The following is a 144179-nucleotide window of genomic DNA, read 5'->3' as shown; positions in this document are numbered from 1 at the left end:
TGAGGACACGCACTGCTGACACAAGGAGCCAAGTGTGCACATACGCAAGCGATTTAATAACTATGGTGACTGTATGCATACGTAAGTTAGGTCGACAAAATTTTGTAGTGTAGACATGGCCTAATTTAACTATTAGATGGGGTGGAGATGTTGAGAGGTTTTTTCCATAGAATTTTCGCTTTAAAAACTATATTGAGTGATTGGGCTACAACCTGCTTTATATACTTGTCTTGGCAAAAGAACCCCAACCAATCCCAAAAGATGCTATGGCAGACATTTTAAATTTTGGGTGTCTAAAGTTAGTCACCTAAATAAAAGAGGCCCGATGTTCAGATTTACTTTGCCACTGCACAAAAATGCACATGGGTTACAATAGGAATCAGGGCTCCCAGATACCATGGTAATGAACATGGTGTAAACCCCTCAAAACTAGACAGATAGATTCACGAGAAGGGGAAACAAATGCCATACAGCCTCCTGACTTTCAGAGTCGTATGAGCATCGTAAGAAATGGACTTGTGTAAGCTGCTTACTTTTCACTGACTAACAAATATTCACCAACTGTGTGATCTACATTATGCTTTCTAAAAAATGGGAAGTAAGTTTAAATTAAATACACACATTTCCCAACAACATTCAAGGTTTTTGTCTTTGCTTTGCATATTTTTATTGGGAAACTATACTTTTCTCATGAATTCTTTCTGGTTTCTTTTGTCCATCATTGTACAACACTCCGTAAAGAATTAGAACTGAAGAATATCCCACAAATATCCCATTTAAAAGTTATAAAACTTTCTAGGTCATGGAAAATAAATCTCTACAATAATCCTTGGGAGTCTGTTAGTTTATTCAGCTTGTTTTAACCGGATGCACACAATATTCCACCTTGGTGATATCCATTATATAATACATAACTGAAGATCATGGGCCAAACTGCGATCTCATTTACAACTCAGAATCCCAAATAAAGTCAATGGAGCTAGAGGACACTGTTTGGCTTTGTACCCTATATTTATGTAATACAGTTTGGCACATTACACTTCACTTTACTAGTACATGTAACCCAAATAACATATACAAAATCTTCTCTCTAGACAGAGTAAATAAAGGCACAGATACTCTTTGATAATACATTTAAAAAATAATATTAACCACTGGGTTCAAATAAGATTTAAGAGTATTGTAAATGCCCATAGTATATACATCCCCAAATTAAACTGATTACCTTTCACTCTACGTTTACTGTGCTTTCTGGCTTTGAACTTGGAAGCCTGGCCAGTAGCTTGATCCAGCAGTAGTATGCTAATGAGGAGAAAAATTAGAAGTCCAGTTTGTGCCATGTCTCTTTTCAAAAGCTAATAAGACTCTTCCAGAGAGTCTCTGTAGCAGCTAAGAGAGCAAATCACACAGCCACAGCTCAATATGAACTGACTGAGGTCAGCTTTATAAAACCTTAGTGATAGAGTTGGCTGTACTCCTTGCTTACGAAATGTGTTTGATGCTTCAGCTGGCTTCAGCATAAGGTACCCCCTTGTTCTCATTCCTCCTCTTTGACTGAACTGAACAATTTATTTGTTTTGCCGTCAGTGAACTCCATTTTTCAAGGGTTAATATTTAAAACTTTGAGGATGAATGTCATAGAAAAGCAAATGGGCATTCAAGAAACATTCATCCATGCACTGTCACTTTCAAGGAGATACAGTCAGACTACTTACGTGAATGTCATAGAAGCATTTAGCAACATCCCCATCCAGCTTCTTGAAAATGGGTCTGGCCTAAGCCAATTAAAGCTAGACAATGAACGTGATCCTCCTTCCATTGAGGTCAATGGGAGTTTTGCCACTGAGTTCTTTGGCAGCAGGCCTGAGCTCTGAAGCTCTCTGAGGGGTTTTGGTCACTTTCTATGAAGGGTACATTTATCAATAGTTTACAAAGGGTTAATAAGTAACTAACAGATGTTACAAGTTTACCAGCATAAGTAGTGTGTGTTATAGACTGGGGTAAGATTTGAGGGGAAAAGTGCTGGTACTCTTCCAGCCTCCTCCCACACAATAAGCGCTTCTCACTTGAGTCATCAAAATCAGACGTCCCTCAGTTAATTGACGTCCACTGGGCTCTTTGAATCAGGCTTCCCTGGGTGGGGCTTGACTATGCCTACGGAATCTGCTGTCCTCCTTGGGCCTGGATCCTTCTTGATTGGAAGGGGAAAAATAAGCAGTGGTACCTCTTGCCCATTTGTGGCACCAAAACGAGATGTTGCCCACAGGGAATTGTGCCTCTCCTTTTTCACATGAGGAATGAAAGAGCTAACGGAGTTGAGGTTCAGATAATCATCACTGGGTCTCTGGGTTCACAGCTCAGGGAGATGAATGGGGCAATTCACACCTGTCAAAGCTGTTCCAGACTCACCCAGACCTCTTTACACTGGCTACATTCCGTTCCCATTTGAGAGGTTTTCTTTGCAACCAGAACAGCTCGGGGCATGTCGGGGCTGGAACAAAAGCTGAGATTCAGGAGAACAAGATAATAGTTTCAGAGAAGTGCCTATATAGTGCATAAGTCTGTACTGGCTGTTCCCAAGCCCTGGTTATCAGGACAACAGCAGAAGGTGTTATGGATTGCTATAAACAACCTCTTTGACTCGAACAATCCATAACACTTGATTAATCATTAAAACATCTATTAATTATTAATTCACCCTTTAAAAACTATTTATAAATGTACCCTTAATAGAAGTATGAGTGGGTCTCTCTAGCATCTCTCGTCAGAGGATCTAGGCCCTTCCCAGTTATGGTAGATCAGCATAATGAAGTCTCTGTAACAGGAATGTTAACTCCTTGGTGTTGTTCTTAAATATCACAGCACAGCAGGGTCCTGTAATAGCGGGCATTCTGACATGCTGCTGACCAAGCACAAGACATGTATGTAAACGTATAGTCTGCCTTGAAAACATAGGCTGCCATTTAAGCTGCCACACCAGAGACTGAACTGTGAACCACTACAGCTGAAAGCATGAGTCGCTACAGCACGAGCTAAAAAAGTCAAGCAACCAAGCTGAGAATGTAACAGACTCATATCCTCTGTGGATCAGGTACAAAGGGAATCGTACGTTTCAATAATTTCATCAGTGACTTGGATAATGAAGTGGGGTGTGCACACAAAATTTTCCACACTGGAAGGGGTGCCGACACTTTGAGAATAGGAACAGAATTCAAAATGACCTTGATAAATTGAAAAATTGGTCTGAAATCAACAAGATGAAATTCAACAGAGACACGTACAAAGTACCATACTTGGAAAAGAAAAAAAAAAAAATCAAATGCACAACTACAAAATGAGGAATAACTAGCTAGGCAGTAAGTATCAGAGGGATAGCCGTGTTTGCTGCTTTTACAGATCTAGACTAAGAGTCCTGTGGCACCTTTTAGTCTAACAGACGTATTGGAGCATAAGCTTGCATCCGACGAAGCGGGTATTCACCCACGAAAGCTTATGCTCCAATACGTCTGTTAGTCTATAACGTGCCACAGGACTCTTGCTGCTTTAGCTAGGTAGTAGTATTTCAGAAAAGGATCCGGGAGTTATACTGGAACACAAATTGAATGCGACTCACCAATGTCATGCAGATGCGGAAAAGGCGAATATAATTCTAGGGTGTATTAACAGGAGTGTCTCACGTAAGATACTGAGATAAAGGTTCTGCTCTATTTTGCATTGGTAAGGCCTCAGCTGGAATACTGTGTCCATTTTTGGGCACCCTACTTTAAGAAATTGTGGACAAATTGGAAAGAATATACCCATAGTGTGGATGCAGTTATATCAGTGTAAAGGTGCCTTATGCCAGTATAGTTTATTTCCCTTCCGCTATAAGAATACACTATACTGGTACAAGCACCTTTATGTTGGTGTAACTGCATCCATGGGGAGAGGGGGCATGTATTGCTTTAACTATATTGGTATAGTTAAAGCAGTTCAGCTTGTGTGTTTAGACAAGGTCTTATGATCACCTCCAACTTGCAAAAGCCATAGTCTACAATATTGTTTATAGTCTACGATATTGTTCAGTGACCCAGGTAGGTTTTTAGAAGCAGTTTTCTCAGTTTGTCCGCACTTGCTTTCCAATAAGAGGGTCATTCAGAAAATGAGATAGCTTCATTTATAGGAACCTGCAGGTTGGTCCATGGAGGCTGCTCAGGGTAGAAAGTATGCCCTATTGACAGTCGGATCTTTATCTGCTGCTGCAAACTGGCTTTGAACAACCCATTCTTAGCCTCCACTGTGTATATAACGGGTTTGTGGAAACAACATGCAGTTACACGTTGAATACTAAGAGAGCTATGTGGAACTAGTCTTGGATGCTGGGCTGAGCTCCTGAAATAGGTGTGGATGCACAAATCATTTCCTGTTGCATGGAATAAGAAGTTACTGTAAAGGATGGTCCTGTCAGTCACTTATCTCCTGAGTTGGTAGAGCTGCAAATAAAACACAGCTGGTGAATAGACCTTTTAAGATGGTGAATGCATTGATCTGTTCAAAGGAAAGCTGTTCAAATATTGCTTTTTGGACAACTATGTTTTACTGAGGTTTACCACCTCCTCCAGGTTTTGGAGCTAATAGACTACTATTTGTGTCATGTCATGCTTGGACAAAATGTGAAACTGACATGTTGTTGCAACAGCTATTTCTGGAGTTTCAGTAAGTTGTTTTCCAGAGTTTCATACTCTGACAAACAGGACCAATATAGGCTTAGATAGAAAAGCCCTTGAGTTTGTGGCTAATTGTCTGTTGTAGAGAGAATCTGAAAGCTGTCAAGAATTACACTGAGCCACTGCCAACCTGTGGAATTTCAAGTGGCACAATCTGAGGAACTAACAGGATAGATAAAAGTAGATAATATAAAGCTAAGAGTAAGGTCTCTTTCCCTATCACAATTCTCTCTCCAAATGTCATTTCAGACTATCCAAGGTGGAAAGCATGGAGTACACTGGATAATATACCCTCGTTTCAGTTAAATGTAACAGGTTTGCAAACTCTTCAAGTCACTGAATATGTTGTGCTTGGAAAACTACTGTATGTTTCAATTTCCTCAGTCCCTCAAAGCCTTGTAAGTGCCTTTTTAAAGGAGCTGAGCTCAGACCAAGCAGGCATAAGGGGAGATTATGGCTGAAATCCCAGAACTAGAAAAAACACATGGATACTGACTAAATGAAGTTGCACGTCTGGAAAAGGGATGGATCAACCTCCTAGTGTGTGAGGTTTTGTAAATGTGATTAGCCGTCATTCTGGGTTTGTGCAGGGAGGGTCAGATGGCTAATCTTCTTTCCTGTCATGTTAACCCATTCTTTCTAACGGAAATTTTCTAGTTAAAAAGAAGACTGTGCTATGTATTAGAGAGAGGGGGGGAGCAGGATTTTTACTACACAAGGTAGGATGCATAACAGGAATTTGTCTGCTCATACACTGAAGACTAGAAAGACCCTGAACACAGACACTGGCTAGATGAAGAGTTCTGGGCACTAATTTAAAATGAAAGATTCTAAGAGTATTTTAAGTTTCTTGCATAAATATTTTGTGTCACACATAGGGGCCCGTATTTGGGCCTTTTCTAAGGTGACTATCACTGTCCTATATAGGTGGCCTAGAGTATTGTATCCTTATTCTTCCAATTCTCTTGAATAGTCAGAATATAGCAGGTTTCAGAGTAACAGCCGTGTTAGTCTGTATTTGCAAAAAGAAAAGGAGTACTTGTGGCACCTTAGAGACTAACCAATTTATTTGAGCATAAGCTTAATTGGTTACTCTCTAATATAGCAGGGGTTCTCAAACTTCATTGCACTGCGACCACCTCCGACAACAAAAATTACTCCATGACCCAGTGTCCTGGATCACTCTAGAGCAGTGGTTTCCAAACTTGTTCCGCCACTTGTGCAGGGAAAGCCCCTGGAGGGCCAGGCCAGTTTGTTTACCTGCCACATCCGCAGGTTCCACTGATCACGGCTCCCACTGGCCACGGTTTGCTGCTCCAGGCCAATGGGAGCTGCTGGAAGTGGCACGGGCCGAGGGACATGCTGGCCGCCGCTTCCACCAGCTCCCTTTGACCTGGAGCAGTGAACTGTGGCCACTGGGAGCTGTGGTGGCCAAACCTGCGGACGCGGCAGGTAAACAAACTAGCCCAGCCTGCCAGGGGCTTTCCCTGCACAAGTGGTGGAACAAGTTTGGGAACCACAGGTCTAGATTCTAGAGTCTAGAACAGGGATCGGCAACCTTTGGCACGCAGCCTGTCAGGGAAATCCGCTAGTGGGATGGGACGGGTTGTTTACCTGCAGGGTCTGTAGGTTCGGCTGATCGCAGCTCCCACTGGCTGCCGTTTGCTGTTCCAGGCCAATTTTTGCCTAATTTTTAAATTTTGCCTAATTTTTAAAAGCCAAATGTGACTATTAATCACAATGCACTACCACGGTCACATTCTACAGGAAAAATATGAAACTAAAGAATTAGAGTTAATTTAAATTTGGATAAGAAAATGGGTTGTAAAGAAAGACCCTGAGTAGTAAATAGAAGGAAGGCCTTGAAAATAATTAGACATAAAGCCAGAAGGAGTGAAGTAGGGAGGACATCTCGTTCAAAGAATAACTAATAGGATAAGGGGAAGTTTGTGAAAAGAAAGCACATGACCAATAGGGGTAGCTGCAAATGGTTTTAAATAAGACAAAGAGAATTGGTTTTCAAATGAACCAGCATGGTCCTTCCAACCCACACACCAATGTTGCAGCCTATGTGAACGAGGTGCAGTGGAAAAACTGTTGGTCAGTAAAGAGGAGGGGAGGAAAGGCCTTGAGGAGAAAGGAGGTTGTAAATTATATCTGGACTAAGACTGGTAATACAGGTGAAATGTCTCCAATTGGTTTTAAACTGAAGTCAGTATTTGGGAATGACATCACTTGTTTGTTGCAGGGTATAAAAAAGTTAACTCTTAAAAGGCTCATTGCTAATATCTGCCTGACTACTCTGGAGTGCACCAGTATGGGTCTAAGCACCCCAGGGTTTAGCCCACGTGTATCTTGATCAAATGCTTATAAGTGTTGTGTCACTGTTTGGATGTCGTAAATTGCTAAATATTTAGGCTTTTTAAAGACATGTTTAGAGCAACTTTATAAAGTACCATTTGGCCTTTGGACTTTAAGGAATTTTTATGGTTAAATTTGAATCATGGTAATACCCTGCATAAATAATTCCAACACTTTCCCAACATTGTTTTTGTTAGGCTGTAGTGTAATGACAAAAAGGACATATTTTACTACATCGTGTTCCAGAAGAGAATTCACTCAAAAAAAAAAATGAGAATTTTTACCATGTAAAATGCAGTCAGTTATTTCCATAGAACTTGCTGAAATCTTCAATCAATGGCCTCCATTTTCTATTTCAGCCAAAATATTTTAATGCACAAAATATTTTTTTTCCTGGTTGCAGCAAACATTTTAACTCAAACAACTCATTTCTCTTTGGGGCCCTGAGTGCACAATTAAGTGACCATTCTGCAGACTGTCCCTGAACTCTTGTGCTACGTATTTGGAGAGGAAAAACACCAGAAGTAATTTTCCATTGAAACATTTCTCTGCTGATTAATATGTGAAGTATTCAAATGGAGCTGAATACCCAAACTCACTCCTCCAGCCGGGAGACCTCATGCACAGGCTGTGGTTTGGGTTTTCTGTCCCAAACCCCCAATTTTTACATTTTTTAAATCCTGCAGTTTTGGGGAAGGGTGAATTATACCCTCTTTGTTTATTAAAAATAAAATGGAACTTTGTTTTGTCTTTTTTAAGGAGAAGGAGAGTTAGGATTAAAAGTAAACTCTCTGTTTCTTTGCATTCCAGGTGCAATGAAGATGCTGAAAGGAGTCTTTTAAAATGCTGCCCCTTCTGACCTGGCAAAGATTTCATGCCTGACTTGGGAATTACTGGTGGCACCTCAGTTTGTTTAAACCTATGTTTGGGGTTTTTTTATTTTAAATAAGCAAGGTTGACTTATTGTGATAATTTCTCCCCTGTAACATGTGGTGCTTTCTTTCCCTCCCAGGAAATGATCTGAGAAATTTCAGACTCGAAGTTTTGTTTTTTCTGTACCAAGATTGTCCCAGTCTGGCACTGCTGCTATTCTTCCACAGATAGGCAACTTCCAGACAAAGTGGCAGGAATGAACGCTTAGCTTCAGTAAGCGAGACAGAGGACAGCAGGTCACATATATACACGGGGCGGCAAAATTGGTAGAGCCGCCCCGATGAAGACTGGTGGGCTATTATCCTTATGAATTCCCCTTCCTGAACAACTTACTTAACAGTGCAGCTTGCCTCTTGCCAGTAGGTCCAGCCAGAGTGAGATAAATGTGCTGGCTTGTTTGGATTGCTTTCCCACATGGGATTTGGTCACTATGGACTTTTAAGAGTAGGTCTTTTCACGTACGTGGTCCTTTCTCCCTTTAGCAGCTGCAGCCTACAGATGCATGGGCCACCTTGTTTACCTTGGCCTCATTAGCACTACAAAAGTGATTTCCACAACTTCTTGTCAACTGTTGAGACTAGCCCACTTCCACCTTAATTGAATTGGCTTGTTAGCACTGACCCCCCCCTCCACACTTGGTAAGGCAACTCCCATATTTTCATCACCTGCCCAATCCTTAATCCTTCCCAGGTGGGCCTAATAACCCCAAACACCAATTTGTGTTGCCTCTGCGATAGGTGAGTCTTATCGCATCCACTGTGCAAGGATTCTGGTCTTGGGACTCTTAAAGGAACGGTGGGCTGGGTTTTGCTCTAGCTTTTCCCGCACAGACATTAACTGTTCCCCAGATCCAACTTCCTCTCTCCCAAGAGAGTGCTTCATTCACTTTCCTGGACACATGGAATGGGGTAGCTGACTTCTCAAGCTACCGCCTCTGACTTTAAAAGGCCAGTCCCCCATAATAATGCCAGTGGGGGGACAGGGACATCACTGGGCATTGAGTCAGACCCTTAGCAATACATGATTCATTATTCTAGAACTCCGGCAATTGTGTCCGCAAAATTCCAGAATGCTGACAAATACATCAGTGAAACATCAGGAATCACGTTCCCATTTACCCTAAGGCCCCTGTACACTGCTCTGTCAGGGGGAATGGGAATTAGAATAGATGTAAATGTAATCTATTCCCATTTCAAGGTCCCTTCACATGGCCAGAATGATGTAAAGGGGCTCAGAATAAAGGAGAATCTAGCCTTTGATTTGTTCCAATTTTTTTTTATAGCTGTTGTTTGGATTTGTATAGTGGCAAATGAGGGTGTGTGCTGTGTGGGCGAGTTTGTTTATTTGCGATTGTGTATGCTGATTGTGCTGTAGGGTGGGTGGTTGTGTTTATTTAAGTCTGGGGGCATTGCTAGGAGATCTGTGTGGGTGGAAGTTGGACCTAGTAACCCCGCATCTGTGCAGTCTCCCTCATATAACCAATGAAATTGTTGCAAGAAAATCAGGTGTAGAGGAAGAATGGTGATATGTTGAGTTATCTTTGATAACACAATAGCCTAGGTACTCTTAGCAAGACTTCAACGGGCATTCTAGGCTAGCGTTTTGAGTGACCCAGTGACATTCCTGGAATCTTATTATACAGATTACTGCAGCTCTCACTAACAGTCTGATCTGTCTATTTAGACATTACGTCCCTTTTCAGAAATGTTGCCATCTCATGGAAGCTCAGGTGTATAACGTTCCTTCCAATTTTCACATCTGCTATGGTCACTATGGACTTTTATGGCAATCCTTACATGTTTATTTTAAATGCACTGGTCTATGGAAGGTTCTCAGAACATTTATATGGTATAAATATATTACATCAAAAGCACGCCCTCAATTTTCCTGATTATTCATATGATACAAAAATCTTTGAGGGCCTTTTTAAAATCTTGGTGACTTCCCTTTGCTTAATCTAACTTGGGCATTTAGTTATCATACTGGATAGCTGGGAGAGCACAGCCTGGTGGCTCGACAACTCTTGTGTGGCTGGATTTCCAGGCAGCTAGCATCTTTGGTGGTAGGAAACCGGAGAGAGATGTGGCCACTAATTGATGAATAGGTTTAGACTGTCCGATGATATGAGCTGTAGCTCACGAAAGCTTATGCTCAAATAAATTGGTTAGTCTCTAAGGTGCCACAAGTACTCCTTTTCTTTTTGTGAATACAGACTAACACGGCTGCTACTCTGAAATCAGAAATTCCATTGATTTACAGACCTTAGCATTTATGACAACTCTAGAATTACTTAAACAAATGGGGGCTGGAGAAATCTTTGTTACAGCCAATGCAATTGTACATGATAGGAAAGATTCATCTGAAGTTTTAGGGAAACTAGATGTGCTCTCAGACAAAAGAGTGCTGACTGACAGACAAATAATCCCCTCAGGATGTGGACTAAAAGTTGCCCAGGCAAGCATCAGGCAGAAATAGCTGCTAGCCATGGAAAGGAGGGAATGAAAACTGCTTTATCCCTAACTCCTTCACCCTTGAAAAGTCTATAAGTTTGGTCTCTGTGGCAGAGCTGGAGGAATCCTGTAACAGCCCATTATTTAGGTATCTCCATTTGCACATGAGAGTGACTGCTCTGTGGGCTCAGGGCTGTTAAGGGGTCAGGTTCAGTCTGTAGGGATTTCACCATGCAAGACAAGAATGCAAATCCTCAATGTTTTGTTGTCTGACATGGCATACTTCAAGCAGTAGCTATGTGGTCCACTTTTCTCATTTATTCCTGGATGCCTTGCACTTCAGATATAATACAACCAAAACCATATTATAAGTTGTATTATGCTCTTTTGAATTGCAGTTTATGCCTATTTCCAGTAGATGGCTTAAGAGACCTAGGAATAACTGAGTACTCAGTCCATGATTTTGTGCTGCTAAACCCACCATACTGAACAGAAAAGGCCTGATTCTTTTCTCACAGGTTTGCACTAGGGTAATTCCACTGAGGTTTATGGAACCACTCCAGATTTATACCAGTGTCAGTAAGCGGAGCATTGGGCTTATGCTGTATTGTATATTCTCCAGACAGTTCTTCAGTGCCTGATCTCTGGTTGCAAAGATAGCCAGAAGGATGAACTTTTTCATTTAGCATGGGATCCAGGGATATTTCACATATGGGAATATAAAATAGGCAGGGGATGTTTTTTGTTGTTGTTAATATTGTTCCCCAAATGACTGCCTTGATTTCAGTGCTAGTTAATCAACCTAATCCAATGCTGTGACATGATTTCAAGAGTGCTCACGTGTGCTTTAAGTATATGGCAATATGACAGGCTGGTTACGTAGCCTTTAATGAACTCTGTGATTGCTGGATCAAAATTATTTGTTTGCTGAGCCTCTCAATACATTGCTATGGGAGAGTACACACATGCCAAGACTTGATGCTTAAGTTGTTACCCACATTTACAGAAGACACCTTAAGGCAGGCCTCTCCCTAAGACCCAGGCCAAGCTATTGGGCTGGATGCTGGGGTGAAGGAAGTAGGAATCCTTTAGCCTTAGGGGTGTCTGGAGCAGCCTCCCTGGAGTGGGGAAGGAGCTGGAGAAGGCATGCAGCTAGACCACTTGGTGCTGTCATTCTCCTGGCCCAGCCCCAAATGCCTTGTGTGCGCGGCCAGGCTCCATACCAAAAAAGGGCACACTACTACTGCATGGCTTTCCCCCCACTGCTATCCGCCTTATGTGGTGCTACCATCCCAGCTGTGCGGCAAGAAGGCCCCTCACACCCAAAGAGATGCATGGAGGAAGGGTTTGCTCTGATGAGCCAAATCCTCGCTGAAGTCAACAGGGGTTTTGTCTGAGTGAGGCCAGCAGGGTTTAACCCTCTAGTCTTACTTTTTACTCATTGGAAACGTCTGTGCGTCAGACATATTTTATCAAGACAGTCCCTTTGCAAAACATATAATTCCAAGAAACAAATCAATTATTCTAAGGAAGGGCTAGTGAATTCATACTCTCAGCACTGAACTTATAAGGTAAGTATTTGCTCCTTAGCTTTATATATCTAATGCCTTTTACATTTGGGAGCTTAATGCAACTGGCTTGGCTGGCATTTTTGCAGTCTTTGATAGAGCAGAGTTTTGTGAGTCTCTTTAGCACATAAAAAGAAAAGGAGGACTTGTGGCACCTTAGAGACTAACAAATTTATTTGAGCATAAGCTTTCGTGAGCTACAGCTCACTTCATCGGATGCATCAGGAACCAGTGCAGCAATGATTGCAAAGTAACATCTGTATTCTCCGTACAGGGATTTTCCATTTCATACATCACTTACTTCACAATTTACTCCAGTGGCTCCTCAAAACCCAATACCTATTAGTCCAGGAGCCTCAAGGAAAATAAGTAGCTTTTGCCAACATCAGGATTTGACCTTAACACATATTTTACTGAAAAACAGAGAATCAAATAAAATCAAGTCAAGGCAATGTTGAATATTTTTCATGGGAAATTGTCATGTGGAATTAATTATTGATCAGTTGTTCCCTGAATTACAAATACTGTAGCTGCAACAACTGGGTTAACTTCAAATGGCAGTTGTAAGATCTTTGGGGCAGTAATTAACTTTATGTTCTGTGTTTATACAGTGCCTAACACAATGGAGTTCTGGTCCATGACTGGCGCTCCCAGGCACAATAATAATACAAATAAATAAATAATAATAAAACATAATAATGATCCTCTCTCCAGCAAAGTCTGGAGCAAAACTCCCATTTATTTCAGTAGGTGCAAGATTGGGCCTAATTTACCATCTTATTGGGGATAAAGCAGGAAGCTTAATAATCATTATTATAATTAACTATCTTTTTATTAGGTCTGTGTTCGCTCTGTTGGCCCAATGATTAATAAACAGAGCACTGTGAAACGACTTTGTTCAGTGATGGAATGTTGCGCTAGAAGAAAGCTCAAACATCTCCACATGAGTCATATTAAATATTGTGTGTTGTTATTAAATTAAAGCCACCATGTCAGCACAAATGCTGCCTAGGCAGTGCTGAAATAACACCCTGCAAGTGAACTGTGTGAATATGTAAAGCCAATATCATGCCAATATCATGCAGCACAGTCTGGAAGGACCTTGAGAGGTCATCTGGTCCCGTCCCCTCCGCTGAGGCAGGACCAAATATACTTAGGCCATCCCTGACAGGTGTTTGTCTAACTTGTTCTTTAAAATACTCCAGTGATGGGGATTCCACAACCTCCCATGGAAGTCTGTTCCAGAACTTAACTCCCCTTATAGACAGAAAGTTTTTCCTTAGATCTAACCTAAATCTCTCCTGCTACAGATTAAGCCCATTACTTCTTGTCCTACCTTCACTGCACATGGAGAACAATTGATCACCATCCTCTTTATAACAGCCCTTAACACATTTGAAGACTACCAGTCCCCCAAATATTATTTTCTCAAGACTAAACATGCCCAGTTTTTTAAAATCTTTTCTCATAAGTCTGGTTTTCTAAACCTTTTAACATTTTTTTTTTTTTGTTTCCTACCTGTGGACTCTTGCCAGCTTGTCCACATCTTTCCTGAAGTGTGACACACTACTCCAGCTCTACTCACTACTACTTTACTCACGAGAGCTGAGTAGAACAGGACACTTACCTCCAGTGTCTTACACTCCTGTTAATATACACCTGAATGATATTAGCCTTCTTTGTAACTTCATCACATTGTTGACTCATCTTCAATTTGTGATCCACTATAACCCCCAGGTCCTTTTCAGCAGCACTACTGCCTGGCCAGTTATTCCCCATTTTGTAGTTGTACATTTGATTTTTTCTTTCCAAGTGTAGTACTTGTCTTTTCACTTGTCTTTACTGAATGGGTATCTATTGTCATTGGTATCTAATGCCAAACGGGCGACTGTACAGATCAAAGTTCCCTGGGCACTTTTGTAGGACAAAAATTTAGTCTGACACCTTTGGGCAATATGTACCCTTCCCATGACTGCTATGCTCCACACCATTTCATATACACATGAAATCATTTCAATAGTGCTCTATGTAATTCTTTGGGATTAAAGACATTATAGTGTTAATATTTTACATTTCAATATATAATGCTATTTTCCATCTGAGGAGCTACAAACACTTTGCAACAGTTCAGTAAACCTCACACTATGGGGACAAGCCAGGAAGCTTGGAGCTGAGGTTTGATTTGAATCCAAACTTCGCCAAAGTCTGGCCATGTTGGAACTGGGGTTCCAGCTTTGGCCTCTCTTTACCCAGAACACCTCCAGGGAGGTAGTGTGCTTAAGCCCACCCTGTTGTGACTGCCAGAAAGGAGAGCAAAAATGGTGGTAGTTCGATAATAAATGCCAAATTCAGCACTGAGCCATCCCATTCAATGTAAGTAAAGAATTTAGCCTATTGTTCCTAAACTAAGTCTTGGGAAAGTTATTTCATTCTTTGTTCTCCAGATGCAACTTACAGACTTTGAGTGCAACTTTCAACTCAGAGCATTGTTTCCAGCAATACCTTCCAGTTAGCAGAAGGGCTAAATTCAAAGGGCAGCTATGGCCTTCTCGGGAATGGCCTGGGGGAACAGGGAGGTCTTGAGTCTATTCCGATCTGTGCTACTGACTCATTGTGTGGGCCTGGGCAAGTTCCTTAGCCTCATTGGCCCCTTCTAGAATGGAACTTAACAGTGGAACCAAAATGCTCTGTTGAAGGAAACGCAGCCTTTTACACGGAAAATAATAAGGTCACTGGTGAGTCATGAGCAACTCAATTCCAAACCCAAATGTGAAATGCAGGCCCTGGAGGGAAAAAATAGCAATAAGAGTAAAATAACAGAGAACTAATCTGCCAAAGCAAACTGATATTGATGGGGAATGAGAAGGAAAACACTTCAGTCACTATCCATTCTTCTTGGTGTTAGTACTAAAAGAAATGCCCTCTCCTGCTGGAGTCTCTGTAAAATCCTCTGTATCTGATATAGTTCCTTTTCATAGTATGATGCCTATATTCTGGCAGGTATATAAGGCCTGTATTCTACTTCCTTCCCCAGGGTTTCATAAAGCATTGCCTATGTTTCATGTGGAGGACCTCAGTTACCTAGTCACCTGGTGCGAGGTGGACTCTAGACTATATATTCAGTGGACTCCAGACTATATATACACAACCACTGTACAGGCATTCATTACAAATAACTTGTTTTCATTAGTGTGTGTAGCTTTGCAGGTAGCTGAACAGTTTGCTGTGACATGGAGATGCTGCACTTTATTCCTTGAGGGTCTGTTTACATTGCAGCTGGGGATGTGCTTCCCAGAGCAGATAGACAGATGCGTGCAATACAGCTGGGGGCAGCATGGGCAAAAACCTGTCCAGACCCTGGGTACGTACTTGGCTAGCTAGCCCGGGTCATCGCCTGTGCTTCCCCTGGCTACACTAGTATTTTGAGTTTGTCTACCCATTGTGGGAAGCATGCTCCCTTCTGCAGTGTAGTCACCCCCTAAGTAACGTGATGCATGTTTGGGGGTAGGAGTTGTCAAGTAGGGGACTATGCAGTCATCTGTATTGCAAACTGCAGCTTATCAAGAAAATGATACCTGGTGAGGAAGTGGCTCTGGTCTGACAGAAAAGCAATGCATTTCCTTCGCAGAGGCAGAGCAGTTTCTGAAAGGGTTGTAGGTCACCAGGGGCTGATTGATTGCTGCATATGGAATGGAAGAGAGCGCCTGATGTTAGAATGGGCATGAGCAGGGGATGAGCAGGTCATGGGCACTGTGAATACCTGCACAGCTCTCAGAGCAGATTTCGCAGCTGAGAGGACTGAGCCCTCTCTCCCCAACTATGTGCTACAACTGCCTCCTTAGCTTCTTGTCTCACTATTTTTTTTCCAGCCCAGTTGTTTTTTCAGACTCACTGTACTGTGTCAAAGCTCCATCTTCCCCACTCAGCACCAGAGGCTCCCCAAGCAAAGGTTAATTGTATCCAGATCAAAGCCTTCCCATTTCCAGGCTGCAAGCAGGCAAGACAAAGCTCCCTCCCTTTTCCAGGATGCAGTAGAACACCCTCGTTCCCTCTCAGCTGTGGACCACAATTCCCCCTCAGGCTCCTCCCCTTCCTCCTCCCCTTTTTTATGCATGGCAGCTGGATCCTGCAGCATCTGTTCTCCAACCATTTAACCCCTGGCAGGCTGCTTTGCCACACTGCAGCCCTGCTAGATGGTGGCAGCATTGCTAACCTCAGATGTTCAAAAATAAGGAGTCAATCCTCTGCTCCCCCCACAATAGTCTTGAGCCTGGGTCAAAAACCATGAGATTTTAACTGAATTCTTTTCCTTTGCCTTCTATTTTAGAGCTCTTTGGTTTTACTTGGGTCACATTTTTCTGCTTTTCTCTGCAACCATAAGGGCTAAAATCTTACTTTTCTCTCTTTAAAGGGCAGCTAAGATCCTCACATAATCACGACTTCAGGAGCAGGGGTTTTCAGAGAAACACCAAATATTATGAGATTTGGTAACCCTTCGGTTCTGGCCTTTTGTCCCCCTTCTCCAAAGTACCTAGGCGGCCTTCTGCTACGTGGAGGGTTAATCTACCTCACCACACTTATAAGCCACCACTCTGTGGGGGTGGAGAGCCTGGCCCCCACAAGGAACTGCCATGGAGTGACTATGCAGAAGGATTCCCAGCTCCTGTGTGGCAGAGAGCAGTGCTCTGATGTGACTCTGCCCATAGCCAAGCAGAGGAGAGATATGGCTACAGATCCACCTGTCAAACCTTCAGCATCTAGGGTGGAGTGGCAGCCGCAGCTGCTCTAAAAGTCATGGCTGCAGCAGCACCATTAGTGTTATGCACCATTTTGTGGCATGGGGAAGGAGGTTTCCCATTGCCCCCTCGGAAATCTCCTGCATGAGGGCTGTTTACTCAGGCTTTGCACCAATTTGGCCCCTGGAGCATTATTGCAGTGTTACATACATCTCGTTTTGCCTCATTGCCGTGCTGATGGAATGTTCTGCAGCCTCTTGGAAATGCTGCTCCTTCTGGAAAAAAATGAGAGACAGAAAGTCAGTTAAACTCCATTGCACGAGCTGAACGCTCTCCCCAGAGATATCTCCAGTGCTGCTGTGAAGGAGATGAGGACAGAACGACTCTGAGCCTGCACTGGAGCAGAACAACCTGGTAGAGATTAAAGGAGACAAAGCCAAACCTCCTCAGCAAATCACCCTGCAGCCTCCATTCCCCTGCTGGCCTTGGTTTGTAGGAATGAGTACTGGCTGGTTTAGTTCATACAAAGAAAAGGAGTACTTGTGGCACCTTAGAGACTAACCAATTTATTTGAGCATGAGCTTTCGTGAGCTTCAGCTCACTTCATCGGATGTGAATCATACAGATTCACATCCCCTTTAAACATCACATAACTTGCCATTTTCAAACAGTGAGGCATGCCACCCTCCTTTGAAAGCTATGGGACCCCCCCCCCTCCACACACACACACATAGAATCCAAATGTTTTATCAGAATCTCCATTACTGCACGGTGCAGTCTGGGGGCATCTCACGCCCCCAGTTAGGGTCACTCTAGCTGTGGATGAAAAATCCTTTCTGATAGCCGGGCTGCAGAGAAGTTGGGAGAGGATGGGTGGGAATCCTGCACTTCAGCGCACACCGGCCAACAGAAATTATGGGAGGCACAGCCTTGTGTTTTACAGCCTCCCTACTTTTCCTGTCAGAATCCAGCCTGGAGACATGAAACGGCCAACAGGCCACCCACTGAAATTACAGGCGTGGAGAAGGAAGTCAGGCATGGGGAAGGAAGTCAGGCAAAGAGGAATGAGTGGACAAAGCTGGTTAGCAGGCTACTGGATTCCCTGCAAATAACTACAGGCAGGTATGTAGGTAAGTAGGGGTGTGTGTGCACACGCTCACGTGTTATGGCCACTGGGGAAGGAGATGGTGTAAAGAATGGGTTCCGTTTTTTAGTGGTTTTACTCTTTGGTTGACAACCAAAACCAGCGGAGAAAGAGATTCATGGCTTTAATTCTAAGCATCCAAAGGAATTCTTCTCCATCCTTGGGGTTTACTTTCTCCAAATACCCACGCAGGATTACATCCCTCCTTAGCAGAGGTGGGTGAATGCTGCAAACACTTATTCATCAAATAATTCATCCAACTAATCATGGCAAGATTTATGAAATAATTCAACAAATGACAGACAAGCAGCTCCACTCCTCAGGGGTTGCTCTGCCATGATGCACATAATTAATGTAATCTTTTCTCCTACATCACACCTTCTCGCCTCTGAATCATCTGTGTTTTTCTCTTAAGACCTTCCAGATTCTGAACAACTTCCGGCAGTGAAGCACTGAACACAGTGTTGTTCCACTTGGCAGGCATCCAGCCAGCATGCAGATAGCCACACAATTTGTAATAGAAGTAATTGATAGAGATACCACAGGTATGGCTTAGTTAAGATCAATCAGATGGGATCAATCAACATGACAGCTCAGACTAAGAAGATAAAGTCACATTCACACAAACTAACCTGTTCCCTCAAAGGAAAACATTTGCTGAGGAATGTCAGCCTGGATATTAAAAATGACTTGGAACAAAGATGTCTTGTTTGAATAATGGGGATGCAGATGTCAATTATAGCTGGATGATTGTTTCAGCTCTTGTCTTTGTGAAAAGGGTGTTAACACCAGGGATAAGGCTGGCTCACGCTGGGGGATTTACAGGCTGCCAGTGTAAGAAATATCCCCATTGATTGCCTAGGAGCTGGAAGTGTTTTGTACGCTGTATGTGTTGGCAGTTATGTCAATAACCAGGAGAATCCATTCTTGGGATGACCACCAGAAATAATCACTAAACTCAAAGAGAACGAGGACTTTAGGGGGAAATATTAAACCCCCATCCCATCCGCTTTATGTACTGCAAGATGAATTTGTATTTTCTTTGGCTTGATGTGATAGATATACTCCTGCAATTCTGTTGTAGTGTAGCAACTCCTGTGTGTTACAGAATAAGATAATTGAGTACAGATGGCCCAGCAGGAAAACCTGGAAGAGGCAGAGCTTTGCTGGTAATCACAAAGAGTTTACAAAGGGCTAAGGCTGCTTGCTTTTGGCCTGCTCTTGGCCCCACAATCAGCAATGGACTGCTCATTATTTGCTTATTAAGACTGGAAATCAGAAAGCAGAAATTTGATGTGCTTGCCTTCAAGTTGGCATGTGTGCTTTTGGATTATGGGACTCATCCAAAGCCTACTGAAGTCAACAGAAATTCTTTCCATTACTTTAATGTGTTTTGGATCAAGCCCTGTGTGACTGAAATTAATCAAAGATAGCCCTACTGCTTTGATTATACATCAAAGTGAACAGTATTGATCCATTTTCTCCCTCCATGCACTAAAGAAGATAACTTTAAGGCCTATATCCAAATGACAAGGCATCCCAGTATGAATTTGACAAGACCACTAGACTTATTTTCTGACAAGAATATTGGTGGGTTCTTCACAGAACAAGGTTCAAGTCCACTTTTGATCCCCATGGACTTTCCTTAGAGAGAGCTAAAGGAAATCCCTCCAAGGTACAGCTGACTAGACCAGTGCACTAAAAGAGTGAAGATAGAGCCTGTTACTCACCTTTGAATAAACTCCATATTCATGAATAGACATTGGAGGCTTTCATTGATCTATGCTGTAAGAAAACTGAAAATTTACAGTGTGGAATCCTGAGGCTACTTCTGTCTTCAGAATTATTTTTCATACTCTTTAGAATAAGATGTTTGATATTTCCTCTTGCAGATTACTCCACATGCCTCATAGAATATTTCCTGATGATTATTTGGTACAGGCAGTTTCATTTTGTCTTTTGTTGTTGTGTACAAATTCACTACAAAAAACAAGCTACATATGTTAGTTGCTACACCCTACAGTTCAATATAGAATTTGTAATATCTACATAACCTTACCCTATATAATCAACACAGTTCAGAACACCAGATTGTTTATGCATTAAAATATTCTTCCACTCTATCCACATACCATACTATGATGAAACTTATACAATTCTGAAATTACGAGCCTGTGATTATTTTCCCTTCCAAATCTTTATTACACATATTAAACTATATATAAAATCAACATATATACTCCTAGCAGGTTATTTCCATTACTGAACAAAACAAGGGAACAGAATTGAGGTTAAACATAGTCAGAGCTGAGTTATATTGTAAAAAACAAAACAAAACAAAAAATCCCTGCAAATATCTATTCAGTTTTTTTAAATGAATTCACTTAGAATGTCTTCATGTTCCTTTGATGTTTAATTTCTAGGAAAATTCCAGAAGATGAGTTTACTGGGAGGACTATTCATGAAAATAGAGAATTTTAAACCAAGTTGGGAAAAGTAATATGAAAAATAAATTTTGAATTAATAAGCATGGGTATTCACATGCTTTTAAGAGATACGCTTATTCCACTCAAGGAGTGGAAACATATCACGTGACCTACATGTCCAGTCAGAACTAAGCAAGGCAGCTCAAAGTTTGACTATCAAATATTCACAGCGAACTGCTTGACACCCAATCTACAGACCAAAGCTATTCAGCCAAAATGTTTGGCAAATAATTTAGAATAATGAGTGATTATTTTAAATTCAGAAAGTCAAAATCAAGAAGTGAAATTCACTAAATAAATAATTTACTATGATGGATTAATTCAGCGCAGAGTCTCAAAATTGCTGCCCTCATGCCTTCACAGTATGCATAGTTCACTCCCGTTGAAGTCCATCTGAGTTTTGCCTACGGCAGGTCCAAAGGATTGGCTCTTCTCTATGTGCCTAGATATCTGTAGTCTCCTCAGAGGTACCTCCAAACTGCAGTAATTAAAGCGTTGGAGCAAGAAGGTGGGGTTGTGCATAGTGGGTGTGGGGATGGAATCTGATGCTCTACTCTGCCTGAGGAAGAGAGGAAACTGAGTTCCTTCTTTCAGTTTCCCTGTGTCCTTCAAATATTAGTGGTCTCTGAAATAAGGCACTATGCATCTTAGCCTTTTCATACTCTGTTTAAGTGATCTTTAAATGAGTGTACTTCATTGTCACATATAATTGCTGCATCGCTCTTATTTTCTTTCCTAAGGCTGCCTTCAGCCTCTGCTCACATTTCATTATTCCAAGTCACTACCTTATAACAAACAGGTCCTTTGTTCCCCATCTGATTCCATTATGTGTTACTCACAAGTCCTACCAGTAGAATGCTTCTCAGAAGAGTTAGCAAAACTTTTCTGCTGTCAGAGTAGCAGCTGTGTTAGTCTGTATTCACAAAAAGAAAAGGAGCACTAGTGGCACCTTAGAGACTAACCAATTTATTTGAGCATAAGCTTTCATGAGCTACAGCATCGATGAAGTGAGCTGTAGCTCACGAAAGCTCATGCTCAAATAAATTGGTTAGTCTCTAAGGTGCCACAAGTCCTCCTTTTCCTTTTCTGCTGTGACACTCTGTAGGCTTAAGTCCATTGTTTGATCAGAGAATGTGCATTTTGGATCTTTTGAATATCTTCACACCTAAGTAGTGAGAGTTGATATTTTATGAACTGTAATTTGCAACGTGAAGACTAGCAGCTCTGCTTACCTTCAGTAGTCACTGCACAAAACACCAAAGCATGTACTATAGGAAACAAGCCTATACTGGCATGGAAATGGACTGGATGGTCTAACAGGTCTTTTTCATCTAGAACTTCAATGAATCCGAGAAATGACTGGTGGCTGTGTTGATAGCTGAGCAAGCAATCAATGGAGCTCTTAGGTCTGGAACCCCTGTCCTCCTTTTTCAGGCAAAAAAGCCTGCTGAAAAACCCAAATAAGGAATGTAGAAATCCTGTCTATACTACTGGCAGTCCAATATCAGAGGTGGTATTCATGTGCCATAGGTATCATGACACAGCACAGACAGGTTTCAGCATTATCTGAAATCTAAGCAACCAGGTGAAAATGCCAGGCATTCATTAGTTCAAAGAAGCTTATTTAAAGGAACTCACTAGATAGAAGGATGCCTCACTTCATACAATCCTTCAGCAAGACATTTATTCTGAAATGTCAAGTCATTTGGACTATCCATGGAAAGGTGGGATTAAGAAGTAATGCCCTGAAAAAGTCATCTTGTTAAAATGGGTACCTTAGCAATGAAGTCAATGTAGAACTGGAAATTCACACGAGAGACTTCTGATGGAGCTACTAAATCAAAAAATCACCAATAGGTGTGCTGAGAGGATATATGTGTATAAAGTTATCACTGGTTTATATATAAAATATTGTGAAAGCCATCAGATCAATAGCACTGGTGTGTATGTGTATGTGATGTGCTAATGATCTGATGGCTTTCACAATAATTAAAAGCACACCCAATCTTCAGGATGTGAATCAAAGCCATATCCATAGAGCTCATAAGAATGCATTCAGAAGATTATATAGTCTTATCAACACACCTGGAGTGGATGGAACTTGGCTGTGAGATGTTTCATGTCCTCAGGGACACCCTGCAGAATAATACATAGCACTTACAGTCAAAGCACTCTACAGATATTGAGCAGTTAATACTTACAACACTCCCTTAGTACTATATTGGCTATTTGTCTAAATCAGAGTCTGATGAGGAAACTGAGGAAGGGAGCTGTTAAGTGACTTGGCCAAGGTCATATAGCAAGTTAGTTGCAGAGCTGCAAATAGAAGTCAGGTCTTTTTATTCTCAATACTGTGCACAGAGCCACATGACCTCCCTTCCAACCAGTCCGTCCTGATTGTTTCAGATCATAACCATGTATGTGGTTCTTTCACTTACACAAGTTAACTCAACTGACTTAAATAGAGCTCCAGTGTGTAAATCAGGAAGGAGGGGTAAAAACCCGAGCCCGTTAGCCCATAAAAATATCTTATTACTTTCTGAAGGGAAAAAAAATGCCTCTGATGTTAATGTGCATGCCCAGATTTATCTCAGTGCAACCTGAGAGAGAACATTCTCAGAGTTGGTGTTTACATGCTGTGAAAGCCACTGATTCCTGCCCCTAGCACTTCAGGAAAATACTGCTGGGATAGTCTGACCCATAGACTCGCATAGACTGTTAAAAATACCAATTCTTTGTAATATCATAGAACATTTTATGTCTGAGTTGTTACTGGTCTGAAAAGCAGTGTTTTCAGCTGGTTTTAATGACCCTGGTCCAGTGTATTTTGCAATAAAAATGTTCTTTTTCTTAACCTATCGTAACCTGCTCCCAAACAGGAGCAGTATGCTAGAATGAGTGACACCAGTCCAGGGTAATGCTATGCGTAATACTTTATTTATATCTTTATGTAAACATAATTTGCTTTGTAGGCACAATATAACAAAAGCTCTAAAGCAACAAGACAATTAAACAACGTTTCAGTTCACTTCAATCAGACTTAAGTTAAATAGAAGGTTTCACAGTTCCTTAAGGCAAAATTGAGAAATAATTTATTTCTAACCAATCAATTATCTAGGGAGAAGTTGTTTAACTGACAGAGTTAGCAAGTGGTAAATGCAAATATTTGTTTAGACTGTGAGAGGGTTTTGTTCAGTAATAACAGCCTAACTGCTAGCATTTTCTTCTGAATGGCCTGTAACATGCCAGACAAAAGAGATGCTACCTTCTGTGAAGTTTCAGTAAACTCTTAGGGCTAGTGGGTCAAATTCTGCTCTCAGAGCCCAGTACTGCTTCCACTGAAGCTAATTGCAAAACTCCCATTCATTTCAATAGAAGCAGGACAGGACCTTCGCTTAGTCCGGATTTACACCAGTGCAATGGAGAGCAGAAGTTAGCCCATGTTAGGGGAAGGTAGATCCGGAGGAAATTCATTGTATCCAGTGGAATTTCTCCAGCCCTTTAAGGTGATGTTTTGGAGCTCAGAAACTGCCCCTAAATTGGCATTAGTTGCATCAGAAGTATTTTTGCCTCACTAAAATAACCAGAAAGAATGAGAAAAATGGTTTCTTTTCATCATTGTCCTCTATCATTTCTACAGATACTCTAGGAACGTTAATCTTTATTTGACTTGAAAGGAAATTTAAGTGCAGTCCCACCAATACTGTGGTATTAACAGAAGAATTGGTTTGTTATTCTGCTTGCCCTAGTTATCTAAGGCCTTGGGAATGCCACTTTACTGCCAGCTCAGGGTTACGAGCAATATTGCTCAGTTTGGTGTCAAATGAAAACTCATGAATTATGTTTTAAAGTGTGTTGCAGGATAAAATTGCTCCAGAAACTTTTAAATAAACATAACCAACCATTTTTCTTACTGTTGTCATCTTACGTGACAAAAATTAAATAGCAATTCCTTTAAAGGCCCAATTTAGCAGTCCTAATGCATGTAAAACTCTCATTGAATTCATTTGGTCTGTATTCTGATGGCAAACTTGGGCCTAACATGGCACTAATACCTTAGATAAACTCTGGTATGACAAGATGATACAATTATGCTGAAGTTCTGCATTAAATTCTATAAAAAACTGAAATTCTGTTTTGTATTTCAACAGCTTTTTCTGTGGCATTTTTCTCTGTAAACTGACTATTTGGCTTTTCTCATAATTTGTATTTTTTTTCAACCCATAGAAAACTCATTTCAAATGAACATTTTGCACAATTAACTAGTATTCGAGCAGCAACTGCATGAACACAGAGTAAAGAGATGGACACTACTTCTCAGGCAGCATGGATTAAACAGGAAAAGAGGAAGGAAAAAAAAAAAGGAAAGAATCTTCTGAAACCACACACACAAGTCATCCAGACCTATCTTTCCCATCACATTGAGAAAAGCCTGAGAAACCCATTTTTCACTTGGATCATGACATAATGCTGCTAGGTTTAGGAGATCAGCTAACTTGGCATTTGGAAGAAGTGTTTTCTTTTGTGAAAAAGATATTAAATCCAAAAGGGGATTGTCAGAATATGAAGTCTTGGACATTCCTTTACTGCTTCTACTGTGAGTGGCTGCGGTCATTAAAAAAAAATAAAAATAAAAAAGGACCATGGAAGAACTGACCAGCTGCTACTTGGGTAAATGGAAGATAGGGACAAGCATATTTATTTCAGTGTTATGTTTTGTTTTCATTTCCATTACTGGGAGGTAGATACGCTACATGTTCTTAAGGGCTCGATCCTGCAAACATTTCCGCACGTGACTAACTTTATGCAAGGGAACAGATCTGCAACGGGATTACTCACCTATGTAAAGTCATTCATGTGCATAAGTGATGATGGAATTGAGGCCTAAGATTTGTGAGCAAATTGATTAATCTTTGTAGGAGTTCGGCACCATTACTCAGCTTATTAGTCCATTAGTGATTTCAGAAGTGTAAAATCAGCCAACAAAATAACATCTATTCCATGTGCTGAACAATGATCCCTACTGTTAGCCAGCTTTTATATATCACTAAGAATACGGTTGCTTCAGTTTTTGGACACAGCCAGCTCAAATTAAACCTTGGGAAGAGGTGCTGTTGAATCAACAGTAAATTTGGTAATAGTTTCATATGGTTAAGAATCACTGGGCAGAAAAAGTGGCCCATTGACTTTTCCTGAAAGTAATATAAGGGAATGGTACATAGGGTGATCAACAGTAAGCATGAAACTTGGCACCATGCATCAATTTCCATTTAATTTGTAGTGCTGATGACTAATGTGGTTATACAACACTAATCAAAGATGCTTAGTAATGACTTCCGGCATATTTTCTTTCAGACTCTACCATATATTATCGAGGTTCACAAATGAGGTATTTTTTAAAACTTAAGACAGAACTGTTTATGAGATGAAGTAGCACGATTCAGGGAAACAGAATTAGTCTTCTTTGCTGCCTCTTATTTGTGTCTCATAAAGAAATGCTATGTTTTGACCTTCTTTACTGAAAGTCCACAAACTGAAAGCCCTCCCTCTGATTAGTGCAGAATACCAGACGATGGGCAGGGAATTAAAAAAACAAATCTCCAAATCGAAAAAACATTACACAAATTCACATGAAGAAAGATGCCCATCTAAAATTACACAGTACATTAATAAGGCTTTTAGATAGGAAAAGAAAATCAATGGGACTCCTACAGATTGGCCGTCACACTATGGAATGTCATAATACTGCACTGGATAGGAATGGCACTTGAGTTCAAAACAACAATGATCAACAATTTATAGCTCAGCTGGCTGCAGACAAATACAACACACACTGTACTACAGCATTTGTTCACTGATGCACAGAATAGATTTCCCAGTCTTGTTCTCTTCTACTCAATCACTCTTTCCGTTTCCCCCCATCCCTAAGGGTTACTGGATGAATGGCATGCGTTCTTTATTCTCATTGTCCCCTTCATGGTCCTCCTCCTCTTCTCCTGCTTCACTTGTCTCTGTGCTGTCATTGGCCATCTGTGGACAAAATGAAGGAAATCGTGATGTTTACGGTGGTTTTTCAGCTATTTTAATTTTAGCTTGACTCACCTGATAAAGTGATATTAAAAAAAATAAAACTTTGTTAAAAACTGAAAATGCACATTCTATCTGTGCAAAAGATTTGTCTGTTGTAGAGCAATTTCAGTGTAAGATCATAAACCATTCTCCAAAGGATTACACAGCTGAATTATTTATCAGGAGCTGCTATGTATGACAGTTGTGCAATTGAGTTTGGTGTGCGTAGCAAAATAACATCAAGGCTCCCATATATGAAAGAAAAATGCGTGGGAGGTTCACAAAGTGCATCCATCATGTGTTTTATGAATCTTTCAGAATCAGTTGTCTCACCAAAGCGAATAGCAAGATACTTTGGTGATTGTTAATAGATGGCATCCAATCCTACAAATATTCAAGGAGGCACAATGTCTTGGGAACCCACAGAATGGTTATTTATTTTTTATAAAAACAAATTAGGACCAATTTGTATAGGACCACTGGGCATGTGAACGTGCGTATACTTGCTATCATAGGATAAATAGGTACTGAATCAACATCATTACAGTGAAAATACAATGTAAAATTTAATGGTGGGACAGATGCTAGATTTCTATTGTGTAGTGAGGGAACTTCTCAGGTTGTAGATAACCACACAAAATATTAATCCATAGTAGTATTTAAAGAGCACAGCATCTTTTTTCCAGATAAGAATGCTATTTACACAGCATATAATAACCAAAGATGTAACAGATGCTTGCATTGCATCTTTCCAATTTGGCTGAGGTCAACAGGCACAAACAGAATTGTACTAATTTTACATGTTCCACGAGACAGCGTTGCATTCATCTGAATAGACCATGGATCCTGGATTGTCTTGCTAACTAAGACTATCCTATTTGGTACATGGTGAAATCCTCATTTGACTTTATAGGTATTTTCTAAACCTGAATGAAATAAGGAATTAAAAACCAAACATTAATACCATCAAGCTTTGATTTAGTTTTCTGCCATAGATCACAATAATCCACAATGGAGAATTCATTAGTGGGCTCAGCCTCAGAGGGGTGTATTAATAAGTTAATAATGCATACCCTAGAATGGCTTATTGCAGTAAGAACCCGACTCCTTAATTTCACAACAAACAACTTACTTGGAAACATATCTGGGGAAAGAAAGCAGTTTTACTATGTGTTCTTCCATTCTTTGAAAACCAGAACTTTGAATAAGAGGTAACCCTGGGGGAAATGGCTACAATCACTTTTCTCCTACTGCTCTGAATATATTTGTGGATTATTGTTTCTAACTTATTTTTCTCTTTTTGAAGTTCCTTGGTCCATATGGATCCCTTCATCCCACTTCTGATGCCAAAGTCCAGCTAAACACTTACCTTCGGAGTAGCAGATGAATTTGCAATAGTATTGCTCTATTGTTATGAATTAGAACAGAATCATGAAATACTCTAATGTTCATACTGCAGTTTGGTTTCCCTAACTAAGGGCAATGAATAACTATAAACTCTGGAGGGGGAAAAAAAGGAGTCCAGCCAAAATTATATTTGCTCTATTAGATTGTTGCTAGCTCTTGAAACCCCATGGAAATGAAATGAAATAAATAAACGCAACCTTATTTTAATGGACACGCAAGTGACATTATGAAATTACTCATATTTATGAACGAATTCCCTTCAGTGTTTGTGAAAATATATCACATATCCTCTCACTTTCTAAGTCTGTAGCTTCCACAGACACTAATGGCAATTAGGCATGTGCATTATCAAGAGAATAGATGGCTTAATATGTTGGAGACTCCTCCTCTTTTCTCACTCTTTATTGCTCTGCTGTGTTTTACAGTTTTAGGACTCAGTTGAGTGTCTGATGTCAAAGAGTGTCTGGTTTCCATGTGTGAGATTCCAATAGCCTTTAAGTCAGGTTTCCTGATGCCTTGTGAGGGTTATATACAGTATTAAGTAACTTGCGGTCAATTTTAGAGCACATCCAAACCTCCTCTCTCCAAATGGGGAGAACTTCAGATCTGAATCCAAACTGCATTTTACGTCCATCTTTAGTTAATTTGTTCCTGCTTTTCTTCTATTACTCTTTCCAATGTAAACAGCCAAAGTTTGGCTTGATCCTTCTGATTTCCCTCTACCAAATACTCTCTGTAACCTTTCATTCTCAGCATCTTGATGCGCTGCGCTCAGTCTGAACGCAACATTTAGTTTCAGTAGATCCATCATTTTCCTTCTCTCTCAGGCGCTGCCCAGTAACAAGTACAATTATCATTACATTTAAGCTTACAAAGCATGACTTTACCCAAAATATCAGCATACCTGGCATTTTCAACAGAGTTTAAAGAAATCACTAGCTGGTTCCTACCCAAGAAATATTCCTTTGTATGGCACTGGGAAGGCAATTCTGCAGATATGCAGGTTTTAAGGGGAGTACTCTCTTGTGTTTATAGGTAAAGATAAGTTGATTTGGTCTGTTTGGCTTCAATCCATTGCATTATCTCCACTAATGTAGCAATCTAGTATTACATGGAACAGCTATTTGTTTTCCATCAGAGACAGAAATAGATGCTGTGTGGTTTTTTTCCCCAATCAAAGTAATCTAGTAAGATTTTCCAGAGGCAATATTGGTTTATATTTTGAGAGACAGAGATGGCCATTTTACCTATGAAATGAACTGCTGTGGCTATTTTCTGCAAATCTCTTTCAGAACAAGAACTACAATTTGTACTGTACCTTACAGTACAAATTAAAGATTGTGATGGTTTTGATTTTGTCACTTTAGGTGATATTTATCTGGTAGAAAACCACACGCAAAATAATTAACTCTAAGACCTGTTGACACATTGTAATTTGTATGGAACAGTTATTATATACACAATGCTTTTCACTCACCAGTGGAGTGGGTGCCTTCTCTATATCCAGAATAAGTTTTCCTATATTGCCCCTGTCATGGATTCTCTGCATGGCCTCCTTCACCTGTAAGACAAAACATGTTAAATTCCAAGGATTAGTAACACAGAAACCAGAATTTTATATTCATACTAAAGTGACAGCTATTCTTCATGATGCTCAAGTTGTCCATCAAAGAAAAATGAGGAGAACTAGACAGGAAATAGTTTTACCATCCTGTGACTTCATAAACTGTTCCTGTTCTTCGTTGGGACAAAACAGAGACCTGTCAATTTTTTCATTAAAAAACGAAAGAGAGACCTCTGCCAAAATAGTCAATAGCTCAGTGTTCAAGGCACTCACCGGAGATCTAGGAGGGTTCAAGTACCTTCTCCAAATCAGGCAGAACATGGATTTGAAACCAGGTCTTCTACAGCCTAGGCAAGTGTCCTAACCAGTGGGTCATTAGCTATTCTGAGATGACCTTTTCTCTCACTGGCTGTCCCCTCTGGTTTTGACCAGAAATTCCATCATGGACCTCAAAGGCCCTTCTGATTAAAGTTTCATCAAACCCAGTACATTCCCGTAAAAAGTTTTAATGAACTGACATAACAAACAACAAAAACCAAACAAACATGTTTTGTCAAAAAGTTCCTGGCCAGCTCTAAAAAATTATATGTTTGGCACTGTCTATTTAGATTATAAATACTTGGGGCCAGGGATTCTCTTTTGTATAGCACCTAACACAGTGGGATCTCTGTCTTGATAGGGGTCTCTAGGTGCTAGTTTAATACAAATAACAAATACTGTGGCCACCTGAACTGCAAACTAATGGCTACAAGTAGTGATCAGCCAGTAATTCCCAACAAAAAGTTCATTCTGCCTCTTTTTCTCTTTGCAGAATATCTGTGAGTAGACTGGTTTCACTGAATGTATTCATTATAGTAATATATTCAACTACCATATTTTCAATTAAGCTGTCATGGTTTTCAATGAATACCTTTTTTGCATGCAGGAGCAATGCTACATACGCTACACCGGTTGTGGCTATTGTCCTAATTTAACCCTCAGTGCATGAGCGCTGTGCATTTCCAATTTTTTTTAGCGTCCTTCAGATACCACTGAAAAAAGACATTTAACAGCTGAATGTAATTAGTGCGTGTGAGAAAGGAACAAAAAAACCCTCAGCTCACCAGTGTGTTGGAGGGGAGCTTATTTTGATGTATGAAGTTTCAGAACTCATGGGAGCTGTATGTTGATGAAATGGAATACTGCATGTGTGTGTTTTACTGGCTATTTGATGCATAAAATGTAGACATTATTTAATGGTCGAGGATTGGAAGAGGAGTAGACACTTTCCTCACTTTAATGGTGGGAAACTTCAGTAACTGTGAACATTGCATATAAAGGGTGTTTCATATCATTGTCACTTCATTTTTTTTTTTTGCCAGAACAATGGGATGTGTTGAAGCAAGAAAGTAAAACACAGAATTATATGTTAATAAGACCTACCACCTGTGACATAGCTTTATTACATTATTAAACAGGCTAGCATAGAAGTTTGGAACTAAACTTTGCTCCAGGAACAAATAAACCCTGCACTACATTTAAGGGCATAAATCAGGACCTGGATACTTAGCATGGTCAATTAGGGCCCAAATATGGATGTAGATACTTAACTTTAGACATCTTGGCTTGGCACTTTAAAAGTGTCTAAGAGAGTAAGGCTACCAACTTCTACGGAAATCCAATGAGAGCTGGACCCCTAAATCCCTGATTAAATGCCACTCCTATGTTTGAAAATTGGAACCAATGAACTCTCAGTTCTGCAACCCAAGTGTTGCCCAATAGTACCCTACATTAGAAAATGCTAGACTTTAAAAATCTGTGAGAACATGAATGAATACGTACATTTATAATGGAAACAAAACGTACGACCAATATGAAAGGCTTTCCAATTAATGACACTGCTGTAACTTAATTTTGGAAATCTTCCCTCTTTTCAGCAATCCCAGATGCTTTCACCAAAAGGGAGACTGGTGACCTTTTAATGGTGTACATAGAACCACACTGACTTTTATGACGTAACTGTGTCGTGATCAGTAAGCCCAGTTATCCTGTTAAACTTTCTGTACTGAACAGGATACGTTCTGTGAGCCTAGGAATTCTTTTCAGAAAATATTCTTTTAAGAACAATCACCAGACTCCCTAAAGAAGAAGCAGTTTCCTTACGTTTTAAAACCTTTAACGATATAAATAATCCAAATTAATAGGACAGAACTGAAGGAACCAGCAAACACATTTGCCCACCAGGTGAAACTCATCACCAGAAATGTCACGCTGAAAGCAAGGACACACAACGTTTATTATCATCTGCACCACCTCACATTAAGTGAGGCAAATTTGAGAAAATGTGCTTTCCCAGCATATTTTTTCCCCATGCGCAGGATCAGGTTTAAGACTCTGGAGAAAGGTTCAGGTGTGTTTCTAGGATACCCGTAAGTAGCTTGCGAATGCAAACAGCAGGCCAGAGGAGACGGGAACAGTACAATTTCTAAAAACAATATTGGATATAGGATCCAGGTGGAGCAATTAAGAATAATATTAAAAAACAAACCCAATATGACCGAAACTTTGAAAGAGCTGCTGCAATGTCACACTCCAAAATCTGTACATGAGAATGTCATTTGTAACTTGCTTGCCTAGCCAATGGGCCCGGTTCTGCCCTTAGCTGTATCAATGTAATTTCATTTGCTACACAGTATCTGAATCAAGCTGCTGTAAAATGCACGCAAGTAGAAGACTTTGCAGTGTTCGAGTGCCAAAACTTCATATTTGTTAAATAAGTCTGCGGCAGCTTGTTTCCTCAAGGTGCTAGAGAAAGAAAAACCAGGCCATTCTTTGCCACTAGATCTCACTGCTGTTGGTATTTATTATAACAGTTATTCAAATGAGAGCAATCGGTACTGATGCCTCTCAATTGCACATCAGTGCATCCTGGTGACATTCCGTCCAAAACAGAGGCCCCATGCCTTATTTATCACATCACCCCATTTGAGCTGAGTTCACCAGGCTTGAGTTTAAGTGGGGCTTAAGTGATAATCTGCATTAGACTCTCTTTCTCTGAACCCTGGTAGAATTTCATCCACAGGGCCTGTACACCATTAGCTCCAGCAAGGAACTGCTGGAGTTGTGTAGCATTCGGCGGCCAAGCAGACTTTCTTGTCCCTAAATTACTGGTCACTGATCATGCTGAGTGTATGCTGTCTGTATTTGTCAACTCAGAAAGTCAAAACAGACAAGTAAGATTCACTTTTGTTTTTCTGGTTTAGTCAATTTAATTGTCTGCTTCTTGTGCATTAACACAGTGATAAGAGTGTTTGGGTTGCAGACAGTGCAAGGGAATGTTTACTTACTTAAAAATGGTTTCCATTGGAATAAGGAAGCCATAGAAACATTCCGATAGGCTTGCTTTCATACAACCTACACTTTGGGCCTAATTTGACCCAAATTAGGTTTGGTGCTTAAACTACCACTGTGGTATTGATTTTAACCCCAAGAGGCTCAACAGAGACACAGTGACCATCACAGAGGCATTACACGGCTCAGAACAGGCACCAAACGAACATTTCCACACACTCGAGGAGAATAAGAAAAGGCTGCCAATACTGCTGTAAAGAAGTACAGTGCCTGTGAAGATGAACATGTCCTCCTGTGTAGCAGGAAGAGATACTGATGAGTAGGAAACTGCAATAAAATGAATCCTTTGAGTTCTCTCATATCTGTCCAGCCTGATGGAGACATATTTCCCTCTTGCTTCCCACTCCAAGAACTATAGCTGGGGGGCGGGGGAAGCAGACGGAGGATGAATGTGTATTGTGGGATGGTAGATGTAGGTGAGGTAAGGTACTGAAGGCTAAATAACGATTGTAGCTGGGAAGGGCTGTGTTGGTGGTAATATGCATGTGAGCAACCATAACTGTTTTTAACAAAAGTTTTTGTTTATTTAATTTATACACACGCGCACACACACACACACGATGCGGTGAAACAGCCTACCCCAGTTTATTTTCCTGTGGGGGATGTTATGGTTGGGAGCTTAGAGCTGCTGCTGTTGGATCAAAGCCATTTCTGTCCATCTGTATTGTGTAGCATGCTGAGAAGAGCAACACTTACTGCCAGTGGGCCTTGGTAGAAGAGGAAGGGCAGAAATGCATTTGCATTAAAGGTCAGAGGATGTTCTGAAATAGGTTTCATGACAGCTGTGTTTTTTGGAGGTTTAGGTTTGACAGCTGCATCAAATCTTCTCCAAGACCACCATGTTGTCTCTGTTAGGATACTCCATAAAAACACAGAGCTGTTTGATTTGGTATCCTCTTTACTATTTGTTATTATCCTTTTCTTTTTAATAACTTCACATTCCCTCAAATCTTTTCACTATGAATTATGCCCACCATAGCTAAACAATCAATCTGGAACTTAGGACCTCTTTACTCATCCAAGTCAAGGCACTCATTTTAATCAACAACTGCAGCTTGTGGAAAACCACCTGATTTAATACTCTCATCTCCTGCCAAATTAGATTTCCTCTTTCTTCTTGTGAAGAAGTTCAGCAACACATTATGTCACTGAGTCCTCAGATATCAGGGGGTAGCTGTGTTAGTCTGTATCCACAAAAACAACAAGGAGTCCGGTGGCACCTAAAAGACTAACATAAGCACAAGCTTTCATGGGTAGAAACCTCACTTCTTCAGATGCAGATGTTATTTATACAAAGAAGCACTCCAAAAAATTAGATGAGACACCATCCAAGCAGAAAAGTGAATGGGAAATCCAGACTGGCCAGATGTCTTTGGTCCTGGAGTTTTGGAATTGATCAGTAGACATTGTTTGATATCTAAGCTCTACATTTCTTCAAAGAGAACCTGGATGAGGCTACATTTTAAAAACAGGGTTCCTAATTTAGAAAATCCATTTGGGGGATAGGTTTGCTCTCTGAGACATTTAAAAAACTAGACTTCACCAAGTGCTGGAAAAATGTCCTCTAGTGAAGAATCCAGCATCACAGGAGGTTAGATTAGATCAGCAACTTGCTCTTTTTCCATCTCTAATTTCTCTGATTATATACAAAACCATGGACTTTTAAAAACAGCCAATATTATTTTCTATATATACAATGCTCCCATAATACTGGTTCACAGCTGTCTGGCTTTCCTGCTGGACTGCTGATTGCTGTGGGTCATTAATGCTTCATTTTGCTTCCAGTCACCCCAGGCAAGGATGTTAGTGCTAATGAGAATTCTGACAATTATTGATTGTGTCAACAGCTGTATGCAAACACAGAAGCTATGCTGCACCACATGGCAACTGCGAGCAGGATGCTGCTCAGCTTCCCTGTGTCAAAACACAAAACCCTTTAATTAATAAAACCCTTATCTTGCACATGGTGACCAGCTCTGATCCCTTACATGAGTAATAAAAAGAATAATCATACACAGATCCACTATGTCCCAGGCCAAATCCCATGTGTAGGCCTTTATGTGGTTGATTTTTTGGATGAACGTTGGCCAGTCAATTCACCTGTTTTAGTATGCTCTGAAGTTGTAGGGAAAATATTAACATGATTAAAATAATTACGCTAACATTTGACTACATTATGAAAACTGAAAGTCCAACATGTGATGATGCCTTAAGATTTGAGGCATTTGAAATCGATTTGGAGTAATCAATCATGTATCTTGTCGACATTAATAGGATTAACATATCCATGGTGGCTAATGCCTGAATATACCACAGTGGAACGCACAGTAATTAAACAACTCTTACTTCAAAACCTCCATAGGAAGTTTTAAAAGTATATATATTTTAAAACACAGTTATAATTACAATAACAGCAATTTTTCAACTGTGCCATAATCGACAGAGCCAAGCACGTTGTCTAATGAAAAGAAATACACATTTTATATACAGCTCTTAAAAGATGTACAGTAAAACAGTAGAAATGCAAAGTATTGTTGGTTACTGTACATTTCCTTCTAACAATGATACTTTGAATTTGTTGCATTACCTGTTAGAGCAAAGGGAAGATTACTGTATCTCATTAGCTGTGCTAAAGCCCAGTGGCAAAGCAGACTCTTACTTTTGAATTGCAATAGTTCTTTTTCATTAAAAATGCACACTACCACATAATAACCACACATTATTTGTCTCGAGTGACTAGGATAGTGATATATATTATGGGGATCTGGGATAGTTTTATTGTAATCACTCTTTAATTAGTGCCTGGAAAGCAATTATACATGAAAACAAATCAAGAACTTAGCAAAAAAAAGTTACAATTAAAAGTAAAATATCAGAATTTAGGAGCTGATGGACAACTATCTAACTGGTTATTTAAAGGCACTCCCATGAACAAACAACTTGATGACCATTTACGGTTCCTATATCTAACTGTTTCTTTGTCTATCTAAACATGAATAAAAATATTGATTCCATTTCTGCTTAGAAATAAATGACTTTTTAAAAGGCTGCTGTAGTAATAATCTTGTTCTACTTTATTGTTATCAGTTCTAAAATGAGACTGTCATGAAACTCAGGAGCCAATCCCCTAGTATTCATTCCACCTCTTTTAGGAATTGCGCTATATCAATGTTGCTGCCTAAGTATGATTTTATTAATAGCGTCCATCTGCAATGAGCGAGGCCCGCAGAACTGCAGCACCTGATCCGTTTGGAATGCAGATCTCCATGAGAAGAAGTGCAAGATTAAATATGATGATTGTCTAATTTGAGTGACTGCAGCTAACCAATTAATAGTTTCATTTTCTGATTTTTCAGGAGTAGTTGCAACAAAATAATATACATATATAAATCATTTCAGCAATTCTACAATCATGGAAGACCAGGAATGTCACCAATGGAGGAAGTAACTTTTTAATCTATTATCAAATTATGAGAATTATACATACAGTGATCAGTTTGTAACTTAATTTAGCTTTAACCTTGCATTCCCAGGGTCCTTGGCGGGGCTGGTTGAAAATGTTTAGTTGAAATACACAAACAAACGGGTTTTCACTGAAACAAAATATTTTGCAGAAATTGTCTGCTTTCCCTGAAAATTTTGGATTTTTGTTGGAAAACTGTTAGGGCTTCTTTTGGGGAATTTTTCAGCTGCAAAATTTCAGTTTTTGGTTTTCTTGGTGTAGTTTTTCAATGAAAAGCTGAAATTTTCCACTGAGAAATTTGACCGAAAACAAGGATTTCTTTTCATTAATATCAGGTTGGGTTTTTTTTTTCCAGAACCAGCCCCATGCTCCAATCACACATTTCCATCCAGCTCTAGACTTTGGTGCTGTCCTTGCACTTATGGATCAATCCTTCAATGTGCTGAACACCTGCAACTGCTACAAGTTAGCGGGAATTGAAGGTGCGGTGTACCTTGCAGATGATACTTCATTAAGGCACATTGGTGAGATTCCAATTCAGTAAAGCACTTAAGCACCTACTTAAATCTCAACTTCAAGCACATGCTTAAGCAGCCTTCCTTAATAGGGACGCTTTTCTGAATCTGGTTCTAATAGTTTAAGGACATCTTATGCCTGGAGCAAATAATCCAAAATCATGCTTCAACTGTCTGTTGTTTCACTCCATCTCTTCTTCTTTATTTTCTGTCCCCTCAAACCTGTCAGCTATTCTGCATTTTGAAAACAAGATCTAGCAGTAATCTCTGTTGAGGTGCTCATTGAGGTTTGCTACTATTCAGTTTCCTTTGGAATTTCATTAAGCGCACACAGTCATTACAGTATAACCAAAGCAATTTACTTGCTACATATATAGTAAATGTTTAATAATTTGCTATCCAAATGGAAAAAATATATTGCTAATTATCTCCTGTATCATTTTGCAGTGTGGAAATTAAGTGCAGCTTTTCTATGAAACGATGAGTAATGCAACATAATTATTAAGTGTATCTTGCAAAATCCTCTTTTGAATATTATTTGAATCAATAGGCTCCACTTCTGCTACACAGCTCAAATTAAGAAACAAGCCTCTGGGAAGTTAAAGAAATCTCAGTGTAGCTGAATGCAGAAACATACTCAAGTCAAAGTAGTACCAGGCACCATTTGAACATTAAACTGCTCCCTGTGACAACAGAACACCCGGGGGAGCTTTATATCCATGTTAGTAATGTGGATGCTTGGTACAGAGACAACAAATGCAACATACGAGGGGAAAAAACTTACCTATGGGAACATCGAAATAAAATGGTTTCATCATCCTAAAAAAGCCGATCAGCTCAGCAGTACCACATATTTTATAAAACTTATTTTTAGGGATGTCTACACTGCATCTGGGGAACTCAGGCTCTGAAGCCTGGAGGGTGAGTTTGAGAGGCCAAGATCCCACCCAAATCTACACAGCCGTTTTTAGAGGGCTCGTTCAAGCTCTGCTAGCACAAATCTGTGGACTGGGACGCTTTCTCCCAGACATAGTGTAGACATGCCAGTAAGATCGTGCATATCCTTTATGAAAGCAGAATCTGGGATAGGAGGCTATTGGTACAGAGGAATGATTCAATATGGTTTTCCCTCCATCTGGGCAAACCCCAGCCAATGGCTCAAAATGACATCTATAAGTTATAAGTTTCCATCTTTAAACCTTTCATGTGCTTCCCCTCCATACACACCTCTTCCTAGAAGAAGACATGTTTACTTTGGGTTGGTGGAGGACTTTTGTGCTAGTTGTCTATGTTGGTGATTTCATTCCCTGGGTCCCTCTGGGGCTGGCTGGAGGTGGCTGGAGAGAAATCCAAGTGGAGGACAGGAATCCCTCTTTCCCCTTGTAAGTGGCAACCACTGCAGTGTGACACCCTGAGTAACACGGTAACCCCTTCCCTAATTCTTGTAAGCAGCACCCTGTGTCTTTGCCCAGTACTTGTGCTACAGTGTGAAGAACAAGCCTCAATTAAGAAGCTACTCGATACCACCACCTAGCTGCTGCTGCCTCCTTTAATCCCTTAAGGTGATCCCGCTGGAACGAGAAACAGATTACACATTCACACACGAGTGATAAGCTTCCACCAAGAAAGAGTCCAAGCTTCCCAAAGACAGACTTATGCCAAAGGGTGGTGAATGGGCTAACCACCTAATCCCCTCTCAGAAATCCAAGATGCACAGAAAGTAGGTACATATTAGGTAATGAGAGGGCAGGGAGGACTGTGGTGAGACTCTGAGCTTTTCCTGAATCTCAGCAAAAATGACATTGGGGCATGTGGGCGAAGATTGGGAAAGTTTTGAATGTTGCTGAACAGGTTTGTCCATTCCCAGTTTGAATTTGACCCAGTCCACATGTGGAATGAGTTAAGAACATAGGACTGGAAGGAACCATTTGGGTCACCAAGTCCAGTCTCTTGCTATTGCTAGTGCCCCCATCATATAATCCCTTCCATAAATCTATAAAGCTCTATCTTAAAACCAGTTAGGTTTCTTGCCCCCACTACTATTGGAAGACTGTTCCAGAACCTCACTCCTCTGATTGTTAGAAACCTTCTACTCTCCAGGCTAAATGTACTCCTGGCCAGTTCATACCCGTCTGTTCAGTAGTCTCAAGGTAGCCTGGGACACTGGACAACAGCTCTGCCAGTGTAACCACTGATCTCACATTTCAGTGAGATGGCAGTCACCACCTCCAGCAGGACATAAGAAAATGCGTATTTCAAACTCTTCTCCAGGGGGCACTGTGGAACACACCACCATTTATTTTATGACCCAGCACCATAACCTGGCCCTCTCTTTAGGCCCACACCTCTAGGCTGCATGTAAACATTGCTGCTTCTCTATGATCCAGCCTTTCCCCTGTTTCCACAGCTAAAATTCTCATCCAAACCCTCCTCTTGTCATGTCTTGACTACTGCAACAGCCGCCTGTCTGGCCTTGATAAACGTCATCTTGATCCCTTCCTTCTTTTATCCTTCTAAGAACATCAAAGAACATCTGCAAGGCTCACCATCCCAGCCACTTCACTTTGTTTCCCTCTTTGCATCCTTCCACCAACTCACCCCACTCCTTGCATCAAACACAAATAACTTGTTCTCACTTTTAAGGACTGTTACGGCTCAGCCCTACACTACCAATAACCTCTTATATGGTACTGACATCAACCACCACCTCTGCTCTGACAAGGTCAGCCTTTATCACCTAGCCTTAAACACGTTCATGCTTTCTCCCATGCTGCCACTTGGGCATAAGTGGATCTCCCCATAAAAATAAGCAAAGCCACTAATTTAGTGACCATTACTACTGGCTGTCATAATGGTCTTCAAATTTCTCCTTCAGTCACTTCTGTTGTTATGCCTACAAGACATTTGACAATGGCTAGGCAGCCATGAGTCAGAACTGTTGCTTGGTACAACAATCATAATCATCTCACCATTACATAGTAGTCTCCCATCTGCTTGTTGTTGTCTCCTTTCATATACTAAGCTTGTAAACTCTTTGAGGCTGGGATTGTCTTTTCGTTTTATCTCCGTATGGTGTAATGGGACCCTCATCCAGTTCTAAATGTGGCCGTTAGACACTATTGCATTACAAATAAATAACAGTAATACTGCCATTTTATATCCCACACCAATACAGCCTCTTACACAAAAACAGAAAAGAATAATAAGAGACAGCACTAAGCTTTGCGCAAATGCTAATGTCTGTCTTGAAACTCCCCTTGTGCCAGTCATATACCCTTGAAGAACATGGCAGGAAATCAGCTAGAATAAACACAACCTTTGGAAGTATTTTACAACAATATAAAGCTAAACCGTTTAACCATCTGAGGCAGGACAACGTTTTTGCTCAGAAGCTAAATAGTTCTCTTTGATTAGTACCAGCAGATACTTGGCTGCTTCAGGATCCCAGGAGAGAGAGCGAAGAAGGGGATAGAGGACATATACTGAGATGAGCTTGCTTGCCATTCTTGATATCCCAATAAGGCAGATGCTGTTCACTGGGAGGATTTTAAAAACCTCCTCCTCTTTATTAATCTCTTCCTCATCCTCTGTCTGCAGCAAAACAGTAAAGCTGCGCAAATGTATGCTTCTGTCATAGGAGTCAATGCAGGCTCTTTCTATCACAGAAAAAAGAGCGGGAAGAGCATTTCTTACTCGTAATTAATTCCTCTCCCTACCCTGGTGTGGTGTGTCTGAGGAGCCAGCAGCTTAATCATGTCTGCAAATCACATGGATAGATCTCCATGGTGACAGAATCATGTGGTATGTAAATATGAGTTGGATGGCCGAGGTTACTTTGGCAACCCGAGTGGCACAGGTAATAATCCAGAACTTGTTCAGATTTATGAAGGGATAAGCTGAATAAAACTTGTCCATTTTATATTCTAGGGCTGGTCCTATTTCGCTGCTGTTAATATCAGTCACTATTTGAGCCAGACCAGAGCTATTGCTGTTAGAATTAAGCTACTATCAAGAATATTTAGTTAAGCAGTGAAGAAAAAGTCTGCTGCACTGTTTATTTTAGCGGAGATACCCCTTAAGCAAAGCTATAGTACTATAGCTTTCAGTAGCATCATAAAGCACCCTGATTTTTACCATCAGAGAAGCTGCCTTGGTGTACTACAGACTTATGTTGCCCTTAATAAGAGTTGCAGGTTGCATTATAACTGCAGATGCTCTGCTCAGGCCAGAAAGGGAGTTTTATCTTCACTTCATTACCTCGGAAAGAGTCTAAGGTTTTTAATATAAAGGTTAGTGTTTCAGTGTTTTGATAGACATTAGGGATCACAGACCATGTTTTAACAAGCAGCTACTGTGAGCACGGAAAGAAGCCATCACTTGTGGTTCCTGTCTTACATCTGGCCTCTGTCTCCAGCACTGAATGTTTAGGAGTTTAGCTCTGTAACTGTAAGATCAACAGAAGGCTTGCAAAAAGCCAAAGGGCAATGCTGCCTTCTTTTCTTCATGGCCACTGGCTTCAGTAAGGGACAATGCAGAGCTGCCTGGTTCGGCAGCGCTTGTGGGAAAGCTGGGGCCATGGGTGTGCATGTGCCCCTAGTGAACCACCGCTAAGGAACGTGTAGTCTACTCTCCTGCTTAGTGGGGAGGGGCAGGACCCTGGTCCCTTTGAGAGAGTGCCGCCCTCAGTGGGATGCTCAGGATGTACTACATTCCTTGGGGTACAAGGACTATTTTCTTGTGCCCGTACCCTCCCACACATTTTCCGTAGTCCTCCAGACCTTTGTTTTTGTGTATTCCATGCCCCATGGTTTTGATGGGCACGTTCCACATTTGTGCAACAACATGCATCAGATTAATATTCTCTTGGGAAGCTTGTTGGCTTAGTAAAAAAAAAAGCTTTTCATTTATCTTGGGAGTTCACAGGAGTGCTTGACTTTCTTAGGCCAGGTCTTCACTACAGACTCTTACTGGCATAGTTCTGTTGAGCAGGGATGTGATCTCTGAGCAGAATAGCGATGGCAGCAAAAGCCCCTAGTGCAGATGCAATTAGGCTGGCAGAACTGTGCTTTTGCTTATTTTGCTCATGGGATGGAATAAGCTCCACTGGCAAAAGCACAGGAGTGTTGGTATAAGCTGCATTCATGCTAGGAGCTTTGCTGGTGTTGCATAATGGGACAGCTCTCCTGGCAAAGTAGACCAGGCCATAATCTAACTCACTGAAACACTGTGTGTGTTGTATGTGGGCAGCGGGGAGGGATGGGGATGGTTAGCATCCCATAACCATGATTGCTTTGGCCTGTCCCCTTCCCTTCTAGAAAGACTTTTTCAACCAGTGCACTGGTTCTAATGAGTATTCTCCTATCCCCTTAGCTCCACTGGGAGATGAGGGCACTCAGCACCTCATAGGATTGATTGGGGGGGGGTGGGATAGTGTAAAAAGGAAAAATAAAGCAGGAAAAGAAATTCAGGCCAACTGGGGCATATACAATCTGTGGCTTCGACACACAAATGAAAGATTGGGCACCATCATTGGTGCTTTCACTTGTGCAAAAATTCCTGGGGGCTCTAGAAACTTTTGCACCCGGAGTTTACATAAACATTAATTTTTAAAAAGTTCTGGAACATGAATCTAATAAAAAATATTTGACAAAAAATATCAAAAAATGGTTGCAGTTAGTTTTGTTTTCTATGTGATGCTAGTTGGTATCTTTTATATAAAAATGATCCTGCATGTGAATGTATGAGATCCAAGATCATTTTGTCTGCTATATAATAACTTTCCCTGAGCCCCTTGTTTTATTTAGTGTTAGAATGACATGATCTGTTATTCGGAACTTTCGCACTGACGGTTTGGCCATGTGGGTGAGAATATAAAGTCATTTTAAAATCATCTATACTCATGTATCGCCATTCATGGCTGCAATGAACAGTTCTGGCCTCTTCTCCCTTCTCCTTGTGCCTGTCAGTTTGGAGAACACTTTTCTCTCAGGATTGAGGAACAGCTTGCAACATTGGTCTTGCATTGCCATGACAGCAAGACTAAAAACAGGCCCAAGATGAGAAAATGTCAAAGGACTAGACACTGATGCTACTGTCAGTTTCTGACTCTCCAACTCTTTCCTCAGTTACTAAAGCCATGTATTAAAGTGACATGTCTTCCAGCTACTGGGTTAAATCCTGAGAGCTTTACTTTGCTTTTACTCTCTCCTTACTCCTATAAGTAAGTGGGTATTTGCTTGAGAAAATACAGAGGAAACACAGAGTAAATGGTTTTAATTATACAATAATAGAGCTGTCACAGAGCCCAAACCTACAAATCTTTACTAAGGCAACTTGAAGTCAATGGGACAACCTGTGTGAACAAGACATAAAGATGGCAGGATTTGGCACCTAGTTAGCCATTTGGTTCATTAATTCAAAAGGAATTTGCCTGAATACTACCAAGGAAAAATGGGAAAGGATCTCAAGATTTGACTCATTGACTTCAGTGAGAGAGTAGCATCATAGAATCATAGAATATCAGGGTTGGAAGGGACCTCAGGAGGTCATCTAGTCCAACCCCCTGCTTAAAGCAGGACCAATCCCCAACTAAATCATCCCAGCCAGGGCTTTGTCAAGCCTGACCTTAAAAACTTCTAAGGAAGGAGATTCCACCACCTCCCTAGGTAACGCATTCCAGTGTTTCACCACCCTCCTAGTGAAAAAGTTTTTCCTAATATCCAACCTAAACCTCCCCTACTGCAACTTGAGACCATTACTCCTTGTTCTGTCATCAGCTGCCATTGAGAACAGATCCATCCTCTTTGGAATCCCCTTTCAGGTAGTTGAAAGCAGGTATCAAATCCCCCCTCATTCTTCTCTTCCGCAGACTAAACAATCCCAGTTCCCTCAGCCTCTCCTCATAAGTCATGTGTTCCAGTCCCCTAATCATTTTTGTTGCCCTCCGCTGGACTCTTTCCAATTTTTCTACATCCTTCTTGTAGTGTGGGCCCCAAAACTGGACACAGTACTCCAGATGAGGCCTCACCAATGTCGAATAGAGGGGAACAATCACATCCCTTGATCTGCTAGCAATGCCCCTACTTATACAGCCCAAAATGCCATTGGCCTTCTTGGCAACAATGGCACACTGTTGACTCATATCCAGCTTCTCGTCCACTGGAACCCCTAGGTCCTTTTCTGCAGAACTGCTGCCGAGCCATTAGGTCCATAGTCTGTAGCGGTGCATGGGATTCTTCCGTCCTAAGTGCAGGACTCTGCACTTGTCCTTGTTGAACCTCATCAGATTTCTTTTGGCCCAATCCTCTAATTTGTCAAGGGCCCTCTGTATCCGATCCCTACCCTCCAATGTATCTACCTCTCCTCCCAATTTAGTGACATCTGCAAACTTGCTGAGGGTGCAATCCACACCATCCTCCAGATCATTTATGAAAATATTGAATAAAACGGGCCTGAGGACCAACCCTTGGGGCACTCCACTTGATACCGGCTGCCAACTAGACATGGAGCCATTGATCACTACCCATTGAGCCCGACAATCTAGCCAACTTTCTATCCACCTTATAGTCCATTCATCCAGCCCATACTTCTTTAACTTGCTGGCAAGAATACTGTGGGAGACGGTCTCAAAAGCTTTGCTAAAGTCAAGGAACAACGCGTCCACCGCTTTCCCCTCATCCACAGAGCCAGTTATCTCGTCATAGAAGGCAATTAGATTAGTCAGACATGACTTGCCCTTGGTGAATCCATGCTGACTGTTTCTGATCCCTTTCCTCTCCTCTAAGTGCTTCAGAATGGATTCCTTGAGGACCTGCTCCATGATTTTTCCAGGGACTGAGGTGAGGTTGACTGGCCTGTAGTTCCCAGGATCCTCCTTCTTCCCTTTTTTAAAGATGGGCACTATATTAGCCTTTTTCCAGTCGTCCGGGACTTCCCCCGATCACCATGAGTTTTCAAAGGTAATGGCCAATGGCTCTGCAATCATATCCACCAACTCCTTTAGCACTCTCGGATGCAGCGCATCCGGCCCCATGGACTTGTGCTCGTCCAGCCTTTCTAAATAGTCCCGAACCACTTCTTTCTCCACAGAGGGCTGGTCATCTCCTCCCCATGCTGTGCTGCCCAGTGCAGTAGTCTGGGAGCTGACCTTGTTCATGAAGACAGAGGCAAAAAAAGCATTGAGTACATTAGCTTTTTCCACATCCTCTGTCACTAGGTTGCCTCCCTCATTCAGTAAGGGGCCCACACTTTCCTTGACTTTCTTCTTGTTGCTAACATACCTGAAGAAACCCTTCTTGTTACTCTTAACATCTCTTGCTAGCTGCAACTCCAGGTGTGATTTGGCCTTCCTGATTTCACTCCTGCATGCCTGAGCAATCCCTCAGAAGGTATTCAACACTTTGGAGAGTGACTTCCTAGCAATTTGGTAGACGTATAATATGCCTACACTGGAAGTTGAGATGCAGTTACCAGTGTAGACAGACATACCCATGCTAGCTCTGATTGAGCTGGCACACTAAAAATAGCAGTGTAGCCATGGTGGCACAAGTGTCAGGAGGGAGAGGCTAGCTGCCCTGACTACATACCTAGGATCATACCTTGGACGGGATTGTATCTGGCATGGCTAGCCCATCCTGCCAGCCATGTTGCAACAGCTACTCCATTATTTTAAGTGTGCTAGCTTGATCAGAGCTAATATCAGCATGTCTACCCACACTGGAAATTACGCCTCAAGCTCCACTGAAGACCTATCATGACTGCTATTTAGAGAGCACTCTTAGATGAGACCATGTGTGTTATCTCAGCTTCTCAGTATGGAAAATCCTGACACAAAACAAGAAGGGCAACTCATTTGATTTTCATTCAGGGTTAAAGATAGTGTAACTTCCTTGGGAATTCAGTGGAGAAGAAAACTTTCCCAGCACTACTTTTAATCTGAGTATAATGCATACTATTGCAGTACATGGCATTATCCCAAGTTATTAACGTACACTTGGAGAAGACAAAGTCTATTTTTGTAAAAACAAAAATGGATGCATTGCTAATTAATACAATATATATGTATTTATGCCCTCTTTAGTGTCAAGGCAGTTCTGAAGGTGAGGCTGGGTGGGTGAGGCTCAGGAGTTTTCATGTCCACACCTGAGAGATGTGTGGGCATGAAAACTATCGTCTCATGAACCAGGATGAAGTTTTGAAGGACTCTAAGCTGCAAGCTTCTGCAAAGCAGCAATGCAGGCTCCTTGTTAAGATTAGCAAACTCTTAGAATCCAGAAAACAGAGCCCAGCTTGTCCCCTGCAGTATGGCTGCCTGGTGCCACACCACTAGCACCAAAACACTCTTTACAGTTTAACACAGTAAGTAAATTCAGGAGTCCACCACTGCACCTGCCTCCTTGTCTGCTTGACCATAGCTCTTGGACCAGGCTCAATAGGTTACTCACCAGCTTGCTCAGAGTTGCTCAACCATACACTGGCTTGACCTGGTTTCCTCCCCATCTGTGACTGCAGGGCAGCATCGAAGACAATAGCTCATGTGGTGGAAGAGTGCCCAACCCAACATCTGGAGGGTGGTCTATAAGGCCTAGCCTTGATACAGAGGCACTCCTGTGGTTATAGACCTGGATATCAAGCAACAACATCTGCATTTGAGAGAATGAGTGAGTAAACAACACAGCCCTAGAGCAGATATAGCCTGACTGAGGAGGATCAACTGTGTTAGAGGCAGATAACCAGTGGTGCTGGTAGAGTTGTTACAGTGGTACCTACAGCAGCATTCCTCCTGCACTAGGCGGTGTGGCTGGGACATCCCTGCGTGCTGAAGAGTTCCTGCTGTATTGATTCTTTGGGGTTGTTGGCAGCTGGCATGTTAGACCAGCCCTAGTTTACACCAGGAGTCCACCTTCAAGCATACCATCCCCAGGATGCAGGGAGCTCAGAGTTGGCTTAAGGTCACTTTTGGACCTCCCTTACCCATTTTGAGTTGTGGCGGACACTTCTTGGTGGTAGCCAAGTGTATGGACCATGAAGTTCAAACACTCCTGAACTTTGGAATGTTCAAGAAATTGGTCCATATGTTGTGGTTTAGGTCCATCTCCAATGATAATCTATTTGGTTGAACCACAGATGAAACTCCTGTTGACCTCAGTCAGAATTTTGGCAGCACATACCCTGAAGGAACAGGCCCTTTGTATTTAGTAAACATGAACTAATCCTTGCAGCTAAATTAAATGCATATTTGAAGCACCATTTAGACTATTCCTATGGAATCTACATCACAACTGTTGGGAGGATTTATAGCAGGAAATAAAGTTTATGGTGTTCTTCTGATAAATTAACACATGCATGGTATAAGATGGTGGTACAGTGTAATTAAAATAAAACATTTTATGCAGTTATTGACTAGCAAAACCCATGGCATCAGTTTTTTTAAAATATTGCCTAAACAATGTATCCTTGTGATTTTGCAAGAAATATATGCATCATGCCACAAATACATGTCACCATGATATTGTTTCATATAAACATGTTCTAATAGTTAAAGTCCTTAAATAAAAAAAACCAAAAAACAAAAAAAAATCCTACTCAAACTAAACCAAACCAAAACTACCATTTAATAGTAAGCATCCCTTGCTTTTCTTATTCATTTGATTCTGTTGTACCATCCTACAGATTACTACTGCTTTCTAATTATGATACTCGGATGATAGAAGATGAATGCTGTTGATTTCCCCTTTTCCTCTCCATCTTTTCTCCCCACCCCCAAACCTTGCAATGGTAATTCTGTCTTGTAACTTCTCTGTGGGAATCTGGCAAGTAGTGATCCCTCTTTACACAGAAGAAGCGAAAGATCAGAAACAGCCTTTCTTGAATCATACTGTTTGGCAGCCATGTGAGAGCTCCAAGTCTGAAACACTTCCAGAACCACAGCTTTTCACACAGTGTCTAGACGCTTGCAGGACACTTTTTAAAGACAACAAAACCTTTTCTTTGACAATGTATTCTGAATTCCCTCTCAAATCTGACCCATTGAAGGCGTTCTGAGTTCATGAATAGTCTGTTTCTAAGCAAACATTCTAAATGGGAAGAAATGAACTTGCTAAATATGACCCTCACTCTTTAGCCGGTGAATTTTCATCACTGTCTTGTCAAATAGTAATATTAATCCCACAGTTTCTTGGTGTGTGCTCAGATGTAGCAGAATATAATCTCGGTACTTAGATTGTAAATTCCTCAGGGCAGGGACTTTTCGTTCTTGGTTTATATAGCATCTAGCACAACAGGGTCCTGGTCCACCACTGGGATTCTTGCGTGTTACCACAATATATATAATATTGTAGAGGTGGGGTAGTCTAGTGGTAGAACATGGAACTATTATTCGGGACTCATGAATTCTACTCGTGGTTCCACCACGGACTCAGTGCGTGACCTTAGGCAAGCTATTTAATCTCTCTGCCTCAGCTTCTTTATTTTTGGTAGGATCATGTTTACCTACCTCACAGAAGTGTTGAGCATAATTAACTTAATATATTGCATTGTGCTGCCATACTTTAGTTGTGCTTGGCTGTTTGTGCTGCTGGCTTTTTAAACTATGTGAAGTTTGACTAAAGCATATGGGATAGGCACCTATTTTATCCAATACAAATAAATAAATATAATGTAATAAGTGTAAAGCAACCTGAGACCCCCCTATGAAAGATGGCATCAAAGTACTGTTAAAAAGTCAGAGCATAAAGAAATTTCTGACGATGGATGTTTCACTTATTTTATTAATTATGCTAGTTAGTCAGTTTTGCCCAAGGATACAAACCCACACATTTCCCTTTGGCATATGTGTGTGTGTTCATGCAGGGGAGGGATTTGTAGAGTTATTTTATGCTGCTATGATGACAATGAATAGTTTATTTTTAAAACTGTCTGCAAGCTTCCCCAAGAGGCCATTTGAAAACCCCAAAGTCATTTCCTTGCTCCTACTTAAATTTTTCATCACTGGCCATTTGTTCAGAGTTTCGGTTTTTTGACAGCAAAGTGATTTCTTTTGTATCGAGGAGAAAGTACCTTGTGTGTTGATCAAGTGAGGGAGTTTGTTCTGGTTTAAGAAGTACATAAAGCTCTTCAGAAAGAGCACTCCTCTCTTCCCATCTGATATGCATTCAACTAGAATTTGACTGCAATGACTTGTCCAGCTCCTTGGCCCCAGTGTAGGAAACTGCTTAAGTCCGTACCTTAAGCATTTTGCTGACTAAAAACTATTGTCTTTAAGTGAAAAGGATTTAATTGCTCTGACTCTACAGACATATAATTGATTATTCAAACGTGAAAATTAAAGAAAATGAAAGCACGGGCAAAATTTCTCATGGCAAGAATTGGGCCTGGAACTTACCATAACTTACAGTTTTGGAATGTTTCAGAGTAACATCCGTGTTAGTCTGTATTCGCAAAAAGAAAAGGAGTACTTGTGGCACCTTAGAGACTAACCAATTTATTTGAGCATAAGCTTTCGTGAGCTACAGCTCACTTCATCGGATGCACACTGTGGAAACTGCAGAAGACATTATATACACAGAGACCATGAAACAATACCTTCTCCCACCCCACTCTCCTGCTGGTAATAGCTTATCTAAAGTGATCACTCTCCTTACAATGTGTATGATAATCAAGTTGGGCCATTTCCAGCACAAATCCAGGTTTTCTCACCCCCCCACCCATTTGTGCTGGAAATGGCCCAACTTGATTATCATACACATTGTAAGGAGAGTGATCACTTTAGATAAGCTATTACCAGCAGGAGAGTGGGGTGGGAGAAGGTATTGTTTCATGGTCTCTCTGTATATAATGTCTTCTGCAGTTTCCACAGTATGCATCCGATGAAGTGAGCTGTAGCTCACGATAGCTTATACTCAAATAAATTGGTTAGTTTTGGAATGAACACTGAGGAAAATTAAAAAAAAAGATGAAAAAAAAAAAAAGCCCAGTTCTGCCTCCTTTGTCGCTATCTCTAAAGCATTTATCATATATGTTTCTGCACCTTAGCTCAGTGGGATGGGAACTAGCTGCCATTCTGGTAAGTGGTCTCTTTCATATTTGCTTTGCTTCAGAAACATTTCTGCTGTAAGTATGCAAGGCATTTAATAAGCCAAAGAAAGAAACTAGAGGAAAGGTCAGTTAGTTACTTATACTGTCTGGCTGAGTAAATCCAAGTGCAAGTTCTCCACCTGCATCCAAACTAAGGCTAATGCATACCCTATAAAAAAAGCTGACCTTCTTCTTGGGGGCTGGCTTTGTTACCAAAGTAACTCAGAATAAACACAAGATAAATCACAACCTAAGCCTTTTCCTTGGCTAGACTGCCCTTAGATCTCCTACCATAGGCCCTGATCTAGCAGATTATTGCAGCACATGCTTCACTTTAAGCATATGAATGGTAGCTGAATTCAATGGGAGTATTCACATGCCTGAAGTGAGCATTGGATTGGCATCTTAATTCACTGCTCCCAGATCCTTACTATTCTGCCAGACTGCTACTCTCACTTTCCTTCTACCTAGGGTAGGGATTATTGAGCCATACCAGCCCAAGGAGATAAAAGTTAACCAGAAGCTTCTTGCAGGGTTCCAACACCTATTAGCAAGGTGGGGCAATATCAGAATCCTTCCATCCTACTACACCAAATGCACATATGAATTCATATCCAAATCAAGCAGGAATGGATGAGTGGCCCTACGGTACATTTGGATTCCCATGGATCTTGCAACATAGATTAAAACCAGACTGGAGTTGAGCACCACTGTTTAGAATTCTCAGCAGGTCCACTGGCCAAAATACAACAGAAACAAACAGTCTCTTTCCTGTGATATTTCCAGTACCAGCTGTCTGGCAGGAAGAGTAGTGAAAAGGAGAGAAGAGAAAAACAACGAGTGATGTCTTGGGCACAGAACTGTGAAAAGCCAATGCTGATGATATGTCTGTAGGCAATGGATTGTCCAGGTGGAGAAATGCAGACAGGCAATTATGTTGCTAAGGCCAAACAAGTGATGCATAGTTTACTGAAGTCTGCCACAATGTTGTTTTACTTCTGCCCCAGAACTCCATGGGTTACGCCTGCTAAGAGATGCGATAGCAATGATTTGTCTAAGCTATCATCACTCTTTCCTAAATTTCGTTGTTCCACCCAATCTTTAATGTGAGCTCTTACTTATTCCTCTAGGGGAGAATCTCAAGGCCCTTTCCCCCCATTCAAGCAAAGCTCCCACTAAAGTTGATGGAAATGGTAAGGTGCCCTAGGATTTAGCCCACAGTCAAGTACAGGTGAGCGCTCAGCATGTATTGAAGGAGTTTCTCACTAGTTTAATGTGATCTTCATTTCAAAAAACAAAATACATACAAACAGGGATTTGGAATGGTCTATGTTGAATTAGGCCTGACTTCTTAATACCATCACCCACATTTCCAAATTGCTAGTGGTTTAATAGCATGTCCAAATCCTGCCATTGGATGCTCAAACTGGCATGATTAGAAAATGTACAAAGTAGGGATTTGCACATCTACACTACATGCTGATTTGAAGGTCCCAGTGCAGATTTTAGATATCTTGTTAAGATGCTCAGGTTTGAAAATTGTGCTTTGTATGTGAGTGAGTGTTAGTTCTAAAACATGACCTTTTAGAAATCATCATAAAACTATTCAGATTTTTATTTCTGCTATTTTCTCTGAGTCAGCAGATACACAACATTGATTTGCCCTACAAAACATCTTCATTTCTGCTCAGTCAAAGCAGAATATACATACAGGAACTTTTTGTATTGATAATACATCAGATGTTTATTGTTCATTACAGATAATGATATAAATTATGTCATTCCAACACTATAGCACCATATAAAAATCTCAATCATCATCTTAGAGTCTGATTATATTAGCCTAAGAGATGTTCAAGAGTAATTTTGCTTTCAAAACTATTCTTGGCACAAAATTATTTGGGGGAATGAATGATACAAGCCATTTCATTAGGTGAGGACACTGACTTTGACTAACTGTTGTAATAGAATACTAGAATAGTGTGTTCTATTGAGTTAAGTAGACTCAAAAGAGATTCTAGTGTGTCTGGTTTGTGGCAAAAATATATGACTAATAAGTAACGATCACTCGTCCCAACTGATGGTCTACAATATTTTTAGAAAAAAAGAATTTAATCAGAGTCTGTTTTAATAAATGAAATAGCTTTAAAAGCTTTTAATGGTAGGATTTTCAAACCTTATGTCAGAGGGAACTTTGATTAATTAAAAATAAAATAAACGAACAATTCAGCAACACCTATGCCAGCCTAAGACTTCAGATGGCATTAGGATGGAATGGTGCACAGCCCAGCTTGTTGCTTAGGGCCATACACTGGACACTCATGGACTGCTATGACAGCCTTCAGGGACAACACCCACACCTAAATTACCTGGGGTGTTTTGGTGGATGCCAGAGAACAGGCCAGGAGGGATCCAGACTCTGTCATACCCATTACTGCAGGGTGGGTGAACTTCTTACTGGTGGAGGGGTTTGTAACCTGCCAGCCAGGAATACTGAATTTGTTTTACACTGACCTTTTTCATGTTGGTATTTTGAATTCTGTCCAATTCGTTCCAATATTAACAATACCATCCCTCTGGTTTTGGCAGTACATCGCGAGACAGGCTTTCTTTGGGGAAACGGTGGCCACAAGTAGCATATTCTGGCCCACAAGCGACCACTGAAAGGAGGAGCAGATTGCAGCTGAGCTTCAGGATAGAGGAAGCCTGACAGCACAGGCATCATAACAAGGGAATACCCTGCGATCGGTTCCTGCTGGTGCTCTGCTCCATGGAGTGCAGGTGGTGTTCCCCACATATATTAGCATGATCTCTTTTCCAGAGCATCTGTAGGTCTCCTTGTTACAGTCAGAGTCATTTGGGGGCTCCTCAGTGGCAGGAGGCATTTCCCCTGCTCACTGTTGGGATGGTCTAGCTTACTCTTGAGAAGGGTGTAGTGTGGCAGCACAAGACAGCCTGGGATTGATTTGAAGCTGCAAGGTTTAATCTGCATCTATGCTTCTCAATTACAATATCACTACATCTGATCACAGAGTTAATGTAACACTTCTGGGTTAAGTACTGTTGATCAAGTATTCAAGTGTGCATTACTATTTATGAGTGCAATTTTTGCAAGCGTCAGGATAATAATATGGAACAGAAGTCTGTCCCCTTTCTACAACAAAAATAACTACTATCTACATCACTGAGCCAGTGTGAAAGTGCAAAAAGCAGAGGAAGAATTCTGCACTACTGCTCTAGAGACTAGTTCCTCTAGTTCCACCAGCCTGCCAAAACCAGTCATCAGTGTGATTGCTGTTGAGAGACAGCAACTCATTCTTGCTCATGTAGCTAGCAACATACTTCTGCTTTGGCTGCTGTTGCCCAGAGACACTGATAACTGATCCTAGGAAAACTGCGAATTCTACTAGAGTTATTATTTTAGAAAGGCACTTCTTAAAAGGTCTGATCCCTTTTCTTTATCAGACACCTATATTTCTCCTGACACAAAAAAAAGGGTCTCTACAGTACAGTGTGTGTGATCCTCATCCCCATATTATCTGAGCAAATGGAACTCAGAGGGCATAAAGTTGTGACCCCAGACAAAAACCCTTAAGATATACGATCTAGTATTGTTTCCCACCAGAGCCATTTTACATCTGCTTGGAAGTCTTCTCCGCATTTTACTTCTATCACACAACACTCAGTTAGGACCTCTCTCTTTTTTTAGCCATGCCTGATGCCTTACCAGATACTGAAAACAGGCAGCTAACCCAGGTCAGTCATTTAGATGGCCACAGAAGACATTAATACTAGTGTAGCATATTCTAGGCCACAGGTGGGCAAACTATGGCCCGCGGGACCGTCCTGCCCGGCCCCTGAGCTCCCAGCCCCTCCCCCGCTGTTCTCCCTCCCCTGCAGCCACTCCGCCGGGCAGGCAGCATTGTGCCCGCCCACCTCCCAGGCTTTCCAGTAAGCCTGTCCTGCCCCTCTGAGTGGCCTGGTAAGGGGACGGGGACAGGGAGCAGGGGGGGCAGTTAGGGATGGGCGACCCAGGAGGGGGTGGTTAGGGGACAATGGGTGGGGGAGGTTAGATGGGCCAGGGGGGCCTGTCAGGGGATGGGGGGTGGATAGGGGTCGAGGCAGTCAGGGGACAGGAAGCGGGGGGGTGGTTAGGGGTAGGGGGCTCCTGGGAGGGGGGGTTGGATGGGTCAGGGGTTCTGAAGCGGGCTGTCAGGGGGCAGGAAGTGGGAGGTGGTGGATAGAGGGCAGGGGCCAGGCTGTTTACGGAGGCACAGCCTTCCTTACCTGGCCCTCAATACCGTTTCGCAACCCTGATGTGGCCCTCGGGCCAAAAAGTTTGCCCACCCCTGTTCTAGGCAAACTATGATGAGGGACATGTTATCTTTTTCTCTCATTCAGATCTCCCAACACCTTTTGGGTCTCTCAGAACTCCTCAGATAGCATGATGAATAGAACTAAGCCACAGCCTCATCATGAGTATTAAATTAACAGATTCATATTTTAATGGCCATGGAGACAATTACGATCAGCTAGTCTGACTTTCTGCACAACACAGGCCAAAGAACTTCACCCAGTCATCTCAAAGTCAATTAACCAGTGACCCAAATGACCTCAATGGAGTATAGCTCAATCATATCAACAGTAAATTTTGCCCCTAGTCTGAAAAAGGAAAATTGGATCCTGACAGAACTGGATTATTTCTATGCCGACAGAGTATCTTAATACTTGGAGGATGCTTTTGCTGTCAGTTCTTTCCATACCACCAGTTAAACTCCAGCATGACTACCTCAGTTTATTAAGCACTAAATCCCAATCTTCTGAGGAGCTGGCGTCTCTCCTTCATGACACACAGAGAAAAACTCGATTTCTTGAATTAAGAGTCCCTGCCAGTCTAGCCTGAACAATCGAGGGCTTTCTCTCTCAGCCAGTCAACTAATTAACAAAGAGGCGTGAGTGGAATTTTTGAGGAAAATCCTGCATTTCATCTACAGGCTGTGTGGCTTAAAGAGAGCACATCAATGCGGCGCAGCACAAGAGCCCAGCTACATCCCTGAAACTTTTAAAAGACAGTTTTAAAACACATCCTGAAGATTTTTCCTTGGTAGCTGCCTGGCCCTGTTCAGTTACAGTCCTGTTCCAATAACTGTTGTGCTGGGCTGCACAAGAAACTTGGACATGGTAATTCTTAAAAGTTCCTCTGATGGCAAATTAGTGCCACTGCAGTTCTATAGAGTGGAGAAAAAGAAATCAATAGAAGCTGATCTCTTTATCTTGGGTCTATTTGACAATTCTTTTTACAAGATGGATCTAACTGATTGTACCATATTTAATCAAGAACTATGGAAAAATCGGGATAGGAAACACAGACAGCTGCATTACCATGTTGAAAGAACTGGATGAATGGATCTCCGCATGCTTGCATCGGGAGCACAAAATATGCAGTTTGTTAGTTTCCTGGCTACAGAGCATTAAAGGGCTAGCAGCCATGGGCAAGACTAGCTATTCAAACTCCTTTCCTTTAACTTCCCCAAACACAGGGATCTGCAGTGATCTTCAGACCTCCTAATTGCATGATATGTTTACAATTATTTCCTGTAAGAGTCTTGTCCTTTTCTCCTTCTCTTTCTACTCATTCTTTCTCACTGGCACCAGCAGCAAAATTTTGTGACTAGATAAGCTGCCTCTAAGGTGTGCATCACTTATTCCATCCACCACTTGGTGTGGATCTGAGCACCAAGACACAGAACTAACTGGTAGATGTGACACCCAGGGGCCTCAGAATGGCTCAGGGAGGGGCCGCTAAAAAGTTTAAAAGCGGTTTTCGAAGGGGGAAATGACTCCATGAAATATTTTGTTTCCTTAATTCTTGTGAATAGGTTAAATTTCATGGCACAAATAATAAAAATGAAGAGTAAAATTTAGAGTTGCTGCATCCAGTCTCCCAACTACAGAACACTGGATACCCTCTTCCACTACCCCCAATATTCCTGCACTCAAGTCTGCATTTTAAGCTAAGTTTATCAGGTCTCCCTTGGTAATGCTCTCCAAAAAACAGGTCTCTCTCTGATTTTATCCAGGAGGCTGTTCTTGGGTGCTATCATCACTCTCTATTTAACACAGAGGGGAAACATGCCAATTTATTACTTAAAGATGTTTCACCTATCTTTCACCATTACATATAGTCCTCAACTAAAACCTCTCCAACGCATCATCAGTAATCTACAACCCATTCTGGACAACGATCCCTCACTTTCACAGGCCTTGGGAGGCAGGCCAGTCCTCGCCCACAGACAACCCGCCAACCTGAAGCATATTCTCACCAGCAACTACACTCCGCACTATAGTAACTCTAACTCAGGAACCAATCCATGCAACAAACCTTGATGCCAACTCTGCCCACATATCTACACCATCACAGGACCTAACCAGATCAGCCACACCATCATTGGTTCATTCACCTGCATGTCCATCAATGTAATCTACGCCATCATGTGCCAGCAATGCTCCTTTGCTATGTACATTAGCCAAACTGGACAGTCCCTAGGTAAAAGGATAAATGGACACAAATCAGACATTAGGAATGGCAATATACCAAAACCTGTAGGAGAACACTTCAACCTCCCTGGACACACAATAGCAGATTTAAAGGTAGCCATCCCGCAGCAAAAAAACCTCAGGACCAGACTTCAAAGAGAAACTGTTGAGCTTCAGTTCATTTGCAATTTTGACACCATCAGCTCAGGATTAAACAAAGACTGTGACTGGCTAGTCAACTACAAAAGCAGTTTCTCGTCCCTTGGTGTTCACATCTCAACTGCTAGAAGAGGGCCTCATCCTCCCTGATTGAACTAACCTTGTTATCTCTAGCCTGATCCTTACTTGCATATTTATACCTGCCTCTGGAAATTTCCACTACACACATCCAACGAAGTGGGCATTCACCCATGAAAGCTCATGCTCCAATACGTCTGTTAGTCTATAAAGGGCCACAGGACTCTTTGCCACTTTTACAGATCCAGACTAACACGACTACCCCCCCTCAGATACTCGTCACCTATCTTAGTACCCTGGCTCCTTTTGTTAAGTGTTGTTTCCTTACGGTACTTAATCAGCAGCTCACGCCATACAACGGGTTTGTTCTGATTTTCTAATGGATTACAAATTGGTCAAATTCATCAATCTCAGTTTGATCTCCTCTCGGTAATTTCATTAATTGGCAGGATAGAACTGGCTTCCCTTTCACACAGTTCTTTTTTTCAGTAGAATCTATTAGTGCTAACTGCATTATTTTTATTTTCTTCCCTATGTTTCTTGTTCTCCTTCACAGTAGCAATCCAGACCCCAAATCTGCATGCTGCTTTGATATGGCCTGCCATAACTGGAAGCTGCTATTTCCATGGTAAACAATGGCAACCAGAAGTGACAATCAAGCACCAACCCAATAACATGTGTCATGACTCACCTCCTTCTCTAGCTTCCAATTCCTCACAGACTCCAGAAAGGATTGTTTTCTGCTGGCTTATCTTCATAATTAATGAATCCTTAGCAGACTGCTTACTGAGTGCCTACAGGCTGTATCTTTATTAATTGGGAGAGTTTTAGTTCAGCTGATCAGCCTTCTGACCTTTCCAACCACAATATTTTTGCACAGGATCAACACTCATCAGTACAATGGACGGAATGTTTTTCAAAGCTCTGTGCACTCGCTACTTCTTCCCAAGATTTAGCTTCTTCATACTCCTTCCTGAAATGCTCCCAGCCTAAGACTCGATTTTCAAAGAGCATGTGACTCCTAGCATGCAACTAGAATGACAGGGCCTGATTTTCAGAATTGCTGAGACATAGCTGAGTGGCTCATCACTCAGAAAACAGAACTGAAAATCAGAGGTTTTATTCCTGACTCTTCCATTAACTTGCTGTGTGACATTAGGCAAATCACAACCTACCTGTGCCTTCTCCACACCCATCTGGGGCAAAAAGTGCTTTAAACCCCTCCAGCTGACATGCTTTATATATGCTTAAAGTATTATTTATACATTTAGGTGCACAGCTGGCATGTGAGCGAAAACAAGTCACATTTCAGAATTCTTTCCAGCTGCTGGAATAAGGCATGTATTGATTTGGAATAATTCATGAGTTTAATTACATCCTATTTCTATAAAATATACCTCATATAGTACTTGATTGCAACTTAAAATAGCAGTTCACTAGAACATATATCCCCATCTGTATATACAGATGCAAAACTTGAACTCCTCTCCCTCTCTAAGAGCTCATCCACCACCCTGCTCTTGCAGTAACAATGACTAATGTGCAAGTGCATCATAACCACCAGGGATCTGAGGCCTTAGGGTACGTCTTCACTACCTGCCAGATCAGCGGGTAGTGATAGATCTACTGGGGATCGATTTATTGCGTCTCGTCTAGACATGATAAATCGATCCCTGAATCGACACCTGTACTCCACCTTCGCAGGAGAAGTAAGCGGAGTCAATGAGGGAGCCACCACAGTCAACTTGTCGCCATGATGACGGCCAGGTAAGTCGAACTAAGATACTTCGACTTCAGCTATGTGAATAGCTGAAGGGGTTTGAATAGGGGTTTGAACTAAGATATGCAACTTCAGCTACGCTATTCGCTTAGCTGAAGTCGAATTATCTTAGTTTGACTTACCTGGCCGTCCTCACGGCAGCGAGTTGACCGCAGCGGCTCCCCCGTTGACTCCACTTACTCCTCCTGCCGAGGTGGAGTACAGGCGTCGATTCGGGGAATCGATTTATCGCATCTAGACGACTCGATAAATCGATCCCCGATCGATCACTACTCGCCGATCCGAAAAACTTCCACTGGACTGCACCTTCATTTATAGTGAATCAGATAGGGGGAGCAGATGAAGCATAAATGAGGTAACATCTTTTTAGATTCAGATCTTGGTAAACCACAATAAAGGACAAAGAATGTAAAGAAATGATTGTACAGTGAAAGTGGGGCAGGTGGGGTAGTAGAAAATTAATAAATAGTATGCATGAAAGCTGCAAGGGCTCTGTAATGAGGTGTGCAGCATATTTTAGATGGAAGGGCTATGGGAAAATTGCCTCATTACCTTAAAGTTATTGTCTATTCTTTTAAATGTCTAACATTTGAATTTTTCAGCTAAAGTAATTAATTTTAACATTGCCTAAACATCTCTAAGAAACGCTCTCTTGCCAGATCCTTTAAAATAAATCAATAAATCACCTTACTCATGTTCTGTTTTCATCCATTTAGAATTTATGCTCATTATGCTACTGAAGTAAACTTTAAGTATAATGCAAGCTTTGTATCTATCCTCCATAAAATCTAAGAGAAATTGTTCTTTAGATGCACCTAGGATTAGGTGATTGTTTCTTGGCAGGTTATTCCCATGCTTGTGTTCTTTTTTTGTTTCTCAGTCTTCCCCCTCTCCCCCACTCTCAACATTGCATTACCAAAACATACTCAGTTGATGGACTGTAGCTTCTTGGAGTTTTGTTAGCTTTGATATCTGCATGACATGTACCTTGTTACATTAAACAGTATCTGTATACAGATAGATAATCAGCAGTGATTTACAGGATAAACAATGTAAATAGTCTTTGAACTGCTGATGTTTATTTTATGCAGTCATCAAAGCAAGCAGAAGGTTACACTTCAAGAAAACAGCAAGGCATCTCTCTGGCAGAACAGTGTACACCAGTGTCTCATAACTTTGGATTAGGAAACAACTCTGCATGACCAACTGCCATAAAGTGCCACCAGGGCAAAATTCCCGGTGACAGAACAGTAGAGTCCATACTCTAGTGCTAGAGGGATGGACATTAGAAAAGGAAGCATTTATATTATAATGAATTGAAATATTTTCCTATTCTTTAAATGTAATACTGTAGTGTGATTATTTTAAATCAGGACAAGGTAAATGACTATTTTAATGTCTACTATACTGTAAGCAAACTGAAGAGAGACAAGTTGTGGTGAACTTTCATTTCCAGTGCTTGAAATGTTTCTTTAGTCCCTTGGCACATCTTCAAGGACAAATACAGGGCTCAAACTGCTTCTACTGAAGCCAACAGCAAAACTCTCATTCATTTCAAATGTTGGCAGGAAAGTTTTGTAGTGTCCTCAGCTGGGGGGGCTGCTTCCATACAGCAGGAAGACACACCAACCACGCTGAAATATACAAGTTTTCTGTGAATCTTATTGAACTGAAGTACAAATGCTCCTCTTGATCTCACAGCTAAGACTGATGACAGACAAGAGAGAGGTTTTGTTGAAATTGTAGCCTCCTTTTTGGAGGTTTCCCTCTTTCATTATTCTACAACATCAATACAGGAGCTTTTCCCTTAGAACAGTTTTGATATCTAACTACCTGCACTGATAAGGTCATTTATGCCAGAGGATGTTTTCAGTGGAAAAGCAATGAGATTTACACCAGAGGAGCTCTCTGAAGCCATACAATACAATGTTCTCCACTCCCCATCCCACCAGTAGTTCTAGAAATCTTTCATCACTGGGACATGAAACCTGGATGCTGAGGGCAGAAGGTTGCGACCGTATGCCATTTTAGTTAGCTGGAAAGAACAAAAACTGGTGCAGACACAGGAAAGTGCATAAAAATGGGAATATACAAAACTGTTCCTTTTAAAATAAATGATGATACTAGCATGGATTCTGTAATTCTATTAAAATATCGTAATGCATTTGTTTCAGTGCTAGGTTCTCAAAGACAGTTTGAGTGAGGATGTTTCAGGAAAAATGAACTCAATGCTGCAATAGATTCACTGAGACAACTAGGTGGCCCCATATGTTCCTTTCACCTCAAAATGATTGTAAGCATCTCCCCCCCCCCTTATTCATAATACTCACCAGCCTCTGATGTCAGCCCCCAACGTTTCCACCTCATGGGGATAAAAGCTAAACACACAATTACTGCATTATCACTTGGTAACTAACATGTTACGAAAGGCATTATTACTCTGTTATTTTGCAGCAACAGGTATTACCTGGGGTGAAATACAGTTAATTCAAATCAATATATGTAGCAAGGTATCAAGAGTTACTATACAGCACTAAATTTTCTCATGATGTTCTAGTGCTTCTATCACCTTCTTTTCTTCCTGTGCTCAGCCTAATTAAAGCCCTAAAGGCGGCAATCCTCCTTGAGAGACAATGCTCTTGTGCCCTACATTAGTAAGGGTTTCTGCTGCTACGCAAGATAAAAGTGAAAATTTCTTCAAATTTTCAGAATTTTGGTTATCCTGAGAAGACTTACACCTGACCAGAGATCTTGCTCTTCTGTTTTCCAGTAGGATTCTCTTAAATATCACATTACAGCAGAAACAAAACCCACTAATTAAGGAGGAGCAGTACGCCCTGCAGTCTAAAGAGATTCACAAGGACTTACAGGTATGAAGTGTTTGGGGCCTGGCTCCTCTGTACTGCCTATATTAAAAGGCAGGTCTTTTTCTACAACAGTGCAAGTAGGGAATATGTTTGGCAATTCCCAAAGATGGCAAAGATCAGTAGGGCTCTACCTATCTGGTACTTAGAAGCCAGAGGTCTCTCCTTATAGATAGAACCAGAGATGGGGAGCCAAGTGGCAAATGCTCTTCAGCCCAACGTTTTCTTCTTGTGGAGTTCCACACAGAGTTCTATACTGTCACCCTTTTGTTCAATGTGCATATGAAGACCTTAAGAGAGGTAGTGATGAGATATGGTCTGAAGTGTTTTCAGTGCACTTATGACACCCAGCTGTATATCACCATCTTGTCCTGGATGAAATGTGCAGTTGAGTGTCTAGGCAAGATCAGGGCGTGGAAAACAGTGAGTTAGACGAAATTTAGTTCAGGTAAAACTAAAATGTTTCAGGTGGCTTAGAGGAAGCAGCCTGAGGATTTGGCTAAGATTATATCCCACTCTGCTCCCGATTAAGGGTGTTCATCCATCTTTTGTCAGCAAAGGTCAGAAACTACATTTGTGATTTGTGGGCACTGCTGGTTAGTTTCCAGCTGCCTTCAGCAACTATAACCTAAAATGCTTTCTTTCCTTTTTGGAATCTGGTCAGGAGGTTGCAAGCTTTCCCCACAGATGCAGATTTGCTACTGTGGTCCATGTCTTTGGTAATCTTCTAGATCAATGGTCCACAGACTCGCGGGGGTTCACAGACTATACCTAAGAGGTCTGCGAAAGATTGTCATTGGCATAGAAAAGTGGTTTTCACCCTGGGGTCCACAGACTACATCTAAGATTTACAAAGGGGTCCACACCTCCATTCAAATTTTTTTAGGGGTCCACAAATGAAAAAAGGTTGTAAACCGCGGCTCTAGATGCATTCTACATGGTACAGTACTGTAAATCCATTTGGATGCTGAAGCCAGTGCAGGCCCTTTCATTAAAAGGAATGTCTCAACAGGAGCTTGTGCCACCTGACCTGGAATTCCCTTGGTAGATAAGAAAGGGACCTGCTAGAAGGCATTCTCCATGTAAGTCCCTCACACCACATGGTCCAAAATAGCCCAAGTTTGGTGACTTTCTGGGCATACTACAAAGCAAGTTTTTTTGAGCAAGCATTTGGAGTGCTTGGAAGTGGTCCAGAGCTTTTGTGGGGTCCTGGGAGGTGGGGAGATTTTGTTTTGCAATATTTCCCTTCCTGAGTGTGGGAGGGGTTTGAAATTATTTTGTTGTTATTGCTATGGTTGGTATTTTTAATTGCTGCAGGGCAGCTAGAGCCTGGGATAGGTGTCTAATGTTCTGAACAAAACACATAATTTCCAAACATTGTGCCCCAGTCCATTCTTTTAAACAATAATTTCACTTATAATTTCATGCCTCTTACAGATGCTACTTTTGTAACTATGGTAAACTGCAAAATTAGCTTTCACTAGAGAGTTAAGCACATACATGATTTACTAATGTGCTGGATCTTAAGAGAACATGTTTTAGAATTTACCTTGGACGATAATCTGGAGTCATCTATGGTGTACAGCCATACTTCATAAAAGGTCAGGCAAATGCGAACTCACTTACTAAATGCTTATTGCAGACTAATCAAAATGGGGAAAAGCAACTTAATGAAACCAAATCAGAGGCTTGATCATTAGTTTCCAACAAAGACAAACATATAGCTCAGCAAGTAACTAATTAATTGGGATTCTGATCTGAAAATTTACAGTTTACACTGGAGTGCCGTCTTGCCACACAATCAACCCTTTGCTACTACAATATTTTAAGCATGCAGCAGCAGCACATTACCTGCTCTCTTAAATACTCCATGACATAGGCAAATAACTGCAAAATGCTTGGAGGAACTAATTCATCATTCGGCTCTGCTTAGTTAGTGATTAATAATTCCAACTAAACTTCCATTTTACAAACCGTGGGTTTTGTTAGAGTCTCTTTTGGCTAAACCTCTGGGTATAAATCATAAAACGTTGCTAATCCGAACCACTTGAGAACAGGCTTTTAACTCGGATTTATGGATGGGGATTTGCAATAAAGAATTAATCTTCATGAGTCAGCATCAACAGATATTACAGCAGTAAAAATATACTCCTACAGTCAGTGACCTAGAAACTGATTGCACTCACATCTGTATAATCTAGTGTAACTCCACTGAAGAGAGCGAAGATTTACAGATTTACAACAGTATAACTGAGATCAGAATTCAGCCCACTCTTCAACAGTTTGTTTTATTCATTTAAGCAGCCTGTATTAAGAATGCATGTTTAGACCCACATCAAAAGGGCATTCTGTCTTTTCACTGACTTCAGTGGCATTTGGATCAGGCCCTAAAACTGAGGGCTCAAAACAAATGGAAAGGATTCCACCCTAGCTAGACAGTGAACGCAGTGATCCCAATCCTGCTCTCACTGAAGACAATGGAAAACCATTCATTGATGTCAATGGGAGCAGAGTCAAGGCAAGTATGTCAGTCTAATATCCTGCAAGTCATTTAGCAACCAACTAGAAATCACTGTATGAATTCAACCATACAATGGAGTTGTATGGAAAATACCTGCTGTAATGCACTTCACTTCCTATATCGCTAGGTTGAATTTGGAGAGAGGACGGAGGTGCACACACAATCTATTCATTTGTAGATTCATATCTGCTGAATGAAGGAAGATATAAAGACAAAGGCAGCTATCAAGTAGGCAAAATGATTAAAAGTGGTACTGCAGTGGGAGATGGGAGTGTTCAGCATATCTGAAAAATCAGGCCACTTATGTATAATATATAGTGAATATAGATTTAAATAGCTGACTTGAGGGACCTAGGTTTGAAAAGTTTGGCCTCTGTTAAGAAGGAATGCACAGAGCTATGGTAGCTGAGGCTGCATTGAGTGCTTGGAACAAGATTAAAACCCCTTCACACTTCAGATGTCACCAACTGAATTTACTTTCCAACTTGGAGAGGAGAAGCCCTTGTGGCACCTTAGAGACTAACAAAGATGAAGTGGGTTTTAGCCTATGAAAACTGATGCCCAAATAAATTTGTTAGTCTCTAAGGTGTCACAAGGACTCCTTGTTGTTTTTGCTGACACAGACTAACATGGCGACTAGTCTTAAACTTGGAGACAGTTACTGGTCAGTGAACAAGTGAATTTTCCATGAGACTTGGGAGATTACTAAGTTTTTCCAGAGAAAACTATTCAGATCATTCACTTTTAAATTTTTGGATCAACGAGTCCTACCTCCCCCCCCCACACTTATCAAGCCAGTGACCACTAACTAAGGGTTTCACTCACACATATACAGTATCACCACAGACACAGGCCACATGTCTAATGGTTACAATTAAACAGCAGGAGGAGTAATTCTCCTTACTGGTCACAACCTTCTCCATGTATGCTAGGAAAAGCCAAGCACTATGTCAATATCTACCATGAACTACCAGTCCCCTGCCCAACCAGCCTCAAGGTCTCCTCAATTCCACCTCTGGGGAGGCAAATCGGGGCAGTGTGCTCTCCTGATGCCCAGCCCACATGCATCCTCTTTCTCTCTCTAGGCTTCATCCTTATTGCCACCACCCCTAACTCCACTGCATTTCTTTGACTTGCTCCCTATTCCGATAGCAGGCTGCTCATATCAATAGAAAGCCCACCACCTTAAGTTTATTTCTCCCATCCTGCATGTGTATGCACCCCTGAGGCTCGTTTTACCCACAGGAGTCCTCAGGTGTTAACTTTCATTAGACTAGGGCTTCTCTCTGGAGAACAGCAGGAGAGCTGCCAGATAAAGGAAGTATTTCCATAGTGGAGCTACAGGTATTGCTTAACCAGTAACTCTGCCTGCAAGTCAACCTTCTCCTTAGCCCCCATTGCTGTTAGAGGCTTGCCACAAGGCAGGAGGGGACAAGGATAGGTATTTTTTCCACGCCATATGAAGAACCTACAGTAAAATGAACACGTGTCCATACAAATGGTGACTAGTACTGTGCCCTCTATGCTGTGCGCGCGTGTGTGTTCACACAGATCCGAAACCCTGCGCACATGGCGAAACACCGCACACACAAAAATTTGCACAGAAGCACAACAATTTGCACAGAAGAAATGTTTGGTGCACACTGCCTGTCAAAACTTAGAGGGAACACTGGTGACTAGTGCATAAATATACATTTTAAAATCATGACTGAGTTGAATTGAGCTTCTGAATTCAGCCTGTGAGTTCTGCATCAAGGTTACCAGTACTGATGAGAAATGAGAAGCAATCAAAATAAGTTCATGATGCATTCCAGGAAGGGCCAGATTCATGAAGTTCAGAGACCAAAAAACAAAACAAAACAAAAACCCAAACCTTTCCCATAGTCCAAGATTGAGGAATCTAGGGCACTAGCTCTGGCCCATCTCCAGGTCCATCATATTGATTTTGTTCTGGAAAACTGACCTGGGCATATTTCCTAATGTTTAGAATGACGAGTAATTCTATATAATCAATTAGAAACCCAAACATCTCAGGATCATTATATTCCTGCAGATGCCAGCCAGTAACACATTTTGTAAATTGCCTCCTAGATCATGCAAACTGAGCAGGATTGATAAATGAGCTAGATTTTGCAAGGCTGCAGTCTTGAACAGATGGATTTACATATTCCACAAACTAATGTCAGAGACATAGTTTACATACTGCCAAATGTTATATGAAATGTTACCAAACAAATGAAAGAATATTGCTTAAAGTCGCCCAGTAAATTCCCATCATGTTGACTAGAAGATCATCCTGCCAATTATAACCTTTTTTTACACTGTTTTCTCTTGGTCCAAAATTGCTTAGGCTCCTAATTGTCGGTGTTAAGTGCCTCCTTATTTTAAAGCCTATATATCACAAATAAATCTACAACGAAACAGTAGCATGCTCAGTTCCATCACTTACATCCTCATGTCACTTAAGAGATTTTAAAATATTGTGCAATGCCATTTAATAAAAAACAAATCAGATTCTGCATATATCTATCAGCGTTTTATACTGGTGCTCATCAATGTTGTATCTGATCACCTTAACTAGAAAATCAATAGCAAAGTAGAGTCTCTGGCACTTCTCCCGTCATAGGGTCAGAACTGAGAGAGATAGGTCTCTCCTTGGGGAGGGGTTGGGAGAAGCTTAGGAATAAAAGAGGTGTTTGAAATACTTATGGCTTATGGCAGAGAGGTTCTCTCCAAGAGGGAGGCTTTGCCTTGTTTCCCAAAGACTCTAGATTTGTCTGAGCTCCTCAGAAAGATTGTTCCATAGCTGGATCCTCTTGGCAGAAAATGCTTTGTCCCCAGATCTCACATGCTTCGTCCTGGGCCTTGTGAGCTGCACTGTCACAAAGAAGTGCTGCTGTCATGGGAGTTCATAGACTGAAATTGGGTTTTGATATAACTGGGGCTTGATCCATTAATTGCTTTGAAAATCAGGCTGTACACTGGCATAAGAAGTGGACTGGAAGCTGGTGGAGAAACTTGAAGCCTGATGTGCTCATGGCAGCCTGAGCCAGGCAGAAAGCAGGCACTGCATTCTTTACCACCTGGAGCCTGTGCGTCATCTTCGCATTCAGCTTCACATACAATGAATTACAGTAACCCAGCCCAGACATGACAAATGCATGGAACACTGTGGCCAGGTCTGCATCCAGGAGGAAAGGACAAAGTTTCCTAGTGAGCAGCAGGTGGAAAAAGACTTTTAAGGAACTGATGCTATCTGGTCATCCCAACATAATGAAGGGAAACTTTGATGAATGGGGGCTGTGCACTGTCACTGGAAGGTGGACACCATGTCCTGTCCAGTTCTTTGAATTGTTTCCCCTTTCAAACAGTATCACTTTGGTCTGACCTGGGTTCAGCTTGAGCCAGCCGCTCTTCATCCAAGAACCAATTTCCTGTAGGCATTCTGATGGTTTGGTAATGGCAGTGGTTGCATCAGTTGAGAATGAGATATGTAGCTGAATGTTATCAGCATACCGGCAGCAGCTAAGCCCATGTGTAGGAGTATAGGCCCACATTAGGCATGAGTGAACTATGGTTTTAAATTGAGTTTGGATGGTAGTATGAGTAACAGGCCCAAGGAATGTAATCAAAAGGAATAAAATCATGACAAGGTTGTTTGTGTTAAACTTGTAGTGATCATTGAAATATCAGAGTTATTTAAGATTTGGGTTGAGGTTATCAAATTTTTTAAAAACTGGGTATCGGATGCAGTAAATTACTGGTTTGTTTAGTTTATTATAAAGAAATGCTTGGCCCAGTAGTTAGGGAGAAATATGGCAAAATGAGATAAGAAAACCTTGAAGAAAGAGCCTCAGTCATTAATCTTGTCTGCACTGGAACAGAGGATAGGGTTCAGCCCTAAGCTTTCATCTGGCTCTAGCAAAAGTCCCATAACCAGCTATGACTTAACTTGGTTTTTATACACGATTACAAACAAGGTTTTTTCTGGGGGTTCTTTGTGAGAGCTTTCCTTTGCCCATCAGGAGTCACGTCATGGTGGGAAGGTGTCTCTTGAGTCTGATCCGGTTGTAAGTATTTTGGCCAATGCTTGTAACTGTTGTTGCAAGGGTACAGAACAGAGATGTGTGCATATGCTTATATTTGTGTTTTGGATGTAACAAACATCAAGTGGCCTTTGAACTAATAAAGGAATACTCGTGGGGAAACTTAGTTGTGGTAAACCCAAATGAACTTATTATGAAAATTATTATTTCCAACACCCTGGCATCTCACTATCTCTGCTAGTGGTCTGAAATAGACATTTGAAGAGAAGCTGGGACAGATGAGGCCCTTCAAGAAGGGGAGCATTTACCCATCACCACTCTGTGAGTTCTGCTGGAGAGGAACAATTGGAGCCATTGTAGTGCTGGGCCAGGTACTCCTGCTAAGTCACATAGGTGTGTTAGCACTACCTTGTGGCCCACTGAGTCAAAGGCTGCAGAGAGATCCAGCAGTGTGAACATGAGGATCTTACCAGTGACCATAGCCTGCGGAGGGAGTCTTTTAGTGCTGCTAGAGCAGTCTCTGTGCTGTGCCCTGTCTGAACTCTGATTATGAGGCATCCAGAATTTTGGCTGATATCACACATTGACGGAGCTTGGTGGTTACTACTTTCACCGTGGATGCCAGGTAATACCAGCACAATCACAGCCAACCTATGTACCTTTTCAATAGCAACTGTACAACTAGAATTCACATTCAACAGAGCTGGGGGAAGCAATCATTTTAGCTGTGTGTCAAACTTGGTACATTTCACAGACAAATTCAGGGCAAAATTAAACCTTGAGGTGGTATTGTAATACAAATGAATAATAAAAAATGTCTGTTCAGACTGCTAAGAAGACCAGAGTTATTTTTCTAACAACATTTTAGGGACAGCAGAGTTTTCAGAAAACAGTGGCTTGGTTAAGTAGGGGTGTGTAACTATCCTATTATCAGCAGGCTAGATTGATTTCAATCCTTTAAACAGAGTTGAACAAGCAATCGAAAAATGTGTCCCGGAATATTCATTCAAATCAGAAGATAATTCTGATCTGCCCAGATCAGCAACACTTGTGTATTCACTTTCTGCAAACATTTGAGTTGTTCGACTGATCTAGCACAAATATAGGCATGAAATGAGTCTCGTTGTAAAGTATTAGGCTATTCACTGAAGGCAGATTCTGAGTTGTATTCAACTAACATCTGCAATTCATGCTGCATTGGCTAGTTAGACAATTCATCCAATCAGGTAATAGGAAGAATACCATGCGACTATTCATCACTTCATACATTAGGAGTATTTGCACAAACTAGGAACAGATCCTCTGCAAACCAACAATTATTCATTGTAGAAATGTGTGCATAACTCTTGATAACAAAGAAATGTGACACTGTCAGGGTTTTGGCAAACAATTCATACACAGAAGTAAAAGCAAAATGTGTTGAATAAATTAATTACTGTAAATAGTTTACTAAGTCTGATTTCATATTTCAAAATAACTATTTTCCTACCTCTTCCAGGGCCCATAATGAATCAACCAGAGGCTTGATCTTCTTCTCATTGTACAGGGTTATGAGTTTGTCCATTATACCCTTAATTAGGCCACTTCGGCCCTGTTTGAAAAGTAGATTTAGCAGAGAAAATCCAGCAATGACTTTATTCTCTTCATACAGCTTGATAGGGTTCACTTTCTCAACCTGCCACCACTGGAAAGGAACAAATGACATGAAGGTTACAAGAACAAACTAACATATAGACAATAGGGTTCACAATGCTACAATGTATGCAAACAGGTTACATCTCGCATGGGAGAACAAACAAACATAGAATAAAGGTTCTCTGCAAACAGGACACAGCACTTGATCAAAAGCCCACTAACTTCAAGGATTTTAAGAAAAAACAAAGCAAAAATACAGAGGCACTGTTTTGCTGACAGCTCAAGGGCTAGGGTGAAGGAGAGAGGATTCATGAAATAAAAGTGTGAACAATAGCAGCAGAAAGACACAGTATGAGAAAATAGCTGCACAGAAAACTGAACTGTCCGATGTAGAGTAATGGGCATAAAATACACTTGTTTGGTTTTCGTGCCCAAATTCCAAAGATTTCCAGAGCTGTCTTAGCCACAAGGTTTGCACAGAGAAATGGGGTAGACAGACATGTAGCCTGTGAAGGTCAAATGCAGGGTTTTGGTGCAAACGCAGACAGCTGGGAGGATGGATAATCCTGTGACTAAGGGGCAGGATTTAGGAGTCTTGAATTCTATTTGTGGCTCTGCCACAGTCTTCCTTTGTTACCTTAGGGAAGCCATGTAACCCCTCTGTAAAACCCCTTAGCCCTACTCCCTCCCTATAACACATCCCACCAAACATACTATGTAAACCTTACTGCTGCTCTTGCCTCTCTGTCTAGCTCCTGCTGAAGTCTTGTACATTGAAACTTTTGGGAGTTGTGTATTATCTCTAATGACATTTTTTTGTCTACTGTAGCCCCAGGGCAATCTTGTAAGTGAGATCTCACATCTTAGCGAGTTTTATTCTAGTGGGCAAAGTTTTAATTAAAAAAATTCTTATGGTTTTTGGTAACCTAATTTTCACAGGGTTAATTAGATTAGTGTAAAAAAGCAGTTTACATTTTTATGAACAATTCAATGCCCTACTTAATATTTTGATTAAATATTCCCTTTGATTGCCTTTTCAGTTTCCAGAGGTGGCATTATTCCCTCCAGTACCCATTACAAAGCAGCTATTATTGACTCATTCTGGTTTAAGACTTTGTAACATTGACCTGGACATGTTGATCAAGGCTTTTGTTTTAGCCTATAACTTCCATACAGTTAGTTATCACGCTAGCTCCAGGGAACCTGGTTTCAAGACAATTGCAATGTGCAGCACACTTAGATTAAAACCTTGGTATCTGTTTATGGAACAGTATAGCCCTTCCTAGTGGATTGCATTAGTATCCTAGAACAAGTTTCATTCTCTGGGCTTCTCTTGGTTTCAGATGGAGAACCAGTAGCTCGAGGAACCAATGTAACTGTTGCTTTCTTCCAAAACCTACAGTAGCTGCTCTAGATGGGACCAGTGGGAGCCAATTTCAATTTCTACCAGGGCTGTCTACTCTACCAATTGAAAAACATGTGGTGACCCGTCTCCTTGACTTATTCACATGTGCAGCGCGAAACTTGCCTAGTCTTAGGCTCAAAAACAAACCAAGGCAGCAACAGAGACAACAGAATAACTTAATGGACATGTTGGTCTTGCATTTCCCAATTGTCCCCATTATGTCAAACTAGCAAGACCAGGTTGTTTCAGCACCCACAATATCTTTTTCTGTATGTTCGTATGTAGCTATTTTCTTTGAAGATAATACAGATTTTTAACGGTGACAGGAATTCCTTCAGACTATTTCAGGTCTATGTTTGTATCTAATTACAAGTATCTTTGCACCTTTTAGCCCTTGCCACTATGTGAGATAGAGAGGTAAAGTCTCTGAGTGTCTCTTATTGGGGATTTTGATATATCCTCATTTTAGCTCCATAGAGATATCTGAAGTTAATTTCTTCTGGGAAAAAGAGTTGCTGGTATGAGGTGTTGATGAATTTTTAGCAGACAAATTGTGTGTGGTGGGTCTCTGATTAGTAGCTTGTGTCCTTGTTTCTCATATCTGAAGGAATCACTTTCTGAGCTGGTTGAACTTTTCCTTGCAAACAATTTAATGACAGATTTGGCCTTTTTTATGTTTGTGAATTGTCTGAACAGTTTTGTTCATTACTTGTAATAGGCTAGGGAATAGTTGATTAATACTTCAGCTTTTAGTTTGTTCACATCAGTGAAAAGAGTAAGACAGCACCATAAGAACATTTCAATGGGTGTCTATCCTTCAATCATGGGTTGTGATTGCAGCTTGTGTAGACACACCCAAGTTAGCATTAATCTAGTTAGTTGGGGCACCAAAACAGTGAAGCCATGGTACCACACGCTTCAGTGTGGACTGAACAAGCCCATCCAGAAACCAGGTAGTTACTCATGCACTGCTGCGGCTTCACTGCTCTGGTGTCTGAGTAAGCTAGATTAAAGCTAGCTTGGGTATGTTTACATGAGCTGTAGTCACATTGCAGTGTAGACATACCCTGTATGGCTCAATTAATTCCTAGGACTCTTCTGTACACCTGGAGATGACAGAACATCAGCTGAGCCCTGTGACCCAAGTAGATCCTTGAATTCACATCACTGTACATCCACATTAGAGAAGGAAAGAACCCCCTGGGAGTACAGTTGAATAGTGGATATAACATGCTATTACCAGCTCAGAAAATAAACTGATGGTTTAGTTTTGTCTAAGATATAAAATGACTTTATACAGATTATTGGCAACTCAAATATTTATTGCATACAGAGCAGACTCCTGTCTAGCTGTCATACCAAAAGAAAACATATCAGTCCAAGCTACATTTACCACTCTTCATTTGCACTAGTGTGATGTTATATACTGGAGTTAGTAAATGATGAAATGGAGACAAATTAGGTTGGTGTTGGTAAAGATGAACTAAGCTGCTAAAAATAATGGGTTTAGGAGATAAATGCTAATAAGTGCGGTATAACAGAACTACAGGAGCACTATACTTACTGATTTTGCAAAGCTAAAGAAGCTTTTTGTTTCCCCAGTAACCATATTAGATGAACCTGAAAAAAAAGAGATCACGTACATATAAACACCCCTTATAACATGCCAACGAATGAGGCCATTTAATTGTCTGCATTAAAAAAATAAAAACATTTCTATTTGTGCTTTGGAAAAATTCTTAGTTTTTTTTCCAAATTGCATAAGCTACAATGATGCCCTTCCTTTTATCATTGCTACAGCAATCAAAGAAGTCAAGTTGATAGCATCCTACACATTTCAGAAACAAAAGAAAGATTTGTTCATACCAAATGACAGATAAGCTTTCATTATTTCTGAGATCAGAAAAACCACCAATTCAGCCTCTCAAACAGATATTCATAGACAAGCAGACTAGATAATATTAGGTATTTTGAGAGCAAATCTCTTCCTCCCCATTACAGTTTCCTCTCTACCACTATAGTTTAGCAGCTAGGTGGTAGCTATAACCATATAGACTTCCCCTCTCCCAGTCTTCAGAGATATGTAGTATCTAACTCTCCTCTCACAGAGGCTGGGGATGTTGCTGTTTCATTAGCAGTAAGTTATGTGGCACGTAGGCAGAGTTATAGGGAAGCAATTTCTATTATTAAATACGCTGAGTGGCCAGTGATACATGCTGAGGCTCTAAAATGTGAGATTTAGAAGTCTGGATTCAGCTTGCACTGCTTGGTGACAGAGCAAATGAAGCCATTCCTGAATGACTCTCTTTCTATAGTTCCATGCTTCATACTACGGTTACTTCTGCCAAACTGCTAGCTTCCTGTGTCCTGAGGAATAAGACATCTAAAGTCGCTCCCCAAACATATTCCATCTATGTGGCCAAGTGATGTTCAACTATCTGAACCACAGAGCCATTTCCGCCTTTGAATATTTTGAAAAAACAACTTGCTTTGTAGCAACTAGCTTCTCCTAATTTTTTAGCCTATCAATCAGATTCTCAGAGACTCTTGAAAAGAAATGATTGAACTGACCAAGTGTAACATGGCAGATAATTTCTTCATACTCCCCAGGGAGAATGTAGTAGCTTGGATTTTTTAAAGGGTGTCCCCATGCTGCTAGAAGAGGTTGGCATATTGGTATTTTTGAAATAAACTTCTAATTGTTTTGTTTTTACTCACCATATAAAATGTAAGTCCCAAGTGGTTTGAGAAGACTGAGGCCTTTTCCAGTATTTTCTCCACACAGACAATCCAGAACGATATCTACTCCTTCTGCTGAGATTCTAAAACAAAAGGAGGGTAAATTTCACACTGCAACAGGACTCAAGGCTGCATTTCTTTTAACTGGTCTACTATAGGGTTATTGTTTACATAGCACCCACAGTTTGAAAGGCAGTTTAGAGAGGAGTCGGAAGAGTTTATTATCTAATGTTAAGATTTGCAAAAGCAACTAGTGATTTTGAGCATCTCAGTTACAAAGTACACAACTGGAGCCATTTTAAGAACACCTAATTCTCCAAAAGTGCTTAGCATTCACCCTCTGAAAACCAGGCGTCTCCACTTGGGTATGCAACAATGGAGACACACAAGATCAATAGGAGTACTTGTGGCACCTTAGGCTGCAAGTACTCCTGTTCTTTTTGTGGATACAGACTAACACGGCTGCTACTCTAAACCTGCCAAGATCAATAGTCTCTTTGGACAGGTTTCAGAGTAACAGCCGTGTTAGTCTGTATTTGCAAAAAGAAAAGGGAGTACTTGTGGCACCTTAGAGACTAACCAATTTATTTGAGCATAAGCTTATGCTCAAATAAATTGGTTAGTCTCTAAGGTGCCTCAAGTACTCCTAGTCTCTTTTGAAAAACTTGGCCTAGAGTCTCAGCTCTGCCACACACAGACATGTTAAGTAGTATCTTACTCCACAATCAATCTCATTGAAGTTAATGGGGCTATTTGTGGTGTAACATACTACTCAATGTGAGTAAAGATGTCAGAATCTGGCCTGAACTAAACATACATATGTGAGATGGGAAAGGAGTTGCGTCAAAGAAAGCCAAGTGTTTAGTAAATGATTGGTTACCTTTACACTATTTTTGTTTATTTCTTTCTTCTGGAAAAATGAATGAGGAAGAAGAGTATAGTGGAGTGGTCAGAATGCTATAGGTGGTACAGATAATTATGGAGGAAAGAGAAGTTTGGCTTAATTGAGATTCGACAGGGATAGTATATTACAGGATGATAAAAATATGTTTATCTATCTGAGCAACAGTGTTGTAACCAGAACAACTGAGGGAAAGAAGCAGAACATGAGAAGGTAGAAATTATATATTGTTAATCTCTGGCACAGAGACTATGTGAATGGGGGGGGAGAGAGAAAATCATTATTTAATCACTACAACTATTTTACAGGGCAAGATGGGAATCTAAAATAGGGAGGTTATGAAAATAAATCAAGAAGTGTTTATGCAGATCAGAGAGGCCTGTGAAAGACTAGAGCATGGATCATGGGAATGAACAACTGAATGTAATAACAGCATTGGTCTACTTCATAGAAGATATCGACCATGCAGCAGAAGTGCTGTAGGAGTGTTTGCTCACAATACAGCCCAATCTTCTTCATGTTTCATTCAAGTCAACAGTCTCAATTCTTTTCTCACACCAGTGTAGATCAAGAATAACTTCACTGAAGTCAATAGTTACACTAGTGGGAAGCCAGTGCGAGATGACAATCCAGTGCAAAAATGCTACTTAGGTGACTAAGGGCTGAGTCTATCCTCAGACACATGGGGATGTATTGGTGCTTATAAAAACAGCTGTTAGATGTGAATTTCTTCAGGGAAGCAAATAATTCTACATGATACACTTCGATTCATCCTCCATGCATATTCAGAGGGAAACTTGAAATCTATAGTTTCCACACTAGAAACAAATATTACATTTGTAACTCCTGATAATGATGGCAGGCACTCACAGTTATCATAAGAACCTAAATAAGTTAGGGTACAAAAAGATTTACAGTGCTGGTGCCAGATAGTAACTTCACTTGGAGCCAAATTGTATACAATTCACCTGTGTACATGGAAGGAATCATCCATGGGTGGGTCTCCTCTTTTTTTGTGGAGGGTGGCACAGGGTACCATCACTCCTGCCCTAGTCTCTGTGGAGACCCCTCCATGGGTTTGGGTATCCATGCATAGGCTGGTGGAATGTGTATTGTAGTAAAGAATATAGCCTTGAGCTGTATTGTCCCCTCTTCAATGTGAAAACTACTTTAAGCATTAAAGGGGCATCATGGAGGCATTCAGAGGCTCGGGGGGGGTGGGGTCAGGGAGTGCCCAGTGGGGTTGGAGGCACCCTAGATGCATAGGGGCAGAACTGGGGCATCCTGGGCTCCATTGCATCTTGCACATTAATTTGGAGGATTCAAAGGCGCGTGGAGGTGGGGTGGGGGTCAACCCCTTGCTTTATGAACAAGAGGGCAAATCCAACCACCCAGATAGAAGAATTCAAAAAAAAACTCAGTGGGGAATCTTACAGAGTATTTTACCACCTACGCAGTTTCTCTCATGTAGAGGTACAGTCTAGGCTTTAGTCATTAAAACTACAATGAAAACCACTGTGCTAACTCACTTTTACACAGCAAACCCCACAGGGGCTGCAATTCAACAGTTTTGACCCTGTCTCCGTAGATCTTAAGAGTTTTCAATTGATGGTTCAACATGGGCCTACCAGGATCCTAAAATAATTCGGCCAGCCAGTATAGATGGTTATAACAACCATGCTCTAGCCTGGATAAGAATTGAGGTTGCAGCTGAGGTTGTTTAACAGTGATCTAATGTCATACTCTAGTTTACATAACGTCCTTATCTAGCTAAATAATGCTTGTTCCAGCATAGCTCAATCTGTGTCCCTTCGCCCAGTCATGTTAGAATTCCATTTAGCTACAACCAAGTTTAAGAGAGAATTGTCCATTTGGTAGAAGAACAATCGACCTCCTCATCAAAGGCAATTCATACTGAATCTGAGCCCTAAAGTTTGTGCTCATTCGGGCTTTGCTGCACAGACTCGAACAGCGTATGCTCTTCAGCCTGGCAAGGGTTGAATAGCCAAATAGATCCTTCTATGGAAGGGCCTACACAAAAACTGCAGCATACCAGAAGGATTTGTGGGTATAAATTTGAGTGTGAATGGGTGTCACATGGCAGAGGAGGTCTGCTTCTGCATTCATCAGGCAAAATAAAAAAGGGGAAACGGGTCATTTTCTATCTCACTTCTCCTTAGATAGTATGTTTTTAAGCATCAGAACATGGACAGAATTCCGTTTTGGATTTTTGATCTATGAGGTTCCTGCACTGAGTCAAACCAAGCTTAGAGAGAAGTCAATAGGAGCCATCCACATGAATCCAAGGGCAGAATATGGTTACAATTTGTGCAACAGAGGAGTTGAATTTTTTTATGGTTCCAATAAATAACCTTGTTTGCATACATTTCTGAACATAGCTCAGTATTTACTGGCCAAAAAACCACTATCTTTTTTCAGGTGCAAAATATAACCTGACAACGTTCAGAGCTATTTTAAGAAAAGAGAGAGAATTATTAGTTACTCTAATGGTGCCAGTAACAAAGTCTGGTTTCACATTTCTCTGCACTAACTAAACCTGTGAGCTCCTGCCTCCAGTTTGACTAAAACCTGCTATTTTACTTTATAACCAAGTAAATATCTCTAGTAGTTGTAAATAATTGACCAGTTCTCTTTAATTAAACAATTATGCTAACCACTGGTACATTATTCTACGATAATTATACCCTGGGGACTATCAAAGGCATAAGGTGCAGTCAACAGTTTCTACTCCCCAAAAGCAACTGTTAGCTTGTGATGACCCTACCTCTTGCAATTGCCTAACTGCAATTAGACAAAGTCGGAGAACAGAGAAAGCTTTATGACCTATAAAGAATCTTTCATTTTCCTCAGAAAAGAGAGAGAAAGAGCTCTCAAATGTCTGCTGGAAACACATGACAAAGAGCCACAAAACATAAGACTTCTTCCCTTAGTAGTGTAACAGTTAGACACTGCTGATATGTGTGGGCCAATAATTTCTCCAGGTGGGTAATATCTTTTTTAGCTACTGAGCTACAGAGTTCTTCTTCAGGTCTGCTCAGCTCTGCGCGCTCAAAAACTTGTCTCTTTCACCAAACAGGCCTTGGACCAATAAAAGATATTTCCTCACCCACCTTGTCTCTCTAATATCTGGGGACTGGCACTGCTAAAACAGGTTTCAGAGTAACAGCCGTGTTAGTCTGTATTCACAAAAAGAAAAGGAGGACTTGTGGCACCTTAGAGACTAACCAATTTATTTGAGCATGAGCTTTCGTGAGCTACAGCTCACTTCCACGGTATGCATCCGATGAAGTGAGCTGTAGCTCACGAAAGCTCATGCTCAAATAAATTGGTTACTGCTAAAACAGTGCACACAATTTTCTCTACAGTTAGGCAGTTTGGTGAGCATTCATTTGTAAACACATGATACTTAACGACAGGTTTCAGAGCAGCAGCCGTGTTAGTCTGTATCCGCAAAAAGAAAAGGAGTACTTGTGGCACCTTAGAGACGAACCAATTTATTTGAGCATGAGCTTTCGTGAGCTACAGCTCACTTCATCGGATGAAGCTGTAGCTCACGAAAGCTTATGCACAAATAAATTTGTTAGTCTCCAAGGTGCCACAAGTACTCCTTTTCTTTTTAATGATACTTAACGTACCCTCTCAGAAGTAATCAGGGCAGTGAATGTATCTTTATTGTAAACATCATCCCAGTCATTGTTACTGCAGGATTTTGATATAAAGCAGGCTTTGAAGTAGAGCCACTGCCCTCTGGCAACCAAGCCGTCTATCTACTAGAGCGGGTCAGGGATTTTCCATCAAAATGTTTTTTCCAATGGAAAACCCAGTTTCTGCAAGATCAACGTTTTCCATTTTCTGATTTGAGACCAAACCAAAAATTCAAAATATTGGAATTTCCCATGGGATGGACATTTTGACTTTCCACAGCTCTCCACCTACATTTCAGTGACACACTCATCACCCTGCCATCATAGTCACAGCAGTCTTCCTAAAGAGGAAATGTAACATTTTGCATGTATGTTTTATCTTCCATTCCAAATGGCCCCAAATCACAGTCCCTGTGGACTGATCATAAGGGAAAATCCACTAGTAGTAAACCAGAGTGAAAGCTACAAAGTGCTGCCATGCATTTTAATGGACTCCGTGTAGCAAAATTTCTCTCCACTATAACTGGGTTCCACTGTAATAATCCCTTGGAATAGAACAATGATCACCTACCACAATAGGCAGTGGGGCATTCCAAGGAGATTGTATCTTCCTCTGGTTGAGCACAGGAGAAGTCAGCATCCCATGGATAAGGAACGGGAGCTGGTTTTGAATTCTGATGAAATTTTTCTTCAAAATTTCAAATGTTGAACAGTGAAAAAATTCTGTGAACATTTTCTTCCCGTTTGTTCAAATGGCCCTAGTACAGTGTGAGGTAGCTAACTCCTGGTCTGTTGCAGCTGCTCCCAGAAGGAAGTGAAGAGGAGCTGGATCATCATGCTACAGCAGCTCCCCACTGGCAGTGAAAATTCAGCCCCAGCAGCTTCCCGTGGGGGGAAGTGAGGTCCTATCAACAGTCCAGGGCTGAGGAGGTCGTGCTGGGCAGATACCCTTTGCCAGACAACTCTTCTCCTGATCTAAGGAAATGTCGTGTTGAGTGAAATTTTCTTCTGATATAAAAAGGCCTTTGTTACAGTCCCGATTTAACTCCCCCTGAAGTCAGGGACAGTCTTGCCACTGAACTTAATGGGAGTTAAGAAGGGTGTTAAGGGGGTGATACAGAGCACTCACATGCATACCCCAGCATACCAACTTCAGCTGCCACAGGGGTGTTTAGCAGTAGTCAGACTATTCAACCCATGTAGGATGAAAGAGTGATGAATACTGTATCCAGCTGACAATGCAGAGAATACTTGTGGGAAGCACAATGTAATTACTCACACTAGAATTATGTCAGGATATGGGGACTAAACACCCTGATCTTACAGAGGAGTGCCACAGGATCTTCAACAGCCACTCCTCCAAAAGTTCCCATGGTTTCCCCCAACACCAAGCTGTGGCAGCAATGACTTGAGAAGGAAGCATGTCACCAGTCGAATACCCAACACTACTTCCTGTGGCCTATGTTCTTTTTGGGGACATCCCATCTATGCGCTGAGCCTGCTTAGCTTATGAGATCCACTCTGATCCCAATCCAAGGTGATATAAGCTAAAAACTTTGCATATATTTTGATGCAGCATCCCTTATGGAGAACCTTATGGAGAACCCACAAAACATGCTACTGGAGTGCGTGCATGTGCAATGGACATAGAAATTTCTGTTGCTCCCTCCAGCTGACTGAGATAGTGCATCAGTGCAGTCAAGACATCTTTATTTTTAAAGTAGAATTAGAAAACAGCAACATCAAATATTTGTTTCTAGAATTAGAGAAGATTTTCTTTACTTTCCCTACCAAATCTATCCCTTAGCAGCCAACACTAATCAGACTAACCCAAAAAACTGCAAGCATTTGTGAAGCACTGAAGCCTAGGTGACAACTTCAGGAGGTCACCAAATTAATCTAACCTTAAAGCAAACAGACAAATTTTAAGTATTCACAATCCAACCAGACACCATAGAACTCAAGATACTAGTGGTTTTCACAATATAAGAACCTAGATAGACAGAATCACACAAGAGAATTCCCGAACATTTTGAAGAAATTGCACCAAATCTACTAAAAACAACTTAGTGAACAGCAATAATAAAAGACTATCAGGCTACAATAAAATAATATGAGATTAAATCCCCCCCCAGTCAAGTTCTTTGTTCTCTTTCATTTAATTCCTTTGGCTTGTAGCAGGCATCTAAGTGAACATGCTCAATAAAGCCCATGTTGGATCGTAAAGGAAGAGGGAAGTACTGATTTGCTATAATTATCTTTTCATTAGAAAGTTAGAGAACGTCTAGATTAGATCTGTGATTGTTCCAAAACCAACCTGTTTATTCAGTTCTCATAGATATGCTTAACCCACTGTTTTCATAGTAATTTGCTAGCTACTACTTGATAATCAAAATAAAATCCTTACCTCTTTACTTCTTGGACATAGTCTGCATTTCTGTCAAACAGGTGAGTTACTGAATCTTTGATTGCTTCATGCTTGAAAGAGGAAGCTGTTCCAAAAACAGTAACACTGGGGATCGTTGAGCAGAGCTGAGCAACGGCTTGACCCTGCAAATATATTGTTATATCAGTTCCACGGACAAAGTCAGTTACTTGATTTCTGCCTGCCAATTCACTCATAATACAATAAAATCCCAGGCTGGCCATATGCAGTTTTCAAAACTTTCTTTATCCTGGTTAGACATTTCACAGTCACACAGTAAAACAGATGTAAACCCACGCATATCCAGAAAAATATTCTTTTGGGATAAAATTAGTTTAGCAAGTGATAAATTATACTGGAAAAACTACCACACATATATCCCTTTTACAATGGTGTTCTGAAGTGAATTCAGCTATTGTAAAATGTTCCAATTAAAGGGCAGCATCCACTTAAAATGATACTTTTGCATGAAAGACATTTACATACTGACCTAAAATGATGATTATTGAAGGATTACCAGAAAAATATTTCTATTTTTTTTCCAGTTTGTTTACTATGGGCATTTGCCAGTGTCTTAGGCCAGATTTTTGAGTGTACTTTGGGGGAAATCCACAATGATCAGTGGATCTTATGCTCACCTGTATGATGTGCATCTTTAGGCTTTGAAAGCTCTTAAACACTTGAAAGCTCTTAAATAGCTTGTGTCACTATAAACATGTGAGCAGTGGAGGACTCATTTACTTAAAATTACATTGGGTGCACTGAGTAAGAGCTAAAGTTTCACTGAGAGTCAATGAGACTTAGGATTCTAAGGCCCAGATCCTCACAAGATATTTAGTTTCCTACCTTCTATTGATTTAATTAAAACCAGTGGGAGTTAGGCACCTAAGTACCTTCGGGATCTGGGCCCTTATGAACAAGCAGGATATCACTTTTTCCTGGTACAGTCATTTTCCTCCATTTGGGTGGGTTTTTCACATAGCAACAAAACACAGAACAATGGTTATTATTAGAATAGGATATGAAATTGTAAATGCTGGTGTAGTACCTGAAATTACTTAACTCGTGTATGAAGAAATTAACATGGTTTTAAGTTAATGGTATCTCTTAATAAAGAAAGGAGGGTTGGAGAGAATACAGTAGAGCTTGTCAGAATTTTGAGTGTTTCTTTTTCCAATTTTGGTCTTTTTGTCAAAAACAGCATTTTTAGGAAAAATTGTAGACTTCACAGAAATTTCTCATTTTTGCAACATTTTCTGATGTCTTTTTTAAACATAACTTTTTACTGAATTTTTTTAATCAACTGTTTATAAAGTTATATTTCTTGCTTTACAGAAAATACATTTTCTGACTGAAAACGGAGTATTGAGAAACAAAAACTTCTTAACATGACTTTGACAAAAGTTTCATGGAAAAATTTGCTGAAAGTTTCATGGAAAATGCAAAACAGAAAACTTCAAAATGTTGGGGTTTTTTTTTTTTGCAAAATCTTCCTATTTTCAGCCAGCTTTCTGCACAGAAAAAGTATGACCTTTTTCTTATTATACATATCATTCATAGCTCTCTGAAAACAACTGCTCAAAGAGCAATGGCAGTCAAAAAAAAACCAAAAAAAACCCGCTAACAGAATGTTAGGAACCATTAGGAAAGAAGACAGTAAATATCATAATGCCACTATATAAATCCATGGTATACCCACACCTAGATTACTGCATGCAGTTCTAGTCACCTCATCTCAAAAAAGATACATTAGAAATGGAAAAGGTACAGAGAAGGGCAATAAAAATGGAATAGTTTATGGAATAGTATATGGAATAGTTTCCATATAAAGAGAGATTAAGAAGATTGACTTTGCAGCTTGGAAAAGAGACGACTAAGTGGGGATATGACAGAAGTCTATAAAATCCATGAATGGTGTAAGAGAGAAAGTAAGTGTTATTCAGCCCTACATATACCACAAGAACTAGGAGTCACCCAATGAAATTAATAGTCAGCAGGTTTAAAACAAACAAAAGGAAGTACTTCACACAATGCAGTCAGCCTATGGAACTCATTGCCAGGGAATGTCGTGAAGACCAAAACTATAACTGGATTAAAACAAGAATTAGATAAATTCATGGAGGATAGGTCCATCAATGGCTATTAGCCAAGACTCGCCTCTGTACTCAGACCTCTTCAATCACCCCTCAGTTCGCTGGTCTTCCAGATGCCCTTTATGGTCACTTATGCCACCACAGGTTATGATGATGAAACCTGCTTGGCATAACGAGTGGTCAGCAATGACAGTCATTAATCATCTCATTACCCAACCATCTGCCCACTAGGTTTTGACCTGCCAAGGCACCTGTGGTCATCCGTGAACCGGTTTCAAACAGGACAGGGCAATTGTGCAGCCACTCTCTTCAGATGGGGTGCAGACAACTTCAGACTATCCTTGACGAGTGCCTGCTGACTTACATTGACGGGGGACTACCGGCTCTTCACTTGGCTGATGACGATGCTATTAAACGACAGGGCACACTGCACACATGCTGAAGAGCCAAGATGGTCAGGGATGCTCTAGTTGTCCCTATGCCACTGACTGCCAGATGCTGGGATTGAATGGCAGGGGATGGATCACTTGATGATTGCCCTGTTCTGTTTGTTCCCTTTGAATCATCTGGCATTGGCCACTGTTGGAAGACAGGACTAGATGTACCATTGATCAAACCCCGTATTGTCATTCTTATGTTCACCATTTACATGTAGATATTCATCTTACTAAGGCTGCAGTCAAGCTACGGAAGAGTAACTATCACTGTCAAGGTTCCTTCCCCACTCTGAACTCTAGGGTACAGATGTGGGGACCTGCATAAAACCCCCCTAAGCTTATTTTTACCAGCTTAGGTTAAAACTTCCCCAAGGTACAAACTATTTTATCTTTTGCCCTTGGACTTTATTGCTGCCACCACCAAGCGTCTAACAAATATATAACAGGTAAAGAGCCTACTTGAAAATGTCTTTCCCCTCCCAAACCCTATGCCCCCTTTCCTGGGGAAGGCTTGATAAAAATCCTCACCAATTTGCATAGGTGAACACAGACCCAAACCCTTGGATCTTAAGAACAATGAAAAAGCAATCAGGTTCTTAAAAGAAGAATTTTAATTGAAGAAAAAGTAAAAGAATCACCTCTATAAAATCAGGATGGTAAATACCTTACAGGGTAATCAGATTCAAAACATAGAGAATCCCTCTAGGCAAAACCTTAAGTTACAAAAAGACACAAAAACAGGAATATACATTCCATTCAGCACAGCGTATTTTATCAGCCATTTAAACAAAACAGAATCTAACACATATCTAGCTAGATTACTTACTAAATTCTAAGACTCCATTCCTTTTCTGTTCCTGGCAAAAATTGAAACAGACAGAGAGAGACCCTTTGTTTCTCCCCCCTCCAGCTTTGAAAGTATCTTGTCTCCTCATTGGTCATTTTGGTCAGGTGCCAGCGAGGTTATCCTAGCTTCTTAACCCTTTACAGGTGAAAGGGTTTTTCCTCTGGCCAGGAGGGATTTTAAATGTGTTTATCCTTCCCTTTATATTTATGACAATCATCCTCTCAGTTTTACCATTTCCAATTTAAAGGAGAACTGACAACAATGGGATCAACCTAATTTGACAAACTGTGTTTTGGGACCCTAAGGTACAATGAAAAAATATATGTTTCCAGCCATGTGCTTGAGCTTAGAGATTTTACATAATAGTTTCCCTAAGTTTTTGTCTCTAATAAGCAAACTTTCACCCTCTATATGATTATCCTCACTAGTCCTTCCATAGAAATACTATAAGTAATGTTGACAATCCTCTTTGCCCTTGATCCTTTGGAATAGAATTTTGGCACATGCAACACAAAAATAAATACCATACTGAAAAGGAAGTTGATTAGCACACTCTTTGCTACTTGTATTTGACATCTTTTCCCCCGGGGTGGGGGGCATAGCATGTGGGTTCTGAAGAGCATTAATTTTATGAAGTACAGTCTGGGGGCATGGCGTTAAAAATCTGTATATCTTCTTTAAAGATTCTGAAAAGGTTTGGAGGTGCCTTGGGCTAATCCTGTACCACAATTCTCCTTCTACTGGAAAAGTTCTGCAGCATGTTATGCCTACCTTAAAAAAAAAAAAAAGAAGAAAGAATTATGGTAGGTTGCAAATGTTCGATCTTGATAAACAACTAGGGCAGTTTGGTGCTGCTATATCAGGGTTTTGTAGCTCTAGTGAGGAAGTTACAGTGGGAGGCATTCAAAATGCACGATCAGGCCTAGTGTACCTCCAATAGCCAGAGCACCTTGCTAAGCTTACAATAGGAGATAAGTGTGTGAGAGACAAATATTGCATTTTTAAACATGCCTACTCCACCTCTTTTATTAGTAACACTATACTTGAGGATTGGATGCCTGTTAAATGAGGGATGAGGAAGGACTTTCAACGATATTTCATGGTTGAGGTTAGTTTGTGTCATTTACTCAAACGCCTTTTTAAGATAATTTTGCCATTTTACAGCAGAGGAGTTGAGCCCCTGTAATCTGACCAGTGCTTTTTTTTTTTTTAAATGTATTCCTTTTAGCATGATCCATTAGAAAGTATGAAATATCTTGTAGTATTTTGAACTGGTCATGTTGCTTAAGCTCTCCTGAGCTATGAAATACAATTGCAGCCGCTGCTTCTGGCTGACATTCACAACATGTTGGTCTGAATTTAAGAAAGAAAAGTCACGTTGCTCTTTGGTAGAGCCTGGAACAAGGAGCAAGTGAGACACAAAATGAATCCTGATTCTTCTCCCACTTAAAATGAGACTAATTCAATAGTTACTCCTGGTCTAACTGAAAACTAGAGCAGGTTGGAAAAATTAATTTTTTTCTTCAGTTTGCTGATTCATCACAATCGAAATATTCTGTGGAGACAGCTCATTTTTAGGTAAGTTCCTCCGAAACCCAGGCAGATTTCAAAACATGCCCAGGCTTTCAGAGTCACAGACCCCAAATCTTCCAGGTTTCCCTGTTCTGGGATAATCCACCTGGTAGGCTGAAGAGAAGCTGGGAGCCTGAAAACTCTGGGTGTCCCAAGCTCTGGGGCTCCCTGCTCAGTTATGGCTCCCAAAGCATCCAGACTCGTGGCTCCCTTTCTTCCCACCAGGAAGAATTTATTCTGAAGTTATCGACATGAGACATTTCCATTTTTCTGTGTCACACAGAATTTTGAATTTTTTTAAATTTTGTTTTCAATAGGAGCAAAACCAAAATTTGGACGTCTTGAAATCCCCTGTGAAATGGAATTACCATTCTGCACCCAGTACCACTGAAAGCAGAATAATCAGGCTGGAAGCAGAGCTCTGCAAAACGTTCATATCAAGCTCAGCTTTTGCCTGATTTCATTACAATCTTTCTCCAGGCTAGGTGAGATGTTTGTAAGTGTTTCTAATCAGCTGGGTCAAGTTATGAGTGAACGCACTCTATAAGCAGAGGGGGAAAGAGTCTGATGGATATTCACTTCTATCAGATGGTTGTGACAAGAAAGCAGGCACAACTATGTGTAGTATTTACTAAGCTTTTTATTATTATTATTCACAAGCAAGATGTGGAGAGTGAGTCAGAACAAATTAACCACCCACTCTTGCAAGGCCTCTGTACGTAGGGCTCCCTTTGAAACCAAAGGGCTCATCGGCTTAGGCCCAAAATATACAGGACCCCTTACAAACTAAGGTCCAGATCCTGCAAGCAGCTCCTTGTGGATGGAAGCTCCTCGGCTTGGGCAGAATTCCATAGACGTCAATGGAGCTCTACGTGGGTGCAGGAGTCTGCTTGTGGGGAGCTATTTGCAGGATCTGTGCCTTAAACTGTCTGAGTTTTACATCTCTAGTCACAGTGGGCTTTAAATGCTCTGAATTAACATGGAAAAATGGTATTTTCTTGAGGCTGGGGAAGGAGATATTGGATAAACACTGAATTGCTTACATTTGGAATTGAATATAGAGTTGTCCCTACAGTTATTTTGTTAAAACAGATGTACAGAAGACATATTTATAAGCCACATTCAGCCTCTGATTGCGCCTGTGTAATCTCACAGAGACCTGGAGGCAAGAACTGGCACTGTGAGTCTAATAATGATGTCTGGCTGAATTTAGCAAACCCTTGCTGTATTTCTAGCCAAAGGTTGGCATTTGTAAACTGCCTGCATGATTAGTAAGATCATTCATGGATAAACACACTTATTGTTCATTCCAAATAGAACTCCTGGTGATATATAATAAATATCAGTAATCAGCTTTTATTTACACTAGGATAACTAGATAGCCCTGTGAGCCTTGGCATCCTTCCACATAAGGATGAATGTAATTTTCACTGGAAGTCCATTCAGTGGTGTTTTTCAGGAAAGGACATTATTACTACTTATACTATGGTAACTCCTAGAAGCTTCAAGACGGGGACCCTGTTGTGCGAGGTATTGTATAAATATACAGCAAGAGATAGCACTGGTCCCAGAGACCTTATAAACTAAGCAGACAGCGAAGCAAAGGGGGGGAAAAATGGAGGAGGATGCCGAAACACAGAGTGGTTAAATGACATGTCTGAACGTAACCCAGGGAACCTGGGGCACAGCCAGAAACTGAACCCAAGCCTGCTGAATCCCACTCCAGTGTTTCAAAGCACAGGCCATCTTTTCTCGCTGCCATCGGCCATTTTTGCTTGAGAGAGAATTCCTCATCCCTCAGAAACATAGGGAACCCAGTTCTTTTACTAGTCTCCAACTCACTTCTGCCTTCAACTGGCTATATTGTTTTGAATCCAATTTTAACCCTCCCACGCCCATGCCAGAAAATTACACCATGAGCTTAGAATGGAAACAAGATCTGGCTTTTGTACCTTTCTCTTTGTAGCTACACTTCTGCGATGGGACTGGTTTCATCTGGTGCCATTTTCCATTTTGATGCCTCCTAACAGACTGGGCCAGTATGAACCATGATGATAAATGGATATTTTGTGAAGGATGCTAATGAAGTCAAACGCTGATCTTCTCATTGTTCTAGAATATACTTAGTTTTCTGCGTACAGTCCCTTTAACTTGGGAGGAAAGGGGATAATAAATGTTCCTTGAATCAAAAACACTGAATACTGAAAAGGTCAAACTATTATAGTAGAAAGCAATTATATACATGATGCAAAAATTCCCAGAGTTTCACATTTCCAAGAGAGTGCCGGGCCATTAGGAAAATGCACAAGAAGAAATGATGTGTGCGAAACCTGCTGCAGATTGGATGGTGCACCCATTGTAGATACAAGCCTGACCAAAACCCCAGACTACAACATCCCTCTGACATTTGTGGGTGTTCCAAGTCCAAACTGGACAAAGATACCTTTATAGTGGGCTGAAACAAGAATGCTGAAGAGTCTGGAGCCAATTCTAAGAAGGACTCTTGTGTAAGTTTCTCTTATCCTCCTACTCCTCCTTCTCAGGACAAATGACCTTAATTTAATATCCTCTCTCTTCTTTTGGCGATGTAGTTCACACGTACATCTGCGACCCTCCATACCAAGATATAGGGCCAGATCCTGATACAAGACCCTACATGCTTTTCCCAATGAAGTCAAGTACCTGTGGACTCAAATCTTAAGTAAAGACAGGTAGAATTTGGTTGCATGCCAAAACAGTGCTGTGGCTATGCAAACCTCTCAAATCTCCTTTCTAATCCCTTAACTCATTTAGTTTCCTTCCAGTATAGTTCAGATTAAAAGTTCATGTTTATGAGGTTACACATTTTAATTACAAATACCTGAGGGTCCAGTCCCGGGCCCCTTGCAGAAATGGGATGTGCATGGAGGACTTCTGCAGAGACTGGAGAGAACAGAGTCCTCCCCTCTCCTGCACTGGAGCAGCAGTGAAGCTACTTGGCAACTAAGCCTGGTGACGAATTGCTGCACATTCTCTACAAGGAGCACAATTTGGCCAGAGGAGTCACCCAGCTGAGGATATGCCAACCACAGCCCATATCTCCTGCTTGCTAGGATAGTTCCACTCGAGAGAACATCTTTGTAATGGATGCAGACCTGAGAGGGCTTCCAGTCCTACCTGCTCCTTGCACAGCAGAACCACATCAGCAGCTTCACTGCTGGTTAGCCTTCTGCCTGCTTCCTGGATGTTGTGGGGGCGGGGAAGCAGGCAGAATTTCACCAGAAGTAATCACTTATGCGCTGCTAAACCAACCTAGCACTTATGTGATTAAACATGCACGACTACAATACCCCCCACAAAAAAAACAACCCAACAACAAAAGACCAAAGCCACCAACCACTCTTCCCCTCCCGCCCCCGAATTGTTAATATTTGGAAATAAATCCTGATGCATAGCCACAAAACAGGTTCTTGTTTTCTGAAACTGAGAAAATAAAACATGGAAATCCAAATCTCATTTGACAACTAATTTTACCTTTAATAGGACTTAGCAGCCTTTGGATAAAGTGATCAGCTGTTTCACTGAAACAATCAATGTTATGATGAAGTATTTTCTTGAAACAGAATTAATCTTATTTCCAAAACCTGTAATTTTTACACTGCTTATCATGCAGAACACCACAGTTAGAGTCTTTAGAGAAATAAATGACTCAGATTAAAGTGCTTCTATGGAAATATAAGAAATCTCTCATAATATTGTACTTGGCATACAAGCAAGTTTCAAAGATGGTTTGATGGATTTTATTTACATGAACGTCAATTTATAGAACCAATATGTTGGGTCGCTACAAAATCCAGTAGAAATGGCAATATTGTGTGTGAATGTTTTAAGGTCCAGTTAAAAGGCCTGTTGTTTTTTTTTTTAAGTTCAGCTACTCACCTGCAGAGTGGGAAACCTGTCGTGTTTTGCTAGTCATACAGGAGAACCAAAAAAGTGAAATTTAAGAAACATAAAATTGAAATTGACAGTTTAGTTCCATTGTTTATGAATTTCACTCAATTTAGAGAAAAAGCATGGATGATGAAAAGTAAATTATATTTTTAAGTAAGTTTATTTTAACAATCTTAAGGTGTTACTGGGACCACAGGAAAGTTGGGTTTTTTTAAAAAAAACAAACAAAACAATAGATTTTTATCTTGACAACCTCCCTTTTGATCAAAATGGGCCAGATCTGCAGCTTGTATAAACTGGCACAGCTACATTGACTTGCTAACTTGCCCTAGCTGTGACTCTGACCCAAAATACCTTTAGCAAGATTTCTGTGTATGAAATTTGTTTATTTGATTAGATATAAATTGAGTCCAGCTTTAAAACCTGAGTCAATAAATCATCTAAAAAAGGTAATGCACAGTACATCTAATATCTCAGAATGAGCAGCATAAAAAAAACCAAAATATCCTTCCATTAGTCTAATTTTTGTCAAGTCTACAGATACTGCTCATTTCTTTTAAATCATTCAGTTTCAACCTTGTATTAGATTCCTGTTTGGGACTGAATGTGGATAGAATCTACTATTCATTATCAGATTTTTTTCCCCTGGTATATTCATATTTAAAGGTGGACATGAAGCAATGTCTATATTCAGGATATGTTATGGGATACATGCGTTAAAACATTCTGAATAGGACGACTGTGGGCGAGGGTATAATAACCTCTGAGCATCTAGAAGGAGATATCTGAGGAGCAAGGATACATCAACCTACACATAACGCACTTTGTGAAGGTGTCATTTTCCAATTAAAACAGGGAAATTGGAAGCCAGTAGAAAAGGCAAACATTGCTGAGTAGTGAAATGGAATATGAGAAGTTCAAACTCATGAACAGATTTGGGACAGGTCTGATTTTAGTTACACCAGAAGAAAGTTTTTTGATCAAAACAGGGATCATTGAATGATAATGGCCTCTTTTTACCCAAAAGCAGGCCTATTTTTTAGCAGAAATTTGCAAAATGTTTCCCTCCCCCCACCTGCAAAATTGGCCAGTTGTGTTCAATTTAAAACAAAGCGTGTAAATCAGCACTGCTCTATTAACATCAAGGGAACTATACCATTTTACTCCAGAACAAAAATGCAAGTCCCTATGTGACAGGATACAAATAAATAATAATAAGGGCTGCCTGCCTTTCACATGACTCAACAGGGGATTTAAGGAAGGGACTTGCCCTCTGGGGAGGGATGGCTGAAAAGGCTTTTTCTGTGGCATCTGGGGACTACAGCTTGCTACGGTCAGGGGAATTGCTTTGTTTTGTGTTACTTCTTGAGTTTGTGTGTTTGAATAAACTGTGCACTGAGGCAAGGACCTCAGACAGATTTTTGCATGGCACTGATTCTTTCCTGGGCTGGTGACACGTTTCCCCACACTTTAATTTAGGATTGCCATTTCTCCATGAATATTTTGCACCATTTCTGTTGCTAACAATATGCCACTGCTTACGTTTGCCATACACTCCTCATTCTGCTTCTCACTTACTTAAAAATAAGATATTTCCCCTCCCCGCCCCCCAAAATAAAACCTTGTAGATTTGTACTAAGGCTACAGAGGCACAGTTATCAATAGCTAAACCAAAAAATGCCATCATCGCTCACGTAGATTGGTTCGCTGGGAAAATGTGTGCTGCCATGTCTGCCAATTAAAATGAAGAGTACCTGACAAACAGTAAACAGTGCTGTCATTATGACCTAAAAGCGCTGTCCTACCAGTTTTATCCTTCAAGTTCAAACGTATGAGATTGCGGTCCGGAACCTACTCATGCTGCTTGCACTTCCTCTGATGTTAAACCTGAAAGTGAAGGTCACATCACAGCTAGAGGGTTGCAATCAATGTCTCTGCATGAGCGTAAGTTTAATTTTAGCTTATGTGAAACTGAAATACTAGTGCAAGAGAGTCACTCAATATTAACGCCTAACAGTATCTAGAGGTTAAGTGATGAAGTGGTGCAATTTACATCCTTATGGCTTTCAGCAGGCGTGCAAAACATGGGCAACGCACATATAGAAGATGGAAGGGGAGGATAAAACCCCAGAAAACTAAGACTATAGGGTAAAGCAGGGCCCTGCCCTTCTGCTTCCTTCTCATTGCCCGCCATAGCCTCTTTGTGTGCCAGTTACACTAGTTTTGTACGTTTACTGAATGCCAAATTATGGCCAACTAGACTCTTTCACCACTAACACTGTCCTAGTCCCTGGGTTTAGCAGGGGGCCCTGATGAAATATATGGTCTAAAGCATATATACCATAAATATATGGTATAAAGCGGTCTTGTAGTGTCATGCAGGTCGCTACCAGACTCCTCTTCCAGGCTCGCTCTATTCCATGCGTCTCTTCCCCCTGGATCCTCTTCAAGTAAGTTTCAGAGTGGCAGGGGAGGGTCCTGTGCTCAGGGAAAAGCAAAGAGAAGGGCTGGGACCAAGGCATGAATGCCCAGCAGCTGTGCCAGATCTATTTTCTCAATAGGCCAGGAGAGGAGAACCCTTCTGCCAATAGGCTTGACCCTACTCCACTGTAGTCAATGAAAGTTTTGTTATTGACTTTAGTGGGAGGAAGATTCCCATCCACCTGTTGGCATCCACAGCAGAAGATGCCTGCTGCTCCTCTTCCCTGACCTCTGAGGAAGGGCAGAGAAGATCCCTTAGTCTCCCTAGAGAACAGAATCTACAGAGAGTGTGAAGAGCAGGGGGAAATAACAGAGAGGAGAGAGAATGGGCGGTAAACTGGAACAGGTGGGACTCTTTTGCATTTTGTCTCAGGCTCTATAACTCTTGGGTTGAAGCCCTGTCACCTCCACCAGAGGAATGCATGAATTACACCAGCATTCGTAAGTAACTCAGAGCGATTTTCATGGGAGTAGCTCTTGTTTTAACCAAGTCTGCAGGAACAAGCCTCGGCCTTACTGAAAGCACTTCCTACGGTAATACCATGGTCACATTGTGCAGCTCTTTCTATGGATGCAGAGGATGAAATGCTGTAATTTGAGGTCTAACCATACTAATCTATGTAATACATCATTTAATGTGGGATATTTCAAAAGAGCTCAAAGTTGAGATAGTTCCACTCCCATTTAAATTATGACCAATAAGCAAAGCTAGGCTAATGCTGAGTGCTTTTGAAAAATATTACCCTTAATAAAATAAAGATAAACAAATCATAGCTAGATTGATTTTTAAAAAAAAATCTTTTCTCTTTATGTATCCCGTATGGCACTATTCTCATAGCACTTCATTTTCAGCCTTCATTTTGAAGTCCACCATTTTAAGGGGTGCAACTTTGCACTCAGTAATGCAGAGGCACAATTGCTGTTACTCAGATGTCGAAATACCCACAAGAGCCTGTTTCAAACAATTAGATGTCTAAGGGTTTGTCCACGTGGAGACAACAGTTAATTCAAATTGACTAAAGGTATGAATTTGAAGTCGATTAGTTAAATTACATTAAACCTTTGTGTGAACACCCTCTTTTAATTGTGAAGGAGAGTGACCACACAGAAATTTAATGAATCCACTTTGGTCCAGTTGAATTAACTTTCCTGGATGTCTCCATTTTGACAAGCCCTACATGGCAAGGGCTGGTCTCATTGGTGCTGAAAGTGGGGAAAACAAGTTTTTTAAAATCAACGCTGAATCTCCCATAATCCAGAATTAAACATTTAACCCTATTAAATTGTTTTCAAACGTTCATTTCTTGTGTGACCCAAGAGCAAGAGAACTCACTCATGCTGCACTTGAGCACTAATGAACCTTCATCTCAAGTAACTAGCTAATTGCTTTATATTGAGGCAAAAAGTCCCACTGGGGTTCATGTTACTATTCCATTTGTTTGCCAGATGAGCATTTTTTGTAGAGATATGGCAATGCTATCCTGGCAAGCGAGTAGGGGGGGGTCAACTCTGTGCTGAATCAAACACTCATAGCCATTCCTAGGGTGATAGAAGCCCCACCATGAGACTTCTCATTCAAAGACCACCAGAAATAGAAGACTTACCCTTCTAGGGTCCACGTGGTATAATTGGACCTGCATATCGTGATTACATCCTGCCACTGTTTTTTTTTTAACCTCCAGAGAACTCTCCCTTTTTTACCCCCAGCATGGAGATTCATCCATGGATCAATAAAAAGATGTTGCATTTTTGGGGCATTAAGAAGGTGTGTAATGTCTAATTCAGCAAGGCTTTTAAGTATTTACCCACCTTAAAACTCATGAATAGTCCCATTGAATTCAATAGGATTTCTCATGTGCTAAAAGCTAGGCACATACCTAAGTACCTTGGTGAATGGGGGCCTAAAACAGGGAGTATGGCAAGCCCTCTCCTTGGAGTCTCTTCATTGCTTTGAAAGTTACTGGTCATGACTGACTGGGCATCCTACAACATGCCATACACACACAGTATTTTTCCCAGGGAGTTTTCACTCCTCATTTAGGCAACAACCCTGAGCCAGCTTCTTCCAGCTGGCCCATTACAACTGGTCCTGCTTTGAGCAGGGGATTGGACTAGCTGACCTCCTGAGGTCTCTTCCAACCCTAATCTTCTATGATTCTATGATTACATTCCTCACACCCAACTCTGCCCAGACTAGCAGCAAACTGAATTCTCCCAACAAAAAAAAACCTGGAACAAAAGCCCTACAGCATTTGTCTGTCTCTCCCCCTCAAGCATTCCTACTTGGGTGCGGTTTTCAATAGTCCCCCAAATTTTAGAGGCATAGTCAAACAAGCTCCATCTTCTTCCAAGCTGTGGAGAAGCTAGAAGGCAAGTAACTCTCTTCCAACCAGGGTCCTTCCCATGATGAAGGAATAGGTAGATTATATACGAGCCTCCTCAGATTGTGTCCTGATTGGCCGAGAGAGGAGACGGGCTGCCCTGTTCTATGCTACAAAGCTCCTGGTTCCAGGCCCTAGAAAGACTAGTAACCTTAGATTTTCCAAAAAAAACCCAACTTTTACCCTGTGATCACTTGCGGTGTCCCAGTATCTGCCTGTCTGCCAGAGAACTCCTGGAATGGGGGTTACGTGGCCCCCAAGCTTCCCCCTCTGACTTTAAAGAGACAGTATACCCAATCACAGTGAGCATATCCCCGAACAGATATTAGCAGAAGGTCAGCTGCTATACTAAATATCATAAGGATTTCTTTAAAAAAAAAACAACAAAAAAACCAAACAGGAAGAATATACACAGAGGTCAGTGGGAGTTTTCTCTGGCTCCAGTCAATAAAAGGGCTGCAGGATTTTTCCCAGAGGGAAATCCAAAAATGAACAGGCAAGAACTTAACAATCAACAAGTTTTCTTATATAAAATGCCTGAAGGAACTAGAATAATGAACTAGCATTGCTAAGAGAGGAACAATTGCAAAGTTCTTGTACCACAGGGGTCTATTGTCTCATTAAATTATTCAGGAATTTCTATGACATTTAGAAATCAACTGGCCAATCTTTTCACTTGCTGTCAAACGTTAATGGGCTTTGCATCTGTTAATACAAGAGCACAGAAAATATCTTTTCTCAAAGTGATTTGAATGCTGGTTTTCCTGTATTATTAAATGAGGAACTTCCTGGGAATCATTTGCTCAATGGATACTGTTACATTTTCAGTGTTTTCAATACATTGAGTATTAGTATTGGGCCCACTGGAATCGGGGTCTGTCAGCACATTCACCATAAGACTCAGCTTCAGTTAGTGAGGTGGAAACCCCCCAACTAACCTCCACAGTGAAGTTTTCCCTGTAAGGTCTGGAGAGACAACATGGTCTGGATATGGGACTGGGAGTCAGGCAAGTCGATTATTTTCTGGCTGTAATCCTCCATGCGCTGCCACCAACAGAGCTGGCTGGCTACAGGGGGGAATGCACAACACAGCACCTGTGGAGATATAGTAACCAAAGCCCATCCCTGCAGGCCAGCTAGCTGTGGAAATCACTGTGTGCCTTGGGGGTGCAGTATCTCCTGGAGTTCCCACTGGCCCATTGCAGATCTGCAAAGTCCTGCTTAACCTCTGGCCTCCTTGCCTGTAATTTAATCACAATGGGCAGAGCTGGTGATAGACTCCTTCCCACCCCTCATAACAGCGAGTCAGCATCTCCCCTGCTCTCAGCTCCTCTAGTGATAGACCCAGAGAGCACTGAACAACTGTCAGGAGAAGGACAGGGAAACAGCCACCTGCCTAACAGCAGCAGATACTCACAGGATGAACCCAGCACGCAGACCATATATATAGGAGAAGACGCCTCTGTGTGAGGAACAAGGGAGAGTTAATGGAGAAAAGGAGGGAGAGAGAACAGAAACTGATGGGGGGAAGGAGGGGAGAATGGAGAAGGCAAGGAGGAAATGGAGAATTGATAGAATATAACAGGAAGGATTTATACATCTGCATTGGGGTAGCTGATGGGTGTAGGAGGAGATAATGGATTTGTTGTTTCAGAGGGACCACACTTTGGGATTCTATGCAAATTTGCATATTAATTTATACAGAAATGTCTACATGGAAATTTCTTTCATGCAGCTCTGGTTCTGTGCCCCCCTGTACAATCTAGTGCCTTAAATGAAAGTTTCAGTCATAAGTTATTACAGTGACAGCAAAGTGCACAGTTTCACTTAATATGGAGCCCCATGTTATTTTAACAGTTCCAAATTCCACACTAAAGATTAATATTAAACAAAGTGGACCATAATTCCTTAGTCCATACTGCACTGAACTGTAATAAGATTATAAATTCCAGACATTTACTGGAGTATTCCGAGAGGGTTGTTCATTGCAAGCAGGATTATCTTTGGCTACAAATATTTTGTGTAAAGAGCTGATGAATGTATTCCTTTAATTACAGCCTATCTTTTAGAAGACTATGGAAGAAGAGGTAAAGACATAAAATCAAGGATAAGGTGTTTGAGGGCTGCCAGATGGTAGAAGACTATGGAATATTAATTTAGAATAAATAAAGACAATTTTGAAGGATAAAGGAAAGAACTCCAGTTGAGAAGGCAGAGATCTACTGCAGTTCCTGAGTGGATAAACTATATAGTGAAAGCCCCTTTAGTTTAAAGATACAAAAATTCTACTGTCTGTCTTAATTTTAAGCACATACTTAGGTGCTTTCCTGAATCACAGCCTACATGATTTGTAATACAGACCTGCTGACTCCTTGTTTGCTGGTTGGCTAGTGTAGTGTTCCCCTGAATCCATCCAGCTGGTGCTTTGCTCAGGCAATGTGTACTTTGTTGCAGGTGTCAGACTGTAACACTCAGTAGCCATTGCTCACTCCAACTCCGCTTGTCTTTTGTAATTATTGACTTCAGGCCTGGCCTTAGAAAGTCCTGCAATGTTTCTCTTTGCTGTGGAAGATGTAGAACCCCCTTTCCAGGTTGTGCGCAGAAGCAGAGAGGACATTCTGTGCATATCACCTACTCCCTAAACACAGATTTACAGGCAAAATTTCTACCCCTTAATCAATATCTGCTCTTTTAACTCTGCCTTCCCACTTCATTTTTTGTTGTTTGTTTATTGGGATAGCCTCTTATTTGGCTTAGAGCTCCTATCTAATCAATCCTTGAATACGTTTAATATTAGATAGAGATGGGAAACATAAAAACCCTCACAACACATTGGGAAGTTTAGATCTGAATCCAAACTTCGAGACTCAGATCCCTTTTGTGTGTTAACATACATCAGACCATTTCAGTTATTCATATGACAAGAAGAGTTAAATGCACCAACTTACCACCCCACCTCCTGCAGAGTGAACCAGCACAGACATGCCTTCTCTTAGGTTGGCCACTTCAAAGAGCATCATGTAGGCAGTTACAAAGTTCATAGGAAAGGCAGCAGCTTCAGAAAAACTCATGTCATCAGGAATCCTGTAGACAAATTCTACTGGGGTACATACTACTTCAGCCCATGCGTTGTAGTTTACGAAAGCCATTACTCTGTCTCCAATCTGCAGTAATAGAAAGAATGACATTGGGATTATTAGGATAGTAAGCATGCACATCAGAATGATTACAAAATGCTATAAACCATTGAATCCATGAATAACTGTATTAGAATATAAGTGACATGACCAGAAGTTCTCCCACCAACCTTTATGGATGATGGGTTGTCCACAGAACTGCTTCTGCCACACTGATTAGGAAGAAGCAATTATTGTTGCAGCCCAGCCTTGGGCTCTTTAGGATTTCAAGAGCCTTTTTGGATCAGTTAAACTTTTACTTAAAATCAAAAACACAGCTCTGCTTCAGGTCTTTCTTTGCTGGTTTGTTTCTTTGGTAAAAATTTAAACCAGGATTAAATTTGCAGGCAATACTAACACTGGAAAGGTAGCTAACATAGGAGGACCAAACTACAAAGTGACATCAAAAGATTTGAGCAGTGGGGTGTCCAAGTTGCGAGGGGAGCTTTCCTACTAATGAAAGCAAGTCCCGCATGTGGTTGCAGGGCTAGAAGGGCACCAACATAAAGTGAATGGACATGACTAAGCAACCCCATCTAAAAGGGAGTTTATTTTCACCTGGCCTTCCTAATCTTAAGAATTTTTCACAAGCTATTTTTCCAGGCAATATATTTGCTGCATGGGGAGGTGTGGACATAGGAATGGGAGGCCTTCTATTTTAAGAAATAAACCACAATATGAAAGTGTGAGTACCAGTGATTTAGCCTTTTACTTTAATGCTAGCATTACCTATTTACTTTGTATTTATGTTATTCTAAGTAGATATTTAAACTGCCTTTGCCTGCTGGAGATAATCAATATGTGACAAGGATCTTAACTACTGAGGCTACATTCTGCCCTGAACTACATCAATGTATTTCCAGAGTGACTCCTCTGAAGTCAGTATAGCTACCATAGGTTTAGACCTGTGTGACAGAACAGAATTTGACCCTATAACTTTAAAATAGGACTTCAAACATCAACCTTGTGTCCTTCGGTTCTTATGCCAGCTTCTAAATCAATCAGCTCCTGTCCACAGGAATTAAAGGAGCAATGCAATCTTCTTTTTTCCTGCAACTGAAGACCCAATTATGATAGAAAAAAAAAATATATATATAAGGTGTTTTTCACTTGTGTGTGTGTATATATCTGTATGTATGTATGTGTGTATATATACACACACACACACACACACTCTAGTGAAAAATGCCTTCTATCAAATACAAAATGGAGATAAGATAAATTTGAAGATGGAGTGAGATTATATTAGCCACATTAAGTGCTTCTTGGGCATTGGGCTGAAGTGCAGGCACATCAGTTTCATACATTTATCTAGCGGCTTTGATTGCAGTTTCAGATTCTGAGAATTCAGACAGCAATTCCCCATAGATAGCCAAGAATAATAATATGCAGATCTGAAAATGCAAGGCAAATTCTCCTCACTTGCATGGGTGTAGGAAAACTTCAAGAAGACTACACGGGGGTAAGTGAGAACAGAAATTGGTCCAATAGGACAACTCATGTGACTAAGGTGAGGAAGGTTTTGCCCCTCTGCATTTAGTTCTCCTTTGCTGTCATGCTTACAAAAGAAAACTTGATGATGATTAGGCAGCTGGTGTGCTGAGACAGCTGCCTGAGAAAACCTTTTTATAGTACAAAAGCATTTTGGCCTCTCAAGATGTTTTCATCTCTTTGGCCTTGGGATACTGTAGGTTAGTTAAAATTTAAACTGCTGGTGACAGTTCTGAAAGGTTTATATCTTGTCGGATGAAGTCGGTGAACACAACCGTCATTCCAATTTCACTGAAATTCCTCCTCCTTTCGAAACGGTCCTTCATATTAACAATGTGTCACCAGCAACAGTTCTGCTGTTTCTCTTCCACTGTTCTAAAGGTGCCTACTTTTTAAACATACAACTTCTGCATAAGATTAGTTGGCACAAGACTTTAGCACTTTACAGTATACACTCGATTACAAAAAAAAATAGTTACAGAACTGAAGGGGTAGAGCACCGAGGTCCCTCCTGCCAGTTACTGAAGATGCTTTTACTGTATTTTATAGCATTTAACCAGCACGTCACTTCAGCTCTCTGCAAATGAGCACCGCCACCGGAATTAAGAGCTTCTTAAACGGTAAAGGCCTGATCCTGTTTCCTGTGAAGTCAATAGGAATTTAGCTATTGATTTCAGTGGGAAGTAGGAACAGGCCTTTCAACTGCTGTGCTAAATGACTGTTTTTATTCAACGTAGAGAACATTTTTAGAAACCTTTATCAATGAGAGTTTCCATTAGAAGCCTGGATTTGTCATATCCTCAGGCAATGAAGAGACCCATTAAATTCCAGTTTGGCTATGCCAGAGATGAAAGGCTGAGTTCAGTTGCCGACTAATGATCATGGGCCGAATCCTGGACACATTAATCCTGCACAGCATGGAGTCCCAATGACTTCACTGGCATTGCATGGAAATGGAGTCCACTTATGGGGAGTGGTGTACAAGATTTGGGCTTTAACTTTTGGCCTTTTTGACCCTGCACACAAGGGATGCCAGGTTGTAAAATATGTCTAAAAATTACAAAGACTTGTTTTAATTAGAGGATGGTTCTACCAGAGTGAGCATGATTTACCCTGTTCATATCATGCCCTTGATCATGACTTTTAAAGGAGACCCAGTATAATCAGTCAGGCATAATGGTATTCAAGCAAACAGTCATATCCTATAGATGTCTGATTTCCATTTCAAAAGGATTAGAGAAGTTTAGACCAAAAAATGCAGACAAAAATCTAATCCAAAGCAGAATCTCATCATACTAGTTCTATACACTGGATTATTTTTCCTCAGCTTTATACAGAGTCTAACTTTTTTTTTTTTTTTTTTTTAAAAAAACACCATTAAGAATGCTAGATCTGCACATCTGAAAGCACACGTTTCAAACGATGAAATCATTGTTTAAAGGAAAAAGGTAGTTGAAAAGCTGTGATTCCTTGAAGGAAAAAATAGTTCTAAGTAATACTAGCCTCATTCCTAACGAGACCCTATTAGAAACCAAATGGACCATGGTCTGTCATGTGACTGAGCACTGTTCACAAAGCTGGTGTGGAAGAACAATAATGCTGCCTAATACAGCTCTCTTTATGCAATGTCTACTTAAAAGAGAAAAAAATACAAGGATCAAAAAAGGGGGCGGGACTATTTCATTACATTGACAAAACATGTTGCTGAGATAAGAACGATAAAATCATTGACACATGCCCAGCAGCCCTACTTCAGGAGATTCATACCTCCATGTTGCATTGGTTCAGCAGGATTTGCACGTAAATCAAGAAAATACTGTGGGAAGTTAAAACAGAAGGTTTCAGCTAAGAGAGGTGTTTAACATAAATGATGGAAAACAGAGTGGGATGCCGTACATTTTACACATAATACAATGCTTTAAAATACCTGGTGCCAGCTATGGGATGAGATCAGATGAGATCCCTGTTATTTGTCATTTAACAGTGTACAACTAGGGGTGAAATTCACCCTTCCCTGCATGAAGGGTGAGTAAATTATTATTAGTCTTACTGCAGTGCTTAGAGGCTCAAAGCAGAACGAGGGCTCCGTTATTTTAGTCATTGTATAAACACAGCATAAGAGAGACAGTCCCTGAATTTACAATCTAATTTAAGTCAAGACCCAACAACTGAGACTAAGCCACAGCGGGAATGTACAGGGGAGGGCAGAGGAGGGTAACAGTGATAGGAAATATGGTTACGCAGATGGACTATGCGTAAAATTAGCAGATTTCTAGTCCAATTATTTTGACTCTTTTAACGTATAAATAAAAAGGGAATATAAATTATCTCAGCCATGTCTGCGGGCTTCCTGCCTCGTCATTACCAGTTGGCAGCGTATCATAAGCATCCTGGCAGAAGTGAGTCTTTAAGAGGAATTTGGAGGAGGTGGCAGTAGTAGCTTTATGGATTTCCGGCGGGGCATTTTCATGCATAAGGGGCAGTAAGGAAGGAAGCACAAACTTACCTGTAGGAGGAACAGACGTGTGGGTAATGGAGGCTGTCACCACTGGCAGAGTAGGAGGCAGCAGGGCAGTATGATTACATGGGTAGGTAATGAAAGAATGGCCAAACTGAAGATTGCTCTGCCCACTGCCTCCACAACGCTATTATATCCCAGAAGGTCCCACATGAGACCACCAGACACATCAATGAATTTCACCCCTGAGAATTGATATGCAGTGTGTCTTATTGTTTTCTATAACAGGAATTACAGCTCAGTAAAAATGCAGTCTCATTTATAGCATTCATTACACTCGGTGCCAAGCTCAGAATCAGAAAAATCTTGAAGGCCTGTGATCATGTTATTAACTAACTTTGGCGAGCTGGACCAAGGGGAAAACTAAAATGCAAGCTTCTGGAATGCAACAATGATAATTAACAACAGTTCACACTCGTATAAGGTTTTTCAGCTTCAAGGTGCTGGGCAAACATTGAAGTCAGTTTGCTTTGCAATAGAGCTTTCAGAACAGGAAAGCAGAGGATACATTAAAACTTATTTCGACTTCTGCATGTTAAAAGGATACTTGCCCCGAAGTGCCAATCTGGGCAGATCTTTAAGCACAATATAGCAGCCTAAAATCTTTTTAAAAGGAATTTCTAGAAATGGGATAAACTGATTAAAAATAAAAAGACTCTCGATGCACTAAAAAGCAAGAAGTAATAGAATTTTTCCCCACTAAGGAAGAATCCAGTGAGACGTTGTTGAACAGAATGTATACATGAGGGTTTGGATAAGCTGGGGAACTTTTTCCATGAATTTAAATGTCGCTCTTGGGAATTTGATCTCATTATGATTAAATTAGTTCTTCACTAATCAAGGTTCAGATAAGTGTGGTTTTATCTTAGCTTACTAGACAAGAAAATTGTTCTTGTAGGAAGTGTCTGCTGCTAGTTAATGGCCCAGTTCTGTCCCTTCACTCCCTAGTTATTGGATAGTTTCTTACCCTGCATTGTCAATGGGGCTACCTGCAGAGTAAGGGCTTGTCTATGCTGTGAGTTAGTGTGTGGGAACCCAGGGTATAAATCTATGTTTCACACAGGAATACGGCAAAGCCCACTGTAGAACTTCTGGTGCACTGTAGGAGGGTCCACAAGCCCAATCAGTGTGCAGCAGATTAGTGCACTGTAGAATCCTGCCCTGGCTTGTTGATCACTGACTCACTGGGTAGTTAAGCTTTCAGATACTACTCAAAGGGAGCAAGGGTGGCAGAATCTGGCCTTAAATCCTTTCTTCTCCAGTCCTAGTCAAATGCTGGGTCCTTGATCACACTACGAGATAAAGGAAATGTTACCTCAAATCCTGCCACACTGTCCCCCAGAGCTTCTATGATCCCAGAGCACTCAAATCCAGGAATGAGCGGTGTCTTGGGAGGATTGTCGATATTCCCCTGCCGCACCATCAGATCAATGAAGTTTAAACCACTGTAAACACAAGAAAAAAACAAAATCAAAACACTAACATGGGGCTAGGAGAGGGAGAAACTCAGCCAGGACAATGAAAGATGCTGAAGGCTTCCATTGTTTTTAATGCTGCATTGTTCTCCTGCACCTGGGTGGGCAGGTGTGGAGTAGGTGGGCAGAGGGAATTCACATCTTCTCTCATGGAACAACTTGGCTCTAAGTCAGCTGTCTTGGAGGTAGGGCTACTAGATCTGTGATTACACTGAGCTCCTATGCTTAGAGGTTGCACTGGAGTCATAACTACTATTTCAGACCAGAGATCACTACCACCTGGATCAGAGTCAGATCAGTAAGCTAAAGATCAGAGTCAGATCAGTGAGCTAACGATGAAAGGATCCTTCTCATTACTAACCCCCTGAGATACCTCATGACCCTATACAAGACATTTTGAATTCTTGTGAAATGTGCATAGATCTTTCAGTATTAAAAATATGTAGCTCTGTAAAAAGCAGACTACTTCTGTAAATGAGGATGGTTAGGCTATTCAAGGTACATAAAGCACATGCAGGGTTGGCCTGGTTAGGTCTCAGCATTACTGTTGTACATCTGTGTGTGAACCGAGGGACATGTCTACCTAAACATTTACTGTGGGGCATGCTGGAGGGTAAATCTATATCACGTCAACATGCCGCACCTTAACTGTCCATGTGGATCCTGCTGATGAGCACTAAAAGTTCCCTAGTATGCACTGATAAACTGAGGTTTATTTCAGGGAAAGGACAATGCAGTGATTGGAGATATTCTTTAGGGACTTCAAAAATGCAAACAGTGAAGTGATATTTGTTAGGAGTTTGTATATAATCCACTGTTACATGCTATAGATATTTTGGGCCAGATGCAACCCTGGTGTAACTGCACTTAAATTACTGGTGTTACACCAGGGAGGAATCTGCTGTTATCTCAGCAAGGAACAAAATAGTTAGTGAGAATTTATTAAACATCAAGTGGGATGTTATCATCAATAAACTACTATAGATGCTCTTGCACCTTATCATTTTTAAACAGTCTTTGCAAAAAGATTGATTTAGGTCTTTGAAATCTTATGTAGGTGGCTGCTCAAAAAAGAATCATTGATGACCTTTCCTTGTATGCTCACTTTTGTGAAAATCATGAGGCCTCCTTACCTTGTCTTTGTGTCTCATCTCATTTTATTAAAATAAAATACCTTTAAAAAAAAAAACAGGGGAGAAAAAGTATTTTGTTTACCCAGTGCCCCATTGTATAGATTCCAGACCCATCAAACACCATGCACACATTTTGAAGACTCCTTACATTCATAACTAGCTAGAATATACTACAGCCCCAGTCTATTGTTTCAGAGCACAGCCCCGTAATTACTGCCAGCCAGAAGAGATGTATACTGAGGCCCTGTATTCTGCAAAGCTATGCACATGAGTCATCTCTCACACGCACATAAAACCATTGACTGGTCACATACAAAGTCACTCATGCGTAAGTGTTTGCAAGATCAGGGTTTTCATCTGGGTACTAACAAAGACATGGACAAACCTGATAAACTTAAAACAGGATAAAGACAAAGTGACACCATGAAACCAAGACAATTCATGGTGTGATCTAGGTCACTGGAAACTTCAGTGGAAATTCCACCTAACGTAAACATTGCAGGCAATTGTGGATAAAATTTTAAAAGTGCCCTCAACCCACCTTTGATTCGTGCATGAGAAAGATTATGGGCCACTTTTGGAAAATACGACTTTGAAAACCAAAGTTGCAGAATTAACATGTGTGTCTCCTGACTGACAAAATCATAGGGATGTCATTTTCATGACATTTCAATGGGAAGTTTTTTTTATCCCAACTGTGCCCATCTCCTCTCCTGGACCCCCATGGGAAGCATTATTATAACCTTTCTACAGAAGGGTTAATGAAGCTAATCAGCTTGCTCAAGGTTACATATGAAACCCGCAGCAGAACATGGAACTGAACGTTGGTCCTACAATCCCCTAAGCCAGTACCCAAACCACTGGGCCATCTGTCCTCCCTGAAGACCCAGGGGAAAGATAAAAAGACACTTGTACACAGTGACTGCACTAAGCCTATAGTGAGAATGGTTAGCAGGGGTACAGCACATTGCAGGTTCAAGACTTGAAAATGATTGTGGAAAGGCTGCATCTGATCAGAAAACTATCAAGGCAATTCATATTCTGTAATGTTATGTATAGGGTAAGAAAATTCTGAATGATAAAGAGCTTTTGGGACTAATTAAGAGAAAGACACTCACAATGATCACCATTTTAAAAACAATTTACACACCTGGAAGGCAACATTTCTCACAAATGTTGACTTCATTGGGGATCATTGTCTAGAGCTTTCAACAATTTGAGTTCTTTACAAAAGTTATTTAATTAACCTTTCTTATGTTCTCCCATTAAGTAACTGGGGGTGGAGTTGTAATGTAAGAGCAAGCCGAGGAATTGGGGTTGTGACATTAGAGCAGGCAGGGGGCACACAGACAGACCTGGCTATGACTGTGGCTATTTGAGAAAGACATATGATTTTATGTATATATCATCACACCTCAATGCACCAACCCGTATGCACCTACTCATTCTGATGGAATTACTTGGCAGACATATTTTTTGAATGGGCATGTTTTCAATTATGAACCTGACTACATAACTCTAGCAAACCAATTTCTTGCCTTTTGTCTTTATCCCCAGGAAACAGCAGCAGCATTAATACAAAAGTTCATATCTATTAAAATTAACTGGTTACTAGAACAGGACTGGGAAGGAACACAAAGGTATAGAGTTTAAAAAAAAATTAAGGCTATCAATCACAGTTAACTTGAGTGATTAATGCAAAACAAATTAACTAGATTAAAAATATTTGTGATTTATTGTTTAACAATACAATTAAAACTGAAATTATACAATACCAACTTAAATTTATTATCAGTATTTTGGTATGTTTTTCTACATCTTCAAAAATATTTGAGTTACAACAGAGAATACAAAGTATACAGTGCTCACTTTATATTATTTTGTATTACAAATATTTGCACTGTAAAGAAACAAAAGAAATATATTTTTCAATTCACCTCATAGAAGTACTGTAGTGCAATTTCTTTATCATGAAAGTGCACCTTACAAATGTAGAATTTGTATTTTTTTACATAACTGCACTCAAACACAAAACAATGTAAAACTTTAGACCCTACAAGTCCACTTAGTCCTACTTCTTGTTCAGCCAATTGCAGAGACAAACAAGTTGGTTTACATTTACAGGAGATAATGCTGCCCGCTTATTTACCATGTCACCTGAAAGTGAGAACAGGCATTCACATGGCACTGTTGTAGCTGGCATTGCAAGCTATTTATGTGCCAGATGTGCTAAACATTCATATACCCCTTCATGCTTCGACTTGTAGGTCTTTTTTAAAAATCTTTTCTATAGTGCAAACATTTGTAATAAAAAATAATAGAAAATGAGCACCGTACACTTTGTATTCTGTGTTGTAACTGAAATCAATATATTTGAAAATGTAGAACATCCAAAAATATTTAAATTGGTATTCTATTATTGTTTAACAGAACAGTTAATGACAACTATTATTTTTAATTGTTTGACAGCCCTAAAATAATTGTGGTATTGGGGTATATAATGACAGATTTTGAATTTAATTTAATTAATAGCTGAGCAATCAAGTTTGATTTTGGCCCTGATATTTAAATACTTCAGTCACACACTATCTGGCTTCTTTCCCCCCCATCACATTTTTATTCTCCTGTATATGACTTGTTCATGTATATTTTTGAATGTTCTTGGTACTGTGTCAGGAGAAGTACTTTGGCTTATCTGTCATTTATCAAAAAGGGCATGTATAATATATGTCCAAATAGTGGCATCTGGGCAAAGTTTCATTTCTCTGACTCATTCCTGGCCTGATTTGAAACTCCATTTTCTATTTCCATTTCATAAGGCCACATGTACAATCCTCATCAACATCAATGAGGTAACTCAGAGAAGAACAGGGCTCGATGAGACAAGCAAACTCATTTTTAATCTTTAAATAAGCTTAAGATAAATTTGAATGTGAGAATCCAGAGGTAAATTGCTAGTCTATTAATTATCTGTGCAACATTAGGGCTCATGGAATCCCTCATCAAAATTCCTTATGCCTGCTCTAATTTGAAAGGGACAGGTTGGCTTTATTGTCTGGCACAAGAGAACAGCCTCCTCAGTCTTTTCTCTACAAACCTCTGATATTTGAAAGCAGTGGCCTCCATTTTATTAGACGTGGATGCTTTTGCTGTAATTTGGACAGTGGCTAAAGGGCATTCTAAGAATAAACACACAAATATATAATCACTTTCCCTCTATGAACAATGGGATACTAATACTGTTCTATATTACTACTTGTATGACAATCCCTGCTTATGATATATGTAGGAAGGAGAGGTGGTCTTGCATATGGGGTCAGCGGAGGTTAGAGCTACGAAGTTCAGATCCAACCTTCCTCAAAGGTTGGGGAATGCAGAAAACTGTTTTTTTAGCATTTAGGAGCTGACCATAGGGTGAAATCTCTTTGGTTAAAAACCTCAGGTAAAAGGAATATTAGCATAATTGTAGAGGATATTACAGGAGATTGAAGACACTTCAAGTCTGCAGGGACAATTCATTATTGGCAATTTCAATTTCCCCAGTGAACTACCTGAATGGCACACTGGGGACATGGTTTGAAGATGAACTATTGATAAATAAGTGATTGCTTTACAGAATAGCTTGTTTTGGTGTCCTGATGGAAGGACAGGATTCCGGACTTTGGCTTAAGAAAGATACAGTAGTTAATTGAGGCGGACTGTAGGTAATGCAGTGGGAAAGTGACCGGCGCATAGTTCAGTTCTGTTCTAACTGTAGTTTTCATTTTAAGTAAAAGTTTGGATGCAATTGGAATCTGAGGAGGAAGGCATAGAATGACTCAGGTAACTAATCCCCAAGGATAGAGCATTCAGGCAAGGGTTCTGCTGGACTAGCCTGTGAAATAGCAGTGATATTAACAAGAATGTCAAATAAGCTGAACTTCATGGGCTAAATCACCCCCTTCTTGATTGTTCCATTATTGGGCAGGGGTTTGCCCACCACAGAGTCAGTGGTGTATCTGAATTCCGAACCCAGGGCCACTGCAACTACTCTGAGGTTCCACCTTCATCTACTATATGGGAGTGTGGCATTTGTTGGCTCCCTAACATGGGGAGTTTTGTGTCTGTATTACTTTTCCCTGATAATCTCTGCAGGTCTGGGGGTGGAGACATAATTTGTTTTCTTTACCCTTCCCCATCCAGTGCAGGGCTGCCCACTCCAGGTCTCTGAATCGCCCAGTCCCTGGCCCGTATCTAAACACAATGCCAATGCTGCAGAGTGCCCTCTATGTCCCAAGTTGGGCTGGTACTATCTTGTGGATCTGATTTTCTTGCTTTCTCTGGTGTAACTCGGGATTAACCCCATTGAAGTCACTGGGTTTATATCAGTGCAAGTAAGGAGACAGAGAGGCCCTGTGGCCAGATCCTCAAAGATATGTAGGTTCCTAACTTACACTGAAATCAGTTGACATTAGTAGCCTAAATACCTTTGAGGACCTGGACCCATATTCCTCCTCCCTTTACCTGCATTATCTAAAACAGTGGTGGGCAACCTCCGGCCCGTCAGGGTAATACGCTGGCAAGCCACGAGACAGCGTTTACATTGACTGTCCACAGGCTTGGATGCCCACAGATCCCAGTGGCTGTGGTTCACTGTTCCGGGCCAATGGGAGCTGCGGGAAGCGGCATAGGCAGCTGGGACGTACTGGCTGCCACTTCCCACAGCTCCCATTGGCCGGGAACAGCAAGCCGTGGCCACTGGGAGCTGCGGGCAGCCATGCCTGCGGACGGTCAATGTAAACACTTTCTCACGGCCCACCAACAGACTACCCTGATGGGCCGCGTGCGCAGGTTGCCCACCACTGATCTAAAATGACTCCGGAACGCTCAACTTCTTTTTTTAAGAGGAGAGTTCATACTTTCCTTTTATTTAGAGAAACACATGAAATATGAATAAGACTAATCTTTAAGGGTACATTCGACACCATGTGCTACTCTGTTAAACATGGGGTTTCTTTTACTTGCTTCTAATTTAGGAGACAGCTCTGTTCTTCCACAAATACCAAGGCGGCAAAAAGGGTCACCTCTGCCTCCCATCTACGCATATGCATCATGAGGAGTAGCAGCAACAGCTACCATGTCAAGATGAAAAATAAATAAAGGGAGGCAATTATAGGAGATCATTACCCGTCTTCTGCTCACTGCTGTATTTGGAGTAGGTTTGTTCTAGCTGTTTATCTGATCTTGAAAACAGTATGAACTCAGGCATTTTGTTAAACCCAGACAAAATAAACAAGTAAATATAGCCGTGCCAAGCTGCTCCATCATTACCAATCAAGAAATAATTATAGGGAATATGCAAAAGCTGTGATTCAGCTTGGGCTCTGACTATTGCTCCATCTCTTAGTCACTGAATGAGGCTAACGTATGACTCATCACAAATGAAAGAAACTTTCAGGCAAATCATTGATATTTCAGGACTTCAAAGAAAAAAGTTATTCATCTGGCTTCGAGCTAATAGCAACTCTACAGTGGGTCCCAAGTTTCTCCTATTTATAGTACTCTGAAACAGGAAGGTAAAATTTAACTGTTTTGATTGCTGCAACGAGTATGTACAGACTGTACAGGTACCTGTGCCTTTTCTTGTGTTTTCTAACTAGTATTTAGCAAAAGCTGTATGGTTGGTTTGATTCTCCCTCCCTTCCCCACAAATCTCATCTATAAAATCCCTTTTGCTTGAGGCAGCTATCTTTACATTGAGATCATGAAATGTATTACTCAGAGTAGGCAATGCTAGAGAAGTTCATCCTAGATGCATGCTGCATCTTATATTAGAAAGAGCTTGCTACACTGGCCACAACAGGCATTTTCATCATTTCCTCAACCAATCTCCCAACCAAACCCATGCAGCCAGCACCATTTCTACTCCCTGTTCTCTCTTTACCAGCTACAAACACAAGGGTCAATGACCTAATCCCTTCCCACTAATTGCTCAAAACAAGCTTTGGCCACTTGATCTCACTCCCTCTACCCGCTTCCAGCTGGGAACAGACATTGGCTATGGTAGGCTACATGGCCTTTTACCAATCTGCACGTTCCTCCACCTTGAGCTGTGCTACAGCTTCAAAAATATATAGCGTAATAAGTGATCCAAGCGTAACTACAAAGTAGTCATTTAGTTGAGTGGTTCCACTGATACAAAAACAATGGGTGTACACCTCCAACAGTTTATTAACAGTAACAAAGCCCCTGGAGCCTATTGAAAAGATAAGTATTATTTTACAGCGAAGTATTCACTACACAGGTAACTACTTTTATTTGTAACACCTAGAGGTCTGCAGTCTTGATGAAGAGGAAATTCATGTGCCGACATGGAAGTAAGTCCCGTCAATCACTTATGCATTTTGAAAGGAACACAGACACACACCTCATTCAAAATGACCAATGTTAACTTTTAAATATTTAATGATTGAAAAAAGGCCAGTGAAAAGACATTACAGCTCTGATCAATATAAACCACCAAGCAAGTTTCACTATATTCAATATATAGTCAACATGGACTTGTTGTCATTTATTTCCCATAGTGCCCGTAATCTGCAAGACACTTTAAAAAAAAAAAAGAAAAAGAAAAGGGAGGCAAAATCTCGTCCTGCATCTATATTAATCATTCAGGTTGCTGGATAGCTGACCATAATTCACTGATGCAAGTGAGGGGGAAAATAAACTCTCATCAGTAACAGACCAGCTGATTCACAAAATTATAATATGGAAAAGCTAGTGTCTGTCTGACTGAGGTCTACAGTCAGTGTGTCTGTTTTGCAAACCTATCAGAACACAGAGGGTTCAGTGATACCCTTTGGATACACTAATAAAACAAAGTCATTACCAGAAACCAGTGTCACTTTCAGTGTCGATTGTTTCTAAAATAAACAGCTCAGCCATCACCTTCACATTTATTTTCCACAAATGCCAGAGCATTTAGATAGCAGCAGATTACCACTGTGTGATTACAGTGCTCTACTCCTCTGACTGTGTGCACAGAGGACCTAACTCCCAATGACATCTGGTTTTCTGCATAACAAAGGCCAAAGAATTTTTCGCAGACTAGAAGATCATAGTGGTCCCTTCTGGCCTGAAAAATCTGTGACTGCAAAGGAAGTTCTGTGCACAGACAGATTCTAGGTTTTGGCCTCTATTAATTATAAATATGAGACTTAAGAACAGAAAAATCCAGTTTAGATTGTCTGAAAGACTGTTCTTAACAGGAAGGTTTGGACCAAACATTTCTAGATCCTGACTGGTCACTAACCACCCACCAATTCCTCACAAGAACTTCGGGGCTGGTGCAGAGTTGTCTTGATCTGCTGCCAGTGCTCAAAGAGAAGTTTGAAAAAAAAAAATGGCAATGATAGTGTCTAGTGAGGGAAAATAATGACAAGTAGCAAAAGGAAAGGTCATGCTGATCAGCAGTATAGCAACCAATCAGAGGCACACCAACATTTCTCAGATAAAAAAAAAACAACCCCCCAAACGTAGCTGGCCAAATATCTCTAATTCTTCCAATCAGCTCTGAGAAACTCAAACATTAAAAGCAATATTATTCTCTTTTTTGGCATTAGAAGTGAAACAACAACCGCTTGCAGCACAAACACCCATGGCTTTGCCTTTATCCTTGGCTTGTCTAGAGAAAATATATTTTGATACAAACTGTTCTCAGTATAGATTTGCTCTCTGGAGCTGTCAAATGAAAATAAAATGTAAGCTGCTGAAGTTAGAGAGAGAGATGGGAAAGATGACCTGCAATGGGAGAGAGAAAAAATGCCAAAGCAGCTCAGAAGTGGGGTTGAGAGAAAATGGTGAATGAGGGAAGTTAATGAAATAATTAACCACCTTTTGACTTCAAATGGGGGAGAGACAAATCAAACAACCCCAGAGAGCTCCAATCTGCAATTTCTGACAAAGGGAAACTTAGGACAGCCTGCAAAATAGTAACACCTGAAGCTAAACTTTACAGATAAAGGGTCAGCACAAAAATCTGCTACACTAAACACTGCAAAGTCACAGGCCTGGGGGAGGGGTAACCAATTTAATAGCAAGCACCCTGGTGGATTACCATTTGCTGCCTGTCTTCTCTAACAGGAACTCAAAGGAGCAGAAAAAGGAGTGCTTCAAAATGCAGAAATCACTACCCAGAAACATACACAGACATGCATGTCAAGTTACAAGATGCTCTACTCCTAGAGGCTCCCTGAGACTGTCAGACCCAAGGGGAGGGAGAGGGATTGAGAATAAAAGTGGCTTTCAAGAACATATGGAAATGCCTATTGAACCCTGTTCCTGGGCAAGAGGGCTGTGTGGTTATTTACCTCTCTTTCCTCTTTGACCCCAGCCCCTTTCCCTTCCCCATGCATTGCAAGGAGAGCCTTCCCCCTCTCCTGCCTTCCTGAAACTGACACGGGCCCACACCCGCCCCAGACACAAGTGCAACCATCACGATCACAAGATGCTGCCGAGGGGGGATAGGGAGTGGGGGGTGCAGCTGCTGCCTACGGAGGGCGGGGAGGGATGGGGGAGAGGCAGAGAGAGGCGATACTGGACCAGGCTTTGACTCGGATTTTGAGCTCCCCTTCCTGAGGCTCCGGCATGACTTTCTTGGACACCCTGAGCTTGTTGAGCCCCCCGAAGCCAGACAGCAGCACGGCTCGCATCTCCTTGGTGTCCCCTGCCCGCAGGCTGCCGCTGCCCTCGGCAGCTTCCTTGCCTCCCTCTTTCTCGATCATCTGCTCCGTCTCGTCCGCTTTCTCCGCGCCTTCCTTGGCCATGGCGGCGGGCTGCAAAGCTGCGGCGGCGGCGGAGGGGGCTGCGCTCAGCCTTTGCCTCCTGTTGAATGTGGGTGATGCTGGGATGTGCAATGGCTGCAGCTGGTTGAACGGGGGCTCTGGTCCTTCCAGCCCTACCGCAATGCACAGAGTAGCTGCGCAGCACGAATCACCAGCCCCGCAGGTAGCCCCCGTGAGTGCCTATCCCAGTTAAATCTATGACGACGAGTTGATCTGGCGCCAGGTACCCGCGTACCTAGACAGCTCCCGGGCTGCAATAGTTTGATGTGGGCAGAAGGGGTTGGTGGGGGGCGGCAGGGAGATTGTTTGTCCGGAGATTCTCTACCCATTAGTAGGTGACCTCAGCCCCAGGATATATGGGTTTACTGCGCATTTCTCAGACAGCCTGACAGCGGGCTCTGTAGGGCTCGATGTGGGTAGGCGTGAGTCAGCTATCCCTCCCTACTGACCTGCCCAGAGAGCGCTAGGAGAGGGGCAGGGGCAGGGACAGGATTCCCATAGGATTCCTCCCCTCAGATCATACTGAAATGAGAGTTGGGGGGAGAGATTATCCTGCCCCGTATTGTCATTCTGGTGGGTATAACACACTGCGCTCCCTTTCCTTAGTAAAGTGGTTTGCTTGCCTAAATACCTGAAAAAATAGAGGTCAAATACAGACCTAGATAAAATTAAGCACGCTACCCAAGGACAGCCCTTTGCAGTGAATACTGCCCACCAGTTAGCACTTTATGCTTTTGTGGCATTTCACTTACAGCTGCTCTTAATTCTGGCGGAGAATCTCCAAGCTGTGTAAACCCCATTTCACCTTCTAACACAGACCTGTGCATAAATATAGAAATAAAGAAACTCATCTAAGGAAAACACCTCAGACAAAAGAAACCACTTATAGTGGATCGGTGAGTTTTGCATGGTTTATATTAAAGCCCACCAGGCACAAGTGGAAAATTTTCAAAAATGCCAAAGTGACTTAGCAACCTGAGTTTCATTTTCAAAAGCAACTTAAGCACTTAGGCCAAGCTCCTCCAAGGGGTTTCCTCAATGGAAGTTAGGAGCCTAAATACTTTTGAGGATCTGGGCCTTAGGAGCCTAAGTCCCATTGACATTCAATGAGACTCAGGCTCTTACTGATTGTATCCAACATGAGAAGTCCACCACTCACACACTTAAAGTTATGTACATGTTTAAGTGCTTTCAGAGCCTAAAGCAACACCTCATACAGGTGAGCATACAACCCACTGATCATTGTAGATTTCCCCAATATATTGTAAATAGAAAAACATCCATGTTTTAATACCAAAAGCTACCAATTTTGTTCAGTTAGCTTCAAAATGTCTCAATTCATACCAGTGATGGGGGTAGTACAGTGGTCATATTGTGGTACAAAGTTTGTCAGGACTCTGGCTTATGCATTCAAAGTACAGTCATATTCCTTAACTTCTCAAATGCACATTTATGTGTCTCTGACTGTATATTTAGCACACAGTATTTAAAGAATGCAAAACAGCTTTAAAAATGCTAATATTCAAATGATAATTAATGTGTTGGTATAAGATATTGGCACTCATACTACAGCAATGAGTGACAACATAAGATACTGGATAGTCATACTCCAGAGTTATTCTTTTCAGGAAATGAAGAGAGCATTGGTTAAGGCTGTGTTTCGAAAATCTCTGAAAGCAGGACCAAACTCCTTTTTTCCACACTCCAGTAGATGGATTTTAGTCTTCAAATCCACCTCAATAACTCTTCAGAGGATACTTTTCAAATAAAATATTTACTAATGTTTGCCGAGGACCTATTTAAAAATGCTCCTTTTAGAAATTCTGATCTCAAAGTATGTTAGAAGTGGTGAATTAAGGTAGCTGTAATTGCAATTGATTATGAATTAATCCATTGTAATTGATGCAAATACAAACATTAACTAATGAATATACATGATAGGCGTACATGACAATGGTCCAGATCTTCAGAGGTATTTAGGCATCTAACTCCCTTTGACTGCAATAGGAATTAGATGCCTTAATACCTTGGAGGATCTGAGTCAATGTGATTATCAGGTCACAATGAGGCTTTGCTTACATGCCGGGAATATCCTTGTATTGCATGCATAGCTTGCTCCTTTTTATCCATCATGCATTTCCCTTAAGGGGTATTTTGTAGAGACATTTTAAATGTAGCCATATTTTGCAAGTCAATTTAATGATATTCAGGCAAGTGTATCTTTATCCATGTACCCCAGAGACCAGGAAAGGGAACATTACCAAGGGATGACAAAGTGACATACCACAGGGGAGGAAATCTGCTCATCCTGAATATCAGCACTGGGAGGCATGTAACCATTTTAGGGGTCAAGAAGCTCCCCTCTCTCCATTCTGCTCCCTTGGTTATAATTTGAATACTTCCTTTTCTATGCTAGCTGTACTTGGCTGGATAGATGTTGCAAAATAGAATACCAAGTTCTGTTACTTTAGATTCGGCCATTGTAATGAATGACCAGGCAACTAACAGCTAAATAAAGAATACCATACATTATAGTCCAACCAATTCACCCAGCTGACATTTTAATACAATTTAACACAAATGGTAAAGTGTAGGATGAGTGGAGAAAATAGAGCAGATGGTGTATATCAGCTCAGTGAAATCCAGTATTAATGGAGAGACTTTGGGGGCAGCTCCAGCTTCTTTGCATCACTTTGGTGGTCTAAAGCAGCCACACAGCAAATAGATCTGGCCCCTCTGGGGATTGCCCTTACCTGGAGGAATCCTCTGGTTGTGTAAGGCTGCAATGCAATACTAACTTATGCTGGGGCCATGTTGGTCCCTGGTTTGCCTAGATAATGTAAGAACATAAAGCTTCCTTTTTGTCTTTTGTCAAGAGTAGCTTGTCCAGATTGTTGGGTCTAGCTCAGAGGTTCTCAAACTGTGGATTGAGACCCCAAAGTGGGTCACAACCCCATTTTAATGGAGTCACCAAGTCTGGCATTGGTCTGGGCCCCAGCAAGTCTGAAGCCCAAGCCCCCCCTGCCCAGGGCAGAAACCCTTGGGCTTCAGCTTTGGCTCCACCTCCTGGGTGGGGGGAGGCTCAAGTGGACTCAGTCGTTAGTCCTCCCTCCTGGCGTTGTGTCATAAATATAAAGGGAAGGGTAACCACCTTTCTGTATACAATGCTATAAAAACCCTCCTGGCCAGAGGCAAAACCCTTTCACCTGTAAAGGGTTAAGAAGCTAAGATAACCTCACTGGCACCTGACTCAAAATGACCAATGAGGGGACAAGATACTTTCAAATCTGAAGGGCGAGGGGAACAAAGGGTTTGTCTGTCTGTGTGATGCTTTTGTGGGGAACAGATCAGGAATGCAGACTCACAACTCCTGTTAAGTTAGTAAGTAATCTAGCTTGAAATGTGTTCGATTTCCTTTGTTTAATGGCTGGTAAAATAAACTGTGCTGGATGGAATGTATATTTCTGTTTTTGTGTCTTTTTGTAACTTAAGGTTTTCCCTAGAGGGATTTTCTGTTTTGAATCTGATTACCCTGTAAGGTATTTACCATCCTGATGTTACAGAGGTGATTCTTTGACTTTTTCTTTAATTAAAATTCTTCTTTTAAGAACCTGATTGATTTTTCATTTTTCTTAAGATCCAAGGGTTTGGGTCTGTGTTCACCTGTACAAATTGGTGAGGATTCTTATCAAGCCTTCCCTAGGAAAGGGGGTGTAGGGCTTGGGGGGGGATATTTTGGGGGAAGATGTCTCCAAGTGGGCTCTTTCCCTGTTTTTTGTTTAAAATGCTTGGTGATGGCAGCATATGGTTCAAGGACAAGGCAAAGTTTGTATCTTGTGGAAGTTTTTAACCTAAGCTGGTAAGAATAAGCTTAGGGGGTCTTTTGTGCAGGTCCCCACATCTGTACCCTAGAGTTCATAGTGGGAAAGGAACCTTGACAGGTTGTGTAGTAATTTTTGTTGTCAGAAGGGGGTTATGATGCAATGAAGTTTGAGAACTGCTGGTCTAACCCTATCTTGTCTGCACCTCAAAACAGATTAAGGGCTATCTTATAGTATGGCCATTTTACAGCATCATAATGTCTGGCTTACAGTAGAACAAATGTTTTCCCCACATCAGTGACGTAAATCTATGTGTTCTAAGGCTTAACATAATGTAAAGCTAAATAGATATTCTTGAATTATATGAAATGCTCTATTCTCTGTTACATGTTGATTCATAACCACTTTTGTAACAATATTAGATTGCATCATACATTGAGGTTTACGCTAGGAAGTGATACGAGTATTATTCTATTTATTATATGTCTTATGTTAAGTGGCCTGTACTGCTCCGAGCCAGTTTACACTGGTTTCATATCGCTCTTGTGGAATGCCTATGCAAATCATCAAGAGCCTGATCCAAAGCCCATGAAAGTCAAAGGATATCTTTCCATTGACTTCAGTGGGCTTTGGATCAAGCCCTAAAGACACAGATATGTGAAGGTTTGGAACTGTACAAGAACTAGCATAGAAATTAGAAGGTGCCCAGAATTTTGTCCATAATTTAGCATTTATACAGATGCTACAGACATCCCCTAGAAAAATATCTGAAGTATCTGAATGGCATAGACACTTTGATAACATATTGGTGGACATGGTATAAGAACCTGAACAGAACAGGCTGATTCTTTGATCACCACCTTAACCTACAAGTCAAGTCAATGATATATTTTCCACTGTCATTCCTTGTAACAGTGGCGCTTAAAAGGGGTACTTTCAGAAACGTTTTAAAAATGTAATATATTATCTGTGGATAAATCCTGACAGTTTGTAGTCAACCATCTCTATGCTGTATTTATTCAGGACCATTTTCTGCTACTGTTATTCATAGTGTTCATACTCTGCAAGCAGTCCCGTTTAAATCCATTTGATCATTCAAGGGGCACAGTGCTATTCATCATAAATATTATCCTGGGGCTTGGGTGCAGTTGATAGGCATTTCATTCAGTATACCTGTAAGAAGCAGTTAAGTTTCTTTCGGAGTAAGATAGCTGAAACGATAGGAGCCACCACCCAAAACACATACAAGGCCAGTCAGAATCTGAGCTAAGTGGGTGGAGGAGTTACATTGGGGGTTGAATGAAAATGCAGAGGGTTGGTTATTTTTTTAGTGGAGGGGTGTGTGTGTCACTGGACGCAACCAGAAATACCATACAAGCAGCCAGAGAAAGTAGCAGAAAGGCAAGGGCTGTCAGAGAAGCTCTTGTAGTGTGACAGAGAGAGAGCTTTTGGGTAGAGTGCTGTCTGGAAAAACAGGCTTGGAACAAAGAAACTGTTTCCTACTGTTTGATTCCTACTGTGTTCACAGAAACAGGACTGTGTGTACATTTTTTTGTAAATAAACAGGACTGCACCAAAGAAATACCTACGTCCATCATCAATTTCTCCCCATGACGGAAACAACCTGCAAGACCCTGAATATTGGTCAACAGCTCAGGTCAAGAGGGGTAACATAAGGATGGCACAATCTGGCCTTAATCCCTTGATATAATGGGTGGAATGAGATCTCTTTAGTTCATGCCAATATCGTTTTCTTTGTTGCATCAATGAGTTAAATCTCATTTGCAGTCAAAGCACAGAGGATTTTTTATTTTAAGGAATTGTATGTTGCAAACTGTGGTAAATAATATAGCCATCTTCAGCAGACATAAATCCACTGTATGTTTAGGGGGCCTGCTTTGTCTAAACCTTGGCAATTTTTAAAGTGAATGTTCTACCAAAATAGAACATTTGCTTTTATAATGTAGTTTTAAATAAACTGCCCAAAGCTTGGAGACACAGAAAAAATAACAAACCACACAATTCTCTTAGCTTTTCCATTTTATTTCTAAATGGGCCAATTCTACATCTTTTCTGTCCTATAAAATGTCCATTGTGAATGATGAAAATTGCATTTTACTTATGATGCAGTATGTGTCTGTGTAACACTTATTTTTGTCAATTATTATAACCCATTGTCCATAATTGCATCTCTTATCAGTGAAGCGATATCAGCAATTATTTCCCATCAGTATAACACATCAAAACAAAGGGAAGGCAAGAGAATATTTAACAGTAAAGTTTATCAGGTTTTGATATTGAGATCTTACATTTCATATATTGAATTACACTCAGAGGTTTTTTTATCTTAGCTGGGAGATTTTTCTCTTTAGCGTAAATGTGTATGAATTCTTGTATGAATCAGAGGTGCAATTAATCAATTCTCTGTTTGTAGTCACTGCAGAGAGCTATATTTTCTCCTTTAGTGTAAAAAAGCAGTTTAAAGCACCTCGGAGTCATTTGGAATAATGAAAATGTGTTGTATTTTAAATTAAGAAGGAAAAGAAACCAGAGCTTTCTTGCTGTGGATTTGGCAAGTCTAAGTGATGTCAGAATGACTCATCTGATTATTGTATTTTCTCAATAGTCTTGTACATAAGTTTTGCCCAGAGAACACAGTGATGTGTACAATTGAAATTAGATCACTTTTAAAAAACACTTTTTTAAAATATTTTGTAAGGATGCTTTTGTTTAAGGAGGTAAATTATTCCTTTTTACATATGTCTCTTCTGTTGCTTTTTATTCTTTACAATAGATCTACAATGGAGATGGCTGCTTCTATTTAGCAAAATATGACAGAACCAGGTATCATGGTGATGAAAATCATATAAGTACATGCATAGATAGAGCTAATCCCATTTTACCTGTCAACCTCTACTATCCAAAAGTGGGATATGCCTGTCTTTTATCCTTTGCACTGAAATATACCCATGAATCAAAACCTCATGCAGTTAAAAATATGCCACATCCTCCATTCTATTTGGCTAAATGGAATTACACTGTACAATTTTTTAAAAAACAGAACAGTTTATCATATCAAAACATCTTTACTTACATGCTGTTGCCTGATACCTGTACTTCTCTGATAACTCTGTGTTATACAGAGGAAACATACATGCACGCTTTACAAATATATGTTCACTAGCTAGATTAACCTTTGAGTGCGTTTAGAAGGGTGCATCTAGACTGCATGCCGCTTTTGGCAGCGTGTCACATACAAACTCGTGCAACCCCCCCCTAAAATGGGTATAAATAGTGGTGTAGTTTGTAAGGCCAGCCTTAGGGGAGTAAAGACACGCCTGAAGGGCTCTCTACTCACTGGAGCTATGCCTTCCTGTCTACGATGCTATTTTTTGCAGTGCGGCGTTCCACTGCTGGAGCCTTTCTGTGTCACAGTGAAAGACTCCAGCATGGGGAAAGGCTCCAGCAGCATGGAAAGGCTCTGCCAGCTCCCCACTACTGGAGCCCTTCACTGTCACACGGAAAGACTTGGGTACATCCTTGCTGCTAGAGCCCCGGGGAAGACTGTGGCAGCAGGGAAAGGCCCAAACTTTCCCTGCTGCCTCCCCCCTGCCCGAGCATTTTGCTGACACATGTAGCTACACACCGCAGTGTGGCTGTGATGTGCTTTTCACGGTGGTGGGTAGCTATCCATACACCATAAGCTACCACTAGTGGTGAGTAGTACAGACGTAGCCTAAAGGGCAGGAGCAACAATTATAAGCAGATTCAGTCATGACGATAGGGAAATTGTCTAAATTAGCAAAGCCATGTCTTTTCAGGCCAAGCATGGTGAAATTTTGTTGAAACCCTTGAGCATCCTGTCTTTGCGATAGAGTCGCTGCATTGTCTGGGCCTAATCCCTTCATCTCTTTGTACCTCTGTCCCCCCCACCCCACCGTTTATCCTCAATGGGGATAAATGATGCCACACAGGTATGATATGAAAATTAGTTAGTGTTTATACTGTACTATGGACATGGTGCTATCTGGGGGCTAAGTATTAACTACCTCTTTGAATTCCAAAGATTTTTGGAGTTCTTTCATATCTTGTTCTTCTAGGTATTCTGTAGCCATGTACCATTGGTTTTGCTACAGTCGCTGTGGATGTTGGTGTACTCTTCTTCACATCCAGATAGGAGCTAAGAAGGATTTTTGTTTAGGGGATTGGATTGCTCTGAGAACTGGTAATCCACTATGGAGTTTTTTAACCTTTTGGCTGCTGGGTTAGCTCTCGCCAGACTAGTCAAACCAAAAGCGGTCAGAGTTTGATAACAAATGAGCTCAGTTTATGCCAGAGTGGACAGGGGCCTACATCACTTCTAAAATTGGCCTCCTTTTTAGTGGTTTCAGCAGTCTGGTAAGTTAATTGACATGAACTAAAATTGAACGATTATGAACTATTCCTATACACAAAGGTGACCCCTTCAGGCTATGGTTAATACATGTTGGCAAGGAATCACGTGGAAACTCGTATTATTACTACATGCCCTCTACCTATTTATGATACTTCTTTGGACTGCCACTATACATTTTGGACTTTTAGGTGTTTTATACATTGCATCTCTGGCTATATTTCACCATACAGAAAAGTAATTGAAAACTGATATTGTCAGAAATGGAGCTAGTTTGCTGACAGCAATGCATTCTGCACGCTGAAAGGAGAAGACTGAGTGTCACCTTTTCTGCCTCGCTGTCTTTAGGGATTAGGTGTGTTGAAGAGGTGATGGGTTTCGTTACCACAGCATGTTGACATCTGTACTAGCCAAGTAAATGTCAGACAATCACTGAGTTGGCATTAGTCTAATTTTCACAGCATACACAGAGAAGTCAGATAAAAACAAAGTTCTCTTGTTTGAAGGTTGCAATGTAACAGTACTTTATTTCTTAGAATTCAGAAGAATACCACACAAGAACCTATCACAGAGAGAGACAATACAGGCTGCTCCCTAAGGCAGAGACGGACAATTTACCCCACCATTTTCTAGGCTCCCTACTATGCTCAGAAGGGAAGGAAGAAAATGCATATTCTTTCTCCACAGAGGGATCTACTGTCTGGTGTCCTAGGTCGATCTTGAATCCTCCATACAACCTGAGCCAAAGAGCTCACTGGTGTCATAATGGTATTAGTGAGAGATACTGAGGTAGAAGGTCATCTAATAGCAGAAGAGGAGAACAAGGGTGACTCTGGCTGTGTGTCACTGCAAGATCATTCAGTACCGAGGACATCTTCATTGTTGAGAAAGTCACTGCCAAAAGCTTCTGCACCATAGAGGCTGGAGCCATCGGCACTGGAGTTGTCAGCACTGAACGTGTTTATATCAGTACTGAGAGGTCAGTTCTAGGAGCAATGCGGACTATGGCTTCAGGCAGTACCTTGGGTACTCAGTGACTGGTCTATGCTGAGGTGTAAGAAGAACTCTATTTGGACAACAAACTACTTTTGGCTGAAGATCATGAGGGGAAACAGCAGTCTGAGGTCTTTGCCTAATTTGATTAGGCACCTGAGAGAGTGAACTAGCCCAGTCAAGGTGCCTTTTTTGCCTTGGAGTTGAGCTGCAGGTCAGGCAGTATCAGGTCCTGAGGCTGTCTTTAAGACAAAGTTTAAGATGGGCCTCTCTCACTTTCTGTGTCCTCTTAGAGAAGGAGCAACAGATTGAGCATGGATGTGCCCGTCTCCAAGGCAAAAAAGACACCTTGACTGCCCCTCATTAAGCAGGATAGCCATGTCACAAGAAGAGCAAGTTGTGAACCCTGGGGACTTTGTTTCAGCTATAGTATCTAGATCCCAGTACTGGGAGATCTGATCGAAAAAGGTGATTTTTTGTTTTTGTTTGTTTGTAAATGCCAATGACTGTATAATAATATTATTAACTACCCTTAGAAAAAATGCATAGTGCACAGCAAAGGACACTGCAAGAGTTCCATCTCACTGCCATGGGCGGGAAGGATGAATTAATTGGTGCTTGGGCTTGCTCTACCCTTTATGTCCTTGGGTGCGACCTTGGATCCTAGGGGAATGAGGGCATGAAGGGTGCAGCACAGCTCCAATGGACACTGCCGGCCAAAAGAAACCAATCTCACACATATGGGGCAAATATGCACCAAAGTGGAATCTAGTAGACAAGCACTCAAGGACCAATCACTCGTGCCTTTTGAAAAGGTAGGTCTTTATATCCAAATAAGAAGCTCCGGTAAGGCATGCTAGAGACCTATGAATAGCAGGATGAGAGTTCAGATGGCCGAGGTGATGCAGCGGAGAACAATCAGAGAAACTGAACAATACTTTCTTGAGCGCTGCCCCAGGTGCAGACTGTATCAAAGAAAGTTTAGTTACCACAGCCAGTGTCTGCAGGAGACTTCCAAAGGTATATATGAATAACTGAACAGAGCAGCTGTTACCAGGACTCCTGAATGGCCAGGCAATGGTTGAATTATGTGATGAAAATAGACAGTGAAAAAATGAGACAACTGTCAAAATCTGCAAGGCTATGTCTATGCTACAGCTAGGAGGTACGATTTGCAGTCCGGGCAGACTGACTTGTGTAGCTCAGCTTGAGCTAGCATGCTAAAAATGGCAGTGTGAATGTTACGGTGAAGGCAGTGGCCCAGGCTAGCCATCCAAGCTCAGATGCAGGAGGTTGGGCGGGCTTGGACTTGGGTGGCTAACCTGAGCTGCCGCCAGTGCCACAACAGCAACACAGCTATTTTTAGTGCTCTAGCTCAGGTTGAGCTAGTGCAAGTCTATCTACCTGTGCTTGGAATTTCACCTCCCAGCTACAGTCTAGATATACGCTAAGGATACTCAAAGAATTTAGCAAAAGTTCTGAAGGAAAGTCTCACATCAGTTACAGCTCATATTGCTAGATATCCAAAAGTGGGACTGAGCTTTACAAAGAATGCAAATTACAAGCTATGGATACATGCCCACTTGTGCCAAGACAATGATATATAAGTTGCATTGTATTCAATGGGAAGTGTTATCACTATAATTCCTAGTACCCTTTAAAAATGAAATAATATTCATTTAATGTGAAGAATTGTGAGGTTTTATTCTTTGCATCATAAATTTAAAGGCATCTTTATCTTCTTCAGGCTACAGTACATATAACATTGAGCAGTCATTCATATTATCTACTCAGATGTCTGTATAAGCACATCACTCTTTTAAGATTCACTACTAGCTTATCTTTTTGCTAAGAACATCTCTGCTCAAGTGTTTTGTATTTCATGGGCTACAAGATGAAATGCCAACTCTACTGGATGAAATGGAAGAGCCATTCTAGCCTGGAGCCTGATGTGAAATATAGTAGAAATTGGAACATTCCTAAAGAAGAGAAATCAGCTTAGTCAGAGCAGTAAACCACTGCGCTTTTAGTCTTGATATTCATTGAACACAGATAGAGGTGAAATGTCCTATTTAACGTGATAAAGTAAAAAGTTCTGGCCTGTCATACACTTGCATTGCAAACTTTATACTAACTTTATTTATTTAACAGCTCACATTCTCAAGGCATTTTGCCTTTAGGACTAGTCTATTATGCAGGAATTGTACCACTGACCTTTATTTTTTCAAGCTTCTCTTTCTTAACACTGTAAATATCTTATAATTCCTGCTCCCACTGCGCTGTGTAAACACAAGCTCTATTAATTTAAGTGGGAGCAGGAGCAGGTCCTTGTTCTGATAATACTGTATTTTAGGTGAATTCAGCCTGATCCTGCAAACCATGAGTAGATTTGGGGACAATTTATACCTTCAAGTCAGTGGCACTTCTATGGGTACCCACATGGCCCCACAGTATGCCAACACTTTTATGGCTGCCTTAGAACAACAATTCCTCAGCTCTCATCCCCAAGCACCACACTGATGACATCTTCATCATCTGGACCCATGGGAAGGAGGCCCTTGAGGAATTCCACCAGGATTTCAACAATTTCCACCCCACCATCAACCTCAGCCTTGTCCAGTCCACAAAAGAGATCCACTTCCTGGACACTACAGTGCAAATAAGCAATGATCACATAAATACCACCCTATACCGGAAATCTACTGACCGCTATACTTACCTACATGCCTCCAGCTTTCATCCAGACCACATCACATGATCTATCGTCTACAGCCAAGCTCTAAGATACAACCGCATTTGCTCCAATCCCTCAGACAGAGGCAAACACCTACAGGATCTCTATCAAGCGTTCTTAAAAATAGAATATCCATCTGCTGAAGTGAAGAAACAGATTGACAGAGCCAGAAGGGTACCCAGAAGTCACCTACTACAGGACAAACCCAACAAAGAAAGCAACAGAACGCCACTAGCCATCACCTACAGCCCCCAACTAAAACCTCTCCAGCGTAACATCAAGGATCTACAACCTATCCTGAAGGACGATCCCTTACTTTCACAGACCTTGGGGGACAGGCCAGTCCTTGCTTACAGACAGCCACCCAACCTGAAGAAAATACTCACCAGCAACCACACACCACACAACAAAAATACTAACCCAGGAACCAATCCCTACAACAAATCCCATTGCCAACTCTGTCCGAATATCTATTCAAGGGACACCATCATCGGACCTAACCACATAAGCCACACACCATCGGGGACTCGTTCACCTGCACATCTACCAATGTGATATATGCCATGTGCCAGCAATGCCCCTCTGCCATGTACATTGGCCAAACCGGACAGTCTCTACGCAAAAGAATAAATGGACACAAATCAGACATCAAGAATTGTAACATTCAAAAACCAGTACGACAACACTTCCATCTCCCTGGACACTCAATAACAGAATTAAAAGTGGCAATTCTTCAACAAAAAAACTTCAAAAACAGACTTCAACGAGAAACCGCAGAACTGGAATTAATCTGCAAACTGAACACCATCAAATTAAGCCTGAATAAAGACTCGGAGTGGATGAGTCACTACAAAAAGTAATTTTCCCTCTGCTGATACTCACACCTTCTTGTCAACTGCTGGAAATGGGTGACATCCACCTTGATTGCATTGGCCTCGTTAGCACTACAAAAGTAATCAACTATTGAGAATAGGTCACTTCTACCTTAACTGAATTGGCCTCGTTAGCACTGAGCCCCCACTTGGTAAGGCAACTCCCATCTTTTCTTATATATACTGCTTACTGTATTTTTCACTCCATGCATCTGATGAAGTGGGTTTTAGCCCACAAAAGCTTATGCCCAAATAAATGTGTTAGATTCTAAGGTGCCACAAGGACTCCTCGTTGTTTTTGCTGGTACAGACTAACATGGTTACCACTCTGAAACCTGTCACCCAAATGTATGCAGCATTGGGTTCTTAGTGATGTACCTTTAAAAATACCATCTCTATCTTGTGCAAATGTACAGCATATCTCTCAGACTTTGCTGACCTGGCTAGAAAATTTTAAGATTTGCTTGTATTCATCAGATGCCAATGGCAACCTATACACTGAAGCAGTTGTCATGACAACTCAATTAACTAAATAAACATAGCTGTGTGCAGTAGCAGATCCAGTCCTGTGCATCATCTCTACCTCAGCCCAAGAGCTCTGAATAGCTGTGCACAAGAATCTGCGCATTTTACTTTGGGCAGCAGGAATATTGATGTACCATATAGTGTTGCCCACTGTGAGCGAATTTGTCTATTTCCCCTGACATTATTAACGGGACCACAGCCAGAGTCCATCTTTGGAGGCACTGAAACCCAGCTCAGGTTATTGTCATCTTCCCAATTGCTTCTCCGACTCTGTCCTATTGATTTCAGTGGGAGTTTTGCCTTAGCAAAGAGGAGTGGGCAAACTGTCAGCATCCTCTTCCTGCTGCTAGTGCAGAGTTTGTAGGACAATACTTTGCACTAGTGGGTAGTTAGTGGGAAATGCAGGCATGGCCTATTGCTTTACACCAAAGAAAGGAATATCAGCATTATTTTAACACCATTTGCATTACTACAGTTAAGATGGCATCTTCTTTTCCATTATAACCGTTTTTAGTTCAAGGGATTCTAATACGCCTGTAAAAATAATCTGAGGCTGAAATCTTACATGTAGTACTAGGGCTCACCCTGGGAAAATGTTTTCCTCCAATAGTTTTATATGTGTACAAATACAGGTCCCGCTCCTCTTTCCACTGAAGTCAACAGCCAAACTTCAGTGAGAGCAGGACCAGGATCAGATACGCACAAGGCCAAGATTTTTTTTAAATACATGTAAAATAAATACAGAAATTAAACTATTTAGGGCTCATTAATCTATCAGCACTTTATTTTTTGTAATCCAATACAGGCATTAAAATGGGACAATTTCTGATTCAGAAAATCAAATAGTAAAGTTTGAAAAATAATTTAAACCAACTGTTTATACTGATGTGCCAGTCCCACAGCTCACAGTTTGCTGCTTCTTCCCTGGTATAGCGATATATACTGCTCCATGAAACTCTTCTCAGAGGATGAAATTAAGTTGTCAAAATCATACTGAATTGCAAATGTAGGTTTCTTTTCAAAAATTACAAGAGCAAGAAATACAGCAAAGTGTGCAGTGAGTCCCCATATCCTAAGTGATGTTTTACGCTCAGGGTCCTCATATACAAAACTGTGCAGCCAACTTGCAACACCATCTGCTCTTTTATAAGGCAAGGTCATGTACTTTAACGGATCGATAAAGTACTCCAGTGGCACCAAAAACACATCACTCACTTCATCTGGATTAGGTCTGGCCTGGAATGTGTCCTCTATAAATCCTACAACTGGTGTTACCAAAGAACCCACCTGAAAGGAAGAAAAAACATGAACTTGTTTGAAATACTTAGAAGAAAATCCTGTTTTTTTTCAAATGTTTTAGAAAATCTATCTACAGTATAACAAAATCATCACTGTTGATAACCTATGAAACAATCATACTTGTGAAGCCGTTTCGGGCCCTAATTAAAAAATTACATAGTTAAGCATGTATGTACTTTTTAGCATTGATATCAATGTAACTACTTATGTGTTTCAACTTACGCAGGTGCTTATGCACCTTGCTCATTTGGGACACACATCAGTGTTTATATTCTCTGCACACTGCTACCAATACAGGGCAACAATCACACACACAAGTGAGTCTGATATTCCATACAGTAGAGGTCACTGATAAACTGTAAGGCATTCACAAGCAGCCTATTCGTACAGATTATAAATATGAAAACCTGACACATACTGTTACAATGAAAGCCAACCATCATCACTTGTAGAGTCAGCAAGGAAATGTTACTGTTCCAAACACAAGGGTCACAATCTGCTCTCAGTTACTCTAGCGTAAATCTCGATAGACTATTTACATCCAATCACTCTGGATTTATATCAAGGTAACAGAGCAGAATAAGACAGGTAAGGGTGTTTGTAGACCAAGATCCATCAGGTAACCAAGTATATTTTTATTCAATTGATTACATTACACCATTTTTATATCAACCTTAAGAATTCTCAAAATGAAATTGGTTGTGAGACACTACAAAAGTAGATAGTGCTGTAACAGAGAGCACTAAAAGTTAACATTTTTGGTATACTCAAATGTATATGTATATTTCAAATTATTATAATGCATAATGATATATTGAATGATGCACTTAGCAGGAAAATATTTAAGAAAACTGTTGTAACAGCTAGACTTGTCCTTTCTATGAATTTTTGTGCTTTAAAGCTACCTTTACCTAAATACTTCAAGTTTCAAAATATTACATAATGCATGTTTCCACTGTACTCCTAGGAGATACTACTTTCATCTTCTTATCTGGCAGGATAAAACTAACAGTAAGAAGACTAATATATAAATAAATAAACACAAATTAGAGCATTAATAGAAGATAATTGTGACCTATACATAAAAATATGAAAAAACTTGCTTTGAAAATGTAGCACCTTATATCTTTTCTCCAATATGTGAAAACTGTTCCCATGAGAGAGATAGCTAGAGCCTAGAAGCTTGAAAACGTAACACTGATTTACACCTCAAAAGACATCTCCAGAACAGAGGAAGTATACTGGCTGCATTCCTGTTACAAAGTAAAAGGTCACTCATTGCTACAGGTTTGAAATGTCAGTGATAAGCTTATAGAAGTGAAATGCAATTTTCAGCTTGTTTCCTCATAATATTCAGAGTTGTTTGATTCTTTTTGGTACACCTTACTTTATCAATTCCAGGTACAAGCCTACAGATGACCTCCACCTGCTCTGGATAGAGTCCCACTTCTTCCTTGGCTTCCCGGAGAGCAGTGGCTATTTCATCTCTATCTGTTGGCTCACTTTTACCTCCTGGAAAGCACACTTCCCCTGGTGATCTTCTCAACTGGAAATTAAAGGAGTATTATTAAGTATCATGAGTTTTCTGATTTCATCTTAAATCCTTGTGTCCACAAAATTACTCCAAATTATTGTAGATCCTTCTAATCAACAAGGCTGAGAACTGGAACAAGAGCTCTACAGGTGAGAAGAGAAATGCATAGTCAGAGCTGTATGAGGAAGCTTTCTCAACATCTGAACATGGTGTCTATATCTACCCAGTCTAGGTCCCTCACTTTCAGCATCACACAAAAGAAGAGGCATTTTTATAGTAACGTGTTACCTTTTATCATCATATGCTTTATATTGTATACTTTCCTTTAAAATTTATATCCACATTTCAAGGCCTTTTGCCATCTCTGCCTCACATAAGAGATTGAAAAAGCTCTTTGGAACTATCTGTCACTAAAATGGTTACTTTTGCATGGTCAAACAAAATAATTAAATATGCAAGGTACAGAATTCATTAAAAAAACCAAAATCAACAGCAGAAAAACACCTCTGAATAAGTAATGTCCATATTTTATATTTTCTTGAAGTTTCACTTTAATAATAGTGAGTTCTATGAACCAACCAATACCTTTGTTAGAAAGCTCATTTACCATCAGTGTGTCTGCTCAGTTATTGTAAGCGCAGTTATTACAGTGTCAAGATTTTTAAGTAGGAACATTATTACTGCATCTTTCAAGAGATGTTGCACCTCTCAGAAGCCGAAAAAGCAGCCAGGTAAATTACTTATCAAAGAGTACAGACAGTAGACCTAGGTATAGTATGTCACGATAATAGTTTTGGAAAGATATCACTGGCACAAAATGGAGAGGAAGGTAGATTTGGTCTCTCACATCTAGAAGTGAAGAAAGAGACTGGAAAAGTAATGTTAGATACAACCTTAGGAATCAAATTGGTAAAAACTTTATTGCACAGGTCAAATTTTTGTTTTAATTAAATTCTGTAGGAAACTGATCAATAGTCCCCTTTACTCTGACCTGGAAATTGTATCAGACTTTACAGAAACATCCAAATTATTGTTGTGTATCTGGAAAGTAAATATCAGTGATCAATGTTAGCACGTGCAAATAAAGAGGTGTGTATGGATATTTTGGTTGCATACATGTGTGAAGACTATACTCTAAAACCATGCAGTAACAATTAAGATTTGTACATGGAGACTAATACTTGGATAAGAATATGGGTTAATATGAGTATCAGCTGAGTGCTTTCCTTCCTTCACTTTTTCTTTTCACACAGCTTAATCTTGCAACACACTTTCTCATTTTACTTTTGATGTTATACAGTTGGCTTTGACCTTCTGGTTCACATACCTTCATTGATCTGACAGTAAATAGCACATGCAGCTTTCCATCTTTAACCATTAGAGGCATAAGAACAGATGCTTTGGCTAGTGGCAAATGGGAGAATTTGTTTCCAACATCATATTTTCTTAAATTGATCTTGGCCTTATCTTTCATACTTCTGCTAAAAAAACACACAAAAATGCTCCATAACTAAACAGAATGCTTATCCTACTCCTTAAGAATATAGGAAAGATTATCATTTAGGATTTACAAATACCAGAGCTGTCAAAAATATTATGTCCTGTTTTTCAAAATTATCAGGTAAACATAACTAAATATGGTCCTCATACAAGCCTGCAATTATTTTGAATCCAACCTACTGATCATCATTATCTCATTCCCAAAGCAACATGGACTTAATTTTTCTGATTCATATAAAAGTAATCAGTTCGTATTAATTGAATTATATACCAGACATACACTATTATACACAAGCTACATACACAGAGCAACATTAGCAAATATAACACTGCCATAGTGTGTTTTTATATTACAGCATTTAAAAACACCCTCTTAAATATTCATTAAAAAAGTGTATACAGTGAGCATTAAACTTCCCATCCCCCCATTCTGAATTGCATATGATTGTGCACTTACATAATTAAAGCTTTCTGGACTCAATTTAAGATAAGACTCCACCCAGCTCAGGGTGTTTATGGGAACAGTATTGCTCAACATATTCAACACAGTTAATGAAACAGTAGTTACCAAAGAAAAATCTTAAAGGTGCATGACTGGAAAATGAGTCTGTGTTCTGCCACATCTGACAGCCCCATTTAGAAGGCAGAATGGTTCTGTGCATAGGCCAGTGTTTCCCAAACTTGGGTCGCCGCTTGTTCAGGGAAAGCCCCTGGCTGGCTGGGCTGGTTTGTTTACCTTCTGCGTGTGCAGGTAAACAAACCGGCCTCGCCCGCCAGGGGCTTTCCCTGAACAAGTGGCGTCCCAAGTTTGGGAAACATGGGCATAGGCTACTGGATTGGGACTCAGGGGGAACTGGGTTCATTTCCCAGCTCTGCAATAATTATCCTATGACATCTTCATCTAGTCACTTAATCTCTCTGCCTCAGGATCCCATCTGTAAAATACTTCATTTAGGAGCCAGCATGGTTCAGTGGAAAGGATACTAGACTTGGAGCCAGAATTGGATTCCATTCCCAGTTCTGTCATTGATGTTGGACAAGTCACTTCACATCTCTTTTTTGGTTTTGACATATGCAAAATGGGAATAATGCCACCTCATGAGGGTTAGGTATATTAGTTAATAGGCCTGAGCCTGACTGCCACTGAAATAAATAGCAAAACTAGGACTGGGCATATTGTACTGCACTTAATGCATACAATCTCAAGGCAACTTGACAGTCATGGAGACTACACCTTGAATTAAGAAGAATAATTTATGATGCTTATGTTTTGTTAACTGTCAACAGGGAGATGTCTTATAAAGCATAGCAGAAAAGAAAGAAAGGCCCAATCCTGAAAACTCACACAAGTAACTTTACACACCTGAGAAGTCAATGGGATTACTTGCAAGCACAATCTTGCCTCTCAGTCAAGATGTAATATCAAAGGACTGCAATGCAGTCTATTCTGAAGAACTTATTACTCTTGTACAAAAATACATTACAATACTTTTCTTAGTATTTCTTCTATGAAGTATTTTAAATAATTTAAAGTAGACTGCTCAAACTAGTCAAATACATTTTGAGTAACAAGGTTTTACTTAAGACCCTCCTCCCTTGTATTAAGAAAGGATGACACATAAAGCTGATTGCCCCAAAACACGTTACTTAGAATTTTAAAAAAACTGTATTTACATACTTCACGTAAATTCTGTGAATATTTTTATTGGCTACAATACAGGCATTTATCTTTATGAAAAAGGTTGGTAACCCAGTACACTTTTTATATTAACCTGAAGAGAGACAGTCCCTACACCCAGGGGCATACAGTAGAGCGGGCGTAATCAATAGGCAGAATGTGGGTCAAATCTGGACCAGGAGACATTTTTGAATGGACACAGAAATCTTTTTATTTACTTATCATTAGAGGTTTATTATTTTCTTCTCTGGAATCTGAACCTTGACTATGACCTGACAAAGAAATCTGGACCTTGACAAAAAACAATTGACTACCCCTGCAATAGAGAATGGATGGTCTAGTGGCTAAGACGCTAGGAACTGGGAAAACTGGCTTCAAATCCCTGCTCTCCCACAGACTTTCTGTGTGGTCTTAGATAAAATTTAGACAACAAATCCTACATCGTGGCAGGGGGTTAAAACCAGATGACCTCTGCGGACCTTTTAACCCTGTAATTCTAAGTCACTCAGGGTACACCTACACTGAAGCAAGATGGCATAGATGTACATAAACCAGCTTGCTAAAAATATCAATGTAACCATGACAGCACAGATGGTGGCACAAGCTAGCTGCTCAAGTATGTACCTAAGTCTTGGACAGGTTTGTACTGAGGCAGCTAGTCCACTGCTATTTTTAGCATGTTAGCCTGCTCAAAGCTAGTGCACGTATATCTACCTGAGCTGGAAATTGCACTTCTACCTGCAACATACATGTACCCTTAGGCCAGAGTATATGTACGCTGCAATCAGACATCCGCAGCTGGCCCATGCCAGCTGACACCAGCTCTTGGTGATCGGGGCTAAGGGGCTGTTTAATTGCTGTGTAAACTTCCAAGTTCAGGCTGGAGCCCAAGCTCTAGGACCCTGTGAGTCCCAGGTGCCCAAGTCAGCTGGCACAGGCCTGTTGCGGGTTTGTCTTTGCAATGTAGACATACCCATAGTCTTTCTGTACCTCTGTTCTCCATATGTAAAATGGGGATAACACTTCCGGACCTCACAGGGGTGAGATAAATACATTAAAAGACTGATGGGGGGGAAGGCATACACGGAGCTCTACCATCACAAAGGAACACGCTTGAAGTGCCCTAATTCGGCAGGGATTTGTGGTCCCATGCCATAGAAAAGGGGCACGCAGGGATGACCCTGTATGCACCTACACCCAGAAACTGGGACCAGAGTCACTAAATCAGTTGCGGGGTTCACATCTTGAGCGACTGGAGGTCAAGGGCGTGTGTGTGCGCGCGCGTGAGATCTTGGTAAAAACCTACGCAGGTCACCAGAAAACAGGGCACCCTGGTACTGACAGAAACGGCCGCACCCCGACTTGCGCCGGAAGGAGCGAGTGTGAGATTTACAAGTCTGCCGCGATGTCGGTGCCAGCGAGGCGAGCCCGGGAAGTGCCTCTGGGAGTTAGGCACCCGAGTCCCTTTAAAAGCCTGGCCCTAAGGCCTGACCTACGCTACAGCGAGGCTGATCCCACTACATCGCTGGGTCACCCCCCGTCCCTGTGCGACCCCCAGGCCCGGGGGCAGACGGCGCTGAGCGGGCGGGGAAGCCGCTTAACTACAGCGCCGGGACAGGCTCCGCGCTGGACAGGCACTCCCGCGCCCCAGGGACCGGCAGCGGGGGGCGAAAAGCTCTCACGGCTTCTGAGGGGGGGATGGGAGAAATCCGCCTGGCCCCACAGCTGCCCCGCCCCTCGCCACGGGCCGGTGCGGTAGCGGGCGCCCTAACCACGGGGCCTGTTACCTTCCCTGCTCATCCTCAGCGTCTCTCAGAGCCGCCATCTTTCCTACCCACCCCAGCACCCTGTCCTGAGGGAAAACAGCTCGGCGATGGAGGAGGGACAATTCCCCCACCTTTGCCACGCAATTCGTCCGCTCTCATTGGTTGGCAGCTGTGTTTCCCCAATGAGCGAGCACAGCTGCCAAGCGCTAGCTTCTCATTGGCTAGAGAGGCGAAGGCGGGGCGGGGGAGGGGGACGAGTCCATGGGCGGACGGGGGAGGTAAATAGAATCATAGAATATCAGGGTTGGAAGGGACCCCTGAAGGTCATCTAGTCCAACCCCGTGCTCGAAGCAGGACCAATTCCCAGTTAAATCATCCCAGCCAGGGCTTTGTCAAGCCTGACCTTAAAAACCTCTAAGGAAGGAGATTCTACCACCTCCCTAGGTTACGCATTCCAATGTTTCACCACCCTCTTAGTGAAAAAGTTTTTCCTAATATCCAACCTAAACCTCCCCCACTGCAACTTGAGACCATTACTCCTTGTCCTGTCCTCTTCCACCACTGAGAACAGTCTAGAGCCATCCTGTTTGGAACCCCCTTTCAGGTAGTTGAAAGCAGCTATCAAATCCCCCCTCATTCTTCTCTTCTGCAGGCTAAACAATCCCAGCTCCCTCAGCCTCTCCTTATAAGTCGTGTTCTAGACCCCTAATCATTTTTGTTGCTCTTTGCTGGACTCTCTCTAATAGCCCCCATGCTACGCCAGCCTGCGGGGAGAGTTTGGAATGCGCTTGGTTTAGGGTCAGTCAGAGCCCTGGGAGGGCTCGCTCGACCCTCTAGTGGCCTGGGCGAGGCTCTGCGGCTCCTGACCTGATCGGAGCCTGGTTGTCCCACATGGAACTCCCTGGCGAGCTTCCTCCCTCACTTTTAACCAGTCCCAGCCCCCTCAACGGGCTAGTGCCAGAAACTCCAGTGCAGCAGCCCCACGTGTGGGGAGTGGGGTTGCTTACAGATTTTTCCACTCTTTTTGTGATCATCTAGTGAGTCTGGCTGCCTTTGCATGGTATTTCACCCTGTCACTGCTGCAGCGAATCCCACTGGTGAATCAGTCCCCTCCTTTTAAATAAGGTGCACAGGCCGGGTAAGCGCTACAACCCACGCCTGAGGCACCCGGTGCGAAAAGTCAGCTAGGCAGTAGCGCTGCTTCTCCCATCAGCCTTGATAGGGACTGGAGTCGGTGATTGTCTATCGCTAGTTTACATGGGCCCAGCCGAGAGTCAGCTCTGCTACTACTGGTCCAGTCCTATTATTGCCGATCCAATCCTGCAGCTGTCCCCATGCAGGCCACAGAAGATTCAGGTGAGGAAGCCAAAGCAAAACACGTCCTGTCAAGGTTCCTCCCCCACTCTGAACTCTAGGGTACAGATGTGGGGACCTGCATGAAAAACCTCCTAAGCTTATCTTTACCAGCTTAGGTCAAAACTTCCCCAAGGTACAAAATATTCCACCCGTTGTCCTTGGACTGGCCGCTACCACCACCAAACTAATACTGGTTACTGGGGAAGAGCTGTTTGGACGCGTCCTTCCCCCCAAAATACTTCCCAAAACCTTGCACCCCACTTCCTGGACAAGGTTTGGTAAAAAGCCTCACCAATTTGCCTAGGTGACTACAGACCCAGACCCTTGGATCTTAAGAACAATGAACAATCCCCCCAACACTTGCACCCCCCCTTTCCTGGGAAATGTTGGATAAAAAGCCTCACCAATTTGCATAAGTGACCACAGACCCAAACCCTTGGATCTGAGAACAATGAAAAAGCATTCAGTTTCTTACAAGAAGACTTTTAATAAAAAATAGAAGTAAATAGAAATGAAGAAATCCCCCCTGTAAAATCAGGATGGTAGATATCTTACAGGGTAATTAGATTCAAAAACATAGAGAACCCCTCTAGGCAAAACCTTAAGTTACAAAAAAGATACACAGAGAGAAATAGTTATTCTATTCAGCACAATTCTTTTCTCAGCCATTTAAAGAAATCATAATCTAACACATACCTAGCTAGATTACTTACTAAAAGTTCTAAGACTCCATTCCTGGTCTATCCCCGACAAAAGACAGACTATAGACAGACACACAGACCCTTTGTTTCTCTCCCTCCTCCCAGCTTTTGAAAGTATCTTGTCTCCTCATTGGTCATTTTGGTCAGGTGCCAGCGAGGTTACCTTTAGCTTCTTAACCCTTTACAGGTGAGAGGAGCTTTCCCCTGGCCAGGAGGGATTTCAAAGGGGTTTACCCTTCCCTTTATATTTATGACACGTCCCTTGGACAGATAAAGTTGGACTCCCTTAGATAAAGATACATGGCCAAAATCCATTATTTGTACAGTCAGGGTGCCTCTCAACCAGGCATATCCTACACTCTGTTTGCCAGAAGCTGGGAATGAGCAACAGGGGATGGATCACTTGATGATTCCCTGTACTGTTCATTCCCTCTGGGGCACCTGGCAATGGCCACTGTCGGAAGACAGGATACTGGGCTAGTTGGACCTTTGGTCTGACCTAGTAGGGCCGTTCTTATGTTCCAATGCCTATGTCCTTTCACGAAAACAGTAATGACAATAATCTATCATCACATTTACTCAACAAATTCCCACCAAAGGGACAAAACTCAGTAAGTGAATTATGGGTAAACAAAATGGTCTGTAAATGAAGTTGTCCAGAGGTGTCTTTTTGTCTTCTCCCCAACAGAGGGAGCAGAAATAGCCATGCTCTAAATCTTCTGGTTCTGGGTTTACAACCTCCAAAGAGTTACAAAATAGATTTTATCATTTTCCAAAAAGAAAAGGAGTACTTGTGGCACCTTAGAGACTAACCAATTTATTTGAGCATGAGCTTTCGTGAGCTACAGCTCACTTCATCGGATGCATACCGTGGAAACTGCAGCAGACTTTATATATACACAGAGAATATGAAACAATACCTCCTCCCACCCCACTGTCCTGCTGGTAATAGCTTATCTAAAGTAATCATCAGGTTAGGCCATTTCCAGCACAAATCCAGGTTTTCTCACCCTCCACCCCCCCACACAAATTCACTCTCCTGCTGGTGATAGCCCATCCAAAGTGACAACTCTTTACACCATGTGCATGATAATCAAGTTAGGCCATTTTCTGCACAAATCCAGGTTCTCTCACTCCCTCACCCCCCTCCAAAAACCCACCCCCATACACACACAAACTCACTCTCCTGCTGGTAATAGCTCATCCAAACTGACCACTCTCCAAGTTTAAACCCAAGTTAAACCAGAACATCTGGGGGTGGGGGGTAGGGAAAAAACAAGAGGAAATAGGCTACCTTGCATAATGACTTAGCCACTCCCAGTCTCTATTTAAGCCTAAATTAATAGTATCCAATTTGCAAATGAATTCCAATTCAGCAGTTTCTCGCTGGAGTCTGGATTTGAAGTTTTTTTGTTTTAAGATAGCGACCTTCATGTCTGTGATTGCGTGACCAGAGAGATTGAAGTGTTCTCCGACTGGTTTATGAATGTTATAATTCTTGACATCTGATTTGTGTCCATTTATTCTTTTACGTGGAGACTGTCCAGTTTGACCAATGTACATGGCAGAGGGGCATTGCTGGCACATGATGGCATATATCACATTGGTGGATGTGCAGGTGAACGAGCCTCTGATAGTGTGGCTGATGTTATTAGGCCCTGTGATGGTGTCCCCTGAATAGATATGTGGGCACAATTGGCAACGGGCTTTGTTGCAAGGATAAGTTCCTGGGTTAGTGGTTCTGTTGTGTGGTATGTGGTTGTTGGTGAGTATTTGCTTCAGGTTGCGGGGCTGTCTGTAGGCAAGGACTGGCCTGTCTCCCAAGATTTGTGAGAGTGTTGGGTCATCCTTTAGGATAGGTTGTAGATCCTTAATAATGCGTTGGAGGGGTTTTAGTTGGGGGCTGAAGGTGATGGCTAGTGGCGTTCTGTTATTTTCTTTGTTAGGCCTGTCCTGTAGTAGGTAACTTCTGGGAACTCTTCTGGCTCTATCAATCTGTTTCTTTACTTCTGCAGGTGGGTATTGTAGTTGTAAGAAAGCTTGACAGAGATCTTGTAGGTGTTTGTCTCTGTCTGAGGGGTTGGAGCAAATGCGGTTGTATCGCAGAGCTTGGCTGTAGACGATGGATCGTGTGGTGTGGTCAGGGTGAAAGCTGGAGGCATGCAGGTAGGAATAGCGGTCAGTAGGTTTCCGGTATAGGGTGGTGTTTATGTGACCATTGTTTATTAGCACTGTAGTGTCCAGGAAGTGGATCTCTTGTGTGGACTGGACCAGGCTGAGGTTGGTGGTGGGATGGAAATTGTTGAAATCATGGTGGAATTCCTCAAGGGCTTCTTTTCCATGGGCCTAACTTGATTATCATGCACATTGTGTAAAGAGTTGTCACTTTGGATGGGCTATCACCAGCAGGAGAGTGAATTTGTGTGGGGGGGTGGAGGGTGAGAAAACCTGGATTTGTGCTGGAAATGGCCTAACCTGATGATTACTTTAGATAAGCTATTACCAGCAGGACAGTGGGGTGGGAGGAGGTATTGTTTCATATTCTCTGTGTATATATAAAGTCTGCTGCAGTTTCCACGGTATGCATCCGATGAAGTGAGCTGTAGCTCACGAAAGCTCATGCTCAAATAAATTGGTTAGTCTCTAAAGTGCCACAAGTACTCCTTTTCTTTTTGCGAATACAGACTAACACGGCTGTTACTCTGAAACCTATCATTTTCCAGTTATCCTTGTAGTCTGTTCTGGGTTTTGATTTCTACACTGTATATACACAGTTAGGATTTAGCTTCAAATACTGATTAGTGATGTATAAACACTTCATTGAACAGTAATCTTTCTATCGTAGTTGGTAATGGGTTGTGTGTGGTTGAGCATTGGCTCTGCCCCCATCACACTGGCCAGCTATTCCGAGGCATGCAGAGGGAAGTTATTTGTACTAGGTATTGGGTGCGCACAGTTTACTTTCACTCAGGGAGCAAAGGGAAACCAGGGACCAGATTGTGACTCAGCTCCTGGGGCAAAGCACTCTCAGCATTGACCTAACTCTTCCCACGGAAGTCAGTGGTAGAACTCCCATTCAGAATGGTGACATTTTTCACCCATTTTGCTTAATTGTAAATGGCTCCTCAAGGCGCAAGGCAGCCTAGAATTGGGCCCTAATGGTTTCATTTCCAGTAGCCAACAACTGAAATAGTTCAGCTTGAACTTTGTTGAGAAAAGTTAAAAACTGCTCTTTCCCTTTAATGCCGAAGAAGCCGATTCATACATTTCCATTTAACGCAGACGGTTCTTCTTCCACAGTCTTGACTTTTTCTGTAGATGAACCATTCTAGGAGGAGATTAAGAAAATCTGACACCACATGCTTGAAAGTATTAATTTACAATTAGCACGAATTTTGTGCTTTCTGTTACTGTGTCATTTGGCAAATTCAGCTTTAAATAGGCATCGGTCAGAGAAATAAGCTTCTAGATTGTGGGAATTGGAAAAAAGATCTTAGTTTTCAATAGCCTAGACAGGCATTTGAATTAATTTTTCTGGAGTACACATCATGGCTTTCAGTCATCTCTGTTACATGTAGGTAGTGGAACAGAGTAGGTGTGGTTTTGAACTATACGATGCATTTGCAGGTGAGTGTTAACGACTATATTTAATTCCTTATGGGACAATTTCTGACTCATGCACAGAGCTGAGGGTTTTCATGTGGGGAAACAGGAGCCTAAGACACAGAATCTTCTCTCTACAAGTCACAGAGCTGCTCTGTGGCAACTAGTGTAACCTTAGGGTTGCAGTGGTTTCCAGTTCCCCTTCTCGCCTCACTCCATGGGGGATTATATCCAGTAGATACACATGGCATGTTAGGGATTTTCAAATAAAACATTCTTAAAGTAAACCTCTCAATATAGTTTACAGGAACCAAGCCTTCAAGAGGATAGTCAATACCCACAATCAATGGACACAGACCACATGTAATGCATAACCTAGAACTCCTGCAGCCTCAGCTTCTATCATGGTAATAGCCCCTATGCCGGAGTTTAAAGCAAGTGAGTGGGAGTCAAGAGACCTGGATTCTATTCCCTGATATAGTTCTTTAATCTTCTCCCATGTCCTCCTGGTGTTCATTATATAATATGCTTCTGTTCCTTTGGGGAAGTCAGTGAATCAGTTGCTTTTCAATGTATCATAAATTAAAGTTGTTGTTTTAAAACAAGACATTTGCATAAATTCAGTGTTTTCTTCCCTTTCTTTAGTACCAACAACATGTAAACTAATAGGATTCAGAATTTAAATATATGGAAAAAGTCAATTTGCATGAAAGAGAAAACAACTTACTCTGTAGCTTTTTAGTCTTACAACATTCACAGCAATAGGCACAGATTTATCAGTGTTTCAATTTAGTGCTTTTTATGTTTCAGCAAATCAGCAAAGAATTTATAGCCCCCTTTAAGGACACAGAGCACAACAATGTGGTGGTCTCCTATGTCTTGCATGATGTCTCTAGTCAAATGTTCTGTTCTACAAGGAGGAGCCGGGGGAGGGCTTTGGCAGTCAGAGACTTTGGGACAACCAGACTCAAAGCATGGGGTTGCATCCCTGCCCATCCTGGCTATCTTCCATGAACTTATCTAATTCTTTTTAGAACCCAGTTATACTTTTGGCCTTCGCAATATCCCTGCCAACAAGTTCCACAGGTTGACTGGGCGTTGTGTAAAGAAGTACTTCCTATTGTTTGTTTTAAACCTGCTGCCTATTCATTTCATTGGTAATGAACTTGGTAATTGGTAACCCTGGTTCTTGTGTTGTGTGATGTTACACCCCATATTCTTCATGGAAATATGGTTATGATATGAATATGGTGGAAATGGGTTTTAACTCTACTGAAGTCACATTTAACAGAAGTCAATGGAGTTATGTCAGTGTTGCCAACTCATGATTTTGTCACGAGTCTCATGATAATTATTGTTTTCCTTAAAGCCCTAGCTCCTAGAATAAGGTGGAGATGTGATGATTTCAGCCTTCATTCTTAAACAAAAAGTAAGGTTCTAGCCCTTGTGGCTGTGGAGAAAGCTTCGAAATGTGACCAGTGCATGTGAAAGGCTCAAACAGCAGAAGGCAAATAAAAAACACCAAATCTGTTATTTTTATATAATAACATGATTTGTGGTGAGCCTGACTCATGATTTTTGAACATTTTGGGTTGGTTTACACCAGTTCAAGATCTGGCCCAAAAGATCTGCTATGTAACAAAGTTCTTGAAATTTACTTATGGAAAAGCCTGCTTAATATTCTGTAGTTTGGTTTTTTTTGGTGGATATCAGTGCCATTTGCGGAAGCAATAGGAATACACAGCTAACTATCCAAGGTGGGCAAGTACAGAGCAGCATATGTTCCTAATATTGCATAGTCTGCTTATTCAAAAACAAAGCAGGTGACTACCGTAGCAGAAGACAAAGTTTCAGTGGTATGTTTTCTCTCAGCATCTTGCTGTGATTCGTACTCTTTTCCCTCAGAGTTGGCATGTGTAACACTCTCCTACAAACTGTGAAACATCCTTTGTTTTCACTAAATAGGCACAGGAACCAAACATTTGGTGGCTGAATAACTGTCATATTGGAACGGGCAGAGCTAGAGTGCTCAGCACATTGTGTGTAAACAGATTAACACCTGCAAACTCTTTAGATAGGATTGTTTTTACTCAGCTTTTTGGCAGTTGGAGAGCTGAGTGTTTAAGAGGAAGGAAAAGTAGACCTTAGGGAACTGGAATAGGATATTGCTCGCAAAACACGCAGCAGCCACAGAATGAAGTAATCAATTAGCAGGTTTTGTTTTGTCTGCGAATGGACCCCACTTCCTCTAAGGCTAGAGCTATACAACAAGGTGTTAAGTATTTTTCTTTGAAATCACTCTGCTGCAAAATAGAGCCACTAGAGTACCCCATTTAGAGTAAAAAGGAAAAGGAGTACTTGTGGCACCTTAGAGACAAACAAATTTATTGGAGCCTAAGCTTTTATGAGCTTCTGTGCAAGTACCCACATTCAAACCAAAGGTTTCAGAGTAACAGCCGTGTTAGTCTGTATTTGCAAAAAGAAAAGGAGTACTTGCGGCACCTTAGAGACTAACCAATTTATTTGAGCATAAGCTTTCATGAGCTACAGCTCACTTCATCGGATGAAGTGAGCTGTAGCTCACGAAAGCTTATGCTCAAATAAATTGGTTAGTCTCTAAGGTGCCGCAAGTATTCAAACCAAATTGGCCTGTTGGTGCAGTAGAATACTACTCAATACGTGAAAGAGTAGCAACTTTTAGTTTCCATATTTTATTAGCTGTTGCTGTTTTAGTAGCTGAAGATATGGTCTGGGATGAAACTAAACTGGCTTCACCTTAAGTTTAAATTTGCTCTATCCAAATGTTAGAAGAGACAATGAAAGTGTCTAGCCTGTCTGATACGTGCTGTACATATGGGTCCTGAGCATTAATGAGTGCAAATCAGCATGGCTCTGTTGACTGCAAAGGAGCTACACTGATTTATACCTGCTGAAAATGTGACCCATGATTTTGTTATACTAACCCTGTACATACATGTGAACTGGGATATTTCTCTCAGCATGAGCTGTTGGCTGGTGAGGGTGAAGGCATACACACTTTTCTGTGCATGTCCTGTTCCTTTTTTACCCTAGGCACTTGCAGGTGAGGGAACAAGAGCACATGGAACATCAGTGTTACTACTTCTCAGTGTTGAGGACTGCTGGACCTTCCTGGTGCTCATGAACAGGCTGCGCTCATATACGCAGAGTAATCAAAGAACCCTGAGCACGGTGCTGCGTACCATGCAAAGACTTGTATGTTTCAATGTCTGTGAGTGCGCAAGTCACATGTTTGACTAAAAAGAACAGAAAAATATACAGGTTGAAATCCTGGCTCCTTCGAAGGCAATGATGAAACTCCCCTTAACTTCAGTGGGCCAAGATTTTACTCAAAGTTTAAGATCATTATAGTAATTTAAAATTTTGTCTGAGCAAATTCCCTGAGGCTCGGGCAGTTTTCTTATGATGTCATTGGTCCAAAGAGTGACATTTTTGCTGAATGCGCTTAAATCTTTAAAATTTACTTTTGCAATTATAATGCTGGGTTCAGTTGGCTGGGGTCAAATGGAACCATCAAGTTAAAGTGTAGCCTTGTTGTAAATGGGTATAATACAATTGACTAATGAACTGCAATAGAGCTGATTCTGCTTAAATCAGGGTTGAATTCTGGCTGTATTCATTAACAAGAATGTTGTTAGATTGCTGCAATTAGAGCAGTATATTCAGGTATAAGTTCCAAAGTCCTTACACTAAATGCATGACTACATATAATACAGTGATTACTGCTTATGCAGACCAGCTATAGCCTTATGTTACATTTATTTGAGCAATAAACTATACAATATTCTGAATTAGAATGAGTATGTACATGCAACCCATTTGTTCTCTGGTCAACTCCAGGTTTTGTGCACATAGTACATAATGGCAGGCCTGGAAATGTCATGCAGTGAGAGTCAGCAGACAGTTGTATTCAAAGCTACTTTAGCGGCTTTTAATCAACTTTTTTGCATGCACATCTTTAGGACACAGTCATAATATCCTTGGCCTATTTTTTGAGATGTGGGGATTTTGCAAGCCTTTAGAGCCAAGCTGTGATGAACAAAATACAGCCATTCACATAAATAGCACAGCTTTAAAAAAAAAAAAAAATCCTCTTTGCTATATAAACATCCTGTCTGCTACCTGATGATAAAAGTCAAAGCATTGTTAAATGTACTAGAAGAAGAGCTCTGTGTAAGCTCAAAAGCTCTTTCACCAACAGAAGCTGGTCCAATAAAAGATATTACCTCAACCACCTTGTCTGTCTAATATCCTGGGGCTAACATGGCTACAACTACACTCTAAAGTAAAAGACACATAAACAGAACCCCAAGAAGCATGTCAGTTTAAGTACTAGATCACCACAGTGACCTGCTGCATTTACCTTACAGACCCATAAAAGCCTTTGCAGG

General features: G+C 41.1%; 3 protein-coding genes across 6 annotated transcripts in view; all 3 read right to left on the bottom strand.

The window, feature by feature from the left end:
- The window catches only part of CLEC3A (C-type lectin domain family 3 member A), a 4051-nt gene extending 2711 nt beyond the window's left edge, over positions 1-1340 (bottom strand). Inside the window, exon 1 of the mRNA XM_077831416.1 lies at positions 1226-1340. Coding sequence (XP_077687542.1) covers positions 1226-1340 — 115 coding nt within the window. The remainder of the gene's footprint in view (positions 1-1225) is intronic.
- Positions 1341-26315: 24975 nt separating this feature from the next.
- On the bottom strand, positions 26316-112956 carry VAT1L (vesicle amine transport 1 like). The gene is made up of 9 exons (XM_077830989.1): positions 112733-112956; positions 102863-102992; positions 97311-97526; positions 80604-80746; positions 73610-73713; positions 72456-72511; positions 69341-69535; positions 29338-29421; positions 26316-26414 (listed from the first exon to the last, which is right to left on the bottom strand). Exons 1-9 carry the CDS (start codon positions 112954-112956, stop codon positions 26316-26318), a joined length of 1251 nt encoding a protein of 416 aa, XP_077687115.1.
- A 14119-nt stretch (positions 112957-127075) lies between these two features.
- NUDT7 (nudix hydrolase 7) lies at positions 127076-134157 on the bottom strand. Of its 4 annotated transcripts, none has more exons than XM_077830992.1 (4): positions 134111-134157; positions 130473-130623; positions 128999-129157; positions 127076-127599 (listed from the first exon to the last, which is right to left on the bottom strand). In XM_077830992.1, exons 1-4 carry the CDS (start codon positions 134146-134148, stop codon positions 127216-127218), a joined length of 732 nt encoding a protein of 243 aa, XP_077687118.1. In that variant the 5' UTR covers positions 134149-134157; the 3' UTR covers positions 127076-127215. The 4 variants fall into 4 exon arrangements, with proteins under 4 accessions (XP_077687118.1, XP_077687117.1, XP_077687119.1 ...); XM_077830991.1 differs by having other exon boundaries at positions 130473-130626; positions 134111-134148; XM_077830993.1 differs by lacking the exon at positions 134111-134157 and adding an exon at positions 132009-134092 and having other exon boundaries at positions 130473-130626.
- Between the last annotated feature and the right edge of the window lie 10022 nt (positions 134158-144179).

The sequence above is a fragment of the Eretmochelys imbricata genome, chromosome 12, assembly GCF_965152235.1.
Source record: "Eretmochelys imbricata isolate rEreImb1 chromosome 12, rEreImb1.hap1, whole genome shotgun sequence".
In the NCBI taxonomy this organism is placed as follows: domain Eukaryota; kingdom Metazoa; phylum Chordata; order Testudines; family Cheloniidae; genus Eretmochelys; species Eretmochelys imbricata.
The sequence above is the reverse complement of the archived record's forward strand: the minus strand, read 5'-3'. Positions and strand labels throughout refer to the sequence as shown.

Excerpts from the sequence above, each read along its gene's own strand:
- NUDT7 (XM_077830990.1), bottom strand. The coding sequence starts at position 131,281 with ATGGGGCTGTCAGATGTGGCAGAACACAGACTCATTTTCCAGTCATGC. Across the intron at positions 130,627-131,213 it reads ACCTTTAAGATTTTTCTTTG|CAGAAGTATGAAAGATAAGG; the intron begins GTAACTACTGTT and ends GTGTTTTTTTAG. Across the intron at positions 127,600-128,998 it reads TTGTACCTGGAATTGATAAA|GTGGGTTCTTTGGTAACACC; the intron begins GTAAGGTGTACC and ends TCTTCCTTTCAG.
- VAT1L (XM_077830989.1), bottom strand. The coding sequence starts at position 112,956 with ATGGCCAAGGAAGGCGCGGAGAAAGCGGACGAGACGGAGCAGATGATC. Across the intron at positions 73,714-80,603 it reads TATGTCCAAGAAGTAAAGAG|AATCTCAGCAGAAGGAGTAG; the intron begins GTAAGGATTTTA and ends CTTTTGTTTTAG. Across the intron at positions 69,536-72,455 it reads TCTTTAGCTTTGCAAAATCA|TGGTGGCAGGTTGAGAAAGT; the intron begins GTAAGTATAGTG and ends GTTCCTTTCCAG.